At 46.5% G+C, this 129,857-nt stretch overlaps 1 protein-coding gene and 2 long non-coding RNA genes across 3 annotated transcripts; 1 reads left to right on the top strand and 2 right to left on the bottom strand.

The window, feature by feature from the left end:
* The first annotated feature begins 42,734 nt into the window (after nucleotides 1-42,734).
* Nucleotides 42,735-46,119, top strand: LOC143677367 (uncharacterized). The gene is made up of 3 exons (XR_013172529.1): nucleotides 42,735-43,099; nucleotides 43,215-43,442; nucleotides 45,333-46,119. It is a non-coding gene; the product is annotated as an uncharacterized LOC143677367 (long non-coding RNA).
* Nucleotides 46,120-58,813: 12,694 nt separating this feature from the next.
* LOC143677366 (uncharacterized) lies at nucleotides 58,814-96,872 on the bottom strand. The gene is made up of 3 exons (XR_013172528.1): nucleotides 95,735-96,872; nucleotides 95,014-95,220; nucleotides 58,814-59,026 (listed from the first exon to the last, which is right to left on the bottom strand). It is a non-coding gene; the product is annotated as an uncharacterized LOC143677366 (long non-coding RNA).
* A 7,386-nt stretch (nucleotides 96,873-104,258) lies between these two features.
* On the bottom strand, nucleotides 104,259-126,585 carry TRIB2 (tribbles pseudokinase 2). Its single transcript, XM_077153230.1, has 3 exons — nucleotides 126,000-126,585; nucleotides 121,329-121,621; nucleotides 104,259-106,619 (listed from the first exon to the last, which is right to left on the bottom strand). The coding sequence occupies exons 1-3, from the start codon at nucleotides 126,267-126,269 to the stop codon at nucleotides 106,151-106,153; spliced, it is 1,032 nt and encodes a 343-aa protein (XP_077009345.1). The 5' UTR covers nucleotides 126,270-126,585; the 3' UTR covers nucleotides 104,259-106,150.
* Nucleotides 126,586-129,857: the final 3,272 nt, after the last annotated feature.

The raw sequence follows: 129,857 nt of genomic DNA, 5'->3' as shown, positions 1-129,857 counted from the left end.
AACAATCCCATGGAGTTGACACAGTCAACTTGTCGAGAGTATTCTAGTGTCCCTTGGAGTTTGAAGAGGCTGGGGGCTCAACGCACCCCACAGAGCTAGTGCTGACCTGGCCCTGGAATTCCATCTGGGGCTGCATCTTCTCCATTCAAACTGCCGCCGCTCGGACAGCACCCTGCGATGGGTGCTGGGAAGACACGGAGGGGCAGAGCCATGCTGAAGGACAGCCGCTGCCAGCTCCACACGTCCCGAAGCCTCCAGGACTGCCGGCCTCAGAGGGCCCCTCCTCATTTTAACAAACTTTATTAACAGACAAGAAGTACGCAGGTAATAGTGGCGTGAGACCTCACATCCCACGACAAGCCCGAGAGGAAAACCGAAACCCAACGCGCCGGTCCTTTAGGTGCGCACTGGTCCTTAGCAGAGACAGAGGAGGTTCGCTGCTCGGCTGAGGTGCTCACAGCTGCACACGTTTATTTTCAGGGTTCCTCCTCCAAGATCAGGTCTCTAAACCCTGTGGAACGAGAAGGCGTGACTACTTGAACTCACGTTTGCCGACAGGAAGATCATCCCCTGACATATTGCTATCTGACCCTGCAACCCCTGATGGGTATAAACTCACAGTGTCCTATTAAATATTCCTTGTGCCAACTTATCTGTGCCTCTGAAAGGTAATCAAGGGGGCCCAAGGTCAGGATTTTTTAAGCCATCCCCCAGGCTACATTGTTCCTCTGGTTTTAAAGACCTGTTCTCTTAGGATCTGGCACCAGAATTTAATGATGAGAAATAAAACTTTAATCAAAAGTCATGTTGTTTAGAAATTATTAAATAATTAAATCAAATTTGATTCATTAAAATGTTAAATATTAAAATAATTTAAAATAAATAATTGAATTGACATAAATTAAATTATTAATTCAATGATTAATCAATCATTAAATAAAACTTTAATCAAAATTCATGTTGTTTAGACATCCATTGAAGGAAGCAAGGGCATTGGCTGTCTGGGTTTGGCTAGAAATTCCACCAATGTCAGATTAACAGCCATCCTAACTTGAGTAACAATAGATGTGATAATTAATAATAATAGCTATGCTATTGAGACCCTGCTTTGTGTCAGGCACAGCGCTAGGTTCCTCATGCACCTCAGCTCTAACCACCTGGAGAGTCCATGCTCTAGCCGGCACTGTAGAGGGATAAGTCCATGGACTCAGGGACCTGATTGCCTGTTCAAGCCTGGCTCCTCCATCAGCTGAATGATCTTGGACAACAAGACCAATACTGACAGTAATTTACTCATTGTAGTGGGTTGAGTTCACTCAATTTGAAAAAGCCGACATCCTAATCCACGGAAGTTTTGAATGTTACTTGTTTGAAAAAAAGGACTTTGCAGAAGTACTTGAGTGATGCTCATTGGAATAAGATCATCCTGGATTATCTAAATCCACTGACAAGGGTCTTTGCAAGAAAAAGTCAGAGGGGGAGGGGGGCACTCAGAGGAAGAGGTGATGTCACCAAGTGGCAGTGAAGGGAGATGAGGCCAGCTGCTTAGAGAAGTCCTACACAGAGGGTTGGCTTATACAACACGAGTTTAGCGTTTCACAGCCTATGTGCTAGAAGTCCAAAATCATGGAGTCAGAAAGGCTCTACCTTCTCCAAACTAACTCGCATCCTAGTGGTGGCAATGCCCCATTGCTTGTCCATTTCTCTTCTTCTGACTGACTTGTCAGAATTTCCTTGGGTCACACTGATGAAGGGCCAGCCTGATGCAATTTGGTCTTGTCCCAAATGGGATCTCTGAAGACCCTAGTCACAGATGAGTGCAAATTTTAACTATGGCAGCTCCAAGGACTCCTTATACATGGATTTATTTTGCATCCGAGCTGTATGTGGAGCCCCCATTTGTATGATTCTTGGATTCTATGGATTTACACCCACAGCAATGTACAGTAAGGCTTGAACATGTCTTCTGTGGGGTACAGGATTCAACCCCCAATGCCTGCCAACACTTAGCTTTCAGATTTCTGACCTCCAGAACTATGAGAAAAAAGTCTGTTGTTTTAAGCCCCCGGGGTTTCTGGTAATAGATTATGGCAGCCAAAGGAATCAAATACACTCATGATATACACTAGCATCATGAATATCAAATGTATGGATATATGTAAAGCACCTAGAACAGAATCTGACACACAATGAGGGCTAAATAAAATTTATCTATTATTACTATCATCCCCACTTGCAAGGCAAGAAGATAGATGCTTGCGCTGGGAATTTTCACAAATAGGAAATAGTGAATTGTAAAGTTGGCTTATATGATTATGAACCCAAGGTAGAAATATTCTCACTATGCCTGCAGGGAAGACAATTAAAATGATGGATATTAAAATAATAACCGAGTCATCAAGAAAAGTTTAAAGGTACTTAGAGGACAAGAATAAAGTGAAAGCAAAAGGACTTGGAGTCAATTAAGGGCCTACTATCTTTATTCCCTGAGCTTTCTCCTAAAAACCCAAGTTCCTATTTAATACTGCATTGGGAGCAGGGGACTGGGGGTTAAACCTAGAGTCATGCAAATGAGGACTTCCGCACACAGCTTGTGTGCCAGAGGAAATCACAGCATGCTCAGGGTCAGGGTGTAGGATGAATGAATTAAAAGGCCACTCACATAAGGGGAGCAAGAGTCCTTATATTATCAGAGGGCCTGGGTAAAGGGAGAAGCAAAATTCTCCTTGGTGTTACACAACCTCAAGATATTGCATAAATGCTTCTCCAATTAAACTTTTGGCTAATGAAAAGGAATCTTAAGTATGTAGAATTTTAACTTAAGGTGATCTCAAGAAGGAAATATCTGAAGAAATTGTCAGAATCAAACTAAAAGTCCATCTTAGAGAAAGCAAATTTGGTATGTACCTCAAAAACAATTCCCAAAAAATGGGCACTTCGGGGTAAAAATGTACAAGCAAAACTGGGAGGGACAAAGCAGCAAGAATGACTGTGCATAGATTTGGCTCTGTAAAGACTAAAGATATTAAAATTATTAAATGCAGAAGACAAAATAACCATGTGTACTAGATGTGAAGAAATGAAAAGGAAATGTTAAAAGTGAACAAGAAACCACACACTGTATAAAAACAATCAAAATATTTTGAGAAAGAAACAAATGAGTTCACTGGTAATGAGAAATTTAAAAATAATATAAAAAACTCAATGAACTAAGTCCTGAAACCTAGCCCAGCCTCTACAGAACATCAGATAGTTCCATCTCCCTACCCCATATTAGTGACAGACCCTTCCAATATGAAAAAGTTAGGATGGTCATAGCCCAAATACCCCTAAAGAGAGGGACGAAAAGACCAAAGGTGATGGTGGAAATATATGGAGAAGGTAGGGTTTAACAAAAGAGTATGATTACTGAATTATTAAATTGATATCTCTTTTAGTCTCCAGTATTTTGGAGCAGCTAAAAGTAAAAACCTGAAATTGTGGAATTGTAACCTGTACCAAACTCTGAAATCTGTTCGACAATTAATTGTTGTGCTGTGCTTTGAAATTTATTGCTTTTTTGTATATATGTTATTTTTCACAAAAAAAGAAAAAAAAGTCGATTGTGATGATAAAAAAAGAATATTCCTTCTAACCTCTAATATTGTGGAGAAGCTAGAAGGAAAAATCTGAGATGATGCTATAGTAGCCCATGACAGACTCTGGGATTTGTCCTGTAACTACTTGTTGAAGAGTGCTTTGTAAACTATTGTTTTTTTTTCTTTCTTTGCTTTGTATATATATTATACTAATAAAAAAAGTTAAAAATAAAAAAAATACAAATAGTATGTACCAAGGCATGTTAAAATCAAATTGTTGAAAATCGAATACATATTATAAGTGCAACCAGGGGGGAGAAATCATATGCTGAGAAGCAGAAAACAATGAAGGAGAAAAGGCAAGATAACAGCAGCTTTAACATGCTAAATGAAAAACAAAATAACACAGAATTATATATACAGAGAAAATTTTCTTCAAAATCAGGTTTACTTTATATTTTTGCATGTGGCCATGTGGCAGAAACTTATACCAAATTTCCTCCTACAGAAAACAACTGGGAAACTGGGTAAAATAGATGAATGAGCTATTTTCAGATGTTGCAAAGCAGGCAGTTCAGGAGTATGTTCCATGAGAGAAAGAGAACAAATTGAGTGAGTCCTCTGATTGCCTCAGCTTTGTACCTGGAGATGTCTCCTTTGCTACAACCCAGAGAAGAAGATGCAGGCAGATCAGGAGGTCCTGCTGGACTGAGAAGGAGAGACCGGGATAAGGGAAATTTGAAGAGGCTGGAATCTGAGGGTCCTGCAAGGAGAAAGCTACATAGAGAGGTTCCACAAACATGGATAGGAGTCCCTTTGAGTCTCCTGAAAAATAGTAAGCTGAGTATGTAAAGGGTGAAACTTTATCATTCTATGCAAAAAACTATTAGAGAATTGTGACGGTCCCAAAACACATGTTCTTAACTCTAATCTACATTCCTGTGGGTGTGAGCCCTTTGTAAATAGAACATCTAGAAGACGATACTTTTGGTTAAGGTGTGGCTCAAGGAATGAGGGTAGACCTTAATTCATATCATTAAAAGCCTTAACAAGAGTAGAAACCAGAACCAGAAATTAGAGAAGCCCAAAGAAGGAGCAGGAAATGAGTGGAGTCTGGAAAAGAGAGGGGAGAATATTGCCACGTGACAGGAGACTGAGACACATGCCAAGAAATGCCCAGGAGTGCCAGCAGGCAATCTCAGAGCACCATAGACTCCAAGAGAAAGCAAACCTTCTCAGTAACTAAACTGGGGCTTTTTCTAGCCTCTAAACTGATCCAATACAGTCTCACTGTTTAGCCAAACCAGTTTGTGGTATTTGTGATAACAAGCTTGGCAGCCTAAGTTCTATGAATGAGCCCATAGAACACACAGAACTGGGAGAGCTTGAGTTGTACTTGGGCAGAGTGGAGACACCTTTATGAACACCATAAGCTTTTGGCAGTGACCCCAGTAGGGTCATAACTTGTTTCTGGAATTAAGCTAACCCTAGAGTAAAGGCAGACAGGATCTGTCTGAGAAAAACTTGAAAAACAAGGTTCAAAATATTGCATCTGGTATGAGGCTACTGAATGAACTTGCAAAACAAACCTCAACACTCTTAAAAGGAAGACAAAAAGTATCTGATACTTTTACTATTCAAATAGCCAACAATGGGTACATGGGTGGTTCAGTGGTAGAATGCTCACCTTGTATGCAGGAGACCCAGGTTTGATTCCCAGACCATGCACCACCACCCCCGTCAAAAAAAAGGAAAGAAAAAACAAGTAAAAATAGCTAGCAATGAAGATTATTAGATATGAAAAAAGGACAGAAAATGTGACCATAAAACACAAGAATAATCAGACAATAGAAAGAGATAGGATAGAATTAGCAGGCGAGAACTTTAAAGATAACTATAATAAATATTTGTAAAGTAAAATATAAAAATAATGAGATGCTAAGAAACAGAAGCAAAGGGAAATTCCAAAAATGAAAAGGAATTACCCAAAATAAAAGCATAAACAAGACACTGACTAATATCAATAGAATATTAGGTGACTGCAGAAGAAAAGATGAGAAAACTAAAGACTTGACAATAGAAAGTTTCCAACCTGCATCACAGAGAGAACAAAGACTACCTATATGTTTCGTTCTGTTTTATTTTAGTAGGTGGGGGTCAATCAAACTTATGTTCAAAGATGGGGGGAGGGCCAGAAAAAGTACTTGAAGGAATAATAGATAAAATAGTTCTAAATCTGTCAAAAAATGATATACCTTCAGATCCAAGAAATATAACAAACACTAAACAATATAAGCACAAAGAAATCACATCAAGGCATATAATAATCAAATTGTTGGAAGAAGAAAGAAAATATCTGTAAAGCGAATTTTATTATACTCAGTGACAATATCCTTCAAAGAAAAGCTGAAATAAAACTTCTAATAAACAATGGTTGAGAGACTTGTTACCAGAATTAAAAGAAATGTTCAAGGAAGTTTTTTATGCTGAAAGATTATGCCAGGTGAAATCTGAACTGACATAAGGGAAAGATGAAAGAAGAAAGCTATAAATACATGCTTTTTTTCTCATTTAGATACTTCCTTATAAAATGAAGACTACTTGAAGCAAAAATTAATATGTCATGTGGTTTATAATATATGTAGGGGCAAATTTTGTGACTATAATAGCTCAAAGAGATGGCAGGGGAAATAGAAGCTTAGGGTTGTGAGGTTATTATGTTATCGATGAAGTGGCATAAAACTAAATAAAGGCATACAGTAATCATTTAAAGGTTCATTTCAAATATAGTGAGCACTAAGACATAAGACAAATATTTTTATCTCCAACAGTGGAGACAAAATGGAATACCAAATGCCACTCTATTTGTGGGAGAAAAAGAGGAAAACATGAACAAAAAGCTGGTAAGAACACAGATGACAAATATACTAAAATCCATCCATATCAATTGGCCTACATATTCTAGTAGGAAAAAGAAAGATCCTTGTTGGAGCTTGAACTATGCCCCACAAAAGGCACACTTAAGTTCTAAATCCTGTCCCCATTAGTAATAAGATCTATGAAGCTGTTATTAATAATTAGGGGAGGCCACACTGAATAGGGGTGGATCCTACTCCAAGCTGCCTGAAGTTCTTATGAGTCAAAGAAATTGGACCCCGAAATAGAAGCCAGAAGTGAGTGGAAACCAGAGGAGCAGACACGAGACAGAGAGAGAAAGAAAAAAGAGAGATAGAGACATTTTAGGACTGCTGGAGTGCTGCAAACTCTCAGAGAAAGCAATCTCTGCCCCTACCTAGATATGGGACTTCACTTTCCTAAACCATGGGAAAATAAATTCCCGTTGCTGAAGTCAAACTATGGCGTGCTGTTTGTCATAGCAGCCTTGGCAAACTAAGACAATTATCAAACTGAATTAAAAAATTAAGACCAAACTGTACGCTAACTACAAGAAAAACAATTCAAGTATAAAGCCACATCATTACAGATCATATAAACATTAAAAAGTTAAGGAGAAAACAATGATATTTTCCAAATTTGAAAGCCCAGGTGAAACTTAAAAACTACAAATTACAAAATATTTGCAAACACAGGAGGGAATATTTGCTCTGTAACTGGCACTACTGTAGGTAGTGAGGGAACTCAAACATGAGTAAAACTGATGCCACCTATAAGGGGCTGGAAATGGTGAAGGATATAGATGCAATTATGACCGAAAAAGTGTGGCCCCACCCACACCTTGATTTTGGACTACAAGACTCCAAAATTGATACACTTCTTGTGTTTTAAGTCACTCAGTCTGTGGAACTTTAACGTACAAACCCTAGAAAACTAAGACCATCCAATCACTCAATAACTTCTTAGACAATCTGTTTGGAGCAGTTGAGGGTGGATGGATTATCCCCTCTAACTGGTCTTTCTGCTTCAGTCCTGTTTCTTGCTACAGTCTAGGCTAGTTATCAACTGTTGTGTAACATATCACCCCAAAACTTAACTGCTGAGACAACACATCTCTATTCCCTCGTGGCTTCCATGGACCCAGAACCCAGGCATGGCTCAGTGGCTCCTCTGACTCATGGCTCCTTCCAAGGTTGGGTTCAAGGTGATGCATGCATTTAAAACACAATAGTTGTGGTAGTGAAGTTGTTATGTACCCCAGAAAAGGTCATTTTTTTAGATCCATACCTGTGGGTGCAGACCTATCATAGCTGGGATCTTTAAGTAGATTATTTCAGTTGAGGAATTACCCCATGGTAGACCTTACTGATGAAATTAAGAGAAGTTCAAAGAGAAAAGCTCCGGAGAAACTAAGAGAGGACTAACAGAAGCTCAGAGAGAAAACCACTGGAACCAGAAGCTGAAGGCAAGGAAATCTGGGAGAGAAGGACCAGCAGACGTCATTCATGTGCCTTCCCATGTGACAGAGGAGTCCCAGAGGCCCGCAGCCTGTCTTCAGAGCCCCAGTAGATGTTGATGATGGCTGGAGTTAGATGTTTTCATGGCCTAAGAAATGCAAATTTTAAGTTAATAAACTCCCATTGTAAAAGCTAACCCACTTCTGGTATATTGTATTCTTCAACTTTTACAAACCAAAACAACAGCTTACTCAGCCTGGTTTCTGCCTGTAAAAGTCTGGGGGGTCCAAAAATCACTTTTCATTTTGTGCTGGCACTGTCCCTTTCAGTCCAAGCTGACCATATTTGTGCCAATATTGTCTTGTCAAAAAAGTTGTTGGTCTCCTGCAAACCTCATAGACACTTAACATTGCTAGATAAAAGCCACACCCGTGAATCCCTAGAAGGTAGGTCATTCTCCGTCTTTGGTTCTTGCTGAGGTGACTTAGGTACAACAGCCTTAAGTTTCCTAGAGACCTGCTGTTCATTTGAGAAGTTCTATGAGACACAAACTCAGTTTCTTTAAAGGACTTTTTGTGATACTGAATAATACTCTGAAACACTACCTTCGATCTTTCTGAGGTTTTCCCAAAAGGTCTGAAAATCGCATCCTCACCTGTATCTTCTGAGCTGTATCTGCAGGTTCAGGTGATGCCATGCATCTGGACTTCATTTGGAAGCCATTTCTTAATTTTAGCATCTTCTGGAGTCTGGAAAAGAAAGCCCTCAAATCCTAGCTCCTTTGTACTTAACAGTCTTCCCTCTAGTTGCCCTCTCTTCTCTCACCTTTAACTATTTGAACAAAACTGTGCAATACCTTTAACAGTTTTTTTGCATATCTCATTAGCTACATCACCAAGTTCTTTGGGAACATCCTCTTCCACCTAATTTCTGGTGACAGTATTGGTAAGCTTTCTGCCACAACATAACAGGCACCCCTCCCTCGAGTACTCAGTAAGGAGTTCTTCTCTTGAATTCTTACTGGCAGCATCCTCAATGCTTCAATTCCTATTAATTGTCTGTTCAAAGCAATTTAGCCCCCATCTGTTAACTATTTCTAAAGCCACTCTCACATATTCAGATATTTGATAGAGTGCACCCCAGTCCTGGTACCAATATCTAATTAATCATCTATTGTTGTGTAAAAGACTACCCTAATTATTACCTTATTTCTCACAGTTTCAGTAGCTTGGGGCTCAGGGCATGGCTTGGTGGAGGCTCTGACTTGGTTTTTTCACAAGGCTGAAATCAAGTTGTCACCGAGGGTGCAATCATTTTCAAATTCAACTGAGGTATGGCCCTCCTACAGGCTCACTTACATGGCTGTTGTCAAGCCTCAGATTCTGGAAGTCTGTTGGCTGGAGGCCTCAGCTCTTTGACAGGTGGACCTTTCCAAAGGGCCAGTTACGACGTGGCCACTGGCTTCCCACAGAACAAGGACTTGGGAAGAGAGAGCAAGACAGAAGCTTATGAAGCAGCATCACATTCTTTTACTGTTCTCTATTCTTTAGAGGCAAGTCAGTAGATTGAGCCCCAGGAAATTTGCCTTCACATCTCTGTGCTGGGAAGCACCATTGCCGATGTTTCCAAAGGCTTCCTTCTTTATGTGAGTTGGGTCTTAATCGCATATATCCCAACATTGTTGGCCCCACTCCCGAAGGCACTTCTTACCACATGACCTAATTTTATTTTCTTGATAGCACTTGCCTGTCCTTGCTTATTGTTGGACACTCTCACTGGACCTACGCCCATCAGATTCAGCCTAGTGACCAGGTACCTGGGAAGCACGTGACCCGTGGCACCATTTCATCAAATAGGCTTCGACACCGTGTGGACACATTGGACTGATCTGGAAAGGCTTGAATACTAGACTGAAGAGTCAGGACATTGTCTCATAAGGTGTGGGGAGCCCCAGACTATTTCTAAACAGAATAATTTTAAAGGAAAAATCTAAATGGGTCATGAAGCAGGTGGAAGAGTAATTAGTGGGATGGAACCTGAAAAGACCCTAAATTCAGAGCCAGGACAGAGGATGACTTGGGGCAATGGAAAAGTTGGGGCCTGAGATTTTTTTCCATTAAAAATGCTTTATGGAAATATTTCTATGTGTCTGTGCCCAAGTAGATCTGGCTGGAATCCAAAAAATATCCACTTTCTCTTTTGAAAATTGCAGCTCTCCCGCATTTCTATTTATAGCCAATTCTGACTATTTTGAAAGATAATATCTATGCAGATTTTGTCATAGAAATAGAAGGGGCTTCTGTCATCAAGAGTAAGTCACCTTTATCCCTTTGCTTGAAAACACTTTATGCCCCCATGGTGCCTGCGCGTTTGATACATGCTCTGTTAGCACATTTTGAATTCCCAGCAAAATGTATCACGTCTCTTCACTATGTAGTGACTCATCAATAGTGTCCTTCTATAGACACATCAACAAGAATAGGAGAGAAAAATATATGAATCACTGCCCCAATATCCTGGCCCTGCCACTCACTTATTTTTGTTTTCCATTTCTCCCAGAAAGTGAGGGAGGTTTTGGTTCTCTTTCTGGAGTAGTCATTAAGACTGGAGGCAAGAATTTTATCCTGGTTTGACATTGAGAACAGGAAGTTTAAGCTACATAGCTGTGGTTTTTCAGCCCAGAATTGGGCCAACCTTTCCTTCCTTTTGGTGGCTCAGATCATATACTTTTAGAGCTAGAAAGAAACCATTTTCAGCCCCAGCTTCCTGATCTGAATAAGGAAGTGGTTGAAGTAGATAAACTAAAACAATCAAATACTTTAAAGCCTATTATTCTAAACATGTACACACACACACTAAGCAAGATTCTGCTCGGGGACCCTTGTGCATTGTGTACACTCAATAAGCATTTGTTCATTTTGATGTATTTTGATCTGATCTAATCCAGCATCATCTGCTTTTCATTTTCCAAGAGATGTGGACTGCTCCCTATTCTTGCTGGTTAATTCAAGTCCTTCTCCCACGTACAAGATGCTGGGATTGCAGAAAAGAAGGGGAAGGCAGGCTTCACGGATATGGTGTTTGTGTCTTGAGGCAAACATAGGAGTTTGTACAAAAAAAAAAAAGAGAGAGAAGAAAGGCACCCAAGACCAAGAGAATGGTGTGTGTCAAAGCTCAGAGATTCAAGAGTCTGGGGCTCTAGAGAGTCCAGACCAGAACATAAGATAACTGAACAGGACATCAGGAAATGAGGCCATAAACAGAGCTGACCTGTGCTGCCCTTTCAGCCCATCCCTGGTTCCCACTAAGGAATAGTGTCACAGTTGAACCCGGGGCATCCCCGTGCCCTCAGTCCAGGGGCAAGCCCTATCCCTGGACCAGCAGGAATTCATTCCCAAGCCTCGCTTGCCAGGGCCCTCCAAGGCTTTCTACCAATCTGCTTAACGGGCTCTGGAATTCTGCTGTAGTAAATGGGAAGGATGACAGCTGCTCAGCAGGTAAGGCTCACGATCCACTCAGGGCTGTCAACGGCTACTTCATCGACACCTGCAGTGTCCCACCTGTGTGCAAAGCCACCAGGTGAACCAGGCAGAGACAAGGGACAGAAATTGTTGGTGAATGCCTTGTTCACTGAGTCAGGCATCCTTAAAAGCTAGAGGTGGCGTGAGTCCTCCTTGAGTGAAATTCTCTCCCACCACTGGAGGGTCACAGCCTGGACCCTTGGAACTCAATGCCAGTAGCCCTTTTCCACCAAGTGTGATATCAAATGCCCCCCACTCCCTGATATTTTCAAATGGCCCCTAAGAAGAAATACCTTGGGCCAGAAAGCCTCTTTGGAGGAGTCACTCCTAACTTGGCCCAATATTTGAGTTTTCTTTCACTTGGTGTTTAGTTTAACGCTTTGAATTGGGTTTCCTACTTAAGAGTAAAAGGGTCTAACGACTTCAGAGATGTGGAGGCCAATGGTGAAAGCTTTCTCCACTATCATCTATTATAATCTGACTCTGATGTGTGAGGGCATGAAGGTGGGTGTGTATCTGGGAGTGTGTGTGTGTGAGTGTGTTGTCTCTTTGGAGGCAGCATTTGTGGTGGAAGGAGATATGCTCCCACATCCATGCCAGATGCCGACGGGAAGTGGAAAGGAGCAAATGCCAGGCAACTCGAGAAACTGACTTAAGTTTGCTGACTTAAAACAAGCCTTACAAAATAGGCAGGTAAGATGGTGCTCAGAATACTCAACAATCCACAGATCTAGGGCCTCAGGTATAACAATGGACCCCACCCATCAGAAAGGATGCCAGCTCATCAGAAGCAGCCGCACATTTGTCCTGTACCCAGGGATTCTCTGTAGTCTCACCATGGCTTAACTATTTCATGAGAACATATTAATGTAACTCTGGTTTTCACTAAAATTTCTTTTTTTTTTTTCTTAAACACCCAAATCCTTTATAGATAGCCCTATACTTGCGGGGTAGATCTGAGTCCAGGCCAGTAAAATGGTACATGTGTTTTCATTATTTCTCACTGATGTTGCATGTGAGTTTTTCTTTTCCTGTATACTTTCTGACATGGATAGCTTAATAAAGAAACTGAGAGTAGGGAGTAAATTGGTGGTAATTAAAAATGCATGCATATACACACACACGTGTGTGCATGTATTTTATCCATCTTGTTTTCTCTCCTCTTTCCTTTTTCTAATTTCACTTCATCCTTACAAAGAAAACCACGATGATTTTCCTTTGTTTGGGAAGCACTAAACCCTGTAATCTCTTGTTTCCCCTCATTTAAAAAAAAGTGTCTCACCACATTCTTAAAGGAGGAAAAAATAACTATCTTTACAGTTTCCTTCAGTTAGTTGCTTTCCCTAAAATAATCTATTCACACAAAAGCACCCATGAGCAATATATAATTTACTAGAGATTGCATAGGGCCGACAGAGGGTTTATGTTGTCCCAGCAAACAACAAACTGAAACCTTCCGTAGATAACCTCTGCACTGCTACAAATGGTGGAGGAGCGGAATGACTCTCTCCCACTTTTCACTCCTCTCTTTGCCACTCTGGCTCTTTTTACTCTATCTCTAGTTTTCACATGGTCTGCAGAAATCCTGTCCCTTGTATTTGGCAAAGCAATTCTGTGTTGCTGTGTCTTTATCTTAAAACTTCCTATCTACCCATTACATTATCGGGCAAAACGAAAGACACTCCACTTACTAGGATGCATTGTATTTAGAAATGAGGGACTATAAGTGAGAGAATATTTTGTGTTCTCTTACTCTGGACATTCAAGGTTCCTGGGTCTTAGCTTGGACATTGCACAAGGATGTCCCACTGAGCAGAGCTTTTAAATGGGCATTATAATTATGCTTTTAGGCATGACCCTTTGTTCAAAGATAAACAAAACCATTGTCCATGGACTTGGCCTTTGAAGAAAGCTTTGTTTTTCTTTCCAGGACCAGGTGCCACAGACAGTTTTTCCTGATTTTTAAGCCCATCTCCCTACTGTCCCCTAATTACAGCCTCCCATCAAATTCAACTGCTTTTTCAATCCACAGAAGAAAATTTAAAAGGAAATCCATTTTAAATGTAGAGATGCATTGGGATTTCCTCTTAGATTCCCATGGGCAGTGGAATTTTAGCATAGGAGATGATTGCTTTCCCAGTAATAAATTATGATTTATGTAATAGAACAAAATGTGTGGGTTAAAGGAGAATAACTACGTCTCTGATTTCTTTCTTAACTATGCCACTTGGCCCATAGCTTACTTCCTGGAAAGTTCTCTCTTATCAGTATTCATTTACTCATTTTTTTCTTCATTTATTCAGATATACATTAAGAGTCTGCACTAGTCATTCAGCCAGGGGTCAGGGGTGCCGAAATGAGGGTCCCGCTCCCCCGAGGTACGTCAATCGAGCAAAGACTGTTCACAATAATTACAGAGGACAAGAGCCCCAATACTGATTAATGGTAAAATCTAGCCTTAACTGTGCACTTACTCTATCTGTTGAGTCGTCAGGAGTTGTCGGGAAACTTGGCCTGAAGGTAATTCAGAGTCCGGTCATCGGAGGCTCCCACCCACGTGCTGAGCTGTCTGCTGTGTCTGTGAAAACAGGTGCAATAGTCCTCCACGCTCACACAGCGCAATAAAATACCTCTCCACCCTTGCCCTGAGTTTATCTGTGCACTTGCCCTCTCTGCATCCGTGAGCATGCCTGGTCTGCTTTGGGTCCAGCTGAGACCTCGGTGCTCCCCGAGCCACTGACCCGGCACCCTGTACACAGAAGCACTCAATCAATGTTTCTCAGCACAGGTTCGTCTAACTGAATAAATGAATGAGCGAATAAATGCTTGCAATCTTATTCTCTCTCCAGAACCCTGAGCCTATTCTGGGGAATTAAAACTCGGTAATGTTAGTTCCCGGCAATTGGCAGAGCCCGGGTAGGGGAGTGGCCCTGGAGGTGGGGGAGCGGCGGCTTCTCTGGAAAATCCTTTCAAAAGCAATTCCTCTGACTGTGTGTATGATGACCCGGCATCAGGCTCACGACTTTATCAAGCTGCGTTTCTCACAAACTGCAATCTGCGATGTGTCTGTTCCTCCTCTGTCCTCGGTGCTGTGAGTCTGTGCCCCTGCCTGCCCTCTCCCACTCCGTGTGTGTGTTCCCTCTCGCACACAGTGGGAAACCTGCCCTTCAGGCTAAAAGTAGAGACCCCTAAAGAGCAGTCTGCAGGAATAGCTCCGCTTCGTCTGTGCAAGGGCTTGTTCTTGGGGAAAGAACCGGCCATTTCCTTACTTGCCTTTCCTTGATGGTTTGCTTGGGTGGCTGTGGTGCTGCCAGCTGACACCCATGGAACACCCCCCCTGCGACGCACGTGCAGGCAGCAGTGGGGGCACAGTCCTTGCCAGTGCCTGCTCACCCAGCTGGAAGGAAGGGCACCTCCATCACAGGGCAGGGCTAAAACATGAAAATATAGTTCCATCTTCTCTTCCCCTTCTCTACCTGGAAAGGAATCTCTAGATGTCAGAAGACAGAGCCCCCTAAATGAGGAAAGCAGTAACCACGTTAGAAGTGAAATGAGGTGTAGTTTCCATTTTCATACTGAGGGGCTGAGAAGAAACCACAGACCACATCGGATCCGGTATTCAGAGGCCCGTGTCCCCCAACAGCTCTCCTGTCCAGGGGCCCCTCACCTGGGGACCACATCCTGACCTAAGGTGCCACTTGGACAAAATCTGAGGTGGAGAGGATGTTATTGCGATCCCTCTAATTTCCAATAGCCAACACAATCAGTAGAGTGATGGCCCAGCTAGATGCATTTTTAAATTATGCTCTATGAGAAATCAATGAGGCACTTTTCATCATCTGACCCACTAATTTCCTTCAACACAAAGGGCTTAGGGTACCATAAAAATAAAAGAGAAATAACAAGCCCCACAGAAAAGATGTGCACACATGTCAACAGATTCAATTCATCACAACCCTTTGGCTTATAAAATTTCTCCACGTAGCCCCTATGGGTTCCAGTCTCTCCTGCTCCCTCCTCTGCTCTCAGCCAGTACCTGGTACCCACGCCCTGGGATTAGGTCCCCCACCCCACCCCACCAGGCCCTCCAAATGGGGTGCATGCTCTTAAACAGGCCCTGCGAGAACACTTTTGACTCCGTTTCCCTGCCGGTGCTGCCAAAAGCTGCTTCCTGGGATAAACCCACCATGCAACCTGCTTTCCACATTCTCCAAAGCATCCCTTGGCTCTACTTTCAACCCCTTCCTCCACGCAGGTGGGATTTTGTCAGTGATTTATTCTAGGGCTGCTCTGTGCATACCTTTGCAGGGAGCCATGTGCTCTGAGGGGTGAGAACCAGAGGCACTTCCCCCAGAGCCCAGCTCAGCAGCCCCCGTCTATGTGACTTTGGAAGCGCTCTTTGTCTCTCTGAGCCCCACTGTCCTCTTGGATTAAACTGAGGCTCACCTCAGAGGACGCCGTGAGTTTCAGATGGGAGCACAGGAAGACAGGGCCTGACACAGATGAGCCATCAGGAGATGGCAACACCCTCTTACCTCCGCGTTCCGTGCCAATCCCTTAGTTTATGTTGCATGGCTATTCTCCATGCCTCTCCCCGCTTCTCCACTGCCATATTGCAAATTCCCTGCACCACTTGAGTATGCCCCACAGTATCTTAGATCTAGAAAGAGATGAGTGATGCTGGGTAAGTAAGTGAAAAGAACATAATGGAAAATTCCATCACCAGAGATGCCCCCCCCACCCCGCCCGCCGAAAGGGATCAAAATCTGAAGTTCTCAAGGGAGCCTGACCCCGTGGTAAGGGTGGGTGGTCGGTCAGAGCAGAAGCCCATGCTTCTCCCTCCCACACTGCGCACGGACACGGCACCCGTCTAGCCGTGACCTTGGCTAACGCGTTACATGCATTTCTTTCATTCCTAGCCTCCTTCCGAGCTGGCACAGTGGCCCACTGTAAAACACCACTCACAAATCCCACGCATTCCTTCCTCTCCTCATACCACACGAAGACATGAAACCAAAAATGCCAGCCCTACAGGATTTTTGCCTGGTGACCTTTAATGCAAGTGACAAGGTTCCTTCACAGCCCCCTACCAGATTTGGGGTGCACGTGCCCTCAAACCAGGAGCTGCAGGAGCCTTCCGGGAACACATTGACGATGGTTTTCCACTGGTGTCCCATCCTCCCTTCTTGTTTCCTTTCAGCTCTAGAGGTGACAGCAGCCTCCTGGAGTGATTGATTCGGGGTAACTGTCCTCATTTTGGACTTTCAGTGCTTTCATTACTTCTATAAGTAATTCTTTTTCAAAATAACAAGCAGTGTCTATTTTTGCTACTGGACAATGATTGAGGTATTTACCAGATGGCTTAATTTTGGTGATTTTTAAACAAAAAAATTTCCAAGAAGTCTGGAACTGTAGAGAAAAAGAGACTTAAATGCTTTCCAAGAGGGCAAGTGCTATAAACTATGTAATTTGAAATCATGATTTAAAAAAAAAAAATGAATGACCAGAAAACAACATTAGGATTTTTGGAAACAAAGGAGACTTTTTAGGAGTCATTAGGTCCCTATGATGATTAATAGCTGGAATTCATTCATTCATTCATGAGAGATGGAACTGAAGTCTTCCCCTACCCCGACCCTCAGGTGTAAAGGACGGTTCCATTTAAACGAAAGCATCTTTTTGTCATTGCTGTGCCCGAGGCATTTAGTGGTATAACTCATATATTATAGAATATGCTCGTCACATACCATTTCCTGCCACTTGGTCTCACTCTGGAGGCTGGGTTACGTTCACTAATACGGATGAATGTTCTAGAACAACAGGGCAGCAGCCAGCCACTATGGAATTCACAGAATTCAAACTCAGAACTCCGGTCTGGTCTGGTGCTGTCAACTTTTCCTGACTTTTTTTTTCTTTTTTTTTTTTTTCTTTTTTTTTTTTTTTTTTTTTTTTAAAGGAAAGACAGAGAGAAGGAAGGAAGGATAGAAGGAAGGAAGGGAGGAAGAAAGGGAAACATCTTTTAAACATTTTCTTGTTTTATTGTATTTTGTTTCTCCGTTTTTGTTACATGGGCTGGGGCCGGGAATCGAACCGAGGTCCTCCGGCATAGCAGGCAAGCACTTTGCCCGCTGAGCCACCGCGGCCCGCCCTTTTTCTTTTTTTAATTGTAATCTTCGGACTATCATTTCTTGTTCTCCTGACTGCAGAGAAGACCACAAAAACATCCTTTCAGATATTATGAATTTCTATGCAAAGGCAACATCCACTCTGACTTTAAGGGCAAACTCTTGATAATGGTGGCAAGAGGAAACCATTTAGTGGAGATATTTAGCTAATTGCATCTCATGAACATTTCGCTCATTCCTGAGGGTTTGTGGTGAAGGCATCCACTTCTCCTGACATGGAGAATCTCAGGTGAGGCAGAGGTGCCCTTTTTAGAAGAATGGCTAATTGGCTTGTTCCAATCACCAGGCATTTTCACTCATACAGCTCAATTCAGCTCTGCTTGACAAAGACAGTGGTTGTTTTGCCTGGCATCTTTATTTTGTATTATCAACTCTCATGCATAATTATTCTTTCCTATTGAAATTATAATAACTTGCCAATGATTCTTACCTATATGTCTGGATTTTGAATACCCAGTCTGTTCTTTTTTATACTTATGGCCACGACCCGCTTTCAGCTTTCATCTCTTGTCTTAGAATATGGCAGGAGCTGCCTGATGGCTCTCATGCCCTACTTGTTTGCTCCACATTTTCCCAAACAGACAGACCGCCAGTTCTGATCATGGGAACACTGTCCTTGGGTCCAGACCTCTTACCATGACATCCAGATCTGATCACCATCTAATTTTTCTTGTCTCTCCACCCTCACCTTGCCCACGCCCCCATATCCACCAGCTCTTCTCAGTAGTCACCAGGGGAGGACACAGGGATTTTTATTTTGGCTACTTTCTATTCATCCTTTATAATTATGCATGAACTTGGTTTCTTCTGCAATTCATTAGGTGATCAGTGTCACACACACACACGCACACACACACACCACACACACAAAAGGCAGAGTGCCTTTCTCTCTACCTTCTAATACTCACACATTCACCACTTATAATACTTGCCACACTGTGTCATAGACTCTTGCTTGCATTTCTGTGCCCCTGTTAACCTGTGAGCCCTTGGAGAGCAGAGACCACATATCTAATTCATTCATATATCCCTAGAGACTAGCAAAGCCCTGGCACTGGATGGCGGAGCTCACAGACTTCCATTTTTTACATAAATTTTATTTTTATTGAAAGGCCAGATTCTAGGTCCTGATGGAATATAAATATGTGGGAGCTACACTTTCTGCTACCCAGCAGTGTATGGCAGAAAGAAGGGATAAGATTCCTTCATTAGAAGACTGCCTGAAGGGAGAAGCAAAGCAGAGGATAAGCACCCCTAAATGGACCAGGAGACTCATTGAGACTGAGAGCATCATTTCCATCCCAGTAAGGGAAGGCACTTTTCCAGAAGGACAGCATAACTTGGGTTCTTGGCATCCTGCTGCAGGTGTGGTGCTAATCAACTTTTCATTGAACAAAGAAGGTATAACTATCACATAATTGGTTATACAACTGCAAATTCTCAAACTACCAACTGCTTTAGGCTCAAAGGTGCTGGAAAATGATACTTCTCAGGAAATACACTGGAGATTTCCCATGAAAATTTAGATGTCCAATATTCTTCAGCTAGCATACATTAGGTATCTCATTATCCCTCTCAGTAATTGCAGCCTTCAGACTTTCTGAGCTAAAATTGCATAAAGGAATATAAAGGAATAATGGAATCTTAAATTATGTTACAAGGAGATAATTGGAGATGCCCCAATGTAGTTTTAACAGCTACCTTTAAATTTAGGAAAGCAGTGGATATGTATGTACAGTTTTATTCCTTGCAAATTGCAGGCAAGTTTGAGATATACGTGTCACAAACTACCTGTGTTTGTGTTCTATCACTGCCACAACAAATACTACAAGTTTAGCAGCTAAAACAACATCCATTTCTTATTTCTATAGGTCAGAAGTCCCAGCACAGTAGGTCTCTCCTTAAAGCCTCCCAAGGCTGAAATCCAGGTGTCTGCAGTGCTGACTTCCTTTCTGTAAGTCTCAGGAAAAGAGAGCTTCCAAACTCATTCACATCACGGGCCAAGTTCAGTTCCTTGGTGTTGCAAGAATGAGGTCTTCGTTTCTTTGTGAGCTGTTGTGTAAGAGCCAGTCTTTGCTCTTAGAAGCTGCCCACATCCCTTCTCCCACTTTCCGTGTGGCCTTCCAGCAGTGGTGGGTTAGGTCCTTCTCGCACATTGAATGTCTCTGATTTTGTCTTCTGCCTCAGCTCTTCCCCTCCAACCTGAGAAAACACTTTGTTTTTAAAGTCTCCTGTGATTAGATTTGACCCATCCAGAAAATCCAGCATCCATTCTTATTTTAAGGTCCAAAACTTTAACCACATCTGCACAGATTTTTGTGATGTAACAGTGCCATGTGATGTAACAGTTCCAGGGACTCTGGACAGCTTTATTAATCTTGTCACTAGATAGATAAGTAGATGATAGATAGATAGATAGATAGATAGATAGATAGATAGATGATAGGTACATACATACATACATACATACATACATACATAGATTGTCATATTGTGAGATAAGGTGTGGGCATTACTTAGCCACTTAGCAGTCAGGTTTTTATTTATGGAGATCAGACAGACAAGTCTAGGATTCTTGACTGTATAAATTACTACCTGTGAACTAAGGCAAATTATTTAGTGGTAAAGAATATCTCATAGGATAATACTTGATACTTAAGAAAGTAAAAATTAAATTAAAAATTCCAAAGCTAATAATCCAAACATCCAAAATGAGTTAAATATCCTCCTTTGTTCCCAGTGACTCATGATAAACCTATCTGTATCAAGACTTGATCTGCAATTTTTTGAAAAAAAACTTATTTAAAAATAGTTTGCAGTTTTTTTTAGTAAATGATTTTTCCCCACCTCAATGATACGCATTTTAAGCCCTCTGATTTCTAAAATCACCACAGAGATCCTGACTAGGTAGCAAACATTGCGTTGTTCTATTATAAGGCAAAAAAATGATTTGAAAGTACATTGTATCAATATCACTGGAGTTCACAGTTAGAAATTAAGCTGTTCAGAGATGACTGTGAGGTCTGCAATGGATGCTTACTTAGAGCCACAATATGATTGCTTCTATTATATTTTAACAGTAATTGACTTTGTTCTATTTTCCTTGGGTTATTACAAATGCGAAATTTCAAGCCCCACCACTTGCTAAAAAGTCTTTCTATTTGCCTGTGCTTCTTTCTCTCCCTGAACCAAGAGTGGAGCTGCCACCCACATGTGTGGTAGAGACTAGCTCACACTTATTTAGAGGTTGGGTGGGAGGAAGCCTGGAATGGAAGCAGGCCACTCTTTCTCTGCTTTTGTGCACTGCATACAAAGCCAAGCCAACCCAAAACACTTATTTAAAATGATGAAAGATGGAAGGTTTTCCTACACAGGTTCAGAAATACAATACCATATTACACATACAGATTTGTTCTGTAATTCCAGAAACAACAGAAAGAAATGACATGCAAAGCTCACGTTCCCATTCTACCACTTTGGTTAGCTCAGGAATGCAGTGAATCACAGTGCATGAAGCCCACTCCATTCATTCCAACAGATTGTTTTTGTTTCTTCTTGTGTTTCCACTTGTATGAACAATAAGGACAGGCAAGTTACTTGACTATTCATTTTTTTTTAATTTACTTTGAAAGTTTTAAACCACTTGCATGCTAGATGATTGTTAATGGATTTTTTTAAAAATATTAGGTTGGAAGAAAGGATCAAACCCCTCTATTTAGCTATTTATTTAATTATCACTTATGGGACATATCAATTTGCTATAAGCATTTACAATCTACCTCCATTTGACATCAATAATAGTTAAAGTGATCGCTTGCAATATTTATGAGAGGGGCCCAGTGCTAGTTGCTGTAGGTGCATTGAGAGCCGTTAACCTACAAGCATTAGAATGTATACCTGGCTTTCACACTTTGAATACAAACTGTCAGGTATGTTCTACTATACCAGTTTTTCAGATCAGAAAACCAAGACAAGAATTTTAGACAACTTGGCTTCCAAAACTGCCAGTCAAGACTCAAATTGGGCTGGGTGTGATGCTAAACTTGAACTCTCCATCACTGAGAAGTGCTGACTTCCCAGATGGGTTTTTCCTCTCTTTTTCTGGGCCCTTTTGCATGTTCCCTTTCTTCCCACCTCTCTGAGAGGAGGAAGTATCTCTTTTTGCTGCCAAATGATTGAAGACTTCCCACCTTCTCTTCTCTCTCTCACTCCTGTTCCTGCTACTCTTACCTCATCATTCTTCATTGCTTGGGACTTACAGAATCATGGGAAGACTTCCAAGAATGATTTAGGCTTCTTTCTACCAAAAAAACAAGAAGAAGAAGGGGAAGAAGGAGGAGGAGGTAGAGGAGGAAGGCTGTATGGAGAGTGCAGCTAAGATGAGGACCACATGGCGGTTTTTTCTCGCACGTCTGACACTGAGGTTGGCTATTGGGTGGGAACTCAGCATGGCTGCTGGCTTACATGTGCACATGTGGCTTCCCCAACATCTTTCTTCCTGCAGGCAGGTTTGGGCTTACTCTCAGCCTGACATCTGGCTTCCAAGAACAAATGTCCCAGGAGAGCATGCGGTGTCTCTGAGCATTTTGTGAGCTAACATCAGAAACCATGTGGTGTCATTTCCACTGTAGTAAGAAACTGGTTTAAGTTCAGGAATCCGGAGCACAGACTTTACTTGTCAATTCGAAAGGGTGCCCAATTTACCTTGTAAATGTGGTATGGAAAATATTGCTATGATCATCTTTGAAAAATGTCATCTACACATTCTTACTTGAAAAAGTGACCCATCAGCATCTGTTCCTTCCCTAACAATTTACTCCTTTATCCCACGTGATCTGACTTTTGTTTTCACTAGTCTACAAAAATTCTTCTTTCAAACGTCAAACCGACCTCTCAGCTTTCTTTTTTCTGTTCCCATCTCTGCATCATTTGGCACTGCTCCCTGTGCCCTCTGGGTCTGATCTCCACCATGCCCGGTAGCACAGGAACTGGATTGTATGGGATGACAGTCAACATACTCCTTTGATTTCAGGCTTCTTTTGTTTGGTGAAAGGAAGACAACAACAGAAAACTAAAAGGTAGAAAGAAAGAAGTGGGGCTCCACTTTTATTTCCTCCAGCTCCCTCTCTGTTCATTTTTCTACCAAAAGCCACACCTTCTTTCAGGCTACTCTCTCCCATAGTTATAGTTACAGCTGTAGCATTCAGTGGCTGCCAATAACTGCAATTCCCTTGCCAATTTCAGGTTTCCATTATGGCTAGAAACAGCTCCACACTTTCTCCTTTAACCTGGCCCATGCCTTTGTAAATCACCCTTTCATGAAGCTCTATCTAGTCCTTCCATGTAAGGGTGCTACCTTATCCTGCCAGTACCTACATTGATTCAGTACTCTTTACCCTTTTCTTTTTCTTTAAACCACCTTGTTATGGATTCTTTTATGTTCTCCTGGTTTTCCTTCCACTTGGGAAAAACTTTCTCCAGTGAACAAGACATTCTTACTGGAAAGAGCAGAGCATGTTAGCAAAAGGCACTAGACAACCTTCTCCCAGCATCTTTCTCCATGGCTCACCCCTCCTCCACCACCATCTAGGTGAGTGCTCAGACCCAGGGTGACAGCTGTGATGGTATGGTCTGTGCCTCTAATCAAGAGTTGACCACCCCCTCAGATTTACAATGGATCTGTATGTCACATTGGGGATAGGGGACTTAAAACTCACTCATAAATGGGCTTTGGGCATATCCTGACACATCTGAAGGAGATGGAAGACAGACAGAAGCCAGATGGCAGGATGTCTCTGAGACAAAAGCACATACAGCCTAGTGAGAACAGAGTGTTGAGACAGTGAAAGGCAGAGCTTGAGAATCACAAGTGAAAAAACAAATGTGGTCAGTCATGCCAGACCCAATAGGAGATTTAATTAAACTTCCATCCCCCAAACTTGGAATCTGCTATCCTCCAAGGATCACCTACTCGTTCCTGAGTCAAGGAGAGTTAAGTGGTCAAGGGCACTAGTGACACCAGCCACTCATTTGTGGGGCCTTTTCTTAAGATCTGAACTGAAGAAGGGGAAGTATTGCTGCACAAATAGGAGAGGGAAGGCCTTGGGGTCTGTGGGCAGCAGATGACCAAGAGGAGCTTCAAAAACGAGGCAGCAAAAAGAACAGGACACCTTTGGGCATTGGTTAAAGAAAGGTGCCACCAACAGGCTTGCTGGGTGGCCGTAAGCAAATGCCAGTGTCACGGTGGGAGCCCAAGGAGAGCTTCCTTGAGGTAATGAGCTGGCGGCTGGCTGCAATGGAGTTGTTCAGGAGAATGACCTAGAGAAGGTAAAGCAGGATCAAGCCAAGTATGTAGGTGGGAGATCCTGCTTATGAAACACACCCCAGCCCTGTCTTTGAAGATTCCTGGAGCACACAAGGAAGGGGTATAATGACAGTAGGTAGATTGGAATAAGCCTTCCCACGGATTGACGGAAAACTGTTAAAATGACCTTATCTAAGACCACACATGGGCAGAACATAGGAAACCTTTGGGTTTCATTTACAGTCTTCTCTAACTCCTCCTATTTCACCTTCCCCTTAAATGTAATCTTTTCCTAAAGTTCTCTCAATAACCTCTCTATTCTCTCTTTTCATTAGTCTCTATAACTATATATATCACCCCTATCAGATTTCTTCCTGAGACCCCGAACCCTAATTCAAACTCATTGACGAATATTTTTACTGATGCCTCACTATCATACCAAACTTAACTCTTTAAAATCATATTTATTGGTTTTGCTAAATTGGCAACCCTTTGCAACTGCTGCCCTCTCTTAACACTATGCCGTGATGGTTTCCTCTCCTTTCTACCAAAAACCTCACCACATCAAAGGAGTCACCAAATCTTAGGAAACCAAACTTTAGAACACCTTTGTCATCCATCCATTACTTTATATTTTCTTGATCATCAGCCATTGGGTTAGCTTGAGCTTTAGCAGAGCTGAAGGCAAGAATGAAAATTAACACTTTATTTGGGGGCTATATCCAAGAACGGTGAGGTAAGGAAAAAAGGGAAGTGGGGCAAAAAAGACTCTTGGATGAAACATAGTAGGTCACCCACCAGGTGAGTTTGCTTGCTGATGGGGCATTTTCTGAAAATGATGAAAAGAGAAATGCACCTCTGAACAGTCCATGGAAAGGAGCAAGAAAGAGGACAGTGTCTGCCTTGCTTCCTCCTGTCATCAAGGTTAACCTCCAGAGAACTATCATCCTCGTCATTCATTTCATATCATCTAGTCACTTGGCAGCTACTCAAGAATCTAGCTTCCTTACGTGTGAAACTAAAAAAATATATATTTGTTTGGTACAAAATTTATATTTTGACTAGTGTATCTCCTAATGTAATTTATGTTGATGGCTTGATTGAACACTATAAGTACTTGGAATCTCAGGTAGGACATGAGATTTTGTTGGTTTGTCCAGAGTGATGCCCCGATGAATCCGAGAGTGATTTGATCAGTGAGTGGAAAATTATCTGCAAAATCCCCTTCCAGGAATGATGAGAATGGGGAGAAATTCAACTTTCCCAAGTTGAATTCTTTATACTCTTACATGTAGTGTGGGCAACCAAAGCTATAGGCTGAGCCCCCAGTCTTGGGGTGTGTTCATATGAAACTTAACCCCACAAAGGATAGGTCAAGTCTACTTAAAATTTAGGCCTAAGAGTCACCCCCAAGAGAGCCTCTTTTGTTGCTCAGATGTGGCCTCTCTCTCCAGCCAACACAACAAGCAAACTCACCACCCTCCCTCTGTCTACGTGGGACGTGACTCCCAGGGGTGTGGACCCTCCTCGCAATGTGGGACAGAAATCCTGGAATGAGCTGAGACTCAGCATCAAGGGATTGAGAAAACCTTCTCGACCAAAAAGGGGAAGAGTGAAATGAGACAAAGTGCCAATGGCTGAGTGATTCTAAACAGAGTCGAGAGGTTATCCTGGAGGTTACTCTTATGCATTGAGTAGATATTACCTTGTTATTCAAGATATAGTGGAGAGGCTGGAGGGAACTGCCTGAAAATGTAGAGCTGTGTTCCAGTAGCCATGTTTCTTGAGGATGATTGAATAATGATATAGCTTTCACAATGTGACTGTGTGATGATTGTGAAAACCTTGTGTCTGATGCTTCTTTTATCTACCATGTCAACAGATGAGTAGAACATATGGAATAAAAATAAGGAATAGGGGCAGCAAATGCTAAAATAAATTTAGTTTGAAATGCTAGTGATAAATGAAAGTGAGGGGTAAAGGATACGGTATGTACAATCTTTTTTTTCTGTTATCGTTTTATTTTTTTTGGTTGTCTTTTTATTTCTTTTTCTGAATTGATGCAAATGTTCTAAGAAATGATAACTATGCAACTATGTGATGATATTGAGAATTACTGATTATATATGTAGAATGGAATGATATATTAATGTTTTTGTTTGTTTGTTCTTAATTTTTTTAATTAATAAATTAAAAAAAAAGAATCTAGCTTCCATGCCCTATGACTTGCCTTTCCATTTGAGTCCAATTGGAGGAGTGACTTGTGGCAGGTTGGACTTGGGATGTGGAGTGGGAGAGTCATGGAACCCTGGTCCTCATCCCAAGTCTAGATGGGCTGGGGCACTGGCAATGTGCAGACAGAGCTCCTTCCTAGGATGTATCATGTATTATTCTGCAAGGGTTTCACTGACTACAGCAGCATTTCTTGATTTGAGGGCATATACTCTTCAACTGAAGAGAGATTTTAGCATATTTAGAGTAGGACTGCTTGCTGTTTTGTGAATTTGGTGCTGGTCAGGATTCTTAAAGTTATTTTCTATTGTGAGACAGCAGAGTCTTCAGAAACACTAAAGTAGCTGAGGAAATCTTAAATGGAGTCTGATGATAATTCCCCACATTTGAGTCCTTGTCATCTGGTCCTGGAATCTCACCACCCCTTTGACTGGTCTTTCTCCCTCCTGTGAGCCATTGTCCACATTGACAGTAGGAAACTTTTCCAAAGCAAACATCTGGCCGCATGCTCCACCTGTTTAAGTTTTTCAACAGAGCCATTATTTTCTATATGAAACAACCTGCAAATTTTGCTGGATGTGTAAATAAAGTGACCAGCAGGGGCTTTGTCTTAGTCGGCCGGGGCTGCTACAACAAACAGTACACAATGGATTGGCTTAAATAAGAACTCATTGGACTCACAGTGTGGAAGCTAAAAGTTCCCAAACAAGATGCTGGTAAGGCCATATGTTCTCCTGGAGCCAGTCAGTTCTGGCTCCTCTTTCTCATGGACCACTTCCTCACCTCTCTGGCTTCTTCTGACTTGCAACCTCTGACTGGCTGGATCTGCATGTCCTCCCTTTATAAGGCCTCCAGGCAAGGAGATGAAGACCCACCCTGGTTCTATTTGGCCACAACTTAAATGATGACAACATCTTCATGTACTAAGAAATTTATTGCTTTTATATATATATATATACATATATATATATATATATATGATATTTATCACAAAAACAAAAGAAGGAGGAGTATAACAGAGAAGATAGGATTTAACAAATGAGTATGAATGTTGAATCACTATATTGACATTTGTTCTGGTCTCCAGTGTCTTGGAGCAACTAGAAGAGAAAAAGAAAGATCATGGAACTACAGCACATGCCACACTTTAAAATCTGTTCTTGTTAAAATGTTGTTCTAGTTTGCTAGCTGCTGGAATGCAATATACCAGAAATGGAATGGCTTTTAAAAGGGAGAATTTAATGAGTTGCTGGTTTACAGTTCTAAGGCCAAGAAAATGTCCCAATTAAAACAAGTCCAATCAAAAGGGATCCAGGGAAAGATACCTTGGTTCAAGAAGGCCAATGAAGTTCAGGGTTTCTCTCTCAGGTGAGAAGGCACACGGTGAACACAGTCAAGGCTTCTCTCTCAGCTGGAAGGGCACATGGTGAATACAGCGTCATCTACTAGCTTACTCTCCTGACTTCTGGTTTCATGAAGCTCCCCGGGAGGCATTTTCCTTCTTCATCTCCAAAGGTCGCTGGCTCGTGGACTCTCTGCATCTCATGGCTACATCGTTCTGCTCTCTCTGAATCTCTCATTCCCCCAAATATTTCCTCTTTTATAGGACTCCAATAAACCAATCAAGACCTACCCAAATGGGTGGAGACATGTCGTCCCCTAATCCAGTTTAACAACCATTCTTGACTAAATCACATCAACCAGGGAGATGATCTCAATACAGTTTCAAATATACAGTATTGAATAGGGATTATTCTACCTTTATGAAATGGGATTTATATCAAAACATGGCTTTTCTTAGGGAGCATACTTCCTTTCAAACCAGCACAAATGTTCTTGGAAATTTATTGCTTTTTGGTATACATGTTATATTTCACAGTAAAAAAATATTAAAAATTAATAATAGCATCTTCAGAAGGTCCCATTTACAAGTGGGTTCTCCCCACAAGGATGCGGGTTAGGATTTGAACATGTCTGTGTGTGGGGACAGGATAAAATCTCCAGTACGGACACTTTGAAAGTGAACAGGGGAGCTACTAATTATTACACAGGGACTCTGCCTGTAACCTGAGCTCTCTCAGGCAACCGTGGCCTATGCTCACCATACATAGAAGGCACTTGGTTACTTAGTTCATTATTTGTGTTTATTCCCCTTATATGCTTATAGAAAAAAAAAATTAGTCCCTAATGATTTGAGTCCCAGAAACCTATCTTGGAAATACCAGGCTGGGCTTGTGGTTGAACTTAGGTTCTGAGTTCATTTGGGGGTCCTTGCCAGAGACTCTCTGTGAGAACTTCTCAGTGTTCCCTTGCCAAAATGCAGGTGCTTTCCCTCTAAGATGAGATCAATGGCGTCCAAACTATATTTTGTGCACCCCAGGCTTAGAAGCAACAGAGAGAACAGGGGTTCTGGGGTTCCACATCCATTTCAGGAGCAGCAACCCTACTTTTTACTGTTTTGTTTTGTTTTTTCCCTGCTTTGTTTTTCGAGGGAACAAAAAATATTTTATTTGGGTAAAAAAAGATTCTTTACATTTTTGAAGTCTCTGCTCTAACATAGAATTTTCTATTTACCCTGAACAAGCTCAGACTTAGAAAAGGCAAGTGATTTTTGCTCTCGAGCCCACAGATTGGCAGAACCTAGGAAGTGAGTAAAGTAAGAGGTATAATAAACATTTGAAAACTGAGAGAACAGAAGCACAGAATAATTTAAAAAGTTGTTGTTTCAGTTTGTTAATGTTGCCAAAACTGCAATATATCCGAAACTTATTGGCTTTTTATAAAGGGAATTTATTAAGTTACAAATGTAACATTCTAAGGACATAAATACATCTAAACTAAGGCATCCAAAGAAAGATACCTTGATTCAAGAAAGACGGATAAGTGAAGGCCTGTGGTGGGCATCTACTTGTGTCTGGTTTCAGACAGCTTCCCCCAGGGCATTTTCTTTCTGCATCTCCAAAGGTCTCTGGCTGCACCAGCTCTCAAGCTTTTTCCAAAACGGTTCCCTCTTAAAGGGTTCCAGTGAGCAACCCCTCTGTCAGTGTGTGGAGATATCTCCATAGAAACCACCTAATCAAAAGTTGCTACAATCAGATAGGTCATATCTCCATGGAAACAACTTAATCAAAAAGATCCCACCCATTAATATTGAATCAGGATCAAAAAGCATTGCTTTTCTGGGGTCCACAACATTTTCAAATCTGCACAGATGCTAAGTTCAAATGCTTATCAATGGTGGAGCTGAGCCTGGAAATCACCTCTTCTAATCCCACCTCAGGTAGTCTTTCCAATTTGTAACTGAAAAGCATTCACGGGGTTCCCATAACTTAGTAGATAATATCCACACAACAAGCACCAGTACCTATACCTCTGCTCCCTTCCTCCCTGTCCCTAATGGCACTGCCCTTTGTGTGTCTGTCTAATCCTTCTAAGATGCCAGCACCTCCCGGCACATTCTGTCCTTTCACACCTCTTTGCGTTGGAACATTCTGTTAACTCTGTTCCCAGAGTCAAAGCAAAACAATTCAGTCTTCAGCTCTCCTTAGAAGTAGACTGCCCCATGCAGTAAAGGTTAGCCACAGGTGACTATTTAAATTTAAATGAACTGAAACTGAAGAGGATACAAAATTCAGTTCTTCATTTAGATAGGACACATTTCAAGAGCTCAGAAGCCAAATGTAGGTTCCATATTTGGCAGCACAGGACAATCCCATCCTCACAGAAAGTTCTATTGCCAGTACTGCCTAGAAACCATTTAGGATAGTGATTTTCAAACCTTTTACGTAATGAAATTGTAGGTGATGCCCAAAATATAAAACAGATATAAATGGAGTCCTTTCTGGTGAAAGTGGAGTGACTTAGAGACCTTGAAATATGTTACTCCTGAGATTTCTCTTTGAAATTTTAGAACTTGATGGGCAACAAGAGAAAACCAATGAAGAGACCCAGCCCATTTAACTCAGAACACAGCCATACCCACAGGCTGGTAGATCAGATAGAATAAGGAGAAAAATGACTCACATCATATTAAGATCCTGCTCATATTTTACCCAACTTATCTCTGACACATCTAATTGTATTCTCTCCAGAGAGAGCTAGAGAAATGTTCTATCAGACTGTTTGCCAATAGGACAAAAATCACTTTTGAACTTAATCTTGTGCACATTTAATTTGCAACTTCCATTTGCAAAGCCATTAGTCCCGCTTTTCCTAAAGTTTTCTTAAAGTTCACTGGATCTCTTGTTCTTTTGAATGTTTCTCAAATCAATTGAAATCTACTTTCAAAGTTACCTGACCCTTTCAGGTGATGGGTGGATAATGGGCCACATGTTCCAGGGAATTCCCATCCCCAGACTCCCTCCCACCAGGAACTGCATCTTCCTTTCGAAAGGCTGCTTCTGCCCAAAGCCATGTTTCCACCAAAAACCCAAGTCTGGAACCTACTAGAAAGGGCACCTAAAACCAGCCCTATTAAAGTGATGAGGTTATATAGTCATGTCCTACAGAACCAGAGCTGTGGCACAGAGTGGGGAAAAACAGGATCATAATGCCCATTTGACTACAAATCCCTTCTTTCCTGCTGTGTCCTGATCACATACATAAAGCAATACACAATTCCCAGCTTGGATATACTGATTCATCTTCATTATATCTTATATCTGATCTACCATCTTGGCAAACTTCCTACTGAAAGAAGGAGGTGATTTCTAGAACCAGACCATGCCCAGTCTTTGAAGAATTCCTGTGTTGCTTCATCAGCCCCTTTGAAAATTGCCTTTGATGTGAGATGGCTCCTGAGTTTGGGCTTTCAGGAAATTGGCTTATGGTGAGCCTTGCAGCAGCTGAGGTAAGTGGCTGTGGAGGCTGTCATTGCTGGGACAGGAAGAGCCCACACTCCCCCTTCCTCCTTTCTTTGCTGTGGAAGGGTTTGCAGTGGCAACTGGGCACCCTCGTCAGCACAAGCCAAGAAAGTCCTCACCTTGGGGCTGGAAAAGACCTTGAAAGTCATCTAGTTCAACCTTCTCCCTTTCCAGAGGCAAAGAGGAAAGCTTGAGGGCTTGGCCAAAGTCACAGGCCAAATAAGCAGCAGAGTGAGCTCTGTGAACCCCGCTGGTGACTCATAAAATGAGGGTGCTTCCTACCATTTCAGACCACCTTCACATGGCATAAAAAGGCTCTGCTGAACACTGAAGTCCTTCCTGGAATAAATTGTCCTTTTAGCTGGCATTCTGAAGAAAGCAAAAAAAAAAAAAAAAGCATTTTGATTACCATTGGGTCATACAAAAGAACTCGTGCTTTGCAGACAGACACGACTGGAATCAAACACAATTGGAATCTTGAAGATGCTGTCACCAGATACGTAATTTGAAAGGTTGACTTCTCCATCTGTATAGGAAGACAGTGTTAGCTCCTAGTAGGATCAGGCAAAGCCAATTCAAAGCAGGTGCACAGTAAATATTTGTGTTCCCAACACTCATTTCAATTTGATTCTGAGACCCACAAAAGAGTTAAAGTACTTCTCTGAAACACGTCCTAGTTTCTTTTGAATTTATAATATTTGCTGCAATAGGACATGTAAATTCATTGAGCATATTTTTATTGAGACCCTACAATGTGCCAAAGATTATCTAGGTACTGGTGACATGGCAGTGAGAAGATAGAGAAAAAATCCTGCTGCCACAGAGCTCCCGAGCTATCAGGGGAAACAGCTAATAAAGAAAATAATGAAGTAAACTAAGAGAGTATAAGAAGAGGCCAAGAGCACTGGAGAAAAAGAAAGCAGGTTAAGGGAATGGTAATGATGGATGGAGGGTGCAGCCTTGCACAGGGTGGCCAGCTGAGGCCTGGCTGAGCCCAACTCAAAAGGGCCAAGGGATGAGCCATGTAGACATCTTGAAAAAGGGACTTTTAGGCATAGGGTGCAGCCAGTGCAAAGCTTTGGAGGCAGTGGCAAGTCTGTTGTGTTTGAAGAAAGCAAAGCAATCAAACGTGATTGGAGCCATATTATGAATCATAACTTAATCCTCTCTCATTCAGACTCATCAACTATTGAAATCATATATAGAATGCTAACACTGGAAAAGTTCTTAAAGAGCTTTCAGTCTAGATATCTATGGAACCCAAGGCTCCTAGTATTGAGACGCAGTTTGTCACTGGCAGCAGAAAGCAAATGTGGGCTCTTTGGGCGCCAGGCTGGCCAGCCCTTATCTTGCCCAGACCTGGAAAGGCTGGCATGAGATATCTGTGCCTGGAGATATCGTAGCATCTCCAACACTGAAGTTGGTGACATTTTTTGTCTCCTACTCTTCATTTGCCTGAAGCTACTAGTCTTCGATCTTGAAATTCAGCAATGAGCTGGACATCTGCTGGTCTCTGGGTTAGGGGATGGGAATGCTGAGAAGAGATGACCCCACAGGGGACCTGAGACGACAGATACAGATCTCAATCCGCTCACAGTCATTGAATGCCCATGTGTCCAGACTCGACGCCAGGCTCTAGCGCTCAGTGATCCAGACCGCCTCAGCCCTCAGCCCAGCCAGTGAGTGATAGAAATCAAAGCTCAAGCCTCGTGAAGCTCTGGTAAGGATGGAGTGAGCGGACCTGTTACACACAGGGACTCAGTTGCTAACAGTACTGCCCCCCATCCCTGCTTTCCTTTCCAGCAGGCTGTGACTCAGCAGAGCCGACAGGTATAGGCAATTAACCACACCAATCCCAGAGTAGATGACAGTTATGCAATTCCTTCTGAGAGTCCAAATTAAACATAAGCTGCATAACTGGTGCTGCTGATATACTAAAGTTGCAATGGTAGAAGTTGAAATATTAGCGAGCAGCTTTGGAGGACCTACTGTGCTGCATGTCTCGTATGCATCAGCTCTTAGATCAGCACGGCCCGTGGGCTACAGAGAAAGAACTCAAAACACTGGAGATCGAAGGGCTCCAGGACTTGCCATTCCATCTGCTTCGCTTGGGAGGTTCTCATCCTTCAACACCGATCCTTTCTCACATGCCTTCAGCCCAGGCTCACTCACCCAGTGAAACCCACCAAGGGCTCAGTTGGATTGTAATCTACGGCCAGAAAAGTAAGAGGACAAAGAAAGAAAATTCTCCTCGAAACATGGGAAAAGAGGAGAGGCTACAGAGGAATCCCTCATTCTGATAGATATGTAATGTATTTTGTAGGAAACCAGCTGGTCAACTAAGACAAAGGAGAGAAACACTGGCTGCATCCTCCACCCTAGGTCTGAAAAAGCTGCTTTGAGGAGGGCAAATTTGGCTTAAAGCCCTGTGGTCTCTCAAGTAAAGCTATTTCAACTACCATAGAAAGCTCTGTTGCCTTTCTGTTGGTATGAAAGTAAAATCGAAAGGAAAAAATTAGGATTTTATGTATATATATGTACACATGCTCTTCAACAACTCTGGGCAGATGGGAAGGAAGCAGAAAGACCAAGGCCAGCTCTGGAGTCCACTCAGAGCCCCAGTGGCAGAGGCCAGGCACCGACAGCAGATGACACATCTGGAGGGCCTGAGCCTGAGCAGAGCTGATTTCTAACAATCGGCCCTGAGTTCTGTCAATTTACCAGTGGGATGAGCTGGTGTGCAGGTCACTTCTCAGACCCTCAGTTTTCTCATCTGTAGCCAGGGCAGTGAGGCTGGTTTGTTGATAGAGGTTGTTAAACCTGGAGAGTAATCCTGCAGGGCGGCTGGTGGGAGCAGAGTATGCCCTCAGCTGTTATCACCTTTATCTTTTATCCCGTCTGCTGGACTCTGTTTCCCACTACGTGCCCGCTGGGGAACTCCCCCCATGTGCCCGGAACGGATTTCCTCCATGATCCCCATACTGAACGTCTCTTCCTGGACCTAATGGACCCAGACACCATTTTCCTGAGGAAAGTGCTATCGGCCAGTAGCCCAGACAGAGGGATCTAGAACAGACACAGACCAGGGGCATAGTCACACATCTGCAGCTCCCTAACAAGTGCTGCTCTGAGATAAGCAGGAGTCGGCTTCACTTGACTGCCTTGAGCATTTGAACTGCCTGGGGCGGGGTGTGGCCAGGGTGAGCCATCACTGATGGGCACGTGGGCCTCCACCCATCAGATTACGGGATCAACACCTCTCACTGCCTGGAGCAGAGTCTGAACGTGGGTTGGATCAACATGGTGACTTATGAAAGGGCGTCACAATAATTCCGTAGACTTGCCTGGAGGCTGGAGGAAATTGAACTTGCTAGAATTTTTAGAATGGAGGAAAAGATGCAAGGCCCTGGTAAGAGACAGAAGCTGCCTGGGGACCTAAAGAGGGCCACAGTCTCAGGCTAGAAGGCTGCGGAGCTAGAAGAGGGGTGTCTGAATGGACTTCAGAAATCACACATGGGACTCCATGCCGTGACCTGAGCCCTGAAGGCAGTTACTGGACTCAGCTCAAGTGGACTGCTTTTCAGGAAAATCAGTTAAGGGGGATCAATTTGGACCCAGGTTGGGATCAAGAGACAGTATGACCCTGGAGGAGAAACAGAGGTGAACAGTAGGGAAAAAACCTGGACTCTCAGGATTCTCAGTAGGACTCTGGAGCTGGACAGGACACGGAACTGGGTTTAAGACAAGTTACCTTGGAGAAATAAGATGACCCCAAATGATACAGGGACTGCACATATCTTTATGCTGTGCAAAACACTTGCTTTTAGCAAGCACTGTTGGGTTCTCCTCTGTACCAAGCCTTAGCTGAGTGCTGGCATTTCAAAGATAAGGCACAGTCCTGCCTGACGGTGAGGGGGCCTGCCTCAGACCAGGGAGACGGCAGTACTGAACATTGACTGGCACTTGCTCTTATGTAAAATAACCATTTTCACTGATGGCCGCAGACACGGGAAGTGACTTGTCCAAAGTCACGCACCTTGGCCGTGGCAGTATTGGGAACAGAAACCACCTGGACGGCTGTGCAGTAGGACCTGTGGACAGCATACAGATCCAGGCCCTTTTGTTGCATTACCATTAAGTCTTGGAGACCCTGAGAGCAGACTGAAACTAGGGTGAAGCAAGTAACTTGTATAGAGCAACCATTGTATGTCTGAGACTGTTCATTCCTTAGAGATAATTTTAAGGACACATGCTCCACCACAGGTATCTTCATAAACACAAAAATGAAATCCCGATCTCGTACCGTGTTAATGTTATTTAGTTTGTCTTTGTTTCTTTGGTTTCTGTTCTTAATATCTTCTATCTTCCATCACCTCTTCCATGTTTTTGGTTATTTTCCTACGCCTCCATTCATGCCATTCATTCACTCAATTTACATGAACTCACCAAGCACTCATTACATGTCAAGTGCAATGCTAGGTGTTGGGAAGCAATTAGTAATAATAATAACTTTTTAAAAACCTCATATCAGAAAAGGTGAGGGATTCTCATGAAAGAAGATTAGTGACAAACAAGTAGGTATGTAAAATATACAGTATGTCAAAGGGTGATAAATAGTGTGGGGAAAAACAAGTCAGGAGAGGGGGTAAAACACATGGGGGTGGGCAGGAGTGGAAACATATAAGGTGTAAGTCTAGAGAGGGTAGTCTGTAAATATAAGTACATATTCAGAATTTGTTGGCACTATTTTACAAAAATTGGATAATACTATACCTAATTGTTCTACTTCTTGTTTTTTCTGAATCAGTAATGCTTATGAAAATACTGCACACACCAATTTGCTTAGCTTTAACTCATTCCCTTTGCATGGCTGTGTAATTCCAAAGCAGGAGTGTACTAAGCATTCTTCAAGCATTCACCATTGATGGAAATCTGTGTGTTATCTCCGTTAATTCTCACTAAAGTCCAGGGTGATGGATGAGAAACCAATGGGGCTTGCGGACATGTTCCCATTCTCTATAATGCAGATGAATGCTTTAACACACTCATGCTACAGACACAGCTTGTAGAAGCGGAAACAGTTCTCCTCTGGGTTTTGTTTCCCTCAATGCAGTCTGACAATCTTCCACCCTGCCCCCCACAAATCCTTTGGGTTTGCTTTGTTCTTGGGTGGAGCTGTTGGTTGGACTAGAAGCAGTAAGAATCTAGAATCTAGTAAAGCAAATATCAATGTTAGGAAAGGTCTTAGAAATTAGCTGGTACAGATCCTCAGTTTCTAAATGGACCAACCTGGAGCTTGCCAATCAGGAAGGATTCTCTGAAGCCACTCAGCCAGTTGGTAGCAAACCCTGAAGTTCAGGCACAAATCTCTTAAAGTGCAATCTAGTGCTCTCCTCATACTCTTGAGACCCAGAGTGTGGTCCACAGGCCACTTCCAGAATCCATTAGAAACTCAGAGCCTCAGCCCTTTTCCATGACCTACTGAATCAGAATGTGCATTTTGACAAGACTCCCCAGGTGATTTCTTTAAACAGCACGCTGTGAGATGCTCTTCTCAGAGGCCATGGGGAAGGAGGGATAGAGGTTTTCCTAGGGAATGACCAGGAATGGACCTCTTTCCCTTTGCAATCTCCACTGTTGGGAGGCAAAACTGAACCTAGCTTTTTCCCCCTTTCAAGTTGCCTGCCCTGTGCCTTTTAGTATTAAAGACCCCCAAGGAGACTTTTTTCACCCCCAAATGACATCTATGTTCTTTTTACATGAAAATTCCACATGCACATTTTTTTCGGCATTTTGTCCTGTAGCAGATTAAGACATCCATTAACTTTTCCCTTAGGAGATTTATGAGCCGAAGGAACCTAGTCAAATCCGGCCTTAGGAAAGTTATTTTTAGCAAGTTTGTACTAAATTATGATTTTTGTAATTTTACAACATTCCTTTTGGTTCCTATATATAATAGTAGGCTGGAAAATGGTTAGTAGAGAAGAAAAAAAGGTGCAAAACCAGAAATCAAACAGCAACAATTTTAAATCAATTTCATTTAAATTTCCTCCTTTACCTTCTTTGTGCCAGTTACATTAGGTTTAATCTAAATACCAGTTTCTTAAGGAAGATGTTCTTATTATCATTTTAGGAGATAAAGAATTAAAGCCACAGAGGTAAGATAACTTGTTCCCCATTCAAGCCAGAACTGAACTGTCTGCCAGCACAGCCCTGTGAACAGAATTGACACCCCTCAACTGTATATTTAAAAGCAGTTAAAATGGTAAAGTGTATATTACCAGGTAAATATTTTTTAAAACCATAAGACTGGACAACACAAATAGTGAGCCCTAACCTAAGCTATGGACTATGATTAATTGCATAATTATAAGACCATTGTTTCATCAGTTGTGACAAAACTTCCATACTAATGCAAAGTGTTAGTTAACAGAGGGAGAACTGTGTGTGAAGGGGGTATGTGGCACTCTGTACTTTCTGCATGATTTTTCCGTGAAACTACAACTTCTCTAATACAATTAATTAATTAATTAATTAAATAAAAAGTCTCAAGTTCTCCCCACCATTCATGATACTGAGGCATTTTGGACGCAACACCTTTTCAAGCTGGGTCTTCAACAGCACACTGTGGAAAAAAATAAAGGAAATGAAACCTGCTAGGAGAGAGTGGACGAGAAGACTGAGGGGACAAGGGTGTTTACCTGGTGGGCCCCTTGGGGTACTGGGGGACCAAGACCACAAATCAGGGGGCCTGCCTAGCATGGCGTGACCTCAGTTCAGGGAAAGCTTCTCATTTCTGAGCCAGGGCTCCAGACAGGCTTCTGATGGAAAACCCTCATCTGGATGTGCTTTCTGGAGCTCAAGCTCTAGGGAAGACGTGAACTTGGAGAACTCAGCTGGCTTGGAAGAAAAAGGAACAGCATGCTTCAAACAAAGAGAGGTCCCATTTCCTCTCTTTAGAGTCAGTTTGAACCAGACAAAGAGCTCTTTTGCCAGGGCTGTCTCTGGTCTAGGCTGCCTGTTGGAGAAGCTGGCTTGGAATGTAAATCACCAGCCAACCACTCTCTGCAAGTCCTGTTGCAGCCAAAGTGCAAAGAGTGATTTGTCTGGCCATTTCCAACACCATTCGATTTGGTAAAGCAGGCAAAAGTGCCAAAGATTTAGAAGTTGAGCCAGGACCTCTTAAAAGAGGCGAGCAGGGTCATGACCTCTGTGGCCAAAGATTAGGCCTCAGGAAGCACTAACAGTATCACACTCTCTCCCCACCCTCAGGGAGCACAGGAAGGCATGGCACACTCTCCCCAGCCTCAGGGAGCATGGTGCATGGTGTTTGGTGTTTTCTCCTTGGCCTTAGGGAGCACAGGTGGACATGGTGCTCTCTTCCCAGCCTCAGGGAGCACCGGCAGGCATGGTGCACTTTCCCCAACTTCAAGAAGCATGAGTAGGCATGACGTGCTCTCTCTCTCCAGCCTCAGGGACCACAGGTGCATAATGCTTTCCCTGTCCTCAGGGAGAACAAGCAGCCATGGTTCTTCCCATCTTCAGGGAGTACAGGTGGGCATGGTGCTCCCCTTGGCCTCAGGGAGCATGGGCAGGCATGATACTCTCTCCTTGAGCTGCTTCAACCTTTGGAAATGGCCTGCATGGACAGGGACAATCCCGAGACAAGCACTCCCTCCTCCCCCTCCCCAGAACCACCTCAGTCCCAGCCAGCCTCCCACAGGCTTCCCTAAGCAGGAAGTTTTCAATCGCTGGGATGGGTTGCCCTCACTGCTACTCTTTCAGTGACTCTGCTCACTCCTTGAGCACCAATAAGCATCTTGGAGTTGAGTGGTTCAGGGAAGAAGGCAGTGTGGACTCTCTGAAAGCCCATGTCTCCAGCAAGTCTTAGTCTACTGACATGCTCGCCTTAGCCATCCTCTTCACAGTTCCACAAAAGGCCCTAGACTGCGTCTACAGGCTTGCTTTTTTTTTTTTTTTTTTTTTTTTGGCATGAGCAGGCTCCAGGAATCAAAACCCGGTCTCCAGATCAGCATGCTGAATTCTTGCCACTGAATCACCTCTGCACCACCCTATAAGCATGCTTTTAATTTCCCCATTGCCACTATCTGGGGACTCTGTTGCCTTCCCGCCTTTTGCCCTCAGGTTACACCTTCCTAGACCAGCAGCAACATAACAGCCCAGCCTGCAACCTTCACCTTTGCTTTCACAATCCTACAGAGTCCCAGAGAAATGATCTCATCTATAAGTAAGGATGCTGAGCAGACCAACAGAATTACAGGGACAGGTTGGTATGGCACTGTCCGGGCAAAGGCAGAAGTCTGTTCAGCCAGGCTGCTCAGTTGCACCTGGCAGCTCTGGCAGAGAACTCTGACTCCTATGTAACATGTGGCAGGTTTAGGGTCTGGGAATTGTAAACCAAGTTTTTCTCTGCAGCATCAAGGCATGGCTTTTATGACTTTCCTAGTCTTACTGTAGGGAGTAAAGAATGGAAAGAACGATTTGAAAACCAGTAGAATAAAGAGGGATTGGGAAATGCACACAATTTCATCTAGGCCCATGTATTTCTTTAAGCTCCTTGCCCTTTGAGTTTTACAGTGGGTTGGGAATTCAGATACCTGTAGTTTGTCAGAAGTGCAGATGTGTGATGCTGGGCTGGCTGAGAGGCTCTGAGAGGTGTTTGCTAATGGTGACAGAAACAGGAAGTCTTGTTTCCTCTACCTGAATTCCTTCTCCATGAGGGGACAGGGCTGGGACTGGGCAGAACCATCACCAGCAAAGGCTGACATCAGGGACGACTGCCAAGAAGACTGAGTTCAGGGAGCAAGCCCAAAGGATAAGCAGCAGTTTGCAGGTCAGAACCAGGTGGGACTGGATGAATGAAAGTAAACCAGGAAGTGGGGGAGGCGATGGCATGTCTGGCCAACCGCCTTGGGTACCTGCAGCTGCTTCTATGAGCTGACACGTAACTCGGTCTTCAGTGCATGGAGCTATGAATGGCTGGTGGACCGACTCAAAAACGTAACATTACAGTGAGGCGAAATGTTGTATCAGAAGGGATTTCTGGTAAATAAGCCTTATTTGATATTATTTTAATGTGGAGAATGTTTCCTGAGAATGTTTAAACTCTGGAAGATTTGGGCATGAGACATTCTGAGGTTTCAGCAGTGGAATCTAAAACAGGGCTATAGGGAAAGGGAATGAGGGCTGGAGCAGTTGAATGGAGCAGGAAGGGAGACAGGCGTACGATCTTGGGCAAGGCTTCTGAGTCTCAGCGTTCTCCTCTGAGAAATGACGGCCCCCATCCTCTCCTAGGCTTGAATTGAAGATCGGCTGTGGCCATGCTAGGGATGAGATAGAGTTGAGGAAGCGGTGGAAGGAAGAAGAGGAGGGTGGGGAGAGAATTGGCGGCCGTGGTGATTTCATCAGAGGCAAATGGAGACCTGAAAACAGGGGTATGTGCGTCTCAGAAGCCACGTGAAGACCAAGGAACAGCTGGTGGTGGGGCAGGCACAGGGCGTGGGGCAGGACCCACTCAGGTCCACTCCCACACCCCTTGCTCCCCACCTCAGGCGGACCTACTGAATCAACTCTGCGCAATAAAGGATGATTCCAGCCGGAGGAGACTGGAGGGACTGGGGATGGGCGGTGTGGCCCATGGAGATGAGCGGTGTGGCCCATGGAGATGATTGCTGATGAATACCCCCACCTGAGACTGTGAGCAACCTTGGCTCAATATTCCGGAAATGCTCGCTTTTATGGAGTGTGACAAGAACCCATGGAACAGCCCTTCCACACCTGTTAAATGTTATCCACATTTAGGAAAGCAGTCACCCAGCTTTGTTACATAGAGCTCACCTTCTTTTTATATGCTCGATATTTTAAGCCTTTGGGAAACGGAAGATCACATATTATTTGGAAGGAAAATCAGGGCATTGTGGCTATGATTTTCAATGAGGAAACCTAGCATCTTGGTTAAATATGTGTTGCATGTCAAAAATGCACTCTGAGTTGCTCTAATGCTCTTCTCTCAACATTTCATAGGCGTTAGACCAGTTTAGCCCACAGTGCTGGTGAAAGAGCTATTCTACCAGAACAAAATAAGACCTTTCTCTAGTCCATAGTGAGGAAAGTTCCCGGTCCATAGCAGAGAGGGATTAGGGTGGAGGGAAGCAGCCTGGGAGCAGGGCCAGGCCAGTCTTTGCCAACTCACCATACAAACTGCGAACCCTTCGTTTACCCTCTCTGAACTTTATTCTCATCATAGTTAAATTGAGAGCATAAAGCATCATGAGAATTTACAGGATGTGAGTTATTTTGCTTAAAATGCCTACCAGAGAGGCTGGCAAGGAAATAATGTTCAATAAATGGTGAATCCCTCTTTGAGAATTTGTTGTGTGAACTGGGTATATTTACTAGATGCTGACCTTTTAAGCACCCCTCCCCCACCAAAATATTTTAGAGAAAATTTTAATTCAATTTTTTTTTTTTAACATGGGTAGGCACTGGGAATCGAACCTGGGTCCTCTGGCATGGCAGGCAAGCATTCTTGCCTGCTGAGCCACTATGGCCCACCCTTAATTCAATTTTTAACCAGTTCCAAAGCATTAGTACAGATTTTTATTCTTCCTTTACTACTAGCGTAACATTTTCTTTTTTGCCCCATGGTTGTTTTATAAAATAATAAATATCTTTCTGACTTTTCCTATAAATGTCAATGTTTTCAGATTTTAAACACTTTTATTCTTTGTGGTTCCTTAAGTGGTTGGTGCACCGTTATCTTTTTATACTAATACAGAAATGTCTTATATTAAGGGAAGATAGGAAGTGCAATGCATTAGTGAAATGCTGGGCCAGGAATTGGGAGAGCTGGTCCCAGGGTAGATATGTAATACTATGCCAGCCACAACCTGTGGGTTTCACTACCATTTCCTGAAAAAAACTTAAACAGAACTGTCTATGTGAGCCCTTGCTGTACTTCTTATATTCTGCTTTTTTTGAGAAAGCTATTTTCTTCTCTGAAAGCATTTACCAGCTCCTCTGAGGAGATGAAGTTCAGTGTCCCAAAGAAACCAAAAGACAGGGTTTCCTTTGTGCAACCCTGTGGCAAGGGCAGTGGTCGGATGTGATGTGGTATTTGTGGAGAAAGAGGAAATGCAGGAGCAGTTTGTTTCTTTGGGCATCAGATCGATCGCGCAGCTTGCCACACAGTAGCAAGGATTCCCCCCAGTTACTGTCTCTACCTGGCAGAGCCACCCTGAGACTGCTTATCAGCTTTCTTTTATGGGAAATGAATCAAGGCATTTTCCTCAAACCCAAAACCATGAAGATCTGAATGAAAAGCAAGGAGATGAGGTTACATAAAATGAAGACACAAGGAAAATGAGCGAGACAGAGAAATTCAAAGAGAAAGACCAACTGAGAGAAAGAAAGGGGGATACAGAGAAGAGACAGATCAAAAAAACTAAGACAGAGGATGACGAATACAAATTGCAAGAGACCTTGACTATTTTCAAATTAAGCCTGTCTTTTTTTTCCCATAATAGCAGTTACTTCATATCCTCCCAGAGCTGGCATGTTTCTCTTGGGAAGATAAATTCTCTCTGGCAAGCTCCCTGCATTTGAGCTGAAACAGGAAACCCAGGCACCATCGCATTATGCAATCAGACGTCCGGCCAACAATTGCCTATCTGACATGCTAGCCTCCCACATTCCTGAGATTCATCTAGAACAGCCTGAGATTAGATTAGCGTGCATTTGCAGGCAGCCCCTATCGCTGTCAGCTGGGGTGTCTCCTTCCAGAGAAGCCCGGCAGCTTCTGGGCTGAAGCTGCCCTGCTCAGCCCTGACTGTCAGAGATGAGTGCATCCAGCAGGAGAGTGATGGGCTTTATCCCAAGACCCCTTTCCAAAAGGCTCCGTGGAAGAGCTCCCTGACCACAAAGCAGCCAGTAGAGAGCCCGGCTGACCCCAACACGATCCCGGCTGGAGAGTGTGTCGACAAGCACGCGGAACAGACAGCAGAGGGAAGACGTGGGATGGCAAGGACCCGCCCAAGCTGCCACCTGTGAGCGTCTGTGTGCTTTTCTATAGGCCTCAGTCTCTTCATCTATAAAATAGGCATGACAAGAATCCCTTTATCAGAAACATGCACCAAACCATCTCTGCGTATTTGTCCCTAGGTGAATGCTGGCCTCTTCTGGCTTCCTGCCGGGTAGCTGTGAAGCACAGTTTTGAGATTTTCATTCTACTTCTGTACCCTGGGAGCACCTGTCACAGTGCTTAGTGCCACGTGCTGCAGGAGGCCATGCAAGCTGTCCACGGAAGCCGAGGCACAGCCTCCCTCCACCCCAAAGCCCACCAGCAGCTTGGCATTCCATGACATTTTGTCAAATGTTGAAGAAAAGGAAGTAAAAAATGTGGAAGGGAGAATGCCACTTGGAGGAAGGGGAGGGGAAGGCGAGAGTGGGTGAGGAGGCAGAGGGGAGGGGAACGGGCAGAGGGAGCAGGGGAAGCAGCACGGTGTCCGAAGCAGGGCCGCGTGGGTCCCTGGGGCTCAGTGCCCGCCATCCCAGGATCCCTGGGTTTAGTGCCTTCCTGGCCGCGGCCCCCTGCCGTGGAGTCAGGTCTGCCCATCCCCGGGCCTGCACAGCAGAGCCAGGTCAGGGCTTGGACAGAAGTGAGAGTGTGGCTCTGAGGACTGGCCAGTGACCCCCGCTGAGGTGGGGGTTCCTCACCTGCCGGGGGGAAGCGCGTAGGGGGCCCCTGAACCATCGGTTAATCCACAAGGGCCTGGTGGAGGCCTGCCTTGAGCCGCCCCGTAACCAGTGCCCCGGCAGGGTCAGCTCTGCGAGACCAGAGCCGGGAAGGACAGCCCGACAGAAAGAAGGGTGGACAGAGAGCTGAGTCCCGGGGGGGGGAGGAGGGAATTAAAAAGATCATCTCCCGTGAAGAATAAATTTGGAAAATTGAATCGGCTCATATTCCTTTTAAAAAATAATTTATTAATCACCCTGCCTGTAAGCATCTTTTGCTGTCTAAGCCCCGCAATTTGCAAACGATCATTGGCCCAACTCAGTCTCCCGTGGAAATAAGTGCTGTGAGAAACTCAGTCTCTGAAGTTGCTTGTGAACCGCCGTAGTGGTGGGTGACTTCGCGTCTCTACCTTCCAAGGGCTCCCCGATGGGCTGCGGGGACCGCCCTGGCTTTCCCAGGAGAAGCTGGACTTGCAGGAGGCTGCTGGGAGCTGGCCGTGGGCACCTGCGTTGGGGACGGCCTGGGTGTCGGCAGGGGTCCTGAGATGCTTCCAGGCTTCGGGATGCGCCCTCAACTCCTGGCGAAAGCAGGAAGCCGCGCCAGGGCCCACACCCTTTGATCCCAGCCCTGCGTTCGCGGGAGCAGGGAGCATGGAGCTTCTCCCAGAAGCTGGGTGCCTGTTCCTGTCATAGGAGACCATGAGGCCCGCGGGAGGACCAGGGCAGGGGCCCTTGAGGTAAAAGGAGAGAGTGTCCTCAAAGGACTCTAGCAAATGCAACAAAATCCACTTCAGTAGCTGCTGAGCAAAAAGGGGCTGGTTTTCTGGTATCAGTGGCAGGATGGCAAGAGTTTCTCTTTACCAAGCCCTAGGATATGGCGAGCTCTGAAGGCCCGGCCTTATCTTCAGGGTTGAACCCCTTCCAAGGAGGATCCGGGGGCAGGGTGGCTCCTCCGGGGGGTGAAGGAGCTTTCCCAAGGTCACACCAGCCCCAGGGCTGGATCTGAACCCAGCTGTGACACTCCCACATCTCTGGGGGAAACGGGGTGTGGTCTCGGGGGTCTGCTGGCCGGGGCACACTTTCCAGCCACCTGCCCTCGTGCTCCAGAGCAGGAAGCGGGAGACGCCCGAGAAGGGTGGGAAGGGCCCGGCACCCATCTGTTTAGCTGCAAACCACGCAGCTGGGACGTCATGTCCCAGCCAGGCGCAGAGCTGCCCAGGCTGGAGGGCCACGAGCAGGCGGCGGTGCCTGGATGGTGCGGTGACATCCACCCAGCCACGGAGTGGGGTCCAGGGAAGGAAGTCATCAGGGATGGTGGGGAGGGGGGGCGTAAAGTGGGCTCACAGGTGCTGTGGAAGCTTCCTCATCTTTGCAGCTCTCCCTGCCCCCCCAGCCGCCCGCCCCCACCCTCGCCCCCACGGCTCTCTCGGCACCTCTCACAAGCTGCTTTCCAATCCCACCAGCCTTTTGGAGCAGGTCATTGAATCAGTGTGCAAGCCGTCTACGTGGTAAGCAGAAAATAATTCTGTCCCTTTTCTGAGACAGAGGCTGAGACTTTTACCTGAAAGGTGTCTGCGATGGACAGCCGACAGGAAGAGCTGCCTGTGCACATCAGCCAAACAGCTGGGGAAGCGCCAGGACGCACAGGCTGCGCAGCCGGGGTGAGTCGCAGGCAGCCGGGCCAGCCAGCTCCCTGGCTCTTCCAGCCTGTCACCGGATCGAAGCTCTGCTTTTGTGAGCTCTAAGACAATCAGGCAAACATCCTCCAAGCCCTGCCCTGCTGCAATGCTGTGGGCATCAGGGTTTCATTGGGGACCGAGCCATACACCCAAGAAGCTGTCCCCGGTCATCTCCGCCAGCACTGGGGGACTCTCCCTTCCATCCTGGTCTCTTCTCTGGTCAGTGCAAGAGTGGGAGCAAAAGGTGGGCAGGCACAGCACTGCGTTTCTGCAGGGAGTGGGAAGAGTGAGGAGGGAATAAAGAAAATGTTCGTTTTTTAAAGAATTTATTACAATAAAATGAAAGAAGATGGGGGTTTCCCAGGACTCTAAAAGTTAGGATACAAGGATTGGGAGAGTCTGATGGATTTAGCTGGGTGCGTCTGTGGTCCAAGTGGACCAGGACAAGTCCACATGTGGTTTGCACGAGCGGACCGTTTCTAGGGCTCGCAGGGGCCACCCCTGCCCGTCTGCTTCCTGGAACGTGTTTTGGGCCCAGAGCGCCTGGGCAGGCTGCTCTGGACACGTCCCCTGGGGCTTCCCAGATCCAGGGCAAGGCCCTGCTGGCACCTCAAGTGGGTGACACCTCCCAGCGAAGAAGCGTCGAGCTTGGAGATCAGATGTGTGCAGCAACCAGCATTAATTCATGGGCTTTGCACTCCAGCAGCAGTTTTCACCTTCAAGGTGCTCCGTGAAATTGTCTAATTAATCTGGCTGACAAATTGTGCCGAGGCCTGAGGGCGCCAACTGCTCAGACTTGGGGCCATCTCTTTGAAGGTAGTGATTGCACCATGACCCACAGCTTGCAGTGGTGTCCCCCAGCGTCCCTGCACGGTGCCACAACACCACAGAGATGCCCCCAGGACCCAGACCAGCACTTGGGACGACGAAGAAGCAGAACCCAGAGGCCCGCATGCAAGCAAGGGATGTGCTGACTTCAAGAAGCACTCAGCAGGTTTTGCAATAGGAATAGTCTCGCATGGATTTATTTGTTCAAATGATTTTTGTTCCAACTTCCATTTCACAGGTGCAGGCTCGGAGGGAAACTGTGACTGTCCAACACACTGGTGGTAAAAGGCAGAGCTGGTTTCCTTTCTCCCTAAATAGTACAGTTTGCCAAGTAGAGTAGCTGATATTATTCGTACAAGTCAAACTTGACGTACAAGCGAGGTGTGAAAAGGAGAAATAATTGATGCTAGAAAAATTCAGAGGTAAGAGATAACATTTCTTTTCATTAGCTTAGGAAACTTCCTGGGTAACACATTTGTATTAGGCTTTAAAGGGCAGTGAATTTCTTTGCTTATTGATTTATTTATTTAATACTTTTATACTTTATTGTATATTAAATAAATATATTGTATATTAAATACAATTTAATTCATGTTTGTATATTGTATAATATTGTATATTAAATAAATAATAATAATAAAATAATATACTTTATTAAGGTATAATTTACACTATAAGTGCACAAGTCTAAAGCATCCTATTCAGCAGATTTTGGGGTATGTAAACCCCTGAGAGAGAAACTATCAACATGTGCGTCACTCCCGTAAGTGTCCTCATGCCCCTTTGGGGATTCTCCTTCTGCCATACCTGCACCCCTGTTTCAGCCACCATGATCTGTTTTCCATTATTATAGATTAGTTTGCATCTTCTGGAATAGAATAAAATGGAATTATATATGTTTGCCTGCTTCCTTTCACTTGGCATCATTATTTTGTGATTCATTCACTGTTGTGTATATGAATAATTGTTGGCTGTTCCTGCCAAGCATTTCCTACATTTTGGCTGTGCCACCGTGTTTTACCCACTTACCTGTTGACAGGTATTTGTGTGACTCCTGAATTTGGGATAGTGCAAATAAGCTGCTATGAATATCCATGCACAAGTCTTTGTACAGACATACACCTTCATTTTTCTCAGGAGAGCAGCCAGTGGAATGTCTGAACCACGGGATTTCTGCATTTAACAATTTAAGGAACTGCCAAACGGGCAGCAGCTGCTATTCTACAACCCTCAGTATTGTGTGAGATTTCTAATTGCTCCCCAACCCACGAGCACGCAGAATGCTCAGTCCTTTTAATTTCAGACATTCTAATATGTATGTGTTTGTAACTAGCCCTTTTAAGTTTCATTTTCTTAATGACTAAAGATTTTGAGCATTGATTAGCTTATTTGCCCTGCATTTATGTTCTATGTTCAAACTGGCCATTTTTTTAATTGGGTTATTTGCTTTACTATTGTTAAGTTCTGACATTTACATATATGATAGATGCATGCACAGCTACATATGTGCTGCCTATGTGCCTATATACATGCTTACATATGTGCCTATATGTGTGTCTTCATATGTGTCTGCCTACACACGTGGCTACATACAGACAAGCCTATATGTGTGCTTACATTTGTGCCTGCACACATACCTACACAGTATATGGCCACATGCGTGCCTAAACATGTGCCTATATGTATCTACATGTGCCTACACACATGCCTACAAGCAAGCCTACATGTGTGCCTACATATGCGCCCACATATGTCCTTAAATGTGTGTCTGCATATGTTCAAGTCTACATATGTGCCTGCATAAGTGCTACATACAGACAGTCGACATGCATGTCTACAGAGGACAAGTCTGCATGTGCTCCTACATATATGCTTGCATGTATGCTTACACATGTCTGCAGGCATACATGTCTACATATGTGGCTACTCACGTGCCTACCTACATACGTGTGCCTATTTGTATGCCTGCTTACGTACCTATATACAGACATGTCTACACATCTGCCTACGTGTGCCTATATACATACATGTATTTATTCTTGCCTACACGCACGCCTGTACATGTGCCTTCACAGTGCTGCATATGCACCTACATACGTGTCTACATACCTGCCTACATGCATGCCTGCACACACGCTTATGCACACACGTAAAGTCTTCTGTTATCAGATATGTGCTATCCAAATAAATACGTTCTCCAAGCCTAAAACCGGAGTTAAAGAACAGAGTCAAGCCTGAAATTAATGCTTTAAAATACAATAATATTATCACTTATTCTGCCCCTCAACCCCAAGTTCAGTGGTGTGCTGGAGCTGGCTTGTACTAGCTTGCCTGAAACAATTGTTTAATCTTAAGAATTTTACAAGCTGATTGTAAATTAAATTATATAAACTTACAATTCAATTCTATTAAAACAAAGGTAATAAATACTCCAAACTTGTTGTCGCATCATTATTTTACCACATTTTATGGTTATATACGATCTTGAAATTATTTCTCTCGTTTGTACATCATGAAAATGCTGTATAATGATGTGCTTTGAGAATGTCTTCCTAATTCGATGTTCATGGAATCATCCATTGAGTGTGCATGTATTTACACCATGGAAATTAGTTAATTCCTTAACACTGGGCTTGATTTGTTGTATTGTTAATTGTCTATGCTTTAGAAAAATATGCAAAAATGCCATTAATGCAGATTAAATTTAATTGTGTATAATTTAGCCTGTGGCTGAAACAGTGTGAATAGATATTATGAGTAAATACTCTTCTTATATTTGAAAACTAGTTTCTAATTCCATGAAGAGGTAGCTCACATCATTGACAAATTAGTGAAGTTCAGACACTGGTTCACCTTGCTTCACTTTGCATCTTACTCATTGCAATCAATGAGAATATCAAATAACATTCATTTTTGGAACTGCACTTGGCTATCAATTGAAACCATATTGTTTCTGTGGATACAAGAGTTTGGCAAAAATCAAGAGGAGCATTCTGGAGAAATCAACTGTCTGTACTGAATTTACAGTAAAGAACACTGAACACTTTATTAAGTGTAAATTGTGTGCTACATAACACTAAATATCAACAAAATTCATTCCATTTTTTTGAAACCCAGTTGTTAAACATGCACTAGCCTCATATATTCTTCATTGTACATGAGGTTAAACCATTACATAAGTTAAGGTTGTTCTGGGTATAAGCACCGCCGTTTAAAATTCCAAATTTTATAGGCCACTTAATGTGCACAGACCTTGCCTTTCCCATAATTTAGTGATTTGGAGAATCTGTGATCTTTTGGAGGGCAGGAGAGGAGGGGCAAAATGAGTGGACGTTACTGTTTTTCTGGTTAGTACTGTGTGAACTAATGCAGATGGCCTGCACTATTGTCCAGGGAGAACCAGTGAGCCTTCCACAAATGAGTGTCCCTGAATCATGGGGCTCAGTCACTCATCCAACAATATGGACTTTCTCAGTCATTGCTTTGCTCTGACCATATCTAGGGACAAGGACACTCCTGGATTTTGCGTTCTGTTCAAAGTCGGAGATTAGTTGCAGCTTCAAAAATAGTGAACCTGCATAAAGCATGGGAACCTTGGCATGCTTCCTCATTAAAGAATTTGCAGTGATTCTTGATTTATGCTCATTTCACGCCATTCTGCTTACTGCTGAGACAGCAAAGCCACTTCTTCATGTCCAGATGTGAAAAGATGTGTGTGTCTGTGGATTTCAGCTGTTTAGAGATGTAAACCCTGTGTCTGCACAAAGTGAAGAAGAGAACTCAGTTTAGTGACTTAAGCGGGAGGCAAATAGGCCATGTCCCAGCTTGAGGAAAAGAATTCTTAAGAGATCAAAGGAATTAGAGAAAATATAACCTTCTGAAATGACCTAAAATCAGAGCCTGACTTGGGAGAACAGCTTTGCTGGTCACTCTCACCTGTGCTCAAGTTCATTTCTGTCATTGACTTTTGCTATGACTCATAAAATTCCAGGGAGGCTTTGTCTAGGGTTGAACTCTACATGCTGAAATGGTGAGTGGGCTCAGCCAACAGGATTTGTTATCAATTCTGATTGATAGATGCTTGCTTTTCTGTGTTCTCTCTTAAAATTTGGGGGGCTCTGAAATATATTTTGACATCTACCAGTGGATAAACTACCTCTTACTACCTACACTATTAGAGAGGGAGTTATTTATCCTATCTGAGCCTTATTCTCAATATTCAAACAGTAACAGTAAGACATTGTTTATTTTTGCTTAATCTTCTCCGAGGAAAGACTGCTGGCAGCCCAGGTTCCACCATTACATGGGAAGGCACATGGCGATGTCTACTGGCCCATCTCTCCCAGTTCTGGTTCCACTGGCTGTCTCTAAATGTCTCTGGGCATTTCCCTCTCAGCTTCTCTGAGCTCTCTGAATTTCATCTGCCTTTTATCCTCTCATTAAGGACACCAGCAAGGGGTTTAAGACCTACTTTGAATGGGTAGGGTTGCAAGTCCATGGAAACAGCCTGACCAAAAGGTTCCACCCACAATAGTTCTGCCTGCACAAGAATGGATTGAAAGAACGTGGTCTTTTCTAGGATACAGAAGAGATTCAGGCCAGCACAGATACTTCTTGGGATTTTGTGAAAGCTTCTGGTCTTGGGCTCCTCACATAGTATGTTCTTAATATCATTTTTGTTTTTTCTTTCTTCTTTGCCTCTTAGCCTTCCTACTTAATCTCTTTCCCTAATTTCTTCCCTTGCAACTTCCTTAGTATATGAACTACAATGATTGTCACAATCACTGTAAAGGTTTTACAGGTCAAGCCTCATTTGGCTCCCACAAGCAGTACGTGACTGAACTGGTCACTGACCCCTGGGAAGGCTATGGACTATCTGTCTCATCATGGATCCCTGGCCAGCAGGAAAGAGTTGGGGCAGAGGGAGGGCTCCCTCCTGGAACCCCATCCTCCACTGGGAGGGAGGGACGCATGAGGACAGGAAGGCCAAACCCAGCTACAAACCATGGAGGAAGTGGCAAAGGCCAGGATAAACACAGCATCCCAAAGAGTTCAGCAACCAAAGCAGAGCACGCCTAGAGTGCCTCATCCCATCTTAGTCCCAGAGAACAAGGCGTGAGCCAGGCCTCTCCCTGTTTTGCAGGAGCTCCTTGCATAACCAGTGCTAAATGAAGCCCACAAGCATGAGGTAGACGTTAGAGCAGAGCCCTAAGTGAGAGCATTGTATATGCAATGCTGTGGCAGGTAAAAGGTCACTTCAAGACAGCCAGTTGGCCACCAAGTCAATGGGGAGAGGGAATATAGTGAATACAAGTTTAGGGACCAGCAGTATTCACACCTCCAGGTGTGCTATCATCCCAGAGGTTGCCTTATAACAAAGGACCCGGCACTCTGATGAAAGAGCACTTAGCCAATCAAGTAAGGGCAACTCTGGCAGCAAAATAACAGCAGGACTTTTCCCAAATAGCACTTAGGGAGTAAGTTACTCTGAACCGAACACTGTTTCAGGTGATGTAGGCTTTGAATCCTTAAACCTCATAGCTAATCCACAAGGTGTCTATAATTTCATCTTGGTGTAGATGGAGAAACTGAGACTGAGAGAGGAAAAGTGAAATGTAATATAGCTGACACAGCTCATCCATGGCAAAATTAAAAATCACAATTAAGTTTGCATGGCTCCAAAGCTATTTTTATGTCTCGTAAGCAGCTCTTAATTTATTTCCATCATTAAATTTCTGGAAACCACAGGGTTGGGTAGGAAATGGTAATATAGGGACAAAGGAAAAAATACGTAATATTGACATTTAAATATGTTCCTTTCCCCTTGTAAAGTATAGAAATCCTGCCTTTAGAATTGGAGCATGTGGTTAGAAAACACTGCCCACCCAGCATGGCTCTGTGTTTACTGCACAGGGATGTTGGGGCCGTGAGTCCCTGCCCAGATCCTCTACCACCCCCACACCCCTACCAAGAGGTCAGACTGCTGAAATAATCTCTGCCTTGGTAAAAAAAGGATGTGGGGCAGTGATTGATGCCAAGCCTTCCACAGAGTGAAGATATTCTCACAAATGCCCAAATCACTCCCAGGGAAAGTCACAGGAGGCTGCTAAATTTACAATTTAATTATTAATATCTAAAGCTTCTCAAGGACATACTTTCTTGTCTTAAGTCACTCAGAGCACACTGTATGCTTATTTATAGCATTCTGTAATGTTTTCAGATGAGCACAGCTCTGAAAAGGAAAGGCTGACCCATTTTAGTGACATTTTTCCAAGGGTAACCCAACATTGTGTTCACCTTCCCTGCCACCCAGTTAGAATCCCTATTTGTGAATTAAAAAGGACATCCCTTCAGCTAGATACTGATAGCTGATAAATGGAAGCTAGATAAATGGAAGGGTTTAACCAGAGACGTCAGCTACTGTGGTCATACTTTCCACTTGATAAGACTAACTTGCCTTTACAGTATCAAAGACCATTCAGAGCAAGTCACTTGAGTACACTCAGTGTTCAAGGGCACGAGTTCCATCCAGGAGGAGAAGTAGAGAGCAAAATAATTGATTAAGCTTCAGGGAAGCTGGAAAAATACCGAGAGAATTTTTCACATACAATCTTGGTTTTCCATTTATTTCTTGTTTGTTCTTTGAATTTCTTTAAAGATAAGGCAACTTAGTGACACCTAGACATTTTCCAAAGCCCATGGAGAAAATAAGTTGCAGAGTCACATGTGCTCAGTGTTTGTTGAATGGAAAGGTATTTGGCAACAAGAGAATGTCCAGACTTTCTTAATACACAAACTGCACAATTTTATTTTACTTTTTTATTCTGTTTTTTTCCTGCCATAGGGAAGAGCATGTAAATATAAGAGGCTTACCCTGTATTTACAGGGAAGGTTGGAAATATGGGACTACCCAACCTGCAGAGGAAAAACAAAAAATGCTCAGAGCTGATTTGAAAGTATTATTATGTACCCTAGAAAAGCCATGTTTTAATCCTGATCCAATTTCGTGGGAACAGCCCTTTCTTTAAATCCTGATTCAATAATGTAGGTTGATATCATTTGATTAGATTATCTACATGGAGATGTGACACACCCAATTGTGGGCATTAACTTTGGAGTAGATGGAGACGTGACTCCACCCATTCCAGGTGGGTCTTGATTAGTTTACTGGAATCCTTTAAAAGAGGAAACATTTTGGAGAAAAGACAGAAAGGACAGAGCTTAGAGAATTGACAGAAGCCTCAGAGCTGACACAGATGTGGGCTCGTGGAGAACAAAGACACAGATGTTTAGAGCTACTTGGGGCCCAGAAGATGTCGCCATGAGATGTTAAGTAAGACAGAACTGGAGAGAGCCAAGGGAAGCCAAGAGATGCCAAGAGATGAAAGCCAGCTCCGGTGAAGCAAAGTGAGGAATCCCCACAGGAACAGAGGCTAAAAGCACAAGCCCAGGAATAAGGAACCAGCAAGGGACCAGCGCGTTTTCCCAGCTGACAGAGCTGTTCCAGACCAATCAGCTTTCCTCGGGTGAAGGTCACCTCTTGTTGGTGCCTGAATTGGGATACTTTCATTTCCTTAGAACTGTAAACTTGTAACTTATTAAATTCCCTTTTATAAAAGCCGTTCCAGTTCTGGTATATCACATTCCAGTAGCTTGCCAACTTACACACCCTCGAAATACCAACTTGTCCTGAGTTTCCTAATGGTTTTTGCTTCTGCCTCCACTCCCTGAGGCTGTGCCCCAGTGGATAACAAGCCCTGAGAGAGGCTCCCTGGAGTGCGGAGATGGTTTCCTATTCTCAGCTGATATCTTTCCTAGCTGAAGGGCCTTTTCCTCAGCTTCCTGATTGTTCTGGCTCCCCTTTACCTGGCTCATTCTGAGTGCTCTCTAGTCCTCCCATACAGATGTCTCCCAGCCCCCCCAAACACACAGACACACTCAATGCCCCCACCTCCAGCCCAAACACATCTGGATTTGCCACTCCCTCAGTGGGTTGGCAAGTTGGTAGCATAAGCACTGATTTGACCCAAGCTTCCAGGGTCTTTGGCTCCTGTGCAGATCAGTCACACTAAACCATTTTGGGAGCCAACACTGACCCAGAGCAAGAAGCAACTTTAGAAGCAGCTGCCTCAACCCTGTCATTGTATAGACGTGACAAGAACTGGAGGCCTGGAGGGGCAATGACAGGCCTGACCTATCACAGCATCAACTAGAAAGCTGATTTTCTGATATTTTCACGTACACTCAACCACAGTAAGAAATCCTCCATGGTAGATTATTCATTGTGGTTCTTTTTGCTTGATGGTTTTTGTCTTGTTCCCAGATTCATCGAAATGATGCTGAAAAAAATCAATGCTTTTAGGTAAAACACCCCAAGTTCTGATTCTCGTGGTCGTGAACGGGCCTTGCTGGAGATACTGCTCCGGTGTCTGTGGCTTCCAGCCCCAGGATGGCCGTGTGGAGGGAGCTCACACACTCCATTTCACAGCCAGAGATTCAGCCTCGGAAAGGGTGAGTATTTGAGAAGGTGGCACCTCCGAGTAGGGTTGGAGCACTGAGGAGCAGGCCCTGCCTTCCTCTCCCAGTGCCTCCAGATGCTACCAGCACCCTTGGTCTTTCCCTGCAGCCTGTGTGCCAGGGCCTGGGAGCTGAGCAGGTGCATAGGAAACATGGGCCAGGAATGCATGTGGGAGAGTTAGCATTTTCTATATAGCAAAGTTCTAATAGGGTGTCCATGTGCCAAGTGTTCATAGGAAATAATCTTCTGGCTTAAAAAAAAATTCAACGATGCTGTAAAAATTGCAGCAGCATGAGGCCAGGACATGCTGCAGTCCTTCTCACATTCTTTTGTTTGCTCTCTCTGCATTTTGCATGGCACACTGGACTTCACTATCAAAATATCACAGTAGACATGGATATCCAAAGCCACAAAGGGCCAGTGTCAGAACCAGCAATAATCCGTGTACATTAAATTGGCTGTGTAAGTGACTGGGGGGAAGCAGTCGGGACTTGGAGTGCAGAAGGAGGCAGCCTGCTATCTAGAGGGATGTGCTGACCTGATGGCCTGGGGAGTCGGGGGCACATCACCTTCACCACACACCAGGAGAGACTTCCAGGGCACCAGTGCTCTCTGCACATGGGGAGTCCCCTGGAAGTGTTCAGGGGCAGTAACACCCTATGCCTCAGTCCTGGCCTTCATGCATTCCCTCACAACTTTGTGTGCTTAGGTCAGGCACTTGACCTCTCTGTGACACAACTGCCTGGATTAAAGCTTGTGGACACAAGAACGGACCTTAGGAATCAGCTGGTCCAATTTTATTTCTGATGGGAGGAAACCGAAGCTCAGCAAGATGATCCCTTGCCCAAACTGCCCACTGCCTGGCGAGCTGGAGAGCCGCTCCAGAGGCCCAGCTCTTGCCCTGGATGCTTTGTGGCCTCATTGCTACTGCACACAATTGGGCAATGGCTCAAGGCATTTCTTTTCTGGGTGAACCGAGAATAGTTTACCCCACTCTTTAAAATGGCAACTCTACCATTTAAATCGATTTTGCTGCTTTCTTAAAATAAGCAAGGGCCCAGCATTGCCTCGTATATTCTCTGTTGTGCAAGAGGTTAAATCATTATACAAATTGAGGTTCTTCTGGGTATAGGCACCAAAAACCAATCTGAGCACCACTAGGAAACAAGGGAATCAGTTGACGCTAGAGGTGAAGTTGGGTTAGAAGAAAGAAATAAAAGAGCCTTTCTCAGAAAGGCTTGAACCTGTTTGGCTTCAGGGAACTCTAGGGGAGGCATCCCCGTCCCCCGTTGCTGTCTTCTAAGACACAGTGCAGCAGGGTTAGCTCGAGCCAGCCACCTCCCAAATCCGTGAGTGGAGCCCAGAACCAGAGTGTGGCTCAGCGGACACTGCTGGAGGCCTTCGGGGGGCTGGTCTCCTGCTCCTGCTTCTCCCCAACCCCCATCACCGCTCACAGGGGTCAGCACCGGAGAGGGTGTTCAGGGGGACTCAACTCTCCCCGTATCCCAGTGAGATGCCTGGGTCCTGAGACTCCAAAACTCTCAGGAAGCTGCCGAGAAGAGGAGCCCTTCTCTGCACCCCAGATAAACTCTCCAGCAAGAATCTGGAGAAGCCCTGGAAGCTTCCATTTGTGTTGCAACCTTGGGGCGTGGAAGAGAAGTTTAGGGAAGAACTGGCAGAAGGTGGCAGATATGAGGTCACAGCCCAAGACAGATTCAGAAAGGATCTGAAAGGTCTTCTAGGCTGGTGACCCCTTCTGGTTTTGGACTCTCCTTAGAAAGGGCCCCACCGAGAGTCACCAGGCTTCCTCTTGCACACCCCCAAAGATGAAGCAATCACTGCCTACAAAATACCCCATGCCACAGCCATTCAGATATTAATGCAGGAAAGCGGTCCTTTTCAATATTTAGACTAAATTTGTCTCATTTAGCATTCATTTGTGGATAAGGATCTCTCCTGGACCAACAGAGTATCAGACCCTCTTTCTAGAAGAACATCAGCCAGGTACTATTTGTAAAACATTGGGAAATTTATGCTGGCTTCATAAATATGCAGTCTAAGTGCTCTTAGTTCTACTTTTCATTTTATTTAAAAAGGTAACGTTCTCAGATAAAATAATTCCACATCATTTAACTAGAATTGATTTCTAACACAACTGACACCTCAGCTTTAATTCTATGAAAGTTGTCAAAATATTGCAAATTAAATAATTCCATGGAGAGTTTAAAGATGATGCTTTGAGATAGAAGAAAAGGAGGATTCAAGCCCTACACGGTTACAACCCACTAAGACTTCGGTTGATGGTCTTGTTTTAAAAGAAGTTCTGGGTAATAAAATAATAAAAATATCTTAAAACCTGCACCATGACCACCTTCTCAAACGGGCATATTGAGTAGAGGGGCTCAGCAATTATTAGACACTTCCTTTCAGATGTACCTTAATGAAGAGACAAAAGCTTTGGCTTCTTGACCAAAAACTGGACCCATTAGCACATGATCCACTTTACAAAAAGAAAGTGTTTTAAAATGTGGAAAAATATGCTCAACACAAAGAAGCAGATTTTTAAAAAATACTTACAATGTTTCTATTTTACAGATACCACTGTAATTTTTCCAATTTTGGGTGAATGTAGTAGTGCCTAATGAACTATGAATTATTCAAATTTGGCGCCAATAAAAATGTTAATAATATAAAATATGCTTGAATAAAACCATCTTAAAATTGAAAGCTTACTATTTTATTAAATAAAAAATGCCTTTTATTTGATTGTTAACTCTATTTTTATGCACCTTTAAGCTGAGCAACGCTAAATAAACTAATCATTCAAAAATAACTCTCCTGGAAGACAGATCATTTTATCGTGTTCAAATTCAACCCCAAGCCCACATTTCTGATTTCTGGCTTTGCCATGTGCTTCTCTGACTCCTGCTTTCTGAACCTCTGCTGGGAGACCCCAGTTTTGCTCGCCTCCCCTTGCTTGATCTATTTAAGAGCTGTGTCATCCCTGCGTGAGAACTCTAGCATGAAGTGGCTCGAAAACAGAAACTAAAATCTCACATATTCTTGATTGTGATGGCCTCTGTTTGAACATTTTTCATTACCTGAAACTCCTAGGGAAAAAAAAATTCAGAATGCTTCAGTGTCAGTCCCTGATAGATATTTAACGAACATTCATTGAATGGGCTCATGCAACAGGAAACAAAAGGGTTGAGCATCTCCAAGGAAGCACCCTGCCTCCTCCTAAACTTCTTAGGTCCATCATCTCTGTTCTTGAGGATTTTCCAAGGAATAAAACAGAGCCTGCTCTGTGGTCTTACTGAAGAAATTCCTTCTGTAGCCCAACGAAATCTCTGGTTAAACTTTAGATCGGACTTCAGGGATAGAAGTTTGAAGAATCACGCAACAAAAAACATTGCCAGATTAATTTTGCCTCCTATGTTTACAATGGGAATCTCAATGTAAATTTGATGAAGGGTTGTTTGTTAATTATTTCTCAAAAACTTAGATATATCTTAGAATTTCTTCATTTTAAAAGTCCCTTAAAAAAAAAAAAAGCAAGGAAGATTAAACTGCTCCCTACTGAGAAACTCTCTGATGAGATATTTTATAGTTCAAGCTAATGATCCTGCCAGTATTTCTCCAGGAAAACATTCCCTGATTGAAAAGGGTAAGGATAATTTCTTGATTAGTAAATTAGTAACTGTCACTCTAAGAAGGTGTATTAGTCAGGGTTCTCTAGGGAACCAGAGCCAACAGGAGATAACTGTAAATATGAGATTTTATAGAAGTGTTGCACATAACTGTGGGTATGCATGAGTCCAAATTCCACAGGACAGGCTGTAGGCTAGCAACAATGATGAAGACTTTTGATGAATTCGCAGAAGAGGCTAGCTAGCTGAAATAGAAGTGAAAGTTCTCTCTTCCGACTGCATCAAGCATCACCTCTCCCTTAAAAAGTCTTCAACAGATTCAATTAAACCCAACTGATTGGATTCTGTCATTGTGGCAGGCGTTCCTCTTAGTTGATCATAAATGTAATCAGCCATAGGTGCAACCAACTGACGGATGATTTCATAAATCAGCCTTCTCGTTTATTAACCAGCCATGAAATGTCCTTGCTGTAACAGTTAAGCCAGTGCTTGCTTGGCCAGATAACTGGGCACCATTACTTGGCCAAGTTGATACATGAACCCAACCATCACAGAAGGCAAGGCCTGAAAGATATACATAAATGGAGAGTTTTCATTATCCAGAAACGGCAAAACAGGAGATCTTCTGGTGATCTGTGGGGAATAGATTTCTGAAATCAGGAATACATCATGATGAAATAATGCACCCTGTCCAAGAACAAAAACAGATGTTATATATAACTCTTTTCCCAATTCACGTGCAATATTCATTGCACTGGTTTCACAGACTTTCCACAGCTCTTACTCAAGGGTTAATGTAAATAGCAAGAGCTGGTTTTAGATCAGTTGAAGTAATAAAAACAAAATAAACCACATGCTTTTCTTACACTGAAATTCTTCTTACTCCAGTCACATTCTCTATTTATCTTCAGATGACTGTTCATGTTGTGACCGTTTCAAAGTATGCTCTCGAGCATGTTAAGGGTGAAAACGAATCAATCACAACTACAATAACAAAACTAACAAAAATCCTTAGATTATGTGATAGGGAATATCATAAGGAATCTATGGGCAAACTATAAGAAAGATATCTAGGAAGCATGTAAGGAATATATAAGGGACATATAAAGAACATTTATCTTGGGGAAACATGGTGTCAACGTATCTTCTCAGCATTTAGCGTCTTGTACTCCACAGTGAGACAGGCTAGAGCCTTAAAACCTCTGCCCTCCAAGTCCCATTTTCCAAATCTGCTCTCCTCGTGATCTTTCTGTCCTCCATGTGAGAGGGAGATATGGAAACCAGAAGGCAAGGGGGCAGGCAGGGGAGTCTGCTGGGGTCCCCTGAGGGCCCACCAGTGAGGCATTAGACAGAAAAAGGTCTAGGCTGTGGGCTCAATAAATACCGGGGGAGAAAACTCACTGTATTTCCTTGTCCAGGTACCATCTTGCAAACTACAATATTCCGAAGGGATTTTAATTCCTCCTCAGGAAAGCTCACGGTTCTCCACAATCTGTCCTCTGCCTGCTTCTCAGTCCTACCTCTCCTCCCAGTCGGTCTCCGCCCCCAGCCCACACCAATAGCCTGCACTCTGGCCATACTGAATTACTCACAGCTCCCCAAATGTCCAATTTTATGTTGTTCTCGCAGCTTGGAATGCCCCTTGCACTCCCCACCTTTGGAGCTAATTCCTACCTAGTCTTCAGAGACTAGTGTAGGTGTCACCTCTTGTACAAAACCTTTCCTGGTCCCTGAATCTATCTTTGCTTCTCTAACAGGGAATGATCAGGGGTCAAAAGATTCCAAGGGAATTCCAAGGGAATGTTTTTAGTTTTTAGCTAGTTTTTAGCTTTTTTTTTTTTTTTTTTTTTTTTTTTTTGCATGGGCAGGCTCTAAGAATCGAACTTGGTTCTCTAGCATAGCAGGCCAGAACTCTGCCACTGAGTCACCGTGGCCCACTTTTCTGGAGCTGGTTTTAATCAACTGCCTACCTAGTCGCAGAGTGTAGTCCCCAGCTTTAGATGTATAGAATGCATCCTTGTCCTACTACCACAGAGCACCTTTTCTGAAAGGCCAGATATTTATGCCTTACTCTTCAGTTACACCAAATTGATGGGAGGGAAAAGTCACAACAATTAAGAGCCAGTAACAAAGCTTACTTAGCCAGTGACCATTGCCAATGCAATCTAACCTAAGAATTCCCATCAACCATAGCTAGACAATCGCCAGTGTTGGCCTTGGCCGCCTTACGGGACTATGGATTGTGCCTGATTCATCTGCCCAGTCTGTCTCCAAACTCTGCCCCACTCCCTACTTATGCATTTGAAGCTACATGCCTGAATCGGGAGCAAAGCTGGCTGACCTGCTACAATTCGGTTAAGCTAAGCAAAGAGTTTATTTAGTGCTGGTGCTATGGAGGTGAGCAAACCCCTGGCGTGCCGTGGCACCTGCTTCTCAGAATGCATGCCCCAGATGAGCATACCAGCACCATCCAGCCCCAACCCCAGACCTACTGAATCAGGATTTGCATTTGAGAGGAATCCTAGATGGGTGCTATCCTCAGGAAGGAAGTCAAGTTCTGAGATAGCTTCTGGGGATGGAGCAGCCAATGGCGGGCTGGGGTGTTTCCTTTGGACCCCTTCTCTGCCTTGCCAATATGCTCATATATGCTTGCCCTGCCAACATGCTCATATATGTTTGCCCTTGCCATGTCTAGCTCACAGCTTTCTTCTGACTTTGTTTCAATTTTCCAAGGGAGGGATGCCCCCCAGTAGTGTCTGTGGCCAACGCACAACACCAGACTGTGAGCAGATGAGATTGGGAGGAGAATGCAACTGGCTTGCTTGAGTAAATCCGCAGGCTGCTGTGCAACTGGAGCACAAGGCCTCATGATAAGGAGGGCTAATTGGTTGGGGGGGAGGGGCCTCTCCACAGGAGCACATGGGGAGGGAAACTTACAGTTAAACCCCTGAGGTCCTCTCAGTGTTGCCCAGTTATCAACACTCACATAACACAGACCTCAATTTTATCTCTTATGCCGCATGATTGAAACTGGATGTCTCCATGGCTACCTTCATTTGCCTCTGACACCTCGGTGGTCTGTGCTAGATAGCCAGGTAAGTACAATTAGCAGCTGAAAGTCTCTGTGAAACCGCCTTTAGAAAGGTAATGGGGGGGGGGGGGGGCCTGTCTTCGAGAGTGCTAGCACACAGGCTGGTGGGATGGCTCAATAGGTGTTATACACAGGCAGCCTGAAAAATAACATTCTAGCCAGCTCCTAAAAAGTCCCTAGTAGGTACCCAATCAAAATTAGTCAAATGAATTAAGGAGACTTAGGGGGGAAACATTCTTATCTTCTTCTAGTGCTTCAGGAAACTGAACTCTTCTGAGTTCCTCTGGAATGTTCTCCTTCCTGCTGTTTATTTTCTGCTTCTATCCATTCCTCCCTCTCCCTGGAACCCTCTCTCTCTTCTATCCTCCCCACCCCCGCTCATCACCTTTAGCCTTTTTATTACTTTAAACTGCATTGCATATTATCTTTTTCACAAGAGGATTTTCACCGCACAACATGGCCCCATCTCGACCTATCTGCATTTTGCAAGCTTTCCCTCTTTCCTTCATTCCATGGCCTCCAGCTCAGTTTCTTCAAGTTAAAATGCTTTCCAAGTACATGAGAGCCTGTTTTCTTCAAAGCTCTTTCCACTGAGGTGGAAGACCCCTGTCAGTTTCAGTGTGACTCTTTTACTTAAGGAGGTGGGAGGACAGTAATTTTGTTATTTTGGTGCTTGCTGCTGCAATGAGGCAGTGTGGGCATGAGTAACGGGGATTCCTGGGGGGGGGGGGCATGGGATGAAATCGAAGGACGAACAGAATGCAAAGGCTGGACAAGTTCACGGGGGTGGGCATGGGGGAACACACCCCACATGACAGCAGGAGCAGACATGCAAAAAAGTCCAGGGGACATCCGGGAGGGTAAAATTCCTGTGGGCTGGGGCATCAGAGATCCAAGAACATAAGATTGGAAATAATCAGGCCTCAATTGTCTAATCGTGAATTTAAATAAAACCTTGCTGTGCTGCGGCAAAAATAGCAACCAGATAAACCGTTTTTATGGGAAAAATGTAACTAAAACAGATGATTCTTCTCCTGGAAATTGAATTTCTCTCTATTAAGGTGGTTATTTGTATGTTGCTCTGTGGGGAGTCTCCCTCCCTAGACTGATGAATAAAGTAAACTAATGTGAACAGGAAGGACCCTTTCTGCTGGGAAAAGAACTGGATATAAACATAGCTAACAAAACCGAAAAGGTGCTGTCCAAGCAAGGATCGTTTCCACTCTACTAGCCCACCCCAGTAGGTCATTTCATCCCCTCTTGCTTGCCAAGAGTGGAGTCTTGCCTCCTCCACCTCCTTCTTTTTTCTCTCATGAATAATTTCCTCCTTGCAATAATCCATGCCAAAAAGCTTTCATTAATTCCATGGCATTGCATCTTCATGTTCTATTGTAGTTTTTATTTCACTCTGGGGACTGCAACACCCAATTCCTGAGCTGCTTTATGTTTGTTAGTGTAGGATTAAGCACAAGCTCTCTGAGAAGAAGTTAAGGCATTCCTTTCAAATCAGCAAACTAGCACCCACTGACTGGCTCATAAAGCCTCACAGACTCAGTATGGATTTTGCCTGAGACCCAAACCTGCAGAGAGACACTGGGCATTGTCCATCAGCCTTCAACAAATACGTTTAAGTGGAAATAGGGGGCATTTGATGGAATGACTCAGCAGGTGGACTCTGGTTTCACACGATGCTAGTTTAAATCCTGCATCCGTCAATTCCTAACTCCAGGAATCTGGTAAATGACTTAATATTTAAATCTCAGGACCAGCATCTTAGGACGTAAATAAGAATAGAACCTATTGAAGGGGTTGTCCTAAGACTAAATGAGATCGTTTTCCTGCAAATTGGTTAGCAGTGCTTGGAATTTGGAAAGCACACAATGCATGTGAGCTGTGGCTGTTAGAGGAATATTGCCAGATGACAGATGACTTAACAGTAAGATGCTGCATGCTGGTCTTTAAATCAAAAAGATTTGATTCCCAGCTTTATGGCTTTTGTTAAGTATCTCCAAACCTCAGTTTTTCAAATTACCAAAAAGATATAAAAACAGCTATGCCATATTTTTAGTTGAATTGAGAGAAGTACTGGTAGGTTTTGTCTCACAAAGAATGTTTAAATAACGGTCCCATTGTGTTTCCTGATATGTGCTCATGACTTGTCCAGCAGAGCTTATGAAATGACCAAAAAACATATATCCAAACACAAAAATGAGGGAAACCATTGTGGATCATGGAATATATTAAAATTTAGGACGGGAAATAATAAAGGCTGTAGAAGTGCCCCATACAAAAAAACCACGCTATACGTTCATACTTTCTTGTTCTGTCGTTAGACAAGAACCCAAAATTGACATTAAAGTTGAATAAAACTTTACCCAAAGTTGAAGAAAAAAAGAGAAGCATGATCAGTTATAGAGTCTGCAGTACACGTAAGGTGAAAGTAAAGCAAATTTGCAGCAGCAGCCAGTTTGTACTTTTCTAGCGAGAGGGGTAACCGCCTTTGCTTGTTTGTGTTGCTTCCCTTTTGAGACTCTTACTAGGTCTTGCACGGACGGTCATGAAACTGTCTGTGCTCAACCAGTCCCTTAAGGTGAAGGGTGACTCAAGCTCCCAGCAGAAGTGAGTCACCCTTGGGACGCAGGAGAGCTGCCTTTCCCAGCTGGCGGGCAGCTGGTGTGCGTCCTTGAATTTTTGATGAATGGAAACATTCCATTATCTGTCTCCTGTGCTCCAGACCACCCAGCACCTTCTTGGCATTGTCTGGGGGTGAGAATAATGGTCCCTTTGTTCGGCTTACCAAGGCAGTGCTTCTGCAGTGTGACCACGAAAGCAGTGTTTCTGGCTGAGAGTCTCCTCCATGACAGCGCATGGCCCCTTCGAGGCTGGGAAGTGCCGTCTGGAAACTAGAAAGGTTTCTAGTTTCCAGAGCACTCAAGGGCGGGAGATCCCTGTACCACATCTGCCATCATCATCACAGCTGCCATCTACTGAGGCCATACTACCAGGCCATTTCCAGAAATGATCTTATTTGATCTGATCAGGAAGACTAAAAGACCTGATTCTTATTTTAGAGATGCAAAAGTTGAATCCATAAAAAATAATTCAACCAAGACCCCACAACAAGAAAGCAGGGTAGGGGTTCCTGATTCAATTGTAAGTCTGGGCACTTCCTGATACACAGTCATCTCCTTATAAACAATACTGCTGGAAGTAACTTAGAATCGGGTATTTGAATTTCTTGACTCATTTAATCAACAGAGATTCAGTGTGTACCTACAATGGGCCTGCCGATGATAAACTGAGGCATTTTTAACATTATGTCAAAGTTTATTTGGGCAATAAAAGATTTATGAATTGGGCAGCGGCAATTTGCAAGGGGTACGGAGCTCCACTGGGGGAATGGAGAGGCGGGACTGACAGAGGGCCTGTGAAAGCCTGTTCTCACCTCCTGACGTCAGGTCCCATTTGCATCGGGGTCTGACAAAGCGGGGAGCAGATGTACACTGGGTGACCTGTGTGCTGTCGGTTCTCCTGGACCCCACCTGCTTTCTCAACAGGCGCTGCTTATCTGCAATCTGTAGGGTGAACACCACTGTCCCATTTTCTCGGAAAGCCCCTGCTCTCCAATTGTTTTGGTCTTCTGGAAAACCCTTTCTCTGCAAGTGTCCCTGGCAGCAACACCCAATGCAAGCGAACATTTTATTTTACTTAGAACAAATGCTAATCCAGGCACCAGTGTGAGCCAGAGGCATAAATTCCTCTCTTTTGGAGCTGATATTCTAGAGGTGAAGACAGACTGTAAAGAACTCATTTGCTTTGAGGTCACTTAACAAATTATGTTCTTTGTTTAGTCTCAGAGTTCAGAGTTTTCTGCAGCAGAGTTAACCTCAGGTCACTTTTTTAGGAAGCCATCGTAATAGATGTACTGGGCAGTTTATCCCATGCTAAAGCTACAGTGTCAATGAAGTTGATAACATTAAGAAATACTTTTAGAAATATATTCATGTCCTCTATTTTTTTCTAAAACATAACTGTAAGCTTTTTCCAGGGCCATTTCATTGAAGAGTTTAGACCGCAGAGACAGTTAAAAGTATTGCCTTTATAACTTCTTTTCTAAGTTCATTGTGACTGGGATAGGAGGTGATTGGGTAAGTTGAGTATATAAATTCATGGGGAAAAGATGAGAAGTTTTCTTTAAGTAATCAGTATCGCTCTATAATGATTTTTCTGAGCAACAGTAATTGGTCATGATAAATAATTTCTTTTTAAAAGTGATTTGTTAAAAACAAGGACTAGCCATTTATGAGTTCCACCTCATTTTTATAGACAATGTGACATTTTTCTTTGAAACTTTTGTTTCCTAGTCTTGCATGTTCTACTTCGTGTGCCATCATTTTGGCAAATAATGATTTGTAATTGAGACCTGGTTCATCTAGAGAATTCTGCTATTGAAAAATTTTCGCCATTGTAAAAAGGAATTCTTATAAATGTTTAAATAGTTTAATTGGACCAAAAATAATGCTCCTACTATTAAATACATAGACTATGAATTTTTCCCAACATTAGTCACATAAACGTTGTTAAACTTGCCACGGACAATCTTTGGATGTATCTGTTTTTTGTTTGTTTATTTGTTTGTATGTTTTGTCCATTTTCTTTTTTGCCTAAAAGATAATCAGAATGAATTCTCTATTTTCTTCAAGTTTAGTTTCTTTGCAGAGGACAAGAACTCTACAACACTTGTGAAGCACTCTTTGACCTGGCTGCTCCAGGATTTATATGCTCTCTTTTATTCTATCCTCAGTTTTTACAGTTGTCTTTCTCATGTCTAAGTCAACATTAAAAAAAAAATCATTCATTCTTCAGGACCTCTCCAAACCCTTCAGCCTTACAGCAACAACGTCTCTACTTTCTATTCACTGTTTCATTGCATTTAATTAAATTAAATAATGCCCTATCAAGTGCACAGGCATAAACAGGCCTGGGAGCTGGGAGGTCTGACCTGAGCTTGGCCAGCACACTGACTGGTGGAGAGAACATACAACTTGCTGAACACAGCCTGTGCCAGGTCTGAGAACAGTAGGTTATCCCAGTGGGGAAAGGTAACTGGGTTACCCATGTTTGAAACCTGGGTCAATAATATGGATCTTTAAAAACCTATAACTTCTTATTGTTCTGTTTTCTGAGTATTCATGAGAGTGAATATATTCTATATGTTTGTTGACCATTTGTATATTTTCATTCATGAATTGTCTATTCAAATCTTTGACTCATTTTTATGAGGATGATAATTTCCTTTAGTTAATATAATTTTATAAAATCTTTTCTATATTATGCCATATATATGACAATATTATTTCAAATATCTTTTACCATAACCTCAACTATGGTGTTTTTCGGTGGTGGTTGTTGTTCATGAAGTTGACATTTTAATATAGTTAAATCCATGAAACATGTTTTATATTTTCTTGGTTCCATGTAGAGTTTAGAAAGTCTTTCATACCCTAATTATTAAAAAAAAAAGTGCCCATATTTTATTCTAGTACCTTTACAGTATGAGTTTTACAAATAAACTTACATTTTGAAGTTTAATATGCATTTCATAAGCTACTCAAGGACAAAGCTCTATCCCTCTCCTTCCTCCAACCATGGATGGTTAGTTGTCCTGAAAATATTGACTAACCAGCCTACTTCAATAGTTAGGTTTATGGGTCACCTTGGCTAGGCTTTAATACCCAGTTATTTTATCAACACCAATCTAAGTATTGCTGTAAAGGTATTTAGATGAGATAAACAGCTACATTCAGTTGACCTTAGCTAAAGGAAATCACCTGCCTAATGTAGGGGGTCTCAGTCAGTCAGCTGAAAGGGCTAAGAGCAAGCATGAAGATTCTCTGAAGAAGAAATTGCAGGAATGCAATGCCAACTCCTCCTGAGATTCCACCATCAACTCCTCCTGGAGTCCAGCAGCACCAACTGTCCCTGGAATTCCAGCACAATCTCCTCTTGGGATTCCAGCTCCAACTCCTCGTGGGATTCCAGAAGGTTCAAGACCTGCCTGAGATTCCAGTTTGCCCAACTGCTCCACAGATGTTACATTTACCAACCTCCCTCATTCCTGTGAACCAATTGTCTGAAACAAATTCATATATCCTCTTGGTTCTGTTTCTCTGGAGAGCCAGATTTTTTACTTCACATATAATAATACCACATCATGACCATCTCAATCCCATCATATACATGTATATATATTTTTTTAATTCAAGAAGCTGTGGGTTTGCAGAACAATCATGTATACAGTACAGAATTTCCCTATACCACACTATTGATAGGATATGTTCCATTTCCTTGCATTGATATGGGTCATTTGTTAGGATTCATAAAGCACTTTTTTATAATTTTAGTATTAACTATAGTCCATGGTTTAACTTAGAGTATACTGATTGCATAGTGTGGTTTCACAGATTTTCTCTTTTTTAAACTTTTATTCTATTACCAAACATACAACCAAACCTTTTCCCTTTTAACCACATTCAGATACATATTTCAGTGCTGTTAATTACATTCACAATTCTAAGCTACCATCACCACTATCTGTTCTCAAAACATTTCCAACACTCTGAATAGTAATCCTCCACGTTTTCAGCCTCAACTTCTCATTCCCTATCCCCACTCTGTCCCCTGGTAACCTTTATTCTAGCTTCTGACTCTATGGGTTTGCTTATTCCAATTATTTCATAGCAATGTGATCACACAATGTTTGTCCTTTTGTGTCTGGCTTATTTCACTCATCACGATGCCTTCAGGGTTCCTTCATATAGTGGGGCGGATGGACAGTTGAGTAATATTCCACTGTATGAATACAGCACATTTTATTTATCCATTCATTGGTTGATGGGCACTTTGGTTGCTTCATTCATCGGTGTACAAATAAATGTTCTAGTCCCTGCTTTCAATCCTTTTGGGTGTACACCAAGAAGTGGGACTGTTAGCTCATATGGTAATTCTATGCTTGACATTCTGAGGAACTGCCTGTCTTCCACAGTGGTGCACCATTTCACACTGCTACTAGCAATGAATGAATGTTCCTTTTCTCTGCATCCTCTCCAACACTTGTAATTTTCTTTTTTTTTTAAGTAGTGAACTTTCTTGTGGGTGCAAAATGATATCTCAGTGAGGTTTTGATTTGCATTTCCCTGATAGGTAATGATGTTGAGCATTTTTTCATGAGCTTTTGGCCATTTGTATATCTTCTTTGGAAAGATATCAATTTAACCATTTTTAAATTGGGTTACACGTCTATATGTTGTTAAGCTGATGGATATCTTTATGTATTCTGGGTATTAAACCTTTATTGGGTGTGCTGGTTTAAAAGTGTTATGTACCCCAGAAAAGCCATGTTTTAATCTTGATCAAATCTTATAGGAGCGGTCATTTTTTTTAATTCTGATTCAATACTGTAGGTTGGAAACTTGTTTGTCAAATTTTGTTATTGTATAATACAACATATATATATGCAAAGTAAAAAAAATAATAATTTTCAAAGCATTCTTTAACAAGTAGTTATAATTCAGATCCCAGAGTTTGTCATGGGCTACTATACCATCCTCTCAGATTTTTCCTTCCCACTGCTCCAGAACTTTAGATGTTGGAAGGAATAAATATATATTTTTTATCATCACAATTGACATTTTTTTTGTAAAATATAACATATATACAAAAAAACAATAAATTTCAAAGGACATTGCAACTACCAATTGTAGAACAGATTTCAGAGTTTGGTATGGAATACAATTCCATAATTTGAAGTATTTACTTCTAGCAGCTCTAAGGTACTGGAGACTAAAAGAAATATTAATATAATGATCCAGCAGTCATACTCATTTTTTAAACCCTATCTTCCCTGTATAACTCCACCATCACCTTTGATGTTTATCCCACTTTTTAGGGGTATTTGGACTATGCCCATTCTAAATTTGTCATGCTGGAAGGGGCTGTCAAAAATAGAGGGCAGGGAGATGGAACTAGTTGATGTTCTGGTGAAGCTAGGCCCTCCAGGTTTCAAGAATTATCTGGACCAGGGACCCATCTAGAGGTTGTAGGTTTCTAGAAAGTTATCCTAGTGCTTGGAACCTTTGTAGAATCTTATATATTGCCCAAGGTGTTTTTTGATATCGGCCGGAAAGGTTTTTATTGGGGTTTGGCAAGTTATAATAGGTAGCAATGTCTAACTGAAGCTTGCATAAGAGTGACCTCCAGAGTAGCTTCTCGACTCTATTTGATCTCTCAGCCACTGATACCTTATTTGTTACACTTCTTTTCCCCTTTTTGGTCAGGAAGGTGATGTTGATCCCATGGTGCCAGGACCAAACTCATCCCTGGGAGTCATATCCCATGTTGCCAAGGAGACTTTCACCCCTGGATGTCCTGTCCCAAGTAACGGGGCGGGGGGGGGGGGCAATGATTTACACTTGCAGAGTTGGGGGTAGAGAGGGTGAGACTACATCTGAGCAACAAGAGATGTTAACCAGAAATAACTCTTAAGCATCCTTATAGGTAGGCTAAGCTTCTCTGCTATATATATAAACTTCACAAAAGCAAACCTCAGGAGCTTGGCCTATTGATTTAGGTGTCCCTAATGCTTGACACAGTATCAGAGGTTTTCCTGGTGGTAAAGTTTAATAGTTCCATATTTTTTCTCCTATCCCTCAAGGGACTTTGCCATTATTTTTTGATTATCTGCTTAATATACTCTGGGGTATATTCAGGCATTACATGAAGTTATACAGGATTAAAGGCCTTGGTTCTATCCTTGACTTTCTGTGTTTTGATTACTTAAATAAGTTATTGAGACACGCTGAGTTGGATTATGTGCTACAGAACATTTAGGTTCTGGACAAAATAAACTTTTCTTCCTTTGGTCTCAAAGAGTACGTGAGGTTCTAAAATAGAGACAACGTCTTCCTTACCTCTGTGTTCTGAATTACCATAATCCTGACCTGACTCGCTTCATTCTTATCTCTAAATACCAGATTTTACATATAAAACAGCCTCTCAAAATCCAGAAATAATAATTACCACTCTAGACTAAATATGACTGTGGTAAGAGCTTACAACCTAAGCCCCTGTTTTCTAATAAACATTTTCCAAAAGAGACCACACAATAATTGCTCTTTTGTTTCTGGTGTATTTTGCCTGACCAAGTGTCCCACAGGTTCAGTCACAATGTTGCATGCCTCACAACTCCGTTCCTTTCTGTAGCAGCAGGAAACTTTTGATTAGATTATGTCCACATAGATGTGACACACCCAATTGTGGGTGTGGCCTTTGATTAAATAGAGATGTGATTCCACCCATTTCAGATGGGTCTTGATTCTTTTACTGGAATTCCTTTAAAGGGGAAACATTTGGGAGAGAACCAAGAATGACAGAACCTACAGAAACAGCAGAGCCAACAGAGAGAGCTTACAGATGCTTGGAGTCCAGCAGATGTCACCATGAGATGCTAAGCAACCCAGAACCTAGAAAGACCCATGGGAAACCAAGAGATGAAAGCCATCCTCAGAGAAGCAAAGTGAGGAACCCCCACAAGGACACAGGCTGAAAGCAATGGAGCCCAGGAGCAAGAGACCAGCAGATGCCAGCCATGTGACTACCCAGCTGACAGAGGTGTTCCTGATCCATCAGCCTTTCTTGAGTGAAGGTGACCTCTTGTTGTGCCTTAAATTGGACATTTTCAGGTTCTTAGAACTGTAAACTGAAAAACTGTTGATTTCTGGTGTATTGCATTCCAGCAGCTTGTAAACTAAACATTGGGTTTCAATATATTTTCTCCCACTGTGTAGACTGTTGTTTTATTTTCATGATAAAGTCCTTGGAGGTTCAAAAGTTTTTAATATTTTCTTTGTTGCTTGTGCTTTGGGGTATGGCATCTAAGAAACCATTGCCTAGCACAAGGTCCTGAAGATGCTTCCCTACACTTGTTCTAGGAGTTTGATAGTTTCTGGTTCTTAAAATGAGGTCTTTGATCCATTTTGAGTTCATTTTGTATAAGCAATGAGGTAGGGTTTTGTTTGTTTTTTTCATTCTTTTGCAAATGGAGACCCAGTTTTCTCAGTAACATTTGTTAAAGAGACTATTTTTTCCCCATTGAGTCATCTTTGATCCCTTGTCAAAATATCATTTGGTCAGGGTGGTGCGATGGTGGCTCGGTTGCAGAATTCTTGCCTGCCATGCTGGAGACCCTGGTTCAATTGCCAGCACCTGCTCAAGCCAAAGCAAAAAAAATTACTTGGCCATAAATGCAAGGGTTGAAATGCAAGGGTTGATTTCTGAGCTCTTCATTTGAGTCCATTGGCCAGTATCATGCTGTTTTCATTACTGTGGCATTGTAATACGTTTTAAGATCAGGAATTGTGGGTCCTCCAGTTCATTCTTCTACATGTGGAGATTTTTGTATTCTCTCTTCTGTTTCATTGAATTGTTCGTAAACTCCCATGTGAACACCAAACTCATTTAATTAAAACAGCAATATATAAGATTGAAATATTTGGTGCGGCAATACTTTTATCATTATTTCTGCTTTTCCACTTCTAAACATTGTAATCATCTTATTCTTCCAGAAGGACTTTTTTTTTTCCTATTTCATTAAAATTCTCATTGCCATTTATATGTCAAATAGCTTACAGAGAACTAATGCCTTTACAATCTTGAAATTTTTTGTTCAAGTTTAACATATCTAAATCTTGTTTTATACCTGTTTAGAGAGTCTTATAATTTTGTTCAGGTAGGTGCTACAAATGTGTATGCAAACATTATCTAGTCATGTCATTTTAATGTTATTATGACTGGGTTACTTTTTGCATCATATGTATTATGTGTATATATTGCCTTATATGAAAGTAACTGATTTGCAAATATTTTGTAACCAGCAAACTTACAATTACCAAAGTTTTAAAAAGTTTTCAGTTGATTTTCTTGGATTTACAAGTTGACAATATGCCATCTGAAAATAATGATAAATGTGCCTCCTGCTTGCCAATATTTATAACTCAATTTTTTCTCTTTAATCATGTCATTTTCCACTTGCTTTGGTCTTGAGAATGGCAGAGAAAGCAGAGGGAAAGGTAACTAAACTGAACATAATTAGAAATAAAAAGCCTGATATGAAGAACAGCCTCTTGTTAACCGACGTCCGAAGGTAATAACAGAACAAGTGGAAAAACATTCTAAATATATAAGGAAACATCCCTTGAAATAAAGGAAAACCTGAATTTGAAGACATAATAGAGCCACGCGGATGAAAGACGATGACTGTTTTCAACGCTGGCCCCATCCCACCCCTCCCCCCGTGAGCTAAGAAAGCTTCCATGTCCCAGACTTCCAGGTTATGCTCTGACTAAAGGATTATGAATGCCAGTAATGATGCCACTCCAAGCCAAGGTTGAAGAGGCATCACATGCTTCTTTTTGTCACTCTGAGCTTCTCTCCTTTGCCCTGAGAAAGACATGCTCTAGTTCCAAGGTTCCTTCTTCCCGTGTTCCAAATATATTCAGGGAGCCCCAGACCCCACCCACCCACCCAAAGCCAACTGAAGCCAAAAGAGTTCAGCTGACCCCCAGAAAAACCACCAACTTGGGAGATGATTAGAGGAGGAAATGGAAGTGTTTTTGCTTCTGTGAGCTATTGTTGGATTTTACTGTGTCATCAGAATACAAACTAATATATCCAGTATTGCAGAAAAAAATTGCAAAGAAAACAGGCCAAAGCATATTTTTTATGAAGTTAGTAAACTTTCCTTTTTTTTTTTCCTTTTCCATTTTGGAGGAATTAGAAGTAGAGCAGTTATAAAAGTTTACTTATTTCCTGTGATGGTTGAGTTCATGTGTCAGGCTGGCTGGGTTATGTCCAGGTATTTGATGAAGCAAGCAGTGGCCTGATTGTGACTGTGAAGGTCTGTGTGGATTTAAGTGATTTGTTAGTTGATTGCATCTATGGCTGATTACAATCAACAAGGGAGACTGCCTTCAGCAATGAGAGGCATTTCATTCAATCAGTTGAAGACCTTAAAAGGAGAATCGATGACGTCAGCAGTCAGAAAGAAGAATTTCCGTGTCTACTTCACTCAGCCAGTTTCTCCTGGGGAATTCATCGAAACTTTCATTGGAGTTCCCAACTTGCAACTATCCTTATGGAATTCAGATTTGCCAAGTTCGTCTGAGTCAGTTCTTATAGTAAACCTCATAATACTTATGAATATATTGATTCTATTTCTCTGGAGAACCCTAATACATTTTCCAAAATAAATTCAGATTATAATAATATCTTCCTACATTGTGCGTAATTATATAAAAGACATTTTCAAATGTCAAAGTGGCTAATTTCTCTTTTGAGTTAAATATTGGAAACCACTAAATCCTATCTGAGTTTCCATTTTGTCATCTCAATGTGTTGATGGCATATTGATTTGCAGAGTTTCAGTGAGGCTTGAAGGAGAGAATGTAAGTGAAGATGCCTAAAATGGAGAAGGAGCTCAATAGCTGGCACTTGAGTCTGAATTGGGTTAGCACAGTACCCCTTCCTGACATATATGGACTCCGTCTATGCATTTATATGACTCACCAAGGCCATAATTTCTAAAGAACTGGGAACTGTCTTTGTTGTCTTTATGTGTTTGTGTCTAGTGCAGGGGCGAGTTCATAGCCCTGACCAGGAGACCTGCGGTGAACGAATGAAGACAGGAAGATATTGAAAGAATCCTTTCCCTATCCCCTCAGGAAGAGAGTTGGCTTAGAAAAAGTAATTTCAGTCTACATTTGTTTCAAATTAGTCTCAGCATGGTTGTTCCACTGAGTGGCCGGCAGGGACATAGGAGGTCAAGTCCTCTTTTTATTCCCAGAATGGCCTGACCCACAGCTCCCATCACAAAGATTTTTCCTGGAAAACACTCAGGAAGACTTGGGTTTTCCTAAATCACCTAATTAAATGCATTCTGAACGAACAGCATGTGACCGACACTATGCTAGCCATTTCCACAAGTATCTCATTTAATTTTCAGGACACTTTTAAAGTCAGGCATTAGTAAGCATATTTCACAGATGAGAAAAATAAAAACTTAAGTATATGAAGTGATTTGTCCACATCAAATACATGCCAGGGCTTAGTTGTTGGACCTCAGTTTCCCTGACCCCACATCTCATTCTCATTCCTCTCTGTTACAGCTCCTAGCAAAGGACCACTCAGGAAAATACAGTCCTGTTTTCCTCTCTCTCTCTTTTGTCCTTTCTCCAAATGTCGCTTATATAATAGAAAGGAATTCTAAGGAGATAGGAGCAAATTCTTTCCTTTAGAACTCCTTTTCCTTTGGAGTTGTTCCCAGTTCTGGTGTGAACCATGGTTCAACTTCAACATCCTCTCTTTGACCCCACACCCTCTGTGATAGCTTTTCCATGAATCCTCACCTGCCACATATGATGAATCACCTGGTTTGCCTTAAGTCAGAGGACAACAGGCTTAGGACCTACCACCCCATGCACTCCATTCTCCCAGCCATCCATATTTTGCTCTCTCTATTTTATTAGCTGAAGTGTATCCAGCAAAGTAATGGGTTTCCAATTATTATTTAATACAGAGCACATCCAGCACAGATTTAAATAAAATGCTGATACTTACCTTTATTCTATTCTATTCTATCCATTCATTCACCAAGTACTGACTCTGTAGCAGGCATTCTACTAGATGTAAGAAACACAAACACAATAAGCTACATTCCTTTCCCTTAAGGAGATCCAAGTCTTGTAGGGGCAAGCAAGTAAATAAGCGTTACAAAATAAGGCGGCAAATGATGTAAGAGGTAGGTGATTTTGAGCAGTGTAAGGATTACAGGCTTAGAGACAAATGGTCGTGCATTTGGAGTCTAACTTTCACACTTACCATTTCTATGCACTCATGCAAGACCCTGAGTCTTTCTGAGTCAGGTTTTTGCCTCATCTGTAAAACCAGGATAATGCATACCCAAACTATCATTAAATTAAATGAAACCTCATAGCACATAGCATGACAAATAAGAGCCTAGTATATACCACATCCTATGCCAGGAGAAAGAAGGGAAAAATTTTTTTTTTCTTAAAGTTAAGCCCAAGTTAAGAAACCAAAATAGGGAGAGGAATGTTTATGAGACTAAAATTATATAGAAATTGAACCTAATGTTGCTTAGGCTTATGTGTATGTGCCAATAAGATCTGAATTAATTAAACTCTTAAGAATTAAAGAAGGTGTGTGTGTGTGTGTGTGTGTGTGTGTGTGTGTGCTGGCAGGAATAGGGGAGATTTGTGAGGCTTCTTTGATTCCTTGACTAGTTGATTCAATTATCCACAAATATGTTCTGTCATCACTGTTAGAATTATTTTCTCAAATGTCATCCCAAGTGTTAAAGGGGAAGCTACATGAAAAAAATATGAGCTCACATAGGAAAAATCATTCTAAGAATAAAGTCCAACATATGCTACCATACACCTTGAGAGGTAGCAACTTTCATGTGAATTTGTTTCACTAAATAAATTAAAATACATCTTATTCAACTACAAGCATGTCTGAAAGCATGTTGCAGAAGGAGTTCAAGTCTGGTGAAGTTGGAGAGAGGTGGCCTTTCCAGCTCTTCCCATCCCTCAGAGTTGCTCCTCTCCCGTGCTCCCTTTCCTTCTTAGGTGAGAAGACCCCTAGCAAGTCAGTCCAATACACTGTGCTTAGTAAGGGGCTTGGGGAGAGTCAGTACCACCATCTAGACCACCAACTCATACTCCCTCACACTTCAATTCTAAAGGGATGAGATTAGATTCAGAGTTCAATTGCACTGAATTTGAAAATGTGTCCCTAGCCCCAATATAATGTTGCTGCTCCTCCTCTAATTGATTTCTGTTGCACTTAGAGTCCACTGCCCCCCACCCCCAGATGAATTAAGGCATTTAGTTGGTCAATTCCACTTAACCCTTCCCCAGGCTACTTCATCTAGGGAGCTTCAAGGCCCTATTTACTTGACTCAAGAATACAGCCAATGAAGTGCTTGGCAGTGGCCCTGACAAAAAAGACAGAATGCAGAATCCATGCTAACAGCCCAGAGGTCTATTGGCATCCCTACCAGGAACAAGGGAGCCTGTGCTTATCCTTGGAAATCCCATGTCTAGCTGCCCATTGTAACTGCTTTCCCTTTAGAAGGGACGGATTGAAACATGGTTTCCAACATTTTCACCTGGATTAACAGATGGAGCTGGGGGAGGAGAGGCTGGAGGAGCTCTGCTATTAGAAATGGAGATGGACTCCAGCCTTCTAAGACTGATTCTGCCTCCTGCATGCATGAAAATTGGGAGAATAAAGCATTTTAGGAAACCTTGTGTTATGGTAATAAGGCCCATTGAATTTGCACTCCCTAGATTTTTAATCTTAATTTTACCACTAGCATAACAGTGGACAAATTAATGAATCTCTCTGAGCTACATGTCCTAAAGGTGAAATAGAAGTAACAATATCTACCTTCCTACTTTACGGGGTCATCAGGATTTGGTGCATTTATCCAGGTAGAATTCTTAACAGAGAGCACACAAATGCTCAGCAGAGCTGGCTCTCGATACTATTGCTATGGTCATTACAAATATGATAAAATGCTTTGAGCTGGTCAGTCAAACCCACATGCCACGGCTGCATCCTCATCCTGCCCGAGACAAATCTAAACTAATCCATCGTTCTACCCATCACTTCCCAACCTGGGCCCCATTCTAACTTCCTTCTTTGGCCTCCATGACTCCCTTCCTTAGCACTCTTGCCTTCCCCTCTGCTCCATCACTGGACACCACTGCTCCGACTTTGCCCTCTCAGTACCAGTTTGGCCCAGAGTCCAGCTGGCCGCAGCCAGCCACATTGGGGAGCATCTTTCCTCTGTCCTACACTGGACATTTATGTGCCATGAACTCCTTTTGACAATCTGATGAAGTCTTTGAACCTGCTCTCAGAATATTATAAATGCATTAAAAATACAGATTTCAAAAGTAATCAATGCTATTGTAATGCAGTTTTCATGTTAAAATAAATGTACTATATAGCAGTGTTTCTTTATCAACACATTATATAAAAAGATCTAATAGTGGATCTAGTGAATACCACAATTTTGAAGTAGTGATGAGGGAAAATAATATTTCAAGATACTTGAAACTGTCATGGGATATGCACATCCCATGTGTTGTCTGTTTGGTTTGCAACTACAGGGAGTATGATTGCAGTTTGTGGCCTACATTTGAAATTAAAGGAAATGCTAGATTTAAGTTGGGGGTAATGAAAATAACAATGTAATTTTATTCCCCATGGTTACACACCCCTGAATTCCATTCCAACCTCTCTTGGGGGATTCACGGACCAAAGTTAGGAGCCCCTGGTCTAGTAGGGCATAGGTGGATGCCTTCCTAAGACAGCAGAGCAAACATTTTGGAAAGCGCAATCTGGATCTCCAGCTGACAACAGACTACATCCTCGGAGCCTCGGGTCCTCTTTGGGGCCATTGCACCAGCTCTCACTGGGACTGAAATCTCCACATTGTCAGGCTCAGAGTAAGCCCAGCCTTCACGGAGAGCCTGCCTGAGGGCAGCTCCCACTGCATTCTCCAACACCCCTGCCTAGAATTTGCCATTGTCGGAGGAGACAACCAGGGAAGTCACTTGTGCTCGAGGCTATATTGTCATCATACTGCTTTATTAGCAGCTGCTCAGTGCCCACCACTGGTTTTATAAACGTGAACAGCAGAGAGCAGGTGGGTTATCATCAGTTCAGCCAGGTCGCATGTCATTTTACAAAGCTTGTAAGTAACCTCACTCGACTCATCCAACAAGTCCCTGTGAGTAGGCTGAGCATTTTCCCAGTCCCTATCTTACATGTACAAAAAAGCCAAGTGGCTTTCTCAAGGAAGGAACTGGTAATCACCACTAGAGGAATGCCCTCTGGTTCTCTTTCCTCTCGTCTTTGGTTGCATGTCTACTCCAACAGCACAGCATCTGCTGAAAAGAAGCATGGAAAGGGTCTTTGGGCACTTTCAGAACTTCTCTTCATAAACCTCATGAACCATAGTTGAAGAAATCAGCATATCTTCAAATGTTGCAAGGCTCCATCTGGGTGTCCAGGTCAGGACTGCCAAAAATGAAAAAGACAGAACATGCAGCCATGAATGGAGAATGTGGAAGCAGTTTTCTACAATGTTGACATCCCACAGAGAAAGAAAGAGCTTCCACTGGGACATGAGTGCCGTGGGCCCACGGCAGGTTCATGAAGCAGGAGGTCCCGGACTCCAGAGCCCAGGAGACGCAGAGGCTCACATGCAGCCAGGATGACCTTGTGACAAGAGCAGCTCATTCTGAAAGATCAACAGGGAGACGGGAGATATGCAAAGCTCTTGAATTTCCTCCTTACCGTGTTTCCTTTACAAAAATACCCATAGTATTTATTTTACATCTTGAATTTGATGAGGCTGTAGGCAAGAGTTGCAGCATGCTCCTCATATGTGGAAACATTTGAGCAGCTTGCCAGGTTGCAACCTGGACTTTGCTTTGGGCCCCTCTGCTTTGGGGCAACGAGCCTAGGTTAGTGCACAGGAGGGGGTTGGAAGGGACCCCAGGTGCCAGAAGGGATCGTCCTGGCCGACAGTGCCCTGGAAAGCCTGTCTCCAGCCACCCCAGCAGCTGCAGAGAACCATGGATGAGCACAACTGAATTGGCACAGCCTCCCCCTGTCAGCAGAGCTTCCAGCCTAACCCAATGGTGTGGCCAACACAGCAGGCATCACCGTTCACATGGAGGCTTGGAGGGGGCTCTCTGAGCATTGTTATTTTGGTACTAGAAGATTGATGCAGATTTAGAATCCAGATGACCTGTTTAGGACTGAGCCTCAGTTCCATTCTCTATAAAATGGGCCAGCATCCCCACCTTGCATGCTCTTGCACACTCTTGCATGGATTCGGTGGCATGCGTGAAGGGTCAGCATTCAGGCAGCTCTTAGAACTGGGAGCTTGAGTTACCTGGACATCTCTGTAGGAGCCCTTGACCTGAGCCCTTGTCCCCACGTGGTTCACCAGTTCCGATACTTCCAGGCATCCTCCCTGCTGCCTCCAGCAAGTCAGGCCTCGGGGACTAGGAAGCAGCTGGGGTTGGAGCACCTTTTCCTGAAAATGGGGCCTTGAGGAAGCACCCCTTTCCACAATGGGGGGGATGGCAGGCCCGGAGCCAGGCTTCTTGTAGGATGCTGGGCCTTCTCTCTCCCAAGCTGGGCCCCACCACCAGTGTGCGCCCAGGGCTGTTCCTGCAGAGCTCCAGTAATGGCCAGCACCTGGAGAGGCCCCCTTGGACCACCCAGAAGCCTGGACAGATGCCCTTGGCTGCCTCAGTGGGAACCCGAGCTGATGGGGGCAGGATGTTCCAGCAGCCTTGGCTTGCCAGCTGCCCTGGCTCTGCCTCCCGGTGTCGCTCCGTCGGGAAGGCAATGCCTTTGATCTACAAAGCCCACGTCCACTTTGATCTGGTCACCTTCCAGGTCAGTCTTTCAGCAGCTGGCCCTTCCCTGTATGTCAGTCACCTGCGCCCCGAGTCAGGCTTGTTTAATGTTTCCAGATGGAGAGAAACTGGGAGAGAGAGAGAGAGAGAAAGATGCTGGCCCTTTCTGCCGTGCAGCTAAAAACGTGGCTTGAAAGAGATCTGCGATGCTCTAAGCATTTTGTTTCATCTTTCAGAATCCCACTAGCAATGGGAAAGGAAAGATGAAACTTCACTGGTGCCCTTCCGGGCGCCAGACATGGTTACACGCGATCTCTCAAACAACCTGGAATCAAAGTTGAACTCCAGTGCGTGCTGTATAAACAACTGTGGGAATCTCACTTACACTCTCCAGGCATTTCTCACTGACAGAGTGACACCAATCCTTTATTATTAATAAAAAAACAAGAAAAGGAAGTGCTCCTTAACCTAATTTTCACAACAACTGCACAGTGACCTATCACCTACCATTTTAGAGGTGAAGAAATAGAAACCCAAGGGTCCAGTTGACGAGGAGCTGGAGATGAGATTTGAGCCCAGGTCTGCCTGCTCCAAAATAGCCTCCCGTGTCCTTCTGTAGCACTGTCCATAGGTGAAGCCAAACGAAGAGGGTGGCAGGGACAAAAACTCCCTAAAATGAACTTCACATCTATGTTAACTGTGAAGTCCATCCATAAATTTTTTTGCCAGAGTTTACGTTCCAAACATCTGATTTCTTTCTTCTTCAACTTCAAAACTTTTACCTTTTCCGTTTTGACCAAAATCTTCCTAAAGTGAATTTTATACCGCTACTCCTTCCTAAACAGAAGTTACTGCCTACAAGTTTAACTTCCCTTGACACACAGTGTCACTGACTCCTATTAGAAGGCTCTGGTTGTGCCCGTGCTTCTTGCAGGCACCCATCAGGCCTGAGATCTGGCCGATGTTTGTCTCTAGCAGCCCTCACCTCTTCTGAGGTGCTGAGCAGGGATTCTCAGAGCCAGCATGCCTGCAGTTACCTGGGAAGATCGTTTGCAACGCCAAGGTCAAGGCCCATGCAAGAGGCACTTGTTTCCGGGGATAGATTCAGAACTTCAGGTTGGAGCGGGCTCCCCACCGGAATTCTGGGGAGCACAACTGTGGGGAACACGGTGCCGTGGGCTGAAAACCAAGTTATCAGTCCTGTAGCTATTTAACAATGTTTTCCAGGCAGGGTACTAGGTTCTGGACATGCAGAAATGGCATACACTGACCCCTCTGCTCGGGAAGTGTCCCAGCCTGGTTATCTGACAAGGACACTGACAGCTTTACATTTAGGAGGGCTCCTGATCCATCAGGGATATTTTCCTGTGGTACAAACTGCAGATCTGCATTTTAAAGGCTGAATTCCCATTCTGGGGACTGAATGAGCAAATTCAGGGGCTGAAAGGGGCCTGGAGACTGTAGCGAGATGCAAGGAGCTTGGCAGAGTCTGACAAGGCTGACTGTCACCCCACCATCACCTGTGCTTCCTTCTTCTCTCCCTAGAAGTATGAATATGATTATTAAATCAATAATAACAATAACTATTATTTATTGAATGTCTGTGTCATGTCCCTCTAAATACATTATGATAGTCAATGTCTGTGTCATGTCCCTCTAAATACATTATGATAGTCAATTTAAATCCCAAAGACCCCGCATGAAAGAGAGGAGAAAATTGAGGCAGAACAATTGAGTGCCTTGCTCGGGGTCATGCAGGAAGACTGTAATGCATCTGGTACCCACAGGAAGATACAGAAAGAGCCTTGTGGCACATGGGCCCACTGACTTTGAACTAAAGACTTTTTTGCAGAAAGAATACTTGTGGTTTTACTTCCTGTGCATCATGTATTCGTCCTGGAGTACAACCCAGTGTTCAGGCACACTCTTTGGTATCCACCTTTAGAATTGAAACCACCACCTATTACTTCTCAGGCACCTAAAGACATTTAACAAGCAATCAGACACATTTCTCAACCCCGAGACATGTGAATCTATTACAATCCCTCAGGTGCCATGGCAAACATTTTGGGTAAAGACAAAGACAAAAAACATAGTAACAATGGAAAGGGAGTAGAAATATCAAGCTACGTTTTTGAAGTTTGAATGTTTATTAATACCATTTGGAAACTAGCTGTTAAATTTGGTCAGAAAGGAAGGAGAAATCCCCCTTTTCTTTCTGTCCTTCAAAGTCCCTCTGTATCACAGCTGTGAGATTTCAAGGGGCATGTGGGGGTGGGAGGCAATCTGTGTAGAAGACATTTCAAAGATGGAATCTTCTGCAGGAATGAGGCAGTGTGGTCCCAGGGGGTGAGATTCCAGCTTTTTTCCTAATTGAATCCTCCTGTTTTTCATGTTCAGATTCTCAGTAATGCTTTTGGTGCCCCCAAGCTCAAGAGTGCAAAAAAAAAAAAAAAAAAAAAAAAAACACCAGAAAACAAAAAAACATAAAAATAATCTAGCACATTTGATAAAATGCAGATTGGATGAAAGTCTACCAGCATTGAAGATGCTTGCATTTTATAATTAAGGAATCCCTGGAAACAGCTTCCAAATTAACAGGCCCAAGCTCAGAGGGAGGTGAGCAAAGTAAGTGTCTGGGGGGGGGGGATTTCAGCTAGGTATCTAGACATTCTCAGGTCGCCAATCACTCAGCATCATCCTTCCACCCCAGCGTTTTCATAGCACCTCTTCGCGTTGTCTGCAGAGCCATCATTTATAAGAATGTAGTTGGATTTACTTAAGCTCTCTTAAAATACAACACTGTAGGAAATGTGTGGAGGCTTTCATTCACCAACACTAGAGGGCAAATTTATTTAATCAGCTTGCTTCCTTTCTAACACCTGGCTGTGAGCAATCAGTTCAAACAATGGAGTTCTGACGAAGGGGGGCTGGGAGAGGAGGGAGGAAAAGGAGCTAAGAAAACCAAAAAGAGAACAAAAGATTCTCAAGAAGGGGTCAAAATAGTCCCTGAAGATAAGGACAGTGTTTCTGAGTCAGAGGGTAATCCTTCCACTGTTTCTACAATTTTCCTCCTTTGCCACCTCCTCTAAAATCCCACTGGGATTTTTAAAAAGGGGTTTTCCCTTTTGCTCAAAGCAGAAACCCAGGTTTGTATCCTCCTGTGGTTATCACATTTTCTTATGCCACCTCTCCATCACACATTCACCCAACAGGGTATGATAATTCAATTTTCATCCATACAACTTCACCAAACATATCCTTTCCTAAGTGGCCAATATCTTTTTTATGAGGTCAGCCAGCATCATTTGATGCTGCTGATCATTATCTTCACTCCCTGTTCATCCAGGGTTCAGCATCTACTGGTTATCCCAAGCCTGTATGTCTGTTCTATCTCAGTCTCTTTTGCAGATAACTCACTTGCCCAACACGCACACACACACACCCTTTAAAACGTGTCCATTGAGACTGCTGGGTGACAAACTGGGCCATCATGCACATGGAATCCATCAGAATATATTGCAAAATTTCTGCCTGAAATCCACCCTAAAGCTTTCCCAGTCATCACCTCTCTGCTGCTACCACCAAGACCCACTGTCATCTGTTGCCTGTTCTGTTGCAATAACATCCGAAATGCTTTTCCTGCCCCTCTCATGCTCCTGCAGTCCACTCTTCATGTAACAGTCAGAGTACTGGCACCAGAACCGAAAGCCTGCCTACTGACTTCTCTGGCTTAAAAACCTTCTGTACCACAACAACCACATTTAGAATGAAATCTCAATACTTTACTCTTTCTGCAAGGTCCACATGACCCATTCGAGCCTCATTCTTTCCATCCCTTTCCTTCATTCACAGAGGCCAATTGACACTGGACTCTTCCTCTGAGCAGGCCACATCCTGGGCACTGCCCCCCATCTCTTCTCATAACTGCCCCCTGTCACTCTTCTACTCTCAGCTGAGCCACTACCTCTCAGACAGTTTCCTAGGCACCCTACCCTAGGTAACTCCCCAACCCTTCCCCGGTGTTACTGGGTTCACCATTTATTTCCTTGGCTTTGAAATTAACTTCATCTTGTTTATCTCTCTCCATTCGGACTCCCCAAAACTCCCACTATGGTATAAATTCATGATATGAGGGCATTTTGTCTTCTATACTTCTTTAGAACCAAGTTCCCAAATTATGTCTGACACAGGGTTGGCCCTAAGTAAATGTGAGCAAATGGATGTATGAAAGGTGTGATAAATACCTAAGGGTGCAGCCCATGAATGGAAGGGATATGCTGGACACATGGCACAGTGGAGTCAAGCAGGAGAGGACATGGAGCGAAAGACAGAACTACATGAACCAGGCGCCATCCTTCCTTCAGTTCTAATCCTTGAGCTTTGGCTTGCAGACCAGGAAGGGTAGTTTCAATATTTACTCATCTATATAATAGATACGGGGCACTGAGGTATATATAAACATATCTGTACCTCAGCCTTCTCATCTGTAGAATGGAAATAGAAGAGTCTGCTTCCTAGGCTGGAGGGACAGAGGTGAAATTAGAAGTCTGGTCTACTCACTCCTGGGTGTCGTGTATCTCTGTGGGTGTGTGGGTGTGTGCAGATCTGCATGGACCTCCTCTGATATGCTTCCATATTGAACAGTGCTATATTAAACAACAGCCTAACACGACAGCATGAAGCCTGAGAGTTCTGTCTTCTAAAGCCCCTGATGCTGCCTACACACCTGAAGCACATCATGATGCAATGTCTTCTCGCCACACTAACAGCTCTTTTCTAATTCCTGAGACTATGACCAGATGGCGGGAACAGCTGATTCTCTTTAGAAAAACTGGTAAGAAAAGGCAGGAAGTACAAGAATGCAAAAATACTTTTCAAACTCCAGGGAAGGAAATAGAAATTGTGCAGAACAGAATAAAAATTATGCCTTAAAAAGTATAGATGTTGAACATGATGGGGAGGTGCATTAGGGAAGGACTTACGTGGCCATGCCAAAGCTTCTTTAAGGAGATTTCCCTCCAGGATTGCGGCAGTGGAGCTGACTCCATGGTCAAGTCACCAGTGGGTTGGAGGGAAGAGCTGAGATGGCCCCAACCTTGAGGGGCATGAGTCGGCACCACAGGGACCCTTGAAGGGAATGAGTAGGCTCCACAGGGACCCCTGGGTTACTGACGATTGTCACTACTTCCCTCTGAAAGTGTTTGTGCATAAATCCATTTTTGCTTTTTAAAATAAATTCTAATTTTCTAGGAACTTAAATTTTTTAGAGCCGTTCATCAAATGGCAATAAGAAGAAAGTGGTGGGGGCTGGTGCTTAAAGAGCTTGAGAACCAGCATTTTCTAAGAACCCACTGATTCCAGACGACATGCCAGGAAGCGGCCAACACCTCAAATTCTACAAGACTGGTAGAATTCATACCCATTGTAGAGAGAAGAAGGCAGAGGGTCCGGAAGGTTAAATGCACTTGCTCAAGATGAAGCAATGAAGCTGGCATTCACATCCACGCTTGAGCCATGCCAAAGCTTGGGCTCCTTTTCTTTCAAAAAAAGGTCAATCACATGCTCTTCAACAAAACTGATAAAGGTGAGTCTGAAAGAGCTTTTCCCATGGATCTTACTGTCTTCTTTCTCAAATCTGTTTCCTCACCCAGTCTCACAGGGCTCCTTTCCCAGATTGGAAGTCTGTGCCTGGAATGCCTGCTTCTTCCGGCTTTCGACTCCCAAGCTGTCTCCTTGCAGGCTGAGATGTCCAAATCCACCCAACATGACCCGTCAGCACAAGAGGTCAGAAAACCACCTGCCAACAGTGCCTGCTGCTCCCAGCACAGCACTGGCAAGAAAGCAAGTTTATAATCATTCCACATCCAGCATCTTTAGGAACAGAAGATACTGTCTGCTAGAAACCAGCCAGAGTAGCCTGTTCGCTGTCATGTTCACTCAAGCTCTTCCTCTAAGGAGGCTGTGGGCGTCATGAGGAACTGTAGGGCCGGCAGCACCCCGGCTTCCAGGACGTGTCCTCAAGTGGTGCCTCAGCCCTTCCATTTTCTTTCCTCTCTCCTCTTCTCTATTTTCCTCTTCCGCTCCTCTTCCTCCTCCTTTTCTCCTCTTTACTTCTTTTATTTACAACTCCCATACTCTTCTCCACAGCCCACCCCTCCGTACTTTCTTTCCATCCTTCTTTTCTTTTCTTTTTTTTTGTCTACCTTTCTTTTAATTTCCTTTCTTTCTTTCTTTCTTTCTCTCTCTCTCTCTCTCTCTCTCTCTCTCTTTCTTTCTCTCTTTCTTTCTCTCTCTCTGTCTGTCTGTCTGTCTTTCTTTCCTTCTTTCTTTCTTTCTTCTCTCTCTTCCCCCTCTCTCTTCCCCTTTGTCCTTTTCTTTGTTTTGTACATTCTATCACTGTATTCGCTTTTTTGCTTTTTGGCATCTCACGAGAGTGCTCTGCACAATATATTACCCAGTTTCACAAAAAGAGAAAGAGACTGTCTAATGATATGTGTATACGTATTTTACAGATTCAAATATCTTTGTTTCCTGGAAACCATGTCCTGCATTTTTTTTCATATCCTTCTATCTGGTACTCAAAAAGATTGTGGTCTCTCCATTTCAGAACCAGATGGAGTCTTAGAGACCACCTCGTTCAATTCCCAGCTCATTCAGGAATCACCTTGGCAACACATGCAGTGGGAATCCTCCCAACAGTGGTCCAGTGGATTCAGATATAGTAGGGGTGACCAAGGAGGTGGGGAGCAGGCGTTTGTTCAGGCCCAGGGCATCTGCGAAGGGCAGCATTCTCCATAGAGCAGCTGGTGCCAGTGTGGACTCCATCTGTGGGAATCATGTAGATCTTAGAGAAATCCAAGAGATGTGAAAGTCATGGCAAAGCCAGCATGGGCAAGAGGTGGTCCTGGGTTTCCCCATGGGGAAGCCAGGGTAGATGAGCACAGAATAGGGTCATTGGAAAACACTCTTGCACATCCCTCAATTTATGGAGAATACCAAAAAGGGCAAATCTAATTGCCCATTAGTGGCAGAATCAAGCCTAGAACCCAACTCCCTGGCAAGTAATTCCTATGTGTGTCCATTGTACTCAGTTGGCTTGGATGAGGCAAGCTGGCCCTGTCCAGGACCGCAGATTCATCCAAACAACAACCCTACTCTGTCACCTCCAACTATCTCGCCTCCTGCTCCTTCCCTACATTGGCCTCTTCTCCAGATCACCAAGGACTTCCTCGTTCCCTATTCACAGGTACCTCAGAGCCACCAATGACCTGTGGTACCCAGGTCTCAGGGTTATCGGCACCCGAGCAGAAGATGTTGTCATGCTGGAATGGAAAGACATGAGGCTCCCCATCTAGCCCCCAGTAGACCCCAGAGCAAAAACTCATCCCGGGACTTCAGCTGCCTATGGGGACAATGATGAGCTGTTGGATGTGGCCATACCCAGCTCCAGCATTATTTCTGGAGGAAGCCCTGGGTTCTAAGGACACCCCACCAGGTGCTTGGGCCTGAGTGAATGCTTAGAGACCACCTACCCAACACTTTCGAGAGTACCCCTTTTGGGAAACCAAAGACTCAGAGAGGGAAGTGACATGCCATAAGTTTTACCTCACTCATGACGAATCTGAACTAAAAACAAAGTCTGGGTCTTATTCCCTTCTCAAGGCCCCCACCATGGCGAGGCCATAGGGTGTCCTCCAATGCGCGTTTCCTTCCTTTGTTTACTTTTCCCTCCTCCCTCCCTTGTTCCTTCCTTCTCATCAGATTAAAGTAATTTATAAGCACTTAGTGCTTATTTTCCTGGGATTTTTCCAAATTTGGTTAGATTTATAAACTTATCATTACCTCCTTTCATTCATGTCTAAAACTAGGCTCACAGGCTTCTGAGACCTGTCTCTGGCCTCCTTTTGCACATTCTAGATGGGGGTGGGAGCTCGCGGGAGCCAGGGCCTGCTAAATCGTCCCCGGGACTCCCCAGGGGCCAGGGTTTGGAGGCGGCTACAAGCGGGCCACCCTGTCAGCCTTGCTTGGGTCCTGTCCCTGGGAGGGAGAGCAGAACGGGCAGAGAAAAGGGCCAAATAGGTGGTGGGAGGGGGCAGGAGGCTCCATGTCTCTGTGTCTCTGAAGGGCCTTACGAGCATGAAATGTGCAGTTAGATCTGCCAAAGACAAAACAGAGCAACATTTGCCTAGAAACTGCAATGCACTGGAGCTGTATACAAAAAAAGGAGCAACTACCTCCTTGTTTCCTTAGGAAGGTGACCTTCTGGTGCTTTCCATCCCCACCCCAAAAAGGGGGAGCTGGGTGGGGGGCTAGGAGGAGACGGAGGTGGGGTGTCTAGCTGATTTCGAGGACAGCCGTCTACCATGAAGGTGGCAGAAGGAGTCGGTCGGCCTTAGCTCCAGGCCTGCCCCTTGCAAGTGGGGTGACCTCCCTGAGCCTGCAGGGCCTCGGCTGTGGGATGGGCTTAACACCTACTCAGCAGGGTCATCAGGGCGAGTGAAAATGGTTGGCACCGAGCGCAGATAGTTGGAACCATCCTGACCATCACTCCCAGAAATTTGGAGGATGCTGGAGGGACACTCTAAATGGCCCTCCTTTCAACAGGACACATTTGGCTCTGAAGAGACCTCCTGGAAGACTCATCGGAGGGATGTCTATAACAGCCTCTTTGCTGCCCTATGGCTCTCCAAATCTCCTCACCAAACGCTAGATTGGGCCTGCGAAGTGCAGGACCCTGCTTCCCTCCCCAGGCTGGGTGTAGCCTGGGTCGTCCATGGACATGCTCACACTGGGGCCTGGGTGCTGAAGGAGCTCTGAGGCTCTCCCTGGCTGCTGCCACCCGGCCGGATGCTCTGTCAAAAGAGAGCAGCATGAGTGGGGGTGAGCGGGCAGGAGCCAGCTCCAGTTTCAAGGCACATCTCCATCTGGCCAAGCGCCTCCTGTCTGGGACATGGCCACCCACACCAAGCTTCTCTGATTCAGCTCTCGTTTTGGCTCTGCAAGCCCCACTCCCCTCCGCACACTCGGGGCCTGTCCAGTGCATGAGCAGGAAGCGGAGGTTGTGCAGACTCGGGAGAGCCACTCCCATCCGAGCTTTGGATGGGACTTTCTCCTTATCTTTATTTTTAGCAGTTTTAGTGCTGCATTCACCTTGGAGAGATGGAGCAGCCAGGGAAGGCGCAGGGCAGGCCAGTTGGGCCAGCTGGGGAGCCAAACTCTGTGGCCTTGGATATTTGTTTTTTCCTGAGACTCCACTTACTCCTCCGTGAAGTATGACTAGACTGTCTGGCCATCGTACCACAGAGGTTTGTGCTGGACTCAAAATAAATGAGGATGGAACTGAAAGAGCTTTGTCAACGATAAAACATTAATAACACTTTATTATAAATTCACTGCTCCCCTGTGAGAATCGCTTCCGTTTTCCTCCAAAAACTGCTCCTTTTAAGCATCATGAGCACATGGGCTAGAGGCAGTGGTTGTGACTTACAGAGGGTTTGAGAGTCTGGAAGGAGAATGCCTTATAGAAATAGGGGGACTTCTGGATGTAAAAAGCTGGCTAAATTAAATTCTCTTTTTTCCCCATCCTTCTTTGAGCCTCACAGCATTCTTCTTGGTTCCCACTCACGTGTCCTGAGAGGCTCTTCCTGCCAGACACTGATGGAGTTACTGGAGATGCAATGATGTGAAAACAAAATTAAAAAAAAGGAGAAACTCAAATATGGCATGTGAGGCTGCCAGAGAACAAGCACCATGAGTCCTGAAGCCCAGGAAGAAGTGAACTGATTAGCTTCACGTACATGCTGTCACTGAAGCTTTCCGAGAAAGAGAGGCGGTGCCACCCTATCTCACTGATGAGGAAGTGGACATCCAAGAAGGTGGAGTGATTTGCCAGAGCTCAAAAGTATAGTAAGGTCTGTAGCCTGGGCTCAACCCAATGACATTGGGTTCAGAAGACCATTTTCCCTGTGTTACACTGTTTTGGGCAAGCTTTGCTGCTCTGGAGGAAGTATGAAGCTGCTAGAAAACAGAGACTGCCTGCAGTGAGTCTTGGAGGAAGGAGATGGTCACCTCCCAAAAGCCTCCAGCTCACTCTACAAGGGCTTTTCCTGGAGTCTCCTCTCTAGTGAAGTGTCTGTCTTTATGTACTTGGCCTTGGGTATCTGCTACACCCTTCCGGAGGCTGGCCCCTGCCCTTCCCACTCACAGACACTCGACGGGCTGTACTAGACACATATTCCTGCCTCGAGGGCTCTTATGCCTGACCCAACTTTCCCCATATTCACACTGAGTAAACTTGAGCTCTTGTTAACGTGAGGTGCCAGTTGCTGTGGATGCAAGGAGGAAAAAGGAGCACTGCGTTTGGAGTCAGGACATCAGGACTCGCCACCCAGGTCAGATAGTGGTATCCGAATGTAGCAAGGTCATGGGGGTGCTGGAGCCTGATGGGCCAACACTTTCCCGTAAGGGAAAGTCAGTGGCAAATACCTTCCTTCCGGGCCTTAGGGTTGTCCTTTCTGAAATGCCCATCATTCGGCAGGTGCCACTGGCCCCTTGGGCTCTGAAAATGGGAAGCCATTGGCTCTCAGACCTGTCTGAGAACATTGCCCACTTTTTCTTCTTTGTTCTCCCCTACAAAATGTGTTTCTGTTTTCTAATGAAGATTCCCTTCTGATATTAGCTATTTGGAGCCCAAGAACCCAGCACTTGGAATGAGGGTCTGTGAACACTTGCTGGGAAATGTGGACCCAACATCCAGAATGATCTCCAGCGCAGTCTCGCAGTGAGCCGAGGCCCTCAGGGGGCAGTGGTGGTAGCGGTGCCCCTGGACCATTGCCTCGGGCCAGGACCCCGACTCCAAGCCAGGGGCTTGGCTCCATCCTCCAGAGCAGGCTCTAGCTGGCCGGGCCGGGCACTAAAGAGTTTTACCAAGGCGTGCTTCCATCTCCCAGTTCTTCCAATCTCTCATTTTCAGGATGCTTGCAGGAAGCTCTTGTCTTCTCTATGTACTTCCTTGGAAGATTTACACAAAATAGGGGATACTGTCCCTGCCAGAAGCTCCGGTTCACCAGCCAGCACACCTAGAAATGAGGGAAAACAGGAGCACGCAGCTATTCCCTCCTTCTAGAAAGCACAGCCTCATGACAAGTAGAGCTCATTGAACCCAGCTGAACCCCATTGCATGTCTTGGGGAGAAAGTCTGTGGAATTTCCTTCCAATGTGAGGGTGGCAGAAAGATGCTTAGGAACAGGAAGATGGCACTTAGCTACAGAGTCCACCACCTCAGCCTGGACAGCAGCCTCTCCAGGGTTTCTCACCCCATCTGTGGATGGCAGAAGATTGTGCTGCTTTTAACTGAATCCAAGTTACCATTATTGTACGCATTATTAAGAAAGAAACAGAAACTTGCTGATTAGACAAACACACTACAGAAAATAAAATACATCCAGAAGTCAGAGATGTTACAGTGCTAAAAAGAAAAAAAAAAGTGTCTAGAACAAATAAAATCTGACACCCACCTCAAAGGCTCCTGTGAAGATGAATTAAGATGGCACATCTGTAAGTGTTTTGAAAACTGTCAAGAATTGCAGAAAGGCTGTTATATTTAAAAATTTAACAGAGGCAGCCCATCGCCATGGACCGAGCACAGACCTGGAGGTAAGTCAACCTTGGTTCAAATTCCAGCCAGACCCCTTCCTGCTGGGTAACCTTGGACAGTTGAGCCCTCAGGGAGCTGTACTGTCCACTCTTTAAACTGGAGTTGCAATTCCCGCTCCGCTTCTCTCAAATGTGAAGGAGTAGAAGGTCTATTGCTTGCATCGCTTGCATCTGGACGTGCTGCTCCTAAAAAGTAATTTATTTTCCTGGAATTGAAATTTCACTAAGTACCTACAGTTTTATTTGCTAAATCCAGCCCTATATAGATAAAAGGGCCCTATATAATTTTAAGTTGTAAGGCTGTCTGGTCATGTGACCAGGGCCTCAGAAAAACAGGGAAAAATTAAAGGTGATTTAATGATGCCCTATGACTAGGGGTCTCCTGGGAGGGCAGCTCCAGCTCCAACGTAAGGGTTGCTGGGGGCTCTGAAAGATGCAGAGAACGGACAGACATACTGTCAGTGAACGTGGAGGCGGGGAAGGTCTTCCCATCCCCACCTGATGTTATATTGCCAAAAGCCAGGAGAACAGACTCAAACAAACATCTTTTTTCCCCCTTTCTTTAAATGAACACAACTAAGTGAATAACAGCTACAGGAAGGGAACTCAACAGTTGCATTAAGTAAGAACACATCTCAGTGTTTTCAATAAATAAAATGAAGGCTGTAAATTATTCACTTGTTATTTTTGTAAGAGTTTCAAACCTATGTTTTTTTCCCCTCCTCTTTTGTCTCCTGCTTTTGTGTCCACAAAAAAAATATTTCTCCTTCATTGCAAGCAAGTTTTTTCTTTTTGCAAATGGAGCCTCAAACCACTCAAAAATTGCAAACGTAATCATTTTCTCCTCGCTCAGATCCCCCAGGATAGAGCCTTAGGGAGAGTCTAGGTTTAATATACCTACCGTAGGTCCATGGGATGGCAAATGTGTGTGGGGGTTGGTTTGTTTTGATCTTAGAAGCTACTAACCTCAGTCTTTGATATTTGACCATGTTTCTGAGCAATTGAAATAGCCGTGGAGTTAGGTCAGGGTGCCAGTCTGAAGCTATTATGTACCTCAGAAAAGCCATGTCCTTTCATCTTCATTCAGTGTTGCTGGGTGGGAGCTTTTTTATTATTTCCCTGGAGATATGACCCGCCCAATTGTGGGTAACTTTTGATTAGATAATTCCCATGGAGATGTGTCTCCACCCATTCACTGCGGGGTTGCCTACCATTTAAGAGGGAACCATTTTGGAAAAAGCTTTACAGCCAAGAGAGGTACGAGAACCTACAGAGCCAACAGAATGGACAGAGCCCTGGGGAAGCCATTGAAGATCCCTGGAGAGAAAGCTAGCAGATGTCACCGTGTGTCTTTCCAGCTCAGAGAGAAACCCTGAACATCCTTAGCCTTCTTGAACCAAGGTATCTCTCCCTGGATGCCTTAATTTGCACATTTTCATAGCCTTACCTTAATTTGGACATTTTCACAGTCTTAGAACCATAAACTTGCAACTTAATAAATTCCCCTTTTGAAAAGCGATTCTGTTTCAGGTATATTACATTCTGGCAGCTTGTAAACTAGATTTATACCTAGGAATTAGAAAGCTGGGGCTATGGTTTCTGGTTTACAGGTGTGTGTACCTGAGTCCCAGGGCTATAAAGCATTAGCACAAGCTCTCAGGACCATGCCCAGGAACCAGCCTTTATAAGCTGGCTCAGCACTCCAGTAAAAGCCTCCTGGGCCTCTGTTGCCTAATGCTTATTTATGGGGTCCCTTATGAAGATCATATGAGATAAGACTCGTGACAGTTGTTTTAATTTTTAAGGCTGCCAGAATGCAACACACCAGAGTTGGATCAGTTTTTATAAAGGGGTTTATTTAGTTACAAATTTACTGATTTGGGCAAGCACACAACACTGTCTGCTGGCCCAGTCTCCTGACCTCTTTTCTTCAAAGGGCTTTCTCCCTGGTGTGTCTTCTCTGCATCTCCAAACATCTGGGTCTGAGTTCTGAGCACTGAGCTGAGGTGTGCAGGACTGCTGAGCTCTTTCTCAGAGTGACTCTCCTTTTATGCTTCCAGCTAATCAAATTAAACATCACTCATTGAGGATGGCACTCTCCTTGACTGACCGCAGATGTGCTCAGCCAGAGAGGAAATTCACATGCAGATGATTTAGGTCCACAGCAACAGAACAACTGGGCACCATCACCTGGCCAAGTTAACACCTGAACCCAAGCACTACCACAAGATACTGGAAACTGCAAAATTACATACCAATAGTAACAATTTTTATATATGTAGCCAGTATACTGGCAGAACTGAGAGTAGAATCCCAGGCTTCTAGATGAATCTTTTATTCTCCATTTTCAAAGTATGCACATGCATTCAGGTAAAAGGACCAACTTTAAAGCACGGGGAAAACTAGCCTTGGCCTCAGGTTGCACTCCTGAGGTGGCATGGGGGGAAGGGGTGCATACTGTTTTGTTCTCTTCTATAACCCAGGGGGCACATGCACAATTGCTGGGGAATAAATGCACATGCAACTTTTATGTTGGATGAATGATGGAACAATTTTCTACTTATGTCTCTATAACGAAGGGTCATATTCCTTCTCTTAAATATGAATTACTCTGGAGCTGCTTAGAGGTTTCCTAGGATCACTGTGTGTACAGAATCCAGCACGATTAAACTTTCTCCACTGTCCCTCCAAAATTCTGTAGGTGTCTGTTGCATTTAGTAGAAGACACACACAATTTAAAGCCAGGAAACCTGGATTTTAGGACCAGCTCCACGAGGGTGTGACCTGATTTTCGTTCAAGTCCCTCTCTTCTTCGAGCCTCAGTTTCCCCATCTGTAAAATGAGGGGGCTGAGCTAGATGCACCCCGAGATTCTTTCCAAGTCTGACATTCCCTGGTTTAGTACAGAGCAGGATATTGATGAGTCACTTAACAGGATAAACAAGCTCTCCCGATGTGCAGTCTGCTAAAGAAATGAGCGGAACTCTTTCTACACTGAAAAAAAATTTCACACCAGGCAGAGTCCAAAACTTCTGAGGGTTAAATGAGGGGAACCATAATACTAAGCAGATGAGTCCTCTAGAATACTGTTGCAATACCTCCTGGCATCCCCACCCAGTTTCCATAGGCTCCCTCCTGAGTGAATGAGCCGCTGTGCCTGGGGCCACGGGAGGTCACCTCCAACCTGGCTGAGCCCACCCAGACCAGCCTCAGGAGGGCTGTAAGGTGCATGCATTACCAGCTCCCTCCCCAGAGCCTCCCCAGTGGCCAGAAACTCACCTCAGCCAGGATGGAGACCCCTTCCTTTCTCCTCTACGATTATGCAAATGTCTGTGCCAAGCTTCTCAGGCCTCAAAGGAAACAGACCAAGCAGACTGCGCTGGCCAGCTCATAGTAACAGACGCGTGCACACCAGCTGGGCAAACATCATCAAGGACACTTGAGGGGGAAATGCTGTCCCTACACTGCTGATGAGGGCACTGGAACCTGGAAAAATGAAATACCTTGTTGACATGGCTCGGCAGCTGAAGAGGTGGAAAAATCACCCAGACCAAGCACATCCTACCCTATGCCTGTGTTCTCTACCCCTATATTTTCTTTCAGGAAAAGTGAAAAAACAAGCTTTTATAAGAAAAAAAGATGAAAACTATTTTCTCAAGACTCAAAGATACTTAGCTGGCCATAAAAACAGTGAGAGCAGTTGCAGCACCGCTGGTTCTGGAAGGAAACGGTCCATGTGGATAACTTGTTCACCAGCCTGAGCTGATGGCACGGGATGGCTCTGCCCAAGCTGAACCAACTTCTCAGGCACTCAAAACATGAGCCCAGCTCTCTGCGCGCCCAGTCTAATCTTAGGCAATCAACCTAGGTACACATTCAGAGGTGCCTTTCAGATACTCTCTTAGATGCTGCAGCACCCCCACTCCCCGGATGTGGCTCCCTTCCTTAAGCTCACATGTTCTCGGACAGCCCCTGCTGCCTGCTTCAATGTGGGACACACCATTTTGGGACTCTCAGGGACTTTGAGACGCTGTCAGTGGACACGTGCATTTACGTCATGAGATCGCCACACCCGGGTCACAGCACTCCCTGCTCTCTACAAGGCCTGAGAAAAAAAGTTTTCATAGTTAAATGGCAGGAAAAATGTTTTCTCCTAATCAACTAAGATGTGTTATTTACTCAGCAGTTGGGAATGTATTGCACTCCTGCGCCTGTGAGCCATTTACATTTTCCCATGCCTCCACCTAAAATGTTTGTCTCTCCCTTTGTCTCACAAACCCTTTCTCTTCCTTCAGGAATCAGTTTGGCCATGATCCTCTACAAGGGCCCCCTCTTTCCTCCCCACAGGCTGGACGAGGCACCCCCACTCTCGAGTTGACCCTCAGCACAGCCATTCTCCAGGGGCACTGCCATGGTTTGTTTCTTGTCGCTGTCCCTCTTCACCACCTGAGCTCTTAGGAGAAAGAGCTGAATGTGCTCCCTCTCTGCGTGCCCTGCTCGATGAGTGACGAGAGAAGTTTCTGGGGAGTATTTGCTGAATAAACGTCTCACTGAATAAACACAGCCAGCAATGAAGGAAGGAAAGTAAGGAGAGAGAAAGAGAAGGAAGGAGAGAGGGAGGGACGACCGCTAAATTTATGTTAAGTCCTAGATTGTCACCTTGGGTTTTACTAAATTATGTGCTTTTTCTTCCTTTGCTATCCTTTTGACCACTGGTTTTATTCTTAGTTATTTTATCAAGAAATAAGTAGAATGCCATAAGTAAATTGATAAACATGCATAAGTTATCTCTGGAATGACTTTGGTGGAATGATGTTTCTGACAACCTTGCTAACCCCAGAACTAAACACAGCCTTGGAATCGCATGAAAGTGATTTATTTATGAGCCCACCCCATGGGAGAAAAGAAACCGGTAGCAAATGGGTCCCAAGGCATCTGAGTCAATAATCTTCATGGATAAGACCTGCAACACTATGTCCTCCATCAAAGGTACAACTTCCAGAACTTTCTCCGAGAAAGGTATCTGTAAGCCAATGAGGATGCTGGAAACTTTGAGAGTGCGCCTCAGGACCACCTGAAACTGAACAGCTCAAACGAGGGCAAGGTAGGACCCAGTTACAAGCTCCTCTTTTCCTCTGCCTTGATCTCTCTAGTTCCATCTACTGCTCCATCCAGGATAGCTCTACTGATGGGCTATTTTGTAAACCAGTAAGTAAGTTATCAGTACGCACAATTTATAAATGAAACATCAGCTTAGAGAATCTAAGTGATTGAGCCAAATTCACATATTGAGAGAGTAGCAGAGCTGGAATTTGAACCATGATTTTCTTACTTTGAAACCCATGTTCCTTCTATGGCACCCTTGTGCCCTGTCATCGCCAAGGACCACTGAAGTCTCTGTGGCACTTGATATAGGTCATAGAGTCTACTCTGGTGACCTGATAGGTTAATACTTGAGGGCATTTCCCATAGGGCAATGTCACAATCTCTTTAGTGGAAGATGACACCAGATTATTAAAAAAAACATGTTTAATAATATAGCAGGTTTATATTTGGAAAGATCTGAATTCTAAAAAAATACATACTACAGAAAACGAACCTTGACAAAACTCTCCTCATTGATGAAAGGAAGCTGACAATAAACTCTTGGGGGGAAACCAGAAGCTCTCATGGCTCAGTGGGGTGTGGGTTTGTCGGGCTTACACAAAGGAGCAGTATCCATGGGGTCCCACCGACCTGGAGCAGCCCTGTGCCTGCCCTGTCTTAACATCCCATGCCCACACTCCAAGTGTCTTCACGGATGCCACGATGGAACCTAGAACATTGTAACAACCTTATGCATGCTCTTCCTCACACTGAGACATCTAAGTCTGCCTCCAGAATAGCATCCCTGGAAAGAGTCCATCAAGTTGCACTGGCCTTGTGAAGACTGAACAGTCTGGTGAACTCTGTGTTCATTCTTCCCACCAGCACTTGCTGACTGCCAACTACCTGCCAGATCCTATTTGAAGATTCAGGGATAAAAGTAGCAGGATCCTGCCCAAGAAGCACCTATTCTGAATTCCAGACCCTTACCTGGTATAAAGAGCTTGGAACCTCAACCAGGTCTTCGGTGGCCTTCAGCATTCACCCTTCATACACCACCCAGGCTGGCAGCAGAGCTCAATCTACTAAAAACTGTAAGATTCCTATGTAGTCAAGGAAATCATGGGTAACTTTTAGAAAGGATACTTTCTATGATTTACCCATTGTTACTTGTGTTCTCCTTCCCAGCCTCTCCTCTTCTTGGCACCGCCATCTCGGTGAGATTCATGTCAGACCCCGACACTTTGAGTAGCTATGTTGAACACACTTGTCTGGGTTGACCCTAAAAACACCTCCAGCTTCTCTTCACACATTCAACACACATTTGGTAAGTATCAACTTCACAGTGGGACATTTGTGGGCCTGTGGGAGGTGGATTAGTCTGAGACCTGCCTCAAAGAGGAAAAGGACCCTGAGCAGAGTGGCAGCTTTGGCACATCCCTCCAGAAGAGTCAGGTCCAGAGTTGTGTCTTGAAGGACGATCCATAAAAATGGGGCCCAAACGAGATGACGCTTAAATATCATTACTATCCAAGTAGAAGATATTTCATGACATTGCCTACATGATAGAAGGCACATCAAAGACTTAAGGTAAGTGGTAGTTTTTGTCATCAGTAGGCATCTTCTATTTTTTAATCCCTTTCCATGCCCTATATCTAGTTCAGTTAGATGAGCATGATACTAGTAGTCAGAATATCCTGACCGTGGCCCTGGCTCTGCAACAAGAGCTGGCCTCACAGGGAAAACCTCCTCACCTCCTATCTCTGCTTCCCAGGGCATGTGGGAATGGAGGGTTATGAACAGCAGCCTTACCCTTGGGGTGGGTAGATTTTTTCTCAAGCACCTCTGCCAAGTCTTGCCTAGAAAGTCCTCCTCAGGCCTTCTTTGAGCTTCCTCCAGGCCCTAAGTTTCTTCCTCAGCAGGCAGGGTGGAGGGAGGGTGAGACTGACCGCTGCCAGCTTCACAGCTCTCCCATTTCCTTCCCAGTGGGGAAAAGCCAGTCGAAGGATGCGTCCCATTGTTTCTCCTTCCTCTGGGCTGGGTTGTTCCAGGAAGGAGGTGGACTTCCCTTTGAAGTCTTCATTCTTATGTATTTATTTTATGAGGTATTTATCTGAGATGTGGGAGTTCCATGGACTCTGAGACTCATGTCTCTCCAGCTGGCATGTCAGCACTCTGCCTCACACCAGTCTCACAGAGAAATGCTCTGTGCCCACTTAAATTGGGAAACCAATGCTTCAGAGTAGGGTATACATTTTCCATAAGAATTTCTGCTTTGAATTGTCCCATGAATTGCGGGGATCAGTGCAGCAGACCTAGGAATGTGCTCCTTGTCCGCTTAATTATAAGTAGTTAACATCTCCAGCTATCAACCCTTTCAGGTGCATCTCAGCTTTGGAGCTGAGGCCATGCTTTTTTCAGGATGACCCCAGACACCGAATGACTCAGGGAGAAGATGGCACAAAGGTCTAGTCTTCAACAGGCAGTATTTGTTGAGCAGCTCCCTATGGGGCTAGAAGAGACTTTGTCCACACTGCACCACGCTGGAGAACCCTGCTGAATGCTGCTTCTCCCTCTTTCCTTTCACAGGTATTTCTCCCCCAATACATCTCCTGTACCCTGATTCCAAATTGGCTTCTTCATTGAGAAGATCTAAGCTACCCAATGATGCCAGAAGTGAGGTACAAGGAGACCTTGTAACAGGTAGTTTGTGGAACACATATAGTCTCAAGTACAAGATGTGGTCCAGTTGCTCAACCCATCACTTTCTGATGAATAGACATGTCTTGGCAAATACAATAAATCAAGTATTTGAAAAGTACTAGAGAACAAAGGATTTAAGAAAATGGAATTGCACTGCACTACAGAGAGATAATGAAAAGTTGAGAGCAGTGAACAGCTGATTAAAATGTGAAGACCAGAGGGCCTCTGGTAGCTTACAAAGAAGCTCCTTAGTGGAAGAATACAAAGTACTGAAGGTCCAAATCAGGTAGTAACATTTCAAGGGCAACTGTATGTTCTAGCAAGGCAGGTGTTAGCTAAAGTCAAGGCTCTGGTTGGGAAAACCTGGGTCTCTGATATATCTTGCATATTCCCCTAAAGATTTTGGCTCCTCTGAGCACTCAAAGTCTCAGGAAATGGCCCAGCCTACCTACTAAGAGCTAGCACTCCTACTATGTGGGGTGACACTGCTAAGCCTTTCTCCCTGCAAGGCAACAGAGCTCCCTCCAGGACTTCCTCTCTGGGATGCCAGATCATTCATGAATGTGAAATACCCATATAATCCAGCTCCACAGCCCAAAGAACTGTAGACTGTAATGATCCTCCAGGCCTTTCCAGAAAGGAACTTCAGCCATTTACTTGCATAAATGTACACTAGGGAAACAAGAATATTCCAACATTTCAAGGACTTTTGGACACAGGATGATATTGACACTGATACCTAGAAACCCAAGAGACATTTTGGCTCTATATAGCATCTGATAAGGGAGGAAAGGGACTCCCAAGTAGCTACCATAAGTAGCCAGGATGTATTGTTGGAAACAATCAACATTTTGTGGGCCCAGATTTTGAAGATTCTTAATCTGGGTGGCTAGGGTACAACACTGGGTAAGGGAGTGTTTATTGACTCGGGGACACTCTCTTGGGTCATAGGATTCCCACCTGTGGTAAGCAGAGTAATGAACTCCAAAGATGCCCAGTTCTATTTCTTAGAACCTGCAAATAGGTTGGGTTACATGGCAAAGGGGAGTTAAAATTGCAGATGGAATCAGGTTTCTAATCAACTGATGTGCTGTCTGGAAATTGTTATTACCCCAGAAAAGGCATGTTCTTTTCAACTAATCTTGTGGTGCAGAACTATTGAGTGGCACCTTTTGATTAGGTTGTTTTCACTGAGATGTGGCCCCACCCATTCAAGGTGGGTCTTAATTTGCTTACTGGAGTCCTTAAAGAGAGCCATTTTGGGGAAAAGCACAGATGCTTGAAGGAAGAAAATGCCCAGCAGAAGAGAGAAGGACCCACAGGAGCTGAGAGAGCCACTTTGAAACCAAACCACTAGTGAAGGGCCAGCAGACATCACTATGTGCCTTCCCATGTGATGGAAGAACCCAGATGCCATCGGCCTTTCTTCAGTGAAGGTATCTTCTTGTTGATGCTTTAATTTGGACATTTCCATAGCCTCACAATTGTAATTTAATAAATCCCCTTTTAAAAGCCAATCCATTTCTGGTATATTGCATTCTGGCAGACTAAAACAGGTGACTTTAAAATATAGCAGTTAGGATAGATTAACCAAGTAAGCTAAATGTAAACACAGGGTCCTTAACAGCAGAAAAGAAAGGCATATAAGGGTCAGAGAAAGATACGTGATGGAGGAGGCAGAACCAGAGAGATGCTATGTTCTAGTTCTCCTCTAGAAGCTGGAGAAAAGGAAAGGATCTTTCCTGTGAGCCTCCAGGAAGGTACACAGTTTTGTTTACACCTTGATTTTAGTCCAGCGAGACCTGAGTGGAACTGTAAGATAATACATTTGCATATTGGGACCACTAAGTTTGTAATAATTTGTTACAGCAGCAATTGAAAACTAACTGCACAGCCTTGGCCAGGATCCAAGGACTGGTGCCAACACACAGTTGGGGTGGTTCCTGGAAGCCTGGAGAAGGCATGGGCAACACTGAGCCAAGTTAAAATGTCTGAATTATCATGGCACACAGCAGAGAAAAGGATCGAAGCCTCAGAGAAATGGGCATGCCAGAGCAACTGTGTTATGTGAAGCCCAAAGGTCCACCTAAGGACTGTGTCTCATGGATAGCCATGACCCACTGAGGGACTTGGACTCCAAAGTTGAATAACCTGGTCCTTGCTTGCGTGTGGACAGGAAATAATCATCTGGACATCTACAAATGGGAGTATCTAAAAGCCATAGATGACACTTTTGTGTTACAACATAACTTTTATAATAGGTTACAACATAGCTAGCTAGTAACTCATCGTTACTGGAGATCACCCCCGGATGCCCAAAAGCACCTGGTCACTGAAGGGCACCTAGCCTGGATAGGGGAAGAAAGCTATGGTGGAAAAGACCTAGGCTCATAGAAGGGGAGCTGGGTCATTAATATGAACTCAGAAAATGTGGGGGCACCCCATTTGCAGGGCATCTGCATGCCTTGTTCCTCCAGTTTGGACACTGGCCAGCTCTCAGTGAGATGGGAATATGCCTTCTCTGCTGGACCTTCATTGCTTTATGATAAAACACAAGAACTGGTCAACGGTGTCCAAACAGAAGAACCTTTCGTTTTCCTCCCTAAAGAGATACACTCAAAGTCTGTACCCAAAATCGATGAAAGTGAAGCTGCTTGGCTGCAGCAGGGGAGGGGTCTCACCAGGTCCCTTTCACCCTCTCTGATGGCTCCTGCTATGTTCTCAACTCCAGTACCTCATCCAGCCAGAAGAAATCCACCCCACTATCCACTCTGCTGGTAACCATGACACTTGCCATCCAGCCAGATACAAGCCTCCACCTTTGACACACTTTCACCTCCCCCAGATCTCATGGCGCCTGTGGCCCTGGTAAAAGCTACGTGACTTGCATGGTCGCAGCTAATATATGATGACGATTCAGAGCCAGGCTCGACCACCGTGCCCACTGGCTCCCTGCAACCTTACCTTCTCTCTTGTGGCAGGGCCCTTGCCCTGCTCTACATCTAAATATGGGTTTGGAAGCGGGTGAAGCATTTATCCCCAAAGGCATTTCAGAATAGAAGATTTTCCCCTGGCTAAGCCCTTGTGCATGGAGGAGGAAGGTGGCTTGCTGATTCTGGGTTCCCACCAAGGTGGAAGCTCACTACATAGAGGCTGTGTGCGTGTGTGCCAGCTGCTACCTCCCTCAGCACGGCACAGGACATGTGCTAGAACACAGCTTAAGCCAGCATTTGTGAGGCAGCAGGCCCATGTCTGCATCATCACAGGCAGTGAAGGACCAAAGATAAGGGATCAACCTATAAATGGCCCAGCAATGGCCGCCAGGAGGCATCAACACGTGCAAAGGCTGTTTTCTAATGATGAACATCTTAGCAACTAGGGTTGGAAGAAAATGTAGCAGTGTCTCGAGTGCTCTGGGCGCACATTATACAACAGTAGCAGCTATTTACTGAGTACCTACCACGTACCAGCCACTGTATCAGGTGCTGGAGATAAAGAGCACCTGGTGAACTGAGAAGACTGGTCCAACAGAAGACAATGCCTCTGTAACAGTCACGTCCTCCCAGCACCACAAATGCATCTTCTGGAAGGACTTTGATGAGCCCCACTGACAGCCTAATATTAAGGGTACTAACTTGGCAAGTCTCTATACTTATCACGCTTTCCTCTGCCTAGAGAGCTACTGCTGTTTCTCTTACTTCATCACGCTAAGTCACTTGTCTTTCTGGAATTATCCAAATGCCACTCTCTGTGCAATTACCCTACCACCAGAGCGAGGCTGTGGGCACCATCCTGTGCTTCCCCACTGAATCCACACCCAATGACCCACAACCAGACTCAGGATGTGGTCACCATCCTGTGCGTCCCCACTGAATTCACGTGCAAAGACCCAGTAGTGGATTTAGGCTGTGGGCAGCATCCTGTGCCCCCACTGAATCCACGTGCCATGATCCACCACGAGAGTCAGCCTGCTGCATTTGTCTGCCGCCACGCCTATTTTTCCCAGCACAGCAATGAAACCGGTAGAGGAGGAGCCTGTTAAGCCTTTCAAAGTTTAAATGAGCTTCACTGTCTGTGGTATTCATCTGTTAAACAGGAGGCACAGCGGGTGGACTCTCACTGATACATCATCTAGCTGTGATGTCCTAGGTCTGACTCTGAGAGGAAGGTTGCTGTGTGGGGACCAGTGGAATGAGAGGAGGGTGGCTTCCTCCTTGGCGTTTTCCAGTTTTGCCACAGATGCTGCTTCTGGAGAAACCCATGCAGAGGTCCGGGGAGTTGGAATCCTGGGACATTTGAGTCCTGGGGAATTGGTGTCCCGGGTAAGCCTGGCTGCCAGCACTGTCCTAACTTGCACCCTGAGAACCTCTCAGCTGTAACATGGCAGGAAGAGTCACAAGCTTTGGGATTCCACAGACTAGGGGTCTTATCCCGTCTCTTCCACTTATACAGGTTTTGCTTCACCTTGGGCCAGTACCATGCCTTTTTGGTTTTGCTTCCTAGTCTAGCAGGAACACGCACCCCTAAAGGTTGTCGTAATGATTAAGTCAGTGAGATATTCTTTCTAAGCTGGCCGGCATACACCCAAATATGACGAAAGGCGGCTTTTGTTTTTATATATATGAATCGCGGTGGCTCCTCTCTCTGGAATAATGAATGCCTACGAGAGCGGATGAGTTCTTGGTTGTGGCGGGATGGGCACGATGGACAGAAAACAAATTTTCCTAGCCTGAGAATGTTAGTTAAATACGCACAATTTTATTTATTGAAGAGATTAGGACAAAAACATTAAACCAAATACATGACAAAGCACCAGAGGCCATCGGTCCCCACCATGCACAACCTTTCCTCCTAGAAGGTACTTAAAAAACGGGAGAGGGAAGAAGAAAAGGTCCTTCTTGACACAGCACCATCTTCAGAATGTAAAAAGCCTCTCGCCTTTATATCCTCCATTATCACAATAAAGCCTCGGGCAGGTCTCCGGACTGGGAGTGGGGAAGCCGTCCTCCCGCGGACATGGGCACACGGCTCCTGCCGAGCCGAGCAAAGCGTCTCGGGGCCTCACACACATGCCACGGACGATAATTAAGCACAGATTCAAGTAACATCGACGTACTAGAGTCCACGTGTTACCTACCCAAAAACAGGACCGTTTCACAAAACACATACAGGCAGTAAGATCCGAACAACTGAGGTACTGGAAACACAAACATTTATGCCAAAAGATTTCCGTATCATACAGCAATAGAAAAAGCAGTAATAAAAAACATTTGCCACTCGAAATCAAAGAAAGCAACCTAGAAAAGCCAACAAAAAGGTTATTCCAAGGACAGAAATACTCAAACAAGAAAAAAAAAATTATGTTAACTATAGCATGTAACATGTCATCCCAAGTCAACCCGTAATTGAAGTACTGGCTTAACACATCACAATGTGACATTTTCCATAATAAATAGAAGAGTTCTTGACGATACGAAGGTGCGTGTTGGGATAAAGAGCTGTTTTTATATATATCATCCTAGCTTTCAGCTTATCACCCTTTCCACTTGTCTCTACTGAGGGTTGGCTTTTTGTTTGTTTGTTCTGCAAAGGAGAGGATCTTCCAAGCCTAAAGGACCGTTCTTTGTCAGTAAAACTAAATAGCTGCCCTACATTTTGTAAGTGTGGGACAACCTGCTTTGTTTCACTTGTTTCCCATAAAACAAAGGCAGAGGGCTGAGTGCAGATCAGAGTGCTGCCAAAGCTCAAGACTCCAAGCGAAACCTGCCATCTTCGCCACGGTCGTTGTCTCAGCTGAGAGGAATGCCTGTAATTCAAACCCTCATCATTCAAAAGAAGGAATTAGGAAGGAGTGGAATTTCATTTTCCTTTTTTTTTTTTTCTTTCTTTCTTTAAACTACGATAGCAGTAATGCATCTGGAAATCGGACTTCTAATAGTTCCCTGTCACAAACCAACTGACACAAACCAGAAGAGTCTGTTAAAGGACAGATTGTTTTCCTCCTTCAGAGAGCAAAGCATTAACGTGTCATTTCCTGACCAGGATATTAAATAGTTTATTTAGAAGAAATGAGTTGAAGAGAGCGATTAAGAGACACAAACTAGACTTTTCGTTTTCTTTTAGTTTAGCACCCAGGTTTCTCGTCAGTCTGTGTGCACCAAGTTTTTTTTTTTAAGTGAACCCCGTTAATTATCAGCTAGGTGGCTGGCTTGTTGAAAAAGAGAAAAGGAGAAAAAAAAAGAAAAAAAGAAAATCCTCGGCCAGTTGTGCCTTCCCTGGGTCATGGCAAGAAGTTAAATGCTAACAGTGCGATGCCAAGATGTGTGTTTGAGGCAGAGAGTTTCAATCCCGTCAGGATCAGTGATTTTTGAACAAAACACAAACCGGGGGGCGGTGAAGCAGCCCGGCTAGCAGGGGCTCCCCCGCGCTGTGACTCGCCCCCCCTGCCCGGACCACGGAGAGCCCCTCCCCGGCCCTGCCTCTCGTCCGATGCTACATGTTCAGCCAGCTCCTTGCAGATCTCCTCCCCAGAACCAGGGCACCCGGCGCGGCATGTCCCACGGCGGACTCCTTCCCACGCCCGCGCTCCCTCCTGGCACCTGCTTGAGACCCGGCTGGGGATGGGCGCTCAGTGAAAGAAAGGGTCCAAGTTCTCCTCCATGTTGACGTCTGGCACCAGCTGGTCGGACGTCTCCTTAGCACCGTAGCCAGAGCCGGAGACGCTGAAATCTGCAGAGAACCACGGGTGGTCCAGGATCTCCTGCGAGGTGAGCCGCTCTGAGGGCTCCCGCCGCAGGATGCTGCGGATGAGGCACTTGGCCTTGGGCGACAGCGCGTCGGGGATGCTGAACTGGCCGCGACGGATCTTGCTGAACAGGGAGCTGGGCTCCATGTCGTGGAAGGGGTAACGGCCCACCAGCATGGTATACAGCATGACGCCCAGGCTCCACACATCGGCCGCCTTGCCCGAGTAGCTGCCGCTGGTGTTGAGGATCTCGGGGCTCACGTAGGCCGGGCAGCCGTGCTTGTCGGACAGGGAGTCGTCGTCTCCCCGCAGGATGCAGGCGTCCTCCAGGCTCTCCAGCTGCACCCGGGTCCTGCAAGAAGGGAGGGGACACGTGAGCTCGAGCTCCTGCCGTGCGTGGCCGAGGACTCATTCATCGTTTTGCCTCACCTGCCAGGCATGGCTTATGGGGCGCCTTCCCTGTACCGGATACTCAGAGCTGGGGTCCCAGGGGTGCGCAAGGCTCCTGAGGGGTCATGGGGAAGCTGATCCTCGGCACGCAAGCCACCCCTCCCACACTGGCATGGTGGGCCCACCCCAGGGGATGAGCGGGCGAGGTATTTTTCCAGCCACATTTGAACACTGTGATGGATCCTGTGGACTTGAAGCCCCATGGCGCACACACTCTGCAGAGCTGCTCACCAGGCATAACCGTACGGGGCCTCCAGCCGCTTTCTGTGCGTGCAGGATTTGGTGACCCGGTTCAGAGATCAAAACTCCAGGGCTCAGAGTTCCACCTACTTGCTCCATGCTGAGAAGGCGCAGCTTCTCTGCCTGTCCTCCCAGCCTGCCCTGTGCGATCTCCACTCCAGCAGGGCTAGAAGGACCCAGCCAGCAGCCCTGGGGCCTGCATCCTCACGGCGCTGGTCACCCCACCACACGGCCCATGCACTCTCCAGATCTGCCCTCCATATCACCCTCACCGCCCGACTTATGTCCCCCTAGTCCTTCACCTCTCCCACCCTGTCCACGACTCTGACCTCTCATGGTCTGCCCATGTGGAGAGGAGAGGAGGGCAGCATGAGCTGGGGAGCCTCAGACCACCCCCGGCCCTTCGGTAAACAGCACGTTGGGGATGGGGCAGTGGGGAAGAAATAAGGGGGAAATCCTGCTCTAAAAGACTTTCCAGAGGCGAGGTGCAGTTTACATGTCCTTGGAACCCAAACAGGCTGGCGAGCATCGCTGGGTATGAAGTAAGTGCTCAGTAAACACCCTGGAAAGGAGCCGAATCCTCACTCTCCTGTACCTAATTTATTGCAAAACAAACTGGGGTCCAGGGCACAGAGGCCTGCTCCAGGCTGCCCTGCCCCTGCACCCCAGCTCCTGCCCCAGGCCATCTCTCCCCTTAGCCCACTGCCTCCCAAGAGCCCCCACTTCCCGGAGCTGCCATTCTCCTGAGTAGGGTGCTGCTAATTACCACCTTTTGGTGATTGACAACGAAACCTTCCTTCTCTGGCCGCAGCACTGACCCTGCAGGTGGGATCCAGAGGGAAGTGGGGCTCTGGAGGGGAGGCGGGGCCCAAATCCATCAGGGAGGGGCCGGCAGCTCCTGACAGCAAAAGTCTCAGAGATCCAGGGGCGCGGCTAAGATCTCCCGCTCCGATGACAGGGACTGTGACACCAGGGGCCAACGAGCTTGTCACAAGCAGACAATGTGCTCTTGGCAGTGGGAAGGGTCCCCACTGTGCCTGCGGCAGCACCCCTACCTGCTCAGGTCCGGTAGAGCTCCTGCCCTCCCCTCAGCCCAGCGCTATTGAAATAAGGCACTGGACCTGGAATTGAGCCGCTTAAAAGCAAATCTCTTGCTTCTTATTCCTCCTGTTGATCTCGGGTGGCAGGTAGAGCTGACCACACCAGCCTCGCTGGGTTCTCCCTGGTGGGAGGGAGCCAGGAGCCACCCACAGGTCAGAGCTGAGGGGATCCCAGGGCCGAGGGTCCACTGCACAGCCTCCATGCCGCCCCCACCCCACTTCACTCCTGCAGTAGCCCTTCGTGCCTGGCTTCAGGAGACAGCCCAGCGCCTCACATCTGATGCTACTGTCCCCGGCCACGGGAGGAACACGCGTGTGGGCATCATAATAACTAATCACAACAGTCACCCACACGTCTGCGGGCAGGCGGGCAGCCCCGGGACCCCAACGTCAGTCTTGAGTGTTTCAAGTCTGGGGCCAGGCTCCTCCCTGAACTCCCCAGTGTTGCTCTGCGGCCGGGTGACCCTCTCTGCTGCTGCCACGTCCACACCAGGCTCCTCACCGGCCCCCGGGACCCCGGCTCTGCTCTCTCCCCGCCTGGAAGGCTCTGCCCGGGGCCAGGCGCCCGACTCACTCCAGCTGCTTTCAGGGCTGCTCGGATGACCGCTAGTAACCAGAAAGGCGTCCCGGGCCCTTGGAAAGTGGCACCCCAACCTGAGCACTCACCCCAGCACCCTTCCCCCCCCAGCCCTCCACCTCAGTGCCGCCACCCCCAGCACCCCCACCCCGAAACTCTCCCAATTCCCTTTGTATGGGTGCCGTATTCACTTTTTGCTCCACGGCAGGCACATCCCGCCCAGTCCTTCTGGTGACACAGCTCACTTGTCCACATCTTACTGCTTCAGGGTGGTCTCTTGCCACCCTCCAGGACGTGTGCTGCAGGAGCTGGGGACAGGTGGCTGGAGTGCTGCAAGAGCAGTGCCACATCCACTGCTGACCTCTGCTCCCGGCCAGGTGGCCAGCCAGGGGCACCGGATACACCAGCAGAACGGATGGCTGCTCTCTGCTAAGGGACCAGCAACCCTGCTCTGCCGGCCAGGCCTGCACTAAGTGGGGTGCATGGAAGACCTGGGCACGATCTGTGAGTTACGATTTTCAGGCAATGTTGGTGGGGGGGGGGGGTACACTGGGATTTCAGGGTCTCAGGTTGCCACTGGCTCAGCCCTTCACAGAAGGAAGCGACTTCATCAGCTTGAGCTCTCTGTGCCAAGCCACCCCTGCCGCGCCCCCGGCAGCCCTGGTCCCCACATGCTGAGACCCTACCCCTTCCTCCTGGAAGCCCGAGGTCAAGGCTTTGGGCCCAGCTTCTTCCTTACGCCCCTCTTGGTTGTCCTACATCCGGCTGGGGCTCCGAGATGCGCAGTGCTGGCCGAGTCAGGGACGAGGGACCGTCCCCTGGGCCGCTGAAGCGGGGCTGCACTAGGTCCACCCTTCCGGACGTCATCATGCGTCCCCCAGAGGCCGGGGTGGCCGGGGTGGCCGGGGTGGCCGGTGGTGGCTGGGGATGGCCGGGGGTGGCCGGGGGAGGCCGGGGGTGGCCGGGGGTGGCCGGGGGAGGCCGGGGATGGCCAGGGGTGGCCGGAGTGGCCAGGGTAGCTGGGGGAGGCTGAGGGTGGCCGGGGGTGGCTGGGGGAAGCCAGGGTGGCTGGGGGAGGCTGGGGGAGGCTGAGGGAGGCCGGGGGAGGCCGGGGGAGGCTGGGGGAGGCTGAGGGAGGCCGGGGGAGGCCGGGGTGGCCGGGGGTGGCCGGGGGAGGCTGGGGGAGGCCGGGGGAGGCTGAGGGAGGCCGTGGCTCCCACTCGTCTCTGTACTGGCCGGGGGCCACCGAGATTGCACAAACCAGGCGCGTTCATGAGAAAAGCAGGGCCCAAGGCCGGAAATGCATCCCCCACCTCGGTGCAGGCAGGAATCGTGCTCAGGGAACTTAAGGACTCTCCCCCGGCTGGGGCTGTTCCGCATCCCTGCCCCCAACTCCACGCATCTGGGGGTGGGGGTGGGGTGCCTGGCCCCGGGTCGCCGGGTCAGTCAGGCTCCCTCCCTCGAATGGGCAGCACAGGTGTGCCCAGGTCAGTGGTGGGGGACGCGCAGCAGGGCCCAGGGGAAGAGCAGGTTGAGAAGGAAGCCCTCCGGGGCACTCCCCTGGCCTCGCCTGCGTCTGGGAACATCCTGCACTTGTTTACAAGCTCACAGGCAAGGCTCGGGGCATGCGGTCTGGACTCTGTCCTGGGGCAAGGCTCTGCAGGATGCAGGGGCGCGGGAGGAGCAGAGGAAGTCGCACGGGCTGGGCCTGAGCCCTGGCCTCCCTGGACTTCCTGTGCGGCTGTGGCAGGCAGCCGGACATCCCCGGGCCACCGTCTCCCCTGAGAAACGGAGCTGCCACCTTCGACGCAGAGACCACGGACGTGACTGCGCTGGGCAGGTCACCGGGAACGGAAATGAGCCCAACAGTCTTCCGACTTCTGACGTCCCCCGAACGGTCTGGGGATTTGGATTTTTCGAGGCAAAGCACAAGCAATTTTCATAGAAATCAACAGCAGCGTGAACCCTAATGCAAAGCGTGAACCAGGGACTCACGTTCCGAGTAAGGGCTAATGGTGCTGTTTCATCCGCTGTGACAAGCGTAGCACGCCAAGGCGAGGTGCTGACCACAGAAAACGTGTGTGTGCGCTGGGGGTGGAGGGGTTTCTGTACTCTGTTTTTTTCTATGAACTACAACTTCTCTAACTAAAGAAACAGACCCAAAAAACAGCAGCACCTAGAAATTTCAACGTCCAGGAACAATCCCGGTGTTTTACAGGCAGCATCGGGCACCCGCTCTGTTTGAGCTCCTGGATTAGGCTCTGGGATAAACACAAGGGAAGGAAGGCTGTTCTTCCCCGCATGAGGCTTAAATGCAATAAATCAAGCACCACCCCTACCAAAGCGGCCGGCACGGAAGCACAGCAAAGCACGGCGGCAATCACAGTCGCTGCTATAACTAAGACTCAGTCCTCACCCTCTATGCCAGGGCCCTGTGGGGAAGACCCACGAGGGGGCATAAAACAGGAACAGCAGGTGGACAGAAGCAGATGTGGAGCCTGGGGGCCTGCCTGGGACGTGGGCACTTACACGCCCCCCCTTGGTGCACAAGTGTCTACTCACTCCTGCTCACTTTACCAGTCCTGACCCAGGAAATCAGAGTGTACTTCCTGGAGGCGGTGGTTTTAAAGAACCGAAGTGGGGAATGAGGGGCCTTTGTAAGTGACATTAGTTATCTCCTCAGCTTCTCAGGGGAAAGACACCTCCTTGCCAGCCACAAGCCCTAGACGGGCTGGACTTAACCAGAGAAGCCGGATCCCTGAGCGCCCTCTGCACTTGTCCTTGGCAGAGGGAGGGAGCAGTCTGCTTTGCTCTCCACTTGCTGCAGGAACACGCTTGACAGGTATGCAACCTGTGTACCTGCCGCCCCTGGGACCAGGTGAGGAAGCCAGAGGCAGAGGCTGTACCACCTCACCCCTCTCCCTGCCATCACCGAGAACAGGCTGGAAAGTCCCTTGGGCAACACCACCCCAGCGGCCTGACTGCAGGGAAGGCTGTTCTCACCTCATTTCGGCGGGCTCACTGCAGAGTGAGAACACATGGTCAGAGGCCTCAAAAGCCTCTTCTAGGCCTCTTCTAACGCCCAAATCCCATGACGTTCTTTTTTTTTTTTTCTTTTTCTTAAGCTGTAGCTGTAGCGACCACAGCATTGCCTCTCTCAAATCCTAAATCACGACCCAATCAGTGGAAGCAGCATCGGCGGTGGTTTATCATCTACTAAGTGCCAGAACTTTCTCAGTCTGCATCTCGACTTCTAACAAAACTGAAAGGCAAACATTATGAGGCAGACAAGGAAACTGAGGCAGAGAAGTCAATGACCCAGCCGCATACACGGAAGCTGCAGCAATGGAAGTCTGAGTCCCGTCACGGAGGCGCCAATGCCGGGATCCCACAGTGTGCTGTGGGACCCACAGAGCAGAAGTGATTGGTGACAGAGAAAGTGAGAATTTCAAAAGGAGACCCTGAGTTTGTGGAGACGAATGTGGCCCCAGATTTGTTCAGCGAATGTGGCCCCAGATTTGTTCAGCACCCAGTCATACAAAAGAGCAGGGGCCACGCTGCCTCCCTGCTGCATTCCATGCAGTGGAGAGAGGCAGCTGGACCACCTGTTCACTAGACAAAGAGACTGAGGTTCAGAGAAGGCTGTAACTTTCTGAACCCAGCTAGGAGGTTACTGGACAGCAGGGGTTCAAAGCCAGTCTCCCAGGCGGGTCTCCGCCCTCCAGTTTCAGCATTCTGTCCGCAGCATCCAAGGCAGCTTCCGCAGGCCAATCAAGCTCGGCCTTCACACCTTGAACTACGCTAGGGCGGGGCCGGGGTGGAAGGGAGAGGTCAGGGTAGGGCTGGGCTGGGTACCCAGCGGGATGGAGTGGGCACGGGGACATGAGAAGTCCTGCACCTGAGGCCAGCGGGATCCAGAGAAGTCACTGAAAGTCACCGGGTGAGGCAGGGTCCCAGGGCGAAGGGTCAGGACAGAAAGACCAGCCGTGACCAGATCTGGCCTGGCTCCACAGCTGCAAGACGGCTGCCCGTGGCTGCCAGGCCAGGCATGCCCAGGGCAGGGGGGGCCCAGGGACACAGCCCTGGACCCTTCTAGCAGCACAAGGCCCTGCCAGTCCAGCAGGCTGCCCCCAACCCACTCCCTGCATGACTCCATGCCCTACGTGTGCCCAGATTTCCTCTAGAGACTCAGTGGGTGGATAAGTACCAGCCCCTTCCTCAAGGTGCTTGCGACAGAGCAGGTGGAGCAGCAGGCAGACAGCAACCCTCCTCGAGGTACGAGGGGTCCCACCCTGGCATCATCTTAAGCTGCCTGGAATCTCGAAAGGGTCACTGTGCTAACTCACTAGGAAATGGCACCACTGGGCTGAGGAACCCAATCCACCTCAAATTCCCAGGATTTGCACCAGCCCTGGGCTGCACAGCACAAGGAAAACTTGCGCTGTCCTCAAAAGTCGCCTGGCTCCCACCTCCTTGTGAACCCTAGGAGAGGGGGGTCTGCACCTCGGATGCCTCCGCTGCTGCAAGGAGTGCAGGGGTGCAGCCAGCAGGGGACTGGGCTGGGGGGTGCTCATGCCTCCATGCAAAGTGACAGGGAAGGCTGCGAGACGCAAGGGGCCAAGGCCTCATCAGGCTGCCACTCCCCACCAGCCCCCTGTCACGGGACTGGCTCTCACAGACCCTCCGAGCTGCCACCACCTCTCAGATGCTGCTGCCGGCCATCCACCGCCCAGCACCAACAAGGACCACCCAGCCAGACTCCTCCATGGGGAGCCAGGGGCCCCCAGATGCTTGGGCTGATTCAATCAGGGTCCAGAACCTTCCAACCCGTGCCCCTGTCCAGACACACACGTGGCTGGGCCGCCTTGGGTGCTGCACTCGGCAGGGAGGCCCCACAGGGGTTCCCACAATCGGCTCAGCACACAGCGAACGCATTTGGGGAGCCGGAACCCAGGCCGCTGTTGTCGGTTGTGCCAAGAACACGCCCTGGGACCTCCCCTCCTTATCTGTAGAATGACTGGGATGGGTTTTAGTCTCCCCTAACCCGGCTCCCACCCTCTCCGTCCGCCGTGACAGCCGCAGGCTGCACGGACCCTCCTGCACAGACTTCTGAACCTCCACAATCATCACGCCAGTGTCCGGGGAAACCCCAGAGCACTCCTCAGGGCGAAGCCACGTTCCCGGCGTGTGCCAAGCCCCCAGGACCTCTGCTTGTTCTCGGGCCTCACCTCTGCCCCTGCAGCTGACCCTGCAGCTGCCTTTCCCCAGCCCCCAGGGTTCACGCCTGCCTCTGGCCTGTGCTGCGCCCTTCTGGACCCTTCCCTGCAACCCCCTACCTTGCTGACCACAGTGGTCCCCCACCCCCACTCCCTCCACTCCACTGTGCTGTGAGAATCAGTCTTCTGCCCGCAGATGCTCTCTGATGCACACACTTCCTTTCATAACATGGGATTAAAATAAGACAAAACAAAAACAGTCACACTCTGTCTTCCGTTAGGCAGGGACCCTCTTGTATTGATTCTTGTACAATTACACAATAATAGCCATTCATTGTATGCAATCGGGGCTTAATAAATGTTTATGATGTAGCATGATTCTGCATCTAAGACCCCTGCCCCTGCCCCCACCTCGGAGAGTCTAGAGAAGTGGCTTCGCAGGGTCCCCCTTCTTCCGGATCCTGGCGTCCAGGGTGCATGAAAGTGAGCCCCCACAGGCTGGCTCTGTCCCACAACTCCCCAGTGCCGTGTGGGCCACCTGAACCCACCGGCGCCCCGGACCCCTGCCCTCCAAGGACAGGGGCTCTTCCTTCTGCCACGTGCACAACTGGGGCATGAGGCACTCCCAGTCAATGGCTGCACACACTCAAGGGACAGAAGGACAGACGGACTTTGTCTCACAGTTCTGTGGGGGAAACACCCCCAGTCACAAAGTGGGACCCCGGGACGTAGACGAATGTCCTGGCGGCCAGGGATGGCAGGTCCACCCGGAAACTGCTGCGGCCTGGTCTTCGGGGCCATTCGTTATGCAGTGGCACGAGGGCCCTGCTTGACCGCGTGTCTGCGTCCTGGGCCGGGCGTCCTGGGCGCCTACGTCCCCTGAACACCTGCCACTGTGAGAACGAGGCCTCATATTGTTCAGCCGCGACCCCATGACAGTGCAGCCTTGTTCCTGGGGTTTTTGTCCTGTGGTTAGTGGGAGCTGAAGCAAGGCAGCATAGCCCCCCATGGCACCCCTCGCCGCTTGGCATGGGGCTGTGCCCAGCTCTGGAGTGCCCGGCACACAGCAGGTGCTCAACAAACGTTAGCTGCATGGATACGCCTGAGTCTCCAGGCTGTGGCCTACTCACGGCCATCAGACGTGGTGGCACCTCAGCCGTTCTCCTACCCATTCCCAGTACCCGAGTATGGAACTGACTTCAGAGAAGGGGACCAGGACACCCAGAAAGGTGGAGGAAGATGCGCTCTCACCACGCGGCCCTCTGTGTGCAGACCCAGCTTCCAGGGACCTGTCCAAGCCCTGGAGGAAGCGCAGAGCTGGGAACTCAGCCCAAGGACGCCCACATGTCCACTCTCCTCTACACAGAAGCCCTGGGAGGTCCCCCAGCAGGGGTCAGGAAGCCCCTCCGAGGTGAATTCACACCCTGCTGTAGACATGACAACACCTTCTGCACAACTCAATTTTGCATACACCATGACATCTCAGGGGCACAACTGGTTAAGTTCTCACTTGATGTGTCCTCGTGGGACTGTCCAGAGTTTTAGTATCTCTGGGCTCTGCAATGGGCAATGAGCAGACGCAAACAGCCCACCGCGGCTCTGCGTCCTGTCACCGAGGGCAGGCTGAGCTACTGAAGCAAAGGGGTGTCTGATCGGGACAAGGTCACCGTGCTCGAGGGCTGCAGGAGGCAGGCACAGCCTGCGTCTCCAAGCTGAGGTCCGGCTGCACCCAGTGCTGGCTCGAGGTGGGCAGGAGGGGCGTGGGGGCTGCACAGTGGATTTCCCTGGCCCTCCCCACAGGTTGGCCTGCCTGACACCCCAAAGGCGACCTGCCTAAATATGGGAGTCCAGGAGCTCTGTCTCCTTCACATCCAAAAGCAAGGTATTTCCATAAAAACACAAAGAACCTACAATCTAGAATAATGTAAATCTCTATCCATGGCTTGACTGCTGCCTCTGTACTGTTAGACATTAAAACTTCATAAGGGATGCGGTGAAGCCAAGCTCTAAAAGGGAAGCTGAGATTGACACTTGACACCTGCACCCAGAGACAGCGCCTCCCTTGGTGCAGGGGCAGGGAAAGGCCTGGGCATGGGGCTTTACCCCCACCCACAGAAGTTGGCACTCATCGGTCACCATGAGGGAGAGGTTGTAGAACCTGTGGGCCACCAGACATGAGCCACTGTGCCAGGGGGCATGTGTGTCCGTGCAGCTGGGCACCATGCTGTGAAATGCCAGCCCGCATGCTGACAGGGCATGGATGTGCCTGGAGCCTTGCCCCTAAGCTGCCCCCAGCCCTGGGCACCTAGCCTAAAGGACCTGCAGCAGCCCCAAGTCTGTGGGCAAAGGGGCCTCCCTGTGCCTCCACGCATCAGGTCCCCTGGCTCTGTGGGGACTCCAGTGTCTGCATGTTTAGAGTGGGCAAGCTGGTAGGCTCAGAGAGAGCACCGAGGGGCCAGGACAAGGAGCTGTCCCATGCAGGGCTCCCAGAATCTCGCCCTGAAAGGCTCCAAGGAGATACAGCTGACCAAGAGTCCCCTTATTCCCAGGGTCTGAACCCTTTGGACACGCCTTCTTCCCAGACTCTAGTCCAACCCGCAGGTGGGCATCTGCTCCTGACGCTGAACCCCTAGAGCCTACTCCAGAAACGCAGAAACTGTGCATACAAAGTCTGCACAGGAGGAATGCAACGAGGCCAGGCATGAGTTTCCTCGACACTGCTCCCTGCTGCAGGGCCCAGGGTCCCCTTTTGAGGAAGCAAGCAGAAGAGGTGCTTGGCCCTGCTGGGAGAGCGGACAAGGGCTGAGGCCCATGCAGAGCAGGGTCCTGCACCTAATCAGGGCCCGGCACACAGACCCTCTTGCAGTCACCTTCTCCCAAAACCTCCATGCCCTCCAGGGCCTATAGTCCCACTCCCAAACCGTGGCCTGGCCAGCTGTCCTCCTGGCACTGATGGATTATGATTAGGAAAAGGAAAGTGAGAGGAGGGCATGGCCTGAGTCTGGACCCTACAGCACAAGGGCGTGGCTTCCCTCTCCGCAGGAATGGCTACCAAGGAGACCCTCTTTCCTCATGCCCACCAGCCCGTGGGCCAGCCCCGGTGGCGTCATCTCAGCAGGGCTCCAGGATCAGCCGGGCCCTGCCACGTGCCCAGGGCAGAGCCGCCTCCTGGCCTTACTCCTGCTCGGGGGAAACGGCAGTTCAGAAACGGTGAGTGGCTTATCCCAGCACAGAGAGCTCACAAGGAGGAGAGCCAGAATTGGGATCTATAGCCCAAAAGGCAAACTGGCATTGACTGAACAAGGCCTGTGTCATGCCTGCATGGCCAGTCGAGCAATACTGGACTTCAGACGCGACAGCTCCATGAAGAACTGACGATAAGTTACAGATGGTGCGTGATCTAAAATGCATGCCTAAGGAGTCAGCGCAGAGGTAGGTCTCACCCTGCACAGGTGGGCTCGGCCCACCTCCCCCTGCAATGTCCCCACCTCTCATCATAGAACAAGAAGGATGCCCACGGGACAGAAAAGGTAGATGTGCAAAACTGTCCGATTATATGATGCTTAATAAGCAACGCTTCCAAGTTGCTCGCATGCTTTTCACTTCCCAATGCATAAAGGGCCAGAAAAGACAGATTCCACGGCCACCTCCACCGAGGCCTTTCCAATTTAACCCACTGCATTCTCACAATATTCCCCGTGATGCAGGGAGAGAAGGAAGTCTCAACCGCCCTGAAACAAGGCGACCAGGACAAGGGGGTAATGGCTGCCAGTGGCAGGCCCCACAAGGCCCCAGGCTCCTGGCTTTCCTCTATGTCCCTCTGGAAGTGTCACCAGTGGCTCCAGGTCAGCACTGCACAGGCAGAGCAGAAAGACGCTGCTGCAGACTCACTGGCAGAGAGGGAGGAAAGAGCTGAATATCCAAACCAGAAGGCCATATTCTAAATCAAAAGGTTAAATTAAACAATGAATCCTAAAGAATACCTAGGGCATTAATAAGGTTCTACAAAGGTTCCACGCACAAGGGTAACTTTCCAAAACCTACAACCTCTAGATGGGTCCCTGGACCAGATAAGCCCTGAAATGCAGATGGTCCAGCCTTTCTAGAACATCAGCCAGTTCCATCCCCCTATCCGATATTTTCAACAGCCCCTTCCAACATGAAAACGTTGGAATGGGCATAGCCCAAATACCCCTTAAGAGTGGGAGAAAGATCAAAGGTGATGGTGGAGTTATACAGAGAAGTTTGGTTTAACAAACAAGTACGAGTGCTAAATCATTATACTGATATTTCTTTTAGCCTTGAATACCTTAGAGAAGCTAGAAATAGAAACCTAAAATTGTGGAATTGTAACCCATGCCAAATTCTGAAATCTGTTCTACAACTAATTGTTGTGATGCACTTTGAAATTTATTGCTTTTTTTGTATATATATTTCACAATTGAAAAAAGTTAAAAACAAGACAAAACAATGATACAGAATATATGAATAAAGCCTAATAAGCATCATTCCCCTTTCACAAAGTATTCATAGTTGGGTACAAAAAAAAAAAAAAGGCTCCTATCAGCCACTGATAAGAAAAGTAGAATGTCCTTGAAGAACGGAAATGACCTTCTCAGAACTGCCTAGACAGAGCTTTGTAATGTTCTGGAAAAGCTGGGACTTCAGGGTGGACGGCCAGGGAAAAGCTCTGGAGTGAGATGCTTTCCAAGCCTGACCCACTGTCAGGTTGGCAATGTGACTCTGAGCAGGGTCGCCTACCCCAAGGCTGCCACCCTACCAGCCGGATGAGGCAGCTTCCACTTCCTGCATATCCCCCGGGTCTGTGAACCTGTCGAGGCACCTACCTGCTTAGGACACTCACCTACTCAAGGCACCCACCTGCTCGGGGCACCCACCTGCTCGGGGTACCCACCTGCCTGGGGCACCCACCTGTTCGGGCACCCACCTGCTTGGGGTACCCACCTGCTCGGGGCACCCACCTGCTCGGGCACCTACCTGCTCGGGGCACCCACCTGCTCGGGGCACCTACCTGCTCGGGCACCCACCTGCTCGGGGCACCTACCTGCTCGGGCACCCACCTGCTCGGGGCACCTACCTGCTCGGGCACCCACCTGCTCGGGCACCCACCTGCTCGGGGCACCCACTTGCTCAGGCACCCACCTGCTCAGGCACCCACCTGCTTGGGCCCAGGTGCTTCCAGACCCACGGGAAACTGATGCCGATGAGTTCCCTAGCAGTTGCTTATATTTTCTTTTTACGTTGGAAAATGCTCTTTAAGACTGAAAGGGAATTTACCTTTGACAGACTTCCTCATGTGAACTGCTCTGATTTAACAGCCTCACCAATGTCTTGTTCTAGCTCCTTCCGAAGGGTCAAGCCGACCTCCAGAAGGAGCCCTGCAATCTAGAATCCGGGTGGTGGCAGCCTCTTACATCTTGCTCTCGTCCTGGGGTGTCAAGGATTTCAGCTCTGCCGCGGCACCCCCACCCCCGCCCTGCCCGCTCCTGGCAGCACGCCCACAAAAGGTGGAAGACACGATCAAAGCAAGCTTAGAAATACAGATCCCTGGGCGAGGGAACGCTCCAGGCCCTTTCGCCCTCGGATGGGTAGATGGATCTCTTGGGAGCGACTCACTGGAGGCAGCGCCCCGTGCAATGCCCCTCCTGCCTGTGCGGTCACCGTCTGCCCCAGGACCCACCTGGCCCTCTGAGGTGCAGAGAGAGGATTAAAGCACCAAGCGTTAGCCGCAGTGCTCGGGGGACAGGGCAGCACCCGGACTTCTGTTGGTGCAGTTACGGAAGCTCCTCGAACAGTGGCACGCGGGAAGGCCTGTCTGCTGGGGCTGTGGGTGGGGTATCTGCTCATCTCCCAAGGAGAATTTTCACGAGAAGCACACCCCTGAATGGTGTTAGTCAAAGGAGAACTCAGAAGCAAGACAAGAGAGCCATGACACAAAAAGAAGGGGGACACCGAGGCAGAGGGGCCTCCACAGGGTCACGGAGGGGCCAGAGGCTCAAAGAGGGCAAGACTCCGGTGGCCAGACCCCAGGCACAGAGGAAGAGAAAGCACGGGGCTGTCACCCCACACACCTCGGAGCAGCGTAGACGTCGGGTCCTGCTGGGAAGGACGACGCCATCAGCTGCTATGGTGCCAACGAGTCCGCTTTGCGGGTAAAAAATATCACTTCTCTGCGTCCAGGGAACTAAGCGGCCTTCTGCACTCTGTATGCTTGGCCGGACCACAAATGCCCGTGAAATCATTCCATTTTGGTTAAGTAACAACAGGCACTTTTCCTCTGCTAATCCCAAAACTCTTCACAGACATTCACTTCCCAGTGAGCTCAAGCTATGGAGATGAAGAAAGCAATGCACACATCACCGGATCCCCCTGACCCGGATTCCATCAGGTTTCTGTAAGCAACAGCCTGGAAGACACCCCAGGGGCTGAACGAGGTGGAAATGACCCTTAGGGCAGGATGGCTAAGCAGCAAGACCTGTGCCGGGCATGGAGAAGTGCTCCCAAAAGGTCTGTGAGTGCAGGAACTGCACGGCCAGCCTCACTCCCGCAAGTCTGAGCTAAGATTCCCAACGGCTCTGTGACCATGGCCCTCCCTCTCCGCCTGCCCCTCCCAGCAGGGTGGTCCTGGCAGTTCCACGGACGACATCCATAGAGAAGAGATTTCGGGATGCAGGGAGCAGCGAGTATAAGTTAGTAGCTGCCACCTTTCTGAAAGAGCACATTGTTAAAAAGAAAGCAAGTGGCCTGAGAGAGGCTTTACAATCAACGGCATCTGGAAGAGAGAGAAAGCAGGCCCCTGGGGTCTACCCAAGAGGGTGATGCGTTTTGCAGGGTCATGAGCGGGGCCTGGCGTCCACTCTGCTGCAGGCCAGAACACAAGCCCATCACACCGGGTGCATCTGCAGGGCTGGCCCCACGTGGGATGCTGACCTTCTCACACCGCCTATGGCACGTCCACCTTTCACCTCCCAAGGTTAAGTCTCTCCTACAGAAGCTGGCTTGGAGCTCCAAGTCCCAGTTAGAACTGACCGTACGTGCCAGGGCGGCCCTCCCCGGACCCATGCATGGCTGGAGATGGGGTTCACAGCACCGCTCAGCCTGCTCTCACTTGTCCGGAGAGCCAAGGTGCTGAGAACTGCGATTACCACTAATGCATGCTTAGAAAACAGCTGTCCAACGAGCAACGAATGAGCGGCTCTAGAAATGAGCTTGCTGAAGGGAGAGTTTTCAAAATGCTGCCATATTCACGATGGAAAGAGACACCCAAACCACGGGGTATCCCACGCCTGTCCTCTGAGGCATTCACTGGCCTCGAGAGGAGCTGGGGTTTGGCCTCCAAGGCTACAGAAATCCCCGCCACACTCCAGACCCCTCCCCAGCTCCTTCTCATGCCCCTCCCCTTGCCACCTCTCCCTCGAGCCTCGGCCACGCCTGCAGGCCTGGGCGGAGGGCCTTACCTCTCTTCGTCCTTGAAGATGAACTTGCGCAGCTTGAGGTCGCGCAGCACCAGACCGCCGTCGTGGCAGTGGGCCACGGCCGAGGCAATCTGGTAGAACAGTCGTGCCGCCTCCTCCTCCCTCAGCTTCTTACAGGTGCGCACGAAGGAATGCATGTCCCCATAGCTCCGCTCGAAGAACACATAGGCCTTGCTCTCCCCTAGCAGGATCTCGGTTATCTGGTTGATGTTGCTGTGTGCAGACAGGCAGAAGCAAGGGGCGAGCGACTCCTGGTAGCAGCTGATGTCGAACACCTGGTGGGACAAAGGGCGGAGAGGTCAGGGTGTCTCTCACCCCACCGCGGCCAGGGGCCGGGCACCTTCCGCAGGCCACACACAGCCAGGGTGCCGAGCTCGGACCCCCGCCAGTGCAGACCCGAGAAAGAAAGGTGTCTGGGTCTGAGCCCCCATGGTCTCAGGAATCTAATGGGCACATGGCACGCAACTCACAAAGCTGGAGGAATGCATGAGAAAGCGAGTGAGGAATGTCACACGGGACGCATGCAGGGCATTTCCCTCTAACCCAGTCTCCTCTGTCTACAGAAGCAGACATGAGGCAAAATCTGAGAGAAAGTGAGCCTCCCTAAGCCACAGGAAAAATACCTTATTTACCTTCAAAAGAAGAAACAGATACAAATGTGTGTTGAGACACAGTACCATATATCAGCAATTAATAGATGAAATGCTTAGAACTTGCCTAATGCTTATCTAATTCGGTCCCTGCATTTTACAGGTATGGAAGCTGAGCTGGGAAAAAGCTGCAGTTCTTAATAGGAAAGGAAGCTCGGCTCTTGCCCCTCCACGGAGCACTGACTCAATGAAGCAGTTATGCAACAAGACTTTCTGTGAATGAGAACTAGCCTGGGAAACGCCACCTCACTGTGGGCTGTTCAAAAAAAAAAAAATGACATCATCAATTCCTTTTCAGAATCAGATCTAACAGGAATCAACACCACCGAGGATGTCTGAGGTTATATGGAAGAGCTTTCACTCTAGCCACGACCTCCGCTAAATCAGGGATGCACATCCCAGGGTTTGGAATGTACTCTTAATGTCTGTCTGGGGAATGTGGGTGAGGTGGGTGGGCTCTGTGTGTGGGTGGGTGAGGGGCAGCCAGGGGAGTGGGCTGGAAAGCTCTCAGTCCAGGAACGCTCCGTCAACAATGCATGTCATGTTCCAGTAAGCAATCGCTTAGCACCTTAAATACTCTCTTTGGCCATCATTTCGCAGTGTGCTGGGAATCTCCAAACTTGAAGCAGGAATTCCGGCCTCGAACACTCGGATAAAGCATGTGGGGCCTGGGCCACCTCCTTGTCACATAAAGAAAAGATGGATTTGGCACACGGTAAGCCACTTCGGGGTCTGGAGCTGAGGGCCCCTTCTCAGATGCAAACCCAGCCGTGGATGTATTATGAGGGGACCCAGAGGACTGAAGACCCCCTCCCCGCCCTGGGGACACAGCTGCCATCTGAGAATCCCCATGCTATGGCCCACCTCGCTCTGAAAAACGACGCTCTGTGAGTCAAGCAAGAGCTGCGAGAACAGGCGAGGGCTGGCGCTCCCCCTGCCTGGGCGAGGGAGTGAGGGCCGCTGTGAATGAACTGTGACGCAGCGTCTCGGGGAGGCGGCACAGCTGTGCCACTCTGCCCGGGAATTTAAGAATGGATTCTGCACCTTCTCCAAAGGCCACAAATCACACCCCGACACTGTGAAATAGACAGCCTCCAAGCAGCGACCTCAGAGGCCTGTTCAATTAAGAATCCGAAATGCTTGAAGCAAATGGGTAACACAGACCAGGGAAGCTGTGACAATTTCACAGAGCGCAGGGGCCCGGCAGCGGCCAAGGCGCAGGGCCAGGTACCAGGCTGCAGTTTGCCCCTGGGCTCGTGGAACTGTGATTATTTACAAATACTTCCTGCATCAAGATGCGGTTTTCCAAAATAAAAGGAGATTTTTGCCCAGGAGCTTTAGCCTTTCCTCTGTTCCCCCTGCTGAAAAACCGAATGGACATGGAATTAAAAAACAATCATCATCAGACACATTCACCCCTACCCTTGGCAGAAGAGAGCAACTTCCAAGATGGTGGACTGAGCATGAAGAATAAAGCAGGTCCTCATGCTTTCCCAAATGGGAAGGGCCAAACTTTTATGAGCAGCTATAACAGACATTTATGGGAATGGAACGTCATTGAAACCATCCTCTTCAGGTGCAAAGTCAAGCCATGAAGGCCAGGCTGTCAGCCTCTTTTAAATGTTTAATTGGGAGTCTTACTTACAGAGCTTGACAATTCGGATAAGGCAGTAAGGTTGGATCATCACTTACATTTGCAAAAAAAAAAAATCCATCCTGCCTAGGGAGTAGTGATGGCAATCCGCACAGCAGCTACCAGCGTTCCTTGCAGAAGACACAGCCAAGACCCTCAGAAGCGCCCTTTTTACATCTGCAGCTAACACTGGCACTGGGAGAAGGCAGACAATGCAAAGGCCTGTACGTTTTGTTAAAATGACCCTCAGACCCCACTCCCCCAAGCAGTACCTACGGAATCCTCCATCCTGCCCTATATGGCGAATACTGGTTGCGTTTGCTCTGTTTTTGCAAATGTGTTTCTCCTGGGTCAGCACAGCACTAGCAGACAGGAGCCTCAATCCTCAAACATCAAGAAAAATGGCCTTGCACTGAGCCCACGGTGCCTCCAGGTGGGTTCACAGACGCAGCCTTATAAAACGCAGTAGGGGCTTCCTAGGACAGAAGCGACTGTGCTTGCATAAGAAGCTCCCCAGGTCACCTCTGTAAAAAAGGCATGAAAACTGGAGCTGCTGTGTCTTAAAGGGGATGGCTTCGGTCAAACAATGATACTGCACTTAATCCACCTGAAGCAGCCCTGTAATTGGTAAGGGGCTGATTCAATCTTCTTATTAACCAAACCAGCAGATCAAGTACAGTTTTAGGCCAGCGTGCAAGTTGGCAAATCAGCCTGTAAGGGCTGCCCAAAGTGGAATAGGTCTTGAAGCACCTGAAGGGAGAAAGGGAGGACAAAGACCAGAAACCCCTCTGTTTTCAACAAAGAAATAAAAGCAAGATGCTTCTGCAGAATGTGGCTGCAGAATCCCTTTACTTAAAAGCATCTCCAGCCTTTGGAAAATATTAAAATTGTTATACCAAAGCTGAGCAAAAGGAGCAAAATGCTCACTGTTGGGTGATTGTGCATATTTCCTATTGGAGTGGCAGCTCTGTGGAATTCATTCATCGCAAAGCCTGGCTACTTATTGTGCAAGGCTGCAGAACCTCTCAGTATTCAATCCAGCTCTGAAGAGCCTCCTGAATCTGTTAAGCAGGCACATTGCTTTGGGTCTCAATAACTTGGAAAAGATGCAAAACACCAAATGCTCAGTACAAGCAAACAGCAACAATATTTAAAGCGCCTCTGATTTTCCCCAGGTCTGAACTGGACGATCACAAAACTGACTGGAGATCTCCATGAAAAAGCCCATTCTCCAGATGAAATGTTCAAGTCCTGTATGAAATGGAGCAAGTCCACACAGCAGCCTGTGGTTAATGCTGGAGAAATGTGAGGCACCATTTCTATCACAATTGGCAAAGAGCCCGCTTCAACTGCAGCATGGGTGCATCCTTACCCCATCCCCTCTAAAAAAATGAATAAATCTGAAATTAAACGCCAATGAATTCCTGATCTGAGTCCAATTCCTGATTAGCTGTATACTGTACTGTATTCTTTTTTTCTTCTTTTCAACCACCCCCACCCCCAGCCCCTTGTCTGAGCACTGCGGGTGCACAGCAAACACACAGAGACACACAAACCGAGTTCCTGTTCAGGGTCAAAGACAAAAAGGAAAGTGAAGTGCCCAAGCCCCGGGCAGGCTGCAAGTCCCACGGGCCTCCTGAGGCAGCTTCTGCACCTCGCAGGTAAAGGTGCATGGAAGGGGAGGGAATGAGGAGGGGAGGAGGGATGGGCAGACAGGGAGACAGGAGAGAAAGACCCGGAGGATTCACTACTTTCGACCCCTCAAGGAGGGCCAGCGATTCGGACACCACCCCCAGCCTTCCTGTAGAGGTTTGGGCAGGAGAAAGCACTGGGTATAAACTCCTTGCGGTGCCGGGCGCGGGGCTCAGCCCCACGGGGACCTTGCGATGTCTCTTAAAGGGCAGCTTCCAAACAAAGGTTTAGCACCTGCATACTGCCAGAAACAAAGGCTGAGAAAGGCCTCAAATCGGCGGAGCCTGAAAACGAGCGGGGGATTCCCTACTCCACGTAGGCAGCGGAGGGGGCTGGGACCCAGAAGCCATGCCCAAGCCACACAGGACCCGGCTGCCAGCCCTAGCCCTAGGGAGCGCGCGTGTTCGTGGCCGCAGGGCAGCCCCGCCGCCCTCCCCGCCAGGGGCTCCCCCGGAACGCCCCCGCGCCACCCGCCCCATTGTCCGCAAGGTTCTAAAAACTTCGCAGCGAGTCAAACGTGAACAAATAAATACACCTATTTAAGGAGGGCACGGGTAATTGCCGAGCGACTCTTCCCTCCCCCCAAGACTCTAGGGCCCGGCGGCCCCGCGCCCACGGCGACCCCCTCCCCAGGGCCAGGGAAGGGCCAAACCCAAGACAAAAACCCGGAGTCCTTACCTTGCACACTAGCTCCTCTCCACTGTGCAAATGCACCGCGCGGAAAACGTGGTCCCCCTCCAAAGGCTCCAACAATAAGTATTTCCCTATACAAGAAACGCAATGCGCCAAGTTCGGAGTCTCGGGCGGGCTGGGAGAGCCAAGGTTCGGGCAGAAGCTCGGGCTGGGCTCGGCGGGCCTCACAGACGACAGCTCCTCGAAATCCTGGGTTTTGTTCCGCGGTCTCCCATACCGTGCGATCGCGATGGGGGTGGACCTGTGTATGTTCATGAGTGTTGGGAGCGCGCGCCACCGGCCCAAGAGCCCGCCGGGGAGATGCGCCGCTGGCGAGGGCAGCCGCCGGCGCCTGCGGGTCGCGGCCTGGGTGAGGGAAGGAGTGGGCCAGGCAGGGCGAGGAGCGCGCAGAGTGGGCGCGGAGAGCCCCCGAGTGGGCGCTGCTGGGCACCTCGTCTGCTCTTCGGCCGGCTGCGGAACGCTGGGCCGGCGGCCGCCCGGCTCCTTTTGTTACTCCCAAGCGGCGGGCGGCGCGCAGGAAACCCGCGCTCCGCTTCCCCCGCGCTCCGGCGACTGCAGCCGGGCCCCAGCGAGCCACCGGGTGGCCGAGGTGCGGAGCCGCGGCGCCGGGTGTCCCGCAGCCGTCCCCGCACGGGCTTCCGAGTCGCAGCGCCGGGCGCGGGAGCCCGACTCCAGCTTGTGCGTCTCGGGACTTGCGCAGCGGCGGCTGATCTCCACGCGTCAGGAGCCAAACAAAAAGGAACAGGGGATCCGCCGGGTCTGCCGGCTCGCGACGCACCAACAGAATCCGCGCGGCACCCCCTTTTTTGGTGGAAAGGGTGGGGGGCGTGGAAGAGGGGGGTGCCGGAGCAGGCAGTTACCGACGTTTCATCTGTAGATGGCGTCGGCGCCTTTTCCCGGATCGCGAGCTCGCTCCAAAAATTAGGCAAACAAACAAAAAAAACCCCAAAAAGCAGAGGGAGCAATTCGCTCCGGGAGGTCAACACTGCGGACAAAAGGTGGCCCGAGCCGGGCACCGGGCTCTCCCTTGAAGACCAGAGCAGACCCCGGGCTCCGGCGCCCCTGAGCGGGTCCCGGGGCTCCTTCTGACGCGTTTGAGGGGCGCCCCTGCAACCCCGGCGCCGCGCGGCGACCCTCTCCGCCTGGACAACGGGGCCTTCCTCGGAATAATGTGCCCCGCTCTTGGTCCCCCGACCCCTAAACTCAGATGTCCTGGGGTGTTTGCTTGAAAGAAAACTGGCGGCGTGGCTTCTCCTATCTGCGTCCTCTCCCCGAGGAAGAAAGGAAGGTGTATTTAAAATTTAAAGGGGACGGCCGGCACCCCCCGGCCAGGTCCGGGCCCCGCGAGCCTCAGCTCCCGTGAGACGGCGGTAACAGAGACTTACGTGGCCGGGGACCTCACCGCCAGCGGGGCGCTGTGCGCGTGTGCGCGCGTATTTGCGCGCGCGCGCGCCGAGCTCGCGCTCACGCTCCCCATTCAATGTCACCGCCACATTTCCCCTGAGCCACCCGTCCCTCCCCACCCCACCCCACCCCACCCCACCCCGCGGCATCCGGGCCTGGTCCCGCCCCGCCGGCGCCCCTCCGCCTGCGCCCCGCCCAGCCTGGACCCCACCCCCTACCCGCCTGGCCCCGCCCCGCCCCGCCCAGCCCTCCCCCGCCTCCGCCCCGTCCCCTCCCCCGCCTCCGCCCCGTCCCCTCCCGGGTCCCCCTCATTGAGCCCGACGCCCATCAATCAGCCCGGCTGCAGCCAGTTCGCTGGCGCCCCTCGGCGCCCTCCCGTACCCCGGTCCTCTAGTTCCCCAACACCCCCCCCCCCCCCCAGTAAACGGGCGGCGTGCGGCGCACGGCTGCCACGGCCATTCCGTCTCCCGGGCCTGGCTGAGCGCGAGGAGGGCGGAACGCCGTTTCCTCCCAGGGCTCTGAGGGGCCGGCGCGGGGGCGGCGGGATGCGGGACCGAATGCATGCTCCCCCGCTGCGAGCCTCTCCCAGACGCTTTTTGCCAGAAAGCCCCGCAGTGCCTGTTTATTAGGCCACCTCGCCCGACGCCGCGGAGCACGGAGTTTTGCAGTTCTGGAAAATTTGCTTGCATCAGTGTTGCTGCCTGGAGTTTCAAGAACTAGAGACCTGCTCTCGCCCCAGCATCTTGCTCCCCTTTTAAGAAGCAATCCATTACTTGTTTATAGTGCACCCCCACTCCCTTATCCAGCTTGAGCCTTGGGTATCTTTTGTGCAGGCAGAATTCAGTCTCCCATCCCCCCTCCCCTGCTCTCGGGCAGTGCCCAGAGACTAGGGAGCCAATGGGGGCCCCTCCTTCACCCCTAGAGCCATGCCGGGCTTCACAGGCGTGCCCTGACCCCCTTTCAGGAGGGTGGCAGATGATCCCTGGAGGACAACTCCAGGTGAAGCTTTCTGTCCACCTGCTTGGACAGGGATGCTCCGTAAAAGGGGCTTGTACCCAGGCCTTTGCATGGTGCGTGTCCACATCAAAACAGCCTGGCCTGGGCAAACTTACAAAGAAAGAAAAAGAAACCATGGGAGTGGAAGAGAAACCAAGGGCACGTGGAGGCTCTTGGACCCTTCTGAGCGCTTATGTGCCTAGAGGCATGTTTTCCAGAGGGGAAGGAAAAAGACAGGGGATAAGCAGGGTGATCATATAATTTATCATCCCCATTAGGACATTTCTGAATTAGAGGGGCACTATTCCATGACCCTAGGGTGGAATCTTTCTAGTGGTGGGGATCTTCTGGGCTGATGGCCAGGAAGGCAGAGAGGAGACTGCAAGGCCCCAGTCCACTAAGTTGGTGCAGAAGATAACAGAAGGCCCCATGTCCTGGTACCCCATTCCCTTAGGACCTGCCCAGGACTCAGTCCCTGGCCCAAGTGTACCTCCATCCCCCAGGCCATCTCCATGGATTCTGGGCAGGCTCCCTACATCTAGCCCGCTTCATGGAGAACCTTTGCCGGCACCTGTCTCATACCCCCAGCTGGTGGGCCAGAAGGAAAGGTATCTGGTGGCAGTGCTGTGCTTTGTATTCACTGGGTCTCGGTTGCAGTGTTGTGCTGGCAGCAATACTTGGTACTCACTGGGTCTGGAAGACCAAGGTCCCTGTCTTGGATGAGCCTTTGGTTTCACAAAGAAATTGATTCGAGTACTTTCCTGCCTAGTCTCTGTTCCTTCTCCTGTTAAATGAGAATAGCACCCGCTTTGCCCCTCATGCACTTGCTTTAGAGCTATATTTTCAATTCCAGGAAATCTCCAAAGGCTTACTTACCATCAGCCTGGCCCTGCCCCGGTGCATAGGATCCAACTAGGAGAGAGGTTTTCTTTTGGCCACCAAGGAGGCTTGAAGTCTAGCCCCAGAGAAAGACCTGGAAACAAATCATTTCATTGTCCAACACTGTAGCAATTAGAGTATATAAAAGACATCAAGTGAGCATAGCGGAGGAAACAACTTTTCCTGAGCATCAGGGAGTTTCCCCAGATGTGATATTAGCTTTCAATTAATGCATAGCCCACATTTATTGAAACCTTCTACAGGCTAGACCCTGGATATGGAAATACAATAATTTAAAAAGTGTAATTCCTGTCTTCACGGGCTTATGAGTCTTAAAATCAAATGTTGATGGCATTGCAGGAAGAAAAAAAGGAACGTGCAAAAGCAGAGTTGGGTGGTCTGAAGTTCTAGTAACTCACTGGGGTTTGACATGGGCAGCATGCAGAGAAGCACACAGGCATGGCCCAGGCCCAGTGGATTGGGTTAGAATGGGGTGGGTGTGATGGAGCCAGCTAGAGCTTGTGACGTTACATCAGGGAAGGTGCAGCCAAGGCTGAAGTTAAA

The sequence above is a fragment of the Tamandua tetradactyla genome, chromosome 3, assembly GCF_023851605.1.
Source record: "Tamandua tetradactyla isolate mTamTet1 chromosome 3, mTamTet1.pri, whole genome shotgun sequence".
NCBI classification, from domain to species: domain Eukaryota; kingdom Metazoa; phylum Chordata; class Mammalia; order Pilosa; family Myrmecophagidae; genus Tamandua; species Tamandua tetradactyla.
The sequence above is the reverse complement of the archived record's forward strand: the minus strand, read 5'-3'. Positions and strand labels throughout refer to the sequence as shown.

Bases quoted from the DNA above. Each gene is read 5' to 3' on its own strand.
- TRIB2 (XM_077153230.1), bottom strand. From the start codon at position 126,269: ATGAACATACACAGGTCCACCCCCATCGCGATCGCACGGTATGGGAGA. The intron at 121,622-125,999 runs GTAAGGACTCCG...TTGTCCCACCAG, and splicing joins GAGAGGAGCTAGTGTGCAAG to GTGTTCGACATCAGCTGCTA. The intron at 106,620-121,328 runs GTAAGGCCCTCC...CCCTTCTTGCAG, and splicing joins ATCTTCAAGGACGAAGAGAG to GACCCGGGTGCAGCTGGAGA.